We start from the raw sequence: 121,896 nt of genomic DNA on the forward strand, positions 1-121,896 counted from the left end.
GGATGGGTTTGGGAGTAAATAAAGAAGTGAATGTTTGACTTCACTCTGGCCATTGCGGATACTACTATGATAAGTTAATAGCCAGTCAGGGTTTTTATACGTTTATTGTAATCATGCTTTGTGTAGTGTCTAGTATGAAATACACTTCACCATAGGTTCACCATATTTGCCTCAATTGTTTAGTATAGCCCAATATCACAACAGGAGTTGCCTCATCCCCCCCTCCTGGAACTGCCACCTTAACGTGGTGGAGGGGTTTGAGCACCCGAATGATCCTGGGAGCTCTGTTGTTGGGGCTCCGTGCCCCTGGTAGGGTCTCTCAGGGCAAACAGGTCCTAAGTGACGGGTCAGACAAAGAGCGGTTCAGAAGCCCCTTATGAGAGACCAACAGGCCCGGATAGAATTGTGAGAATTGTGACACATGCTAGCGTTGTTTATTTTCGCGAGTCAGAGCTGCTCATGCCTGGCCTCTGTTGCTATGACTGTGGCGGCGTGCGGTGTGCGCTGATGTGTTGACGAGTCGCTTTGACAGAGATCCTTGTTGGAGCGAGAAGAGTCTCACACTGCGACTTGTGTTCCAAAATATCAGACACTTGAAGTCGGTCGTAGCACGTCTTTGGTCGTACGGCGGGGACACCTCACCTCATGGAAATGTTGATTAAAGGCCAAAAATTTGATTCAGTCCTCATTCTTTCATTACTCCCTAGCATTTTCAGTAGCTGCACATTACTCGTGTGTTGCTGACAACATAATCCAAAATGTTGCACAGTATGCCTTTAAGTATACTAAAATAGGAATTGTCTCAAGCAGCTCTGCTTGAGACAAGTTATTGTCTTGCCAGGATATGCATAGAATTGGCTTGTGACTTTAAATGTGTTTTTAGCAAAGTTGAAAACCTAGCTACAATTGGCTGGTTGGCTATTGAGCAATAATCAAATACTTTCTGAAAAACTTCCAAAATCCAAACAATGACAAGACTGGGACGAGTATTTTCTTAGTGCTCACAGTGCTCACCGTCAAACCCAAGAGTGACCAGTGACCAGTTCAAAGCTCTCACTCTCTGCTGATCTGTTTCTGGGGCTAAAAAACAACACGTGTTCACATTTATGGCAGGTTGCAACAGGAAGAGCATCCTAAAGAAGAAACAAATCTGCCACATCGCTGGGCTCTGTTAAAGCAACTTCTGTGGTATACACTCATGTGCCAGGGCATGGGGGAAATTGCGTGCGTATAATTGATTGATATCGATAATTAAAATCCTCTATACAGTATGTGCTGTATGTGGTATAATCGAGAGTCAAACTGAACAGAACTTTGTATCTAACAAATGACTCCAATGTTACTTTAAACTGTGCCTCCTTAATGAGTTTGTATCCCCCGTCCAATTAAAACTTCGACTCTGATGTGTTTCTTAATTAGTTCCACAAGTGGCCCACTTTATTCTCAAAAGCAAAGGTAAGATTTTTGGAATTCGCCTAAGTTTTTTTTGTTAATTCCTCTTTGGAGGATGTGACAGCCGTTTTACCAATGCCGCTGACAGATTTAATCAATTGTCGTTCCAGCACCGCTGCTCTCAGGCTTATAAAAAGACCAATTTGAGTGTTTGTGTGGAGAGTGGGGAAAAACTGTTTTCCAAGAAATTTCAAGGTTTAAAAACACACTCCACAATGTGTCTTTGTGTAATTACAGCCGCAGTCCCTGGTTATATTATTATATTTTAGTGTCTATATAATGGATCTCCCTTAAGGAAAGCTCTCGTTTTTCTCCGTCCCGTGGCGACTCGGACTTCAAAAGCAGAATCCAATTAAGATGTGATGAGAGAATTAAAATCCACTCCACTTTTGCTACCACTCGCGCACCTCTCAAAGCCTGTGTTTCAAATCTTTTATAATAACATTCTCGCGGCAGCTTAGTATAATGTAGGGTCTGCTTCTCTTGAGTTTGGAAGGACATCTGAAGGACAAACTAAAATGTGCACTTTATAACTTGACAGGCAGGCGTCCAACTTACTTTACATGAGTGTGTTCAGTATTTTCATCTGTCTAACATTCAAAGTTAACACGTTTGGTTCACTTTCAGTGGCTTGTCTTGCCCGAGGACACAACATTTTATTCCTACCCTGCAGGTGAACCTCACGAGGTGGGCGGAGCCTCCACAGAGCTCCAGAGCTTGATTGGTAGGCTCTTGAGCCAGTCAATGCACTGGAAATGCTTCCACTTCTTCAGGCTGATGTACAAAAACGTGGTTAAAAATATTTCACCTACCCCAGCTTTGTCACATGGGGCATAGCAATTTTTAGAAAAAGAAAACTCTTTGGAGTCAGGCTTTTAAGCCCTTCTTGGGATGTCTGTCCCATTACAATCCTGTCTCCAAAGTGTCTATTGGAGTCGCCCCTGGCCACAAGGGGGTGGTATTACAGCACAATATTAATATGTTCATACCAAATTGATACTAATTAGCAGATGTAAAACATGGAAGGCGAGGCAGCAATCATAAACAAAATCTTCTCATGCTGCGTTCGAGGTAACTGGGAGTTTCCAACCTGAAAATTACGACTTACGACCTCAGAGCGTTCCAGCTGAATCGTATGTAAACAATAATGCTAGAATAGCCAGCTAATAAGAGGCTAATGTTACATGAATGTTTGTTCACACCAGCTGCTGTATAATTTAAACACCCTAAATAAGTTAATGTTTAAAGCTACTCTAAGCTACTCCATTTTGCCGGACCGGCGTGGCTGCATTCCCACATTGCATCACTAGATGAGCCACCTTGGTAAACAGCAAGTTAGCTTTGTACCGCAGAGGAAGACAAATGCCACACCTCCCCCGCCTCACAGGACACCACTCACCCCCACCTGCCCCCCTCACCATGTAAACACAAACACCTGTTGAGATTGCAAATGTGTGAAGTAACAGAAGCCGCAATCACAGTTTAATTTCAGTACTAATTCTCTACCTTGGATGTGTAAAGTTTCATATTTACGTTGTTAAATAAGCAGTTAAAATAACATTATTGTAAATTGATTGTTTATTGTATAATATTGTTTGATTGTTGATTGTTTGCATCCACCCACATGACCAGTATCGGTATTGGGACTCAAAGTAAAGATACAAACTAAAAGTACCCCAAAAATGGGGTATCATCCAACACTAAGAGCCACCTAAGTCCCACTCACCAACTGCAACATTGTCAAGGCTCCAATCATTTTGCCGACAAATAACATTCTCTCTCCTCATCTCCTCTTTCTGCCGGGGTCCAGGTACTTTTACCTTTTACCGTTTATCTATTCAAATATCCACTATTTCTCCTTAGTCTCTTGTAGAGCCTCTTCAAGAGTGAAGAGAGACTAGTCTTTTGAACTCTCTCCGCATAGAAATGTAAAAAAAAAGACCAACACAAACCATTCCAGTGTTTTTTGTCATCCAATTGTATCTCGTATGGCATTGCAGTGACATTGTTTGTATTAGACATATTAATAAGGAATAGGAAGTGTGCAGGAACAAAGAACTCGTGCTTCCTTCATGCCGCTCTGTCCATGACAGGTGTGCTCTCATCTCGTGGGAATCTCATGAATACATTTAGGATTATTAAAGCATTTTAACAGCTCCTCCTCATGCATACGGCCTGATCATTACAATGCAAATGAGCCGCGCTTTGGGTAAATAATAAGGTGCGCACGGGGGATGCGGGAGCACATCTGCAATGCCCATGACAATCCGCACGCATTTATGCCTGTTCCGCCGATATTAGCTGCGTGGCGTGAAGCAAGACCCGTCTGGCAGTTGTTGGAAGCTGTCGTTCCGCCGCCCGGTTCCACGTTTGCACTTGTAAGACTTTGTCGCAGAGATATTTCCAAGAGTTTAATTTGGAAAAGCAGCCAGTGTGGAAATGAGGAGCATCCCATTAGGGTTTCCCATTGCACAACGCTCTGAAGCAGTGCCTGATAAGGATCAGAGATAAGGGGAAACGCACAACACCTGAGCCCACTTTGTATTAAAATAAACAGTCATAAATAAGGAACTCTTGCACTGTAAAGGATTGCAATATACGGTTCAGGTATTGTTTCCTATAAATTTGCCCTTTTAAGCGTTAGAGTGCAAACTTTCAACAATTGTCAATAGAAGGCTGTAAAGAACACATTCAACAAAGATATATTTATGTAGAAGGAGTGTGACATACACATCAACTATCCCATCCTGTAAGCCGTTGGAGCAACCTCTCAGTTGCCGTGTTCAACCACATATACAGTAGGTACCAGAAATAGATCCTCAGCTTTCTGTTTAGCTTCATATCAGTCCAATCACAGATGCAAATTTGCAACATGTCGCGTAAATGCAAAAGAATTTCCCAAGTCCTGTATCATTCAGAATGAACTGTATAACTCATCCTACCTGTCAGCAACAGAGTTTAGTGCTTTGTCTGTTGATCTGGTAGAAGATGGTGCCGTTTCTCCATGTCCTGTGTTATTTCTTAGTTATTGTTCCTTTCATCCTACTCCTCCTGTAAGCAGCCATGTTTTGGTGCGGGAGGAATATGAGTTTCTCTGATGGGTTGTTCCCCCTGTCAGTCACGCTCATTTGAACTTGCAAGAGAACATGCCGGGTCCCAGACTACATACATTTGTAAAGAATAAAGGAAAAACCTGGAGTGTGGCTGGGTAAGCTGCATACTCTTGTTACATACTTGTTGATATATTGCAGGATTCCACTTAGTAGCAGAGTCAAAGCTTTCGTGTGCAGCAAAAGCAAACATTCAGCCCTTTGGCAACCCTTGTTCAATAAAGGTATTTTAACTACATCACCAGAGTGCCTCGGACATTGCATTCTTCTTGCAGATTTAGCCCTTACTGTTGACAAGAATGTGTTTTGGTGTTTTCTGCACAGGAGCACAATGAAGTCAATTTTGGGCCCAGCCACAGTTACAATCATTGCACCACTTTTGCCAGAGTTATTATATTATCTGTTACCTTTGAGGTTTGTAAAAATATATATGTACATCAAAATATGCCTTTAAGCAACTTGGTACTGTTGCTTTTGTCACTGTAATAATTATCCGCACCAACCCACCACCAGGCAGAGACCCAGAGGAAGCTGTGTCGTCAGCCTCATGAATGCATGAATATGATGTGACTGGAAGTTTCCAGTGCAGATGAAGCCACTGAGAGAACAGTTTTATAGGTGCAAGTGATAATAAATCTGAATAATGGTTCATAAAACCCTCAGGTAACCATCATGCAAAATATATGTGCAATAAAAGCAGAGGGCCTTGTTATAAGTGGCCGTATAACTAGTCATAGTCACACAGATCTCATATTGTCTGCATGTCATTTGGGAGAAGTTGCACATACTAATTACCTTTAGACCACCATTTGTTACATTTATGGACGTCTGCTTCATGTCAGAGCATCAGCGATTGTCCTCCAGTAAAGACTATACACCGATCTAGTGGGGAAGGGTTTACCTTGTTTTTCTACAAACTCTTTTTTCCCCCCAATTCTACTTCATCCATACTCATAACTTGCCACTTACGGCATTCTCAATATTGACTTCTCCTATTTGCATACAATTTGCATGACAGACCCCAACCTCTCCCCTCACTCCTCCTTGATCCCCATTGTTGCATTGAGCCCGATTATGTGACCGCAGATGTGAATGGCCCGCCTTTTCACACTCAACATTACGGCCTGGCATCTCATTTTACTACCAACCCCGAGATATATCATGTGGCAGAGCGCTAACACATTGCAGCAATAAATCTGAACTTGCCTATTACTGCTTTAATTACCCGAGCGTGTTGCAGAAAGCCAGTCACCCGGCCCCCTTTTTTTTTTTTTATTATGAGTGCACGATTTAATTAGGACGCATTAGTCACTTCTGTAACCTCTTCTATCAATCTCCCGCAAGCATTCGGGCTCACCGCATATTGTTTGGATCCGTATTTTTAATAGAAAGTGTCCTGCCAAAGAACTGATGCAGGGGAAAATGCTTCATAAGACATAATAGCTGTCGGAATATAATTTTAGACCATGAAATGAAAGATGTCATTCATGAGGATCTCCCACACAAAGCACGTTTAATATTACAGGAAAGAGAATTAGCACAGCGTTTAATATGGTGAGCGTCTCTATTCAACTATGCAAAATATCGTCCACAGTTGCACATGCTGCACATCGGGGATTGGGCATGCACGTTGAAAGGATCTAAGTGTACTGAGGAATAATGAAATCAAGTTGAATTTATAGCAATGTGTGAATTAACAATCCATAACTATGTCATTGGTCATTGCTTAAAGTCTTATAGAAAGTACCATTGAAAGTGACTTTTTTTTTGTAAATTAGAGCTATTATCCTTCATCTACATCAGTGGTTCTCCAACTTTTCCCATCATGGACCACGAGAGAAAAATGAGAGGTCTTTCTTCGGACTGTACTTGGTCTAACCTTTGGCTGAATCTGATCTAAACAGGTCTTGAAATAAGACTAAACTGTATGTGTTGTATAGACTGTTGTATAAAGTCAACAAAACTGCAGCACGACGCGCTTTGCAGTTTAATGTACGGTATGGTAATGGGGAATGGGAAACGGTCTCAACTCATGTAGTGCTTTTCCACCTATATTAGGCACTCAAAGGGTCCACTAACCCATTCACTCTCTCATTCATCCACCAACCTACGCAGATACTGGACAATGTGCACCTTCAGGAGGCGGGATTCGAACCCCTAACCTTCCGATCATGAGACGACCCGTTCTACCATCTGCACCACTGTCACCCCTACAGTATCTCCTCACCTTGAATCTTTCAAAATACGGTAAGACCAACAGTTTTGTCTTGTCTGCGGCGGATTCTTAATCCAGATGATAAAAAAGTGAAATGTGGAGGACTGAAAAATGAGCCCTGCGGGACACCACTGCATGATCTTGGCTATCCTATGTCAATGATTCTTTAATAATTCACGCCAACTACCGAATAAATATTCAGCTTTCTGGAGCCCTCCCTTAGTTGCATACAAGTCTGTAAAATGACTACAGAAATTCCCGCATCACAGTTTGGAAACCACTGTTCTACATATCAAAAGTTTCACTCTGAACCGATTTGTTGTATAGATAGCTCGGTCTTGCATCTCGCCTCCAGTCACTGGTGGGGTGTTAGAACAATGATGTACTGTGTATGTTTTGATGTGTCATGCGGTTATTTTCAGGACGGCGAGAGGCCCACAGATTCCCCTGACGCACTGGGCCTGTTAGCCTACATTAACTTTCCCCATCACGATCTGGGACAGCATCAGCAGAAACACTGACACACTCCTACGTACAGTATGACACACTCTAAACAAATCCGGCATCCTCCAACCCTGCACTTCTCCTGCCACACTTATAATGTCGAAAATATCGTTTTAGGAGAAACGTACGGTGATTGTAATGCATTAAACCCATTATGGGTGTTTTTGTTTGTGAAAGGTATCTCATGACCTGACTCGTAGCCTTTATGAGTGATCGTTTCCCATCGTGGTTCGACTAAGGCAACAGAAACAAGCTTGTCACAATTTGGATACATGAAAGGCAGCCAATACACAAATACAGAGACTTTGATTGATTGATGAAACGCAACCCCACGGCTTTGTATGTGAGTGAATTGTTTCCCGTCATAGTTATTTTATTTTATTTCACTTCCTATTTCAACACCACTTGGGTTTTGATGTGTGAAGACTTCCCATAGCTCTACATCAAGTGTGTCGTAGTTGCTGAGAAGACGACATTTCAGTGTTTAACAAAGTGTCTCCATCATGTTCTGAACCAAAAGAAAACGCACGGAGACTCGCCAAGTTTCTGTAGAAATGTGCAGGAGCATTTGGGGAGGTGCTTGGAGGAGAAACAGGTCCGACCCTCTGGCTGGTTCCTGCTTTCATCTTTCATAACCTGAACTGACATGGACACAATACTAACAGCAGTGGTGTGCCATGGGGTTTCAGTCAGGGCCATCAGCAGCAACCTGGGTTCACTCATTCAAATGCATATAAATTGATCAACTACAGCATAAAAAGGGGTATGGGTTTTTTCTATCTGCCTTTTCCATGTGGCAGCGCAAACCAAAGCAGCAGTGCTTCTGCCCCCAAACATAAACCTTCGGGGACACCTCTGGCGAGACGAGTGCCTTATAATGTAGAAACAGGCGGCTGTTATGTGATGTTTTGTTGACAGAGTGAGACATCCAGAGATCAACCCAAACGCCAAATCCAACATAATGAAAAGATACTAGACTTACAGTTTGGTGCTATATGGGATGCTGTTTTAGCGCTCGTAATCCTAAGCCCAGGGACGCCAAATATCTGTGATTAATACTACTACTACTTAATTTTGCTTCTTTCGGACATTTCACAAAAAGTTTAGTTGTTTAGATTAGTTGAGCCTGCACTTCTGATTGGAATATCACCCGCTCATGCGCAGTTACATTAGCAGCTGTAAATACTGTTTAAGTGGCGCTAGCCTGCAGTTAGCTTTGCCCGTTAGCCTGTTAGCTTCTTCTTCATGATTTCATTAGTGTGTATTAGTGGCTCTGACCTAGTGGCAGGGAAGTTGCAATTGTGGTTTTCTGGCCAGAGACACCAGGGGGAGATGAAAGACCCCCAATCATCCCATTAACACTTGTACTACCCCCAGAGGGACTACGAAAAGGATTTATTAAGGTAAACAAGTTACTTAGTACTGCTTTAATGCACTTTTTGAGTAGGAAATTACAGTTACACCTCATACAAATGAAATACGAATTAAATATACTATTAAGACATTTTACACCTTTTTTTTCTCCCCTCATTAGGCTAGGGCTAGCAAAGAAGGCCCTGCTGGCCCTCTCCGTGTATTCTGGCCTTGAAATAAGTTGTTTTTCCCTTTTCTTATCTATAATAGCCCATTGTTTATTCAAAATGATTACTTGTGATTATGACTGGACTTTTTGTTTCTGCAGTTGCTCTTTTTAGTACTTGGGTTATTTCAGGAAGTGGGTGCGTTCTGAGTCTCCCCAGGCTTGGCTGTTCATCATGTCAGTTCGGTCCGAGAGCCATACGGCGGCGGTGATGGGCCAGTGAACATATGCCGGTGTAACACGCCTGGGGGACTGACTGCACTGCTGAAGCCCCCTTTGAGCACTTTGTCTTATTCACTTAGGCTTGTGCATACAGCCCGAGTGCCTTCTCCTCTCTCTCCCCCTAATGTCACTCACCTCTCCAGAGCAGCCCTGTCATACTCCGTTAGCCAGCTCAATATCCCGCGATTGGCATTTTCTTTTCTGTCTCCGGCAGCCGTTAAGGAAGAAAAACAAGTCAGGCGATAGGATCCGTGATGATTTGTGCCGGCAGGGGAGCTCAACTACAAAGCAGCCTTTTGTGGAGATGACAGATATACTCAGCGGCCTTTCTCTACGGGGAGTCTATAGACAGAGCAGATTGTAGAGGAACGGTTGTATCAAAGCATGTGCTGGAATTCTTATTGTGAAACAGTTGTGTGGTTATCTCAAAGGACGGGATTGTACGAAGGAGGCTCAGACGTACAGGTGGCTAGTCATGTGAGATGCAGGTCAGTATCAGTCACAATATTGTCATGCACTTAAACAGTATGTAAAGCTTTCAGTGCCTGGGTCATGAATGCTCTCTATGAATGATGATCCTTTGCTTGTCAATATGAAGAAAATACTAGACTGGGGTAGGCAAGTTTGCGTCATCATTGCCAAAACACCAAGGGCCGAACCTCACCATTGTAGTAAATATTTTTGCAAATCCCAATGATTTACATCATTTGATCTCAAGTGGTAGCTATGGCTTCGGGACCCACCATTACCCCAGGATGACAAGCCGCGACCAAATAATTTGTCATACATCGTATAAAATATAATATTTTCCACACATCTTTTATTGAACAAGCAGTACTTTTGAGACTGAAATTGATCAAAACAACCCAATAAAATTAATTTTAACAGACTCCCGTGTGTTTCCATCCAATTTCAGATGAAACATCTTAAAAAAAGTTCCTTATAGGCTCCCGACCCAGTGAAATTGTTCCGCGACCCACTTGTGGGTCCCCACTCACTAGTTGAGAATCGCTGTTTTACATTATATATACATTATATGACTAAGTGGGATGTTCAGCCAGGAAATTAAAAACATGTTTACAGTACTTCAACAAGTATTTGATCTCTTATTTGCATAATAATAATTTCTCAAAATCATGTTGGGGGCCAGAGGTTCTGTGCTGGAGGGCCGGATTTAGCCCCTGGGCCTGACGTTGCCTACCCCTGTTAACTAGACACACACTTTGAAATTGGTATTTCAAGACATGGCAGGTGAAGGAATTGATTTTTCACGCAGTGGTCGATGTGGAGATTTTTTAATAGTTTTCTCCAATGTACGAAATGCCCGTCAATATTTATTTTTTTTTATTTTTTTTGGGGGGGGGGGGCCCATCTCCGAATTGTTTATCAATTTCGGCTTGGAAATGGCCGCTCTACTGTGGCTACAGTGACTGATAAGAGAGACAAAATGCTGTAGTTTCCAGGCCAAAATGGGACACTTGACAGCCATGACAGGGCATCTTCAGTTGCATCGTTCAGAATTCATGGATAGCCTGGAAAAGTTCACTAGTTTCACACAGAAAAACGAACCTCTGCAGTAGGCCTAACTGATTGATGATAATGTCCGGTCTAGCCCTGCGATGAAGTTAGTTGGGTATTCGGCAGATGTTCAGAGCGGGAGCTGCAGCGGCTGTGAAGCCGACAGACACCTGCGGAGAAGCGGCTAACGCTCGTAGACTAATGGCCGGTCAGATTTAGGGACCGTCAGCAAATTACTATACTTAAATTGTTGTAGTGTAGTAGGCCTACATGCCATCTATGTTGACAGTGTTTTCATACGGACTCTACACAATGCACCCAATCCCTGCCCGCGATGGGCCCTTCAAGTGCCGCTGGCCCCAGCTCACACCCCCGGCAAGAGTGCAGAGTGCGCTTGTGCCTGCACCTTTGCTCTAGTCTACCACGTTTTCCTTCACCCTCAAGATTGGGCCCCAGGGGTCTGATGGGTTAAACAGAGGGGTCGGACCCCCCGCACCCCCATATTTCTCACACTGGTATCTCAGTTTTCATGACAAAACTTATCCCGTACGATGCTTATTTTATGATGTTTTGTCGCTTATGAGATATCCAGCAAGTAGCAACTATGTCGCTTCGCCTACTTTTCTCAAGTGAGGTTGTTGCTCCACTCATGCAACGAAATAGCCATGATAGTGGGTCCTACAGACACCAAACTTTCCAGTCTTGGGCTTAACAAGATTTTGAAGAGATTTTTTTAAATATTTTTCCCAGCCTCATTTATTCAGCGTTGAACCCAAAGAAACAAGGATTATGATCAGCTTTATTTCCCCATTCTTCTGCAGTGTGACGCCTTAACAGATATTTTTGAGGAAGAGTGTTTCTTCGGTTCCAAAAGCCTCCAGAACCCCACGACCTTTAAAACTCAAAGAGAACATCCCTGCCTCTCTCTTGTAACCCTCACACTTCCTGCCCCTGCCCGTGTACTGTCTTGCTCCCTGAAGTGTAGAGCAGCCGCTGGTGGAGCTGAAAGCATATGAAGCGTGCATGTTTTAAGGCCATTCGAGGTTGAGGACCCTTTGGGAGCGGACCTCAGGGGCAGAGCTGGGACAGGTTGCAAGATTACACGTCCCATATGGGCTACGGAACAGCACTTCCCCGCGGACCAGCAGTGTTCGACCCGCGCAGGTCAGAACAAAGAAAGGACTTCAGCGCTCTTCGACTGCTCAAAATGGATAATTGCTGCCTTTGTTTCCCTCATTGTTATATAAAAAAAATAAACACACAATGAAAGTAATTAACCTTAGACATTTTTAAAACGTACCATTAGACCAGGGGGTGTGATGGAGAAATTGCATGCTGTTGCAGAAGGTGCTAATTTTACGGCACCGTTTCAGGATTTGATACGTATTTAAAGTAATGTTTTCACGGTGAATAATAATGACGCCTCATCAGGAGTTGACTAAAAACTCCATCAACGAGGACTCCCACAGATTATTTGCTGAAAAACAGACCCTTCTTTGGGGCGTTTTCCTTTTCGAACGCTTGGATAGGGTGGGGAAGTCCATAATGATGCATGTTGGTCATTTTATGCTCACTACTGCCACCTCAGGTCTTACGCGTAACTGCAGCTTCTATATTTAGCTCGTGCATGACGGCACTTCAGACCCGAACACCTTTTTGAGCGACAGGATTTTAGAGGCAGTTGTGGTGAACAGGTCTGGGCTCATTCTACACATAAGGACATTGCAGGAACATGTAGGTGGAGGAAAATACTTAGTTTTACCATTTTTAAACTCCTTATAGTCCCTTTTTGATACCAATACCTGAACAATGTTTTTTTCCCAATACCTATATTAACATTTTTGTCATCTAGAACCAGAAAACAGCAGTGAATAATTTAAACAAAATTGGGCAAATATAGGAGGGGATAATGGGGAATAAATTAGGGGAAAATGGGAGAAATAGGGAAATTATTAGTCGTTAAAAAATGAGCAGAAATGAGGGGGGGAAATGAAGAAAACGAGAAAAGCCTCACCTAATTTGAAAGCTAAGGCCTACAAACCCGATTTGAGTTTTTGCAGGTTTTTTGTTGCTCTTTTGTCACTGCTTTGTTGCATTTTCAACACCTTTTGTCACTCTTTTATTGTTGTTTTTCCAGAACGTTTTTTGTTGCTTCTTTGTCACTTTTTTTTAGATTTTGGGTAAAGCCAAACTGGAGAAAATGTGCTTGGTTCTGGTGGGGGTTGAGAGATTTAAACAATGTAACTTTGCCCATATCTGCAGCCGCACGCTTTTTAATCAGCCGTAATTTAAGTATATCGTGTTTGACATTGCACCTGCAGGTAGACTACATCCTCTGCCCCCCTTCCCCCCTCCACGTGGCTGCCTCACGTTGATAAACCGCCAACTCTGCCTGGAGTGGCTTTTTGAGGCATTATCCCCAGCTCTGAAGAGACCTGGCGCATATTTCATACACACTCCAGTGCATACAGCCCTTTTTCACCCTTTTCCACCAAATTTTCTTTTGTTCCCTTCCCAACCTGTGCTTAAACCCGCGGACATCCTCACTTCATCTACGTCCCTTCCACTTACCCTCATTGTCTGCGCCCTCTCATCACTCAGCGGCTAACGCTAATGCCGCGCCAGTCACCGCGGCGGACTCGGAATACATAAGGTGGAACCGGGGAGACGGGATGGAGACGCACAAGACGCTGAAAGAGGACAGCTGGAGCCTGCTTGATAATTCATTCGATGATGATGAATGGGCCACAGTGGAGCCTTGCTAATGGCCTGAGAGTGCACCCAAAAACAAGTAATGTTTTTTAAAGGAAAAGGGCAAGATATCAAATGGCAAGATTGAGTTTTTGAAAATTGTCAGTAATTACCATAACAGAGAGTGATTGAGATGAAGACAGAATGATGGCTTGGTAATTGGCACGAGTTCGAGGAAGTATATGCGCTAGGTTTCAGAGAGCTCGATATCAAAATCAATGCCAATGTGATGTCGTACTTTAAGTATGTATGAAGTCCGGGGGTATAAGGAGATTACCGGAAGTTTGTAGAGCCAAGCAGACTCCGGGTGAAGTTAAGGAAAGTCGGCGCTGTATAAAAGAACATCGAGGCTTTAATGTGTAAACAAGAGCTCATTTTTTTCTTTCGCAAAAGTTTTAAAAAACACCACTAAGATATATACCCTGTAACTTTAGCACAGGAATGTCATAATGGTTCGTTTAAGTTGTTCACTAAGAGGGTGGACTTTCAGCAGGATGTTTGCTTCTGATTGGATTGTACGCACCTTGTTTTAGCCAATCACAACCGAGTCTCGAAATGCAACCAAACAACAAAGCCCTAAAACAATTAAACAGTAAGTTTTCAATTGTGCGGTGATGTTTGTAAAGTCTTTAACATACCTCATGTATTTTCAGTCACTGTGAGTTGTGAATTGCTCTTGATAATAGCGTAACTGCCAGTGGTTTTGAGCCCAAACAGGCCCAAATCAGCTCTAGGTCAAGCCTTTCAGATGGGTTTTTGTGCGATTAAAGCTTCACATCTCGCTACGACCCATCTTAAAGTGCAAGGCTAACACACATGTGTTTTTCTCCAATATGTTCCAATACTGTGTGAATGTATAAACACTGAAAGGGACACTGCGTAACATTTTGGACTACTGTTGCCATGAGAACAAACATGCTCCTAATGACCAGCTTGATACAGAAAATGCTATTACTGCAGTGGGTGATCAACCTAACCTGTTTGAATCTCGAATTCTACTGACTTTAGTCACATCTCCATGGCGACGAGCTGGAGGCGCACCCGCTCCCGGTGATGTTACAGTCGTGTTTTAGGAGAGCTGAGCCTCTCGCAGCAAGGGCACATGTTTGTTTGTGCATTTATGAGGTATTTTTCGATGATGAAAACATGTGTAATATAATAAATGCTTGTATTTCAATTTTGTTTATTGGCTATAATGTTACGCAGTGTGGCTTTAAAGGTGCATTATGCAATTTTTTTGTGGAATTTTTTTAAATTTGACCTTGTAGTGACCCAGCGGCTGTATGAGTGGTCAGCATGACGCCTTTACTTTCCGTCACAGTGGCTTCTAAGACGCTCCAGGATCACTTCACACTGCTGACGAAGCCTCTCACCAGAAAACCTACAATACAATTGATCCTGGAACGTTGTAGAGGCCACTGTGACGGAATGTAAAGGCGTCATGCTGACCACTCATACAGCCGCTGATTCACTACAAGGTCAAATACGCACAAATATCAACTTTCTTTTCCCCGCATAAAAAGTTGTGTAATGCACCTTTAATATTGCTGTTTTTTACTTCAGAAAATTATATTTCAAACAAATGTCAAACAGAAATCTTAGAGCTTTTCACAAATAAAAGCTGTCCAAATGTCCAAAAATAAAGTCCTATAAAGGCATGCCATCCTTCACGATCACTATCTTTATGTACTTTAGTGTATATGATCAGTCTCTCCTAATATAAGATGAGCAATGTTTGGATCTATGAAGGCGCCATGACACTCTGGACTTATTGGGAATGGACATATTGCATAGGTCCCATTCAAAGCTGCATAAACCTACAATTTTTGGCAGTAGACTAAATATATCTATTGACGTTATTCTAACCACAGCATTTAAAATCTGTTTGCACTAAATTCTCTTATCCTCTAGTGTGAGAGTTCAATCCCAGCAAAGCTATCACTCTCCGATAGTTTCACCTTCCATTTTGAGCCAGCCACACCTCCTCTTAACCCCTCCTGACCTGTAGCCTGGCTAATCCCTCCTCCGCCCCTCCACCTGTTGCGCGTGTCATGCTGTCTGCCTCTCCTGATGCTAATGCCAGCTCCTGCCCTGAATCCTAATCACAGCTGACCTCCGGATAGGCCGTCCTGCGATCTCCCAGGAGGGTCGCCGTGTCCAAGGTCTTGACCGGCCATCGCTGCCATACCTGATCGGAATATTCATCGCCTCCCGGAGTCGGAGAGGTGGGCACGGCATTGATCTGTGTAAAAGAAGCCGAAGTGTGGCCGAGTGGGGCGTTTGGAGGAGAGAGCAGTGTGTTCCCTCAGCAGGGATACGTTTTTTTTTTTTTTTAGTAGGGCAATTTTTCTGACATTGAGATTTGAAGTAAGTGTTTGTGAAGTAAGTGAAAATCAAGAATCACACTGTTTAAATACATCCGGGAGCATCAATATTTGAGAGAAGAGTGAAATATAATCTACTAAACTATTACTTCGACAAATTGTGACTTTGAAAAAATACTTTAATTAGGACAAAAACTGGCTATAATCATTCAGGATCATTCAAAATCTCAGTGCTGTTTTCTTTAGCACTGAACTCACTTGGAAATGCAATTTGATTTGATTGCAGTTAAATTGGCTAATGTAAAGCAGGGGTGTCCGAACTTTTTCACTGAGGGCCACATACAGAAAAAAATATAAACAACAGGGCCGCACTCAGTAGAGGTCAGATATAGCTTCACCTCTATTGTATTAAACTTAGCAAATTTCATAAAATGTCAACTATGCTTTTTAATTGAATGTGCTTAAATTAAAACACAGCCTTCATCACAGCTTTCTATTAATGGATTTTCATTTATCTTATATATATTCAATTAACGCAGAATAAAAAATTAATTACATTTTTCGAATTGGCAGTGGGCCAATTAGAAGTGGTCCGTGGGCCTCAGGGCCATAGTTTGGACACCCCTGAAGTAAAGTAAGTAATAATATAGACACTACCATTGTGTCTGAGTGTGTTTGAGTCACTTAAAATGTCCTTATTTTTAAAAGAAAATCACAGCTTTTTTTGAATGAGGATAACAGGAAATTAATCAGAAAAACACTCAAGATATTGTTAATGTTGTGAATACCTATTCTAGTTGGAAATGGGTGATTTTTAATGGAATACCTTCATAGGTGTTGTGGATGTAATGGCTAACAAATAGTGCTAAGAAGCAAAGTAGTTCTTAAAGCCTTTATGAACCTAAAAGGACATCATGATGGCATCGCAGGAGTGTCAGCAAGTTTGACAGAACAGCCCGGTGTATATAGCACAGAGTCTGATTTTATAACCCTAAAAACAAAGGATCTTTATCAGAAGGACACTAAATAAACATCTTGCATCCTGATTTCCTTTGTCACTCAGATCACTCTGCTGATCAACTCAGCTCAATAAGCAGGTCACCTAATCTCATGACTTTGTACCCGTCTCGACCCGTCTCACCCGCAAAGTCGTCAAAATTGCCAGGGACTCTTCGCACCCATCACACAGTCTCTTCAAGGTTATGCCTTCAGGGAGGAGACTGCGGAATCTACGGGTCAGTTCCAGTAGACTGAGGAACAGTTTCGTACACAGGGCCATCGGGCGGCTGAACTAAAGTCCCTCCTTCCTGGACCTCATCAACCAATCAGAGTTTAGTATCCTCCCGTGTTGACCAATGAGAAGAGCTTTTCCTGTGAACCAGCCTCTCAGGTCCAATCAGGAGGGAGGGGGAGGAGCTTGGTCATTTACTTTTGAAAATTTTGTTCCTGCTCTCCTCATTTTGCAAACTAGCTACTAGCTCACAGGGAAATAACAAGAGAGGAAGAGCTGCTCACTCTGACGTCACGTGTTGCTAACATACAGCATATACAGCAAAACATAAAATTGCCATTTCCATTTGATTGCAATTACATTGTGCAGCCTGGCCTTTTGGCACTCGATGCAGTTGGACGGACTGACGAAGAGAGACGGAGATGAAATAGGTCAGTTTGAAGTGGGTTGGACTTAAGTACCCTGTGTGGAGGTCTGTGATGTTGGAGATGTGACAGGAGCTCTTGACTGGTGGATGTGAGCGCACACGCACACTGACTGAACTCCTGTTTCACTGAGTCGGCTCTGCTTTGGAAGACTGACACCTTAGTTTAGTTCTTGGCAGGGACTAAAGACAAGCTGAAGTGCTCACTTCAAGAAGGTAGGCGTTTTTACAAAGTGCTACAAAGTTGGCGTAAAGTTATTGGGATATTGTTGTACAGTCGTGACTCGTGATACCGATTTCATCAACTTATTTCTTTGGTGTGGAGTAGATTTTTTTTACCACCTAGATCTACATTGTAAGTGCAGCACTTGGGCCCTTTGTTCTGTTAATGTCTAAATAATATAGCAAATTTGTACCAATTGCTAATGGGAACACAGAGCTGTGGGGATTACGGGTTACAGACTTTTCGACATTTTGCCATACTATGGAACATAAACATAAATACGTATATTGAAGTGCAGTTAAATACACCATCCCGGAATGGAAAGAGTATGGCATCACTGCAAACCTACCAAGACCCGGCCGTCCTCCTAAACTTACTGACCGAACAAGGACAGCACTGACCACAGCTGTTACCAAGAAGCCTATGATGACCTATGAATGAACTGCAGAGAGCTACAGCTCAGGTGGGGGAAACTGTCCACAGGACAACTATTAGTCATACACTGTTTTGTCTTTGCCAGAAGCCACATGGAGGCCACATGGTTTCTCACTCAGCTTAATCCATTCGTCGCTAAGTAAAAACACTCGCCATAGCTTTATTACAGCCACACGGGCCGCACTTTATATTGAAAGGGCAAGAAGAGGGGGGTGGGAGCAGCTTATGGGGAGATCACTTGAAAATCAGGACATGAAACTGGATATTTTACTTCAGCGGTTTTAGATCATTAATGCATTTTCTTACCAGTGTGACATGATACTTACAATAAAACCACAACAACAACAATTTTAAACCCGACCTTTCAGTGAACTGTATCCAACTGTTTTTGTTATTGTTAGCGATTGTCCATTAGTAACTCGGTGCCCATCTTGATTTATTAATTCATGTGAGACACTGCCAGGGATAAGTCCTATCTATAGTCGCCGGACTCGAATCACCGAGGTTTATCAACATCATTTCCCTTCTGATACTGAAAATCACTTGCTAAAAAACATGAAATAGGGTCGGAAATAACACTTCACAAACCGAAGTGGGTCACAAATAAACCAATCTTAGCAGTAGACACATTCTTCACGTTGTAGTTAAATGTGGCTGGGGTGATATGAAACTCCCAGCGCTGTCTCCATCTGTGCTCCTGTGATGAATACAAATGCCGGCTGAGAAACTGGGTGATTCCCTCATGGAACTATTCTAATGTGTGTCTTTGGAAAGCGCTGCTCCCGACTGCGTCTCCGAGCCTGCCCGCGTCACGTGATCCCATGATTAATGCATGAGGAATAAAGCCCTATTTCTTTCATACGCCGCTCTGATCAATAGTTTATATTCGGGGTGGGGAGGATCAAGCTTTGCTAATATTTGTTTTTAGTTCAAAGGTGACATCTGCTCCAGAAGCCACTCTCTTGCAGTTCTTTTGAAGCGACGCACCATTTGTTTCACTTAACCACCTGCTGCGATCAGGTTTGGATTAATATTTCATGTTGGTAAAGAATTATGCATTTCTGTTCAGTTTTCTGTTTGAGGAAATCGCTTCAATATTGTCTGGATTTACTCTCACAGCTAGAATACTACTTTCCTTTTCTATGCTAGCCTGGCCAGGTGTTTGAGTAGGCCTGGGAGCTCCCTCTATAGGCAGCAGTGGGAATTAAGCTTTCAGATTTTCCTGGCATTGTAGAAAGCTTAATTGGAGCACAGCATGGGTCAGGTGATGGATCATTGCTCAAATAGAATGAAACATAAAAAGCTTAATTATCATTTTAAGCCTTTTTAAAAAACACAGCATGCACCAGCAGGTACAGTATTGTAGCTCTCACTGACAGCCCTTTTGGCGCCTTGCCTTTCCAGTTCTATTGTATTATTGTAACCTAGCAGGGGTGGACTGGCCATATGTCCATTCTGGAAGAGCACAGAAGGGCCACTGGCTCTAGGGCCACCAGTCCCGCCTCAACCGAGCTTTACCCAAATCTAAAAGCTAAAAAGAAAAGCATCAAAATAGCGAGAAAAAGTGGAGGAAAAGTCAACAAAAACATGAGAAAAACACAACAAAAAATGATAGAAAAAATGATTAAAAAAACCAACAAAAATATGACAAAAATGTGGCGACGTGACAAAGTTTCCATCACTTTTGTAGGTCTGAGCTTTCAAATGAGGCGTTACATTGTTGCTCTCCAGTCGAGAAGCTTTTAGATTTGGGTAAAGCCCAGTATAAAAACACATGAATCTAAAAGGAGTTCCGTGGAGTATGGTGTTCCACAAGGTTCAATTTTGGGACCATTATTATTTATTATTTATATTAATGATGCTAATTTTTCTTCTGTTTCTACGACCACCTTTCCCGTTCTTTTTGCTGATGATACCAATCAAAACAATAATAATAAAAAGCAGAACTGGGGAAAATGCACTCGTTAATGTTAAGGCGGGTGGTAAAAGGTTAAAATACGTATTTGTGGAAGTGCACAATTACGCTAATTTGGGCCAGGCTGATCAGAGTCCAGGGCTGTTTTTCAATCCCAGTCTGCCCCTGTAACCTAGTGGGATTGCCCGTGGGTAATAGAAGAAGAAACGACCACAGTGAACAGGATTGCTCAAAACCGCACGAGTGAAATCAAACACTTCTGCATGTGTGTTTTCACAAGAGAACAACAACATGGTTAAAAGTCAGATTGTCTCCTTTCATCGTCATTGCGTGATCAGATAATTATGACTTCTGAGTTGAAGTTTAAAACCCTGCCTTTTTCCACAGTGTAAAACACTAACTGCGCTTTAGTCTGCTCCTGTCTGGACGCTTTTTACATAGAGAATCATTTCAACACATCTCACTGTTGGGCAGCTACTGGCAGAGATTGTTTCACGCCACATGACTGTTGTGTCTCTCTGGTCCGTGTTACCTTCAGTTGCATCAGTTTAAATGTCTGTCTGACTTTTCTGACCGATACATCATGTACTACTAACCCACTTGTCCGCTGTTAACAAGCTCGCCCATGCAGCCCTATAGGCAGGCCTCGTGATCTTATAAATATTTCAAAGGCATTGACTGGTGATTGACTTTTGCTTACATTTGCAAATCAAATGTGTCTATTGGTGTCGCCTTCAAACTCCATGACAGTGTTTTTGAACTTGGCAGATCAGATCTAACACTATTACCCCCTTACTTTTACTTTTGGTCAGTTTTGAACTAATATAACTGCAGAGTATGAAGAATATGAGATATGTATTGAGTCACGTGATCATAGACAGTAATCACTTACGACAAGTGCTTTTTCTGTGGTTGAAACCTCTTAAGAGCCCCCAGCTGGGCTTTGAACTGAGAACCTTCTGTATCAGAGTCCACATCTTAACACACTATGACTCCTCTGTACGACATTGATCACACAGACTGGACATGCATGAAGAACTGAGCAAGCCAGTACAATCCATTGTCTAAAGGGAAATTCTGAATCACACCAATCACTAAAAGCGCAGCAAAACTGGTTGAATTTCTTCCTGAATATGCCGTATTTTTAAATTGGCCTACCCAGCATGAAGAGCAGTGCCACAGTCTTCAAATCCAAATATGGAGCTGCAATCAATATCAATTCGCTCCAACTGTTGCTGCAGGCGGAGTAAGAATGACAGCAGGGATGGCAGTAAACACACTCAATAAATGAGACTGGTATGACCTCAATATCTGAAATACCTAAAGACTAGGAAAAAAAAGGACGAATAAATAAACCACCTGTAGAACCACATGTCTCATGGAGTCACAGCCACATAACACTTTCTGCACTGATGAAATGTGGCGTATATCAGCAATGTTTGATGGGATGGATTATTGGGAAAAGTAAAATGTTTCTCAGTTGAGTGCGGAACCTTTTGGCCACTGGAAAAATTGAGCAAACACTTGAGCTATTATGCCTTTGGGATGAGATTTCAGCGCATGTGAGGCATAATACTTTATTCGGAGGCATCCTATAGCAGTTAGAAGATCCCGTTAAACAAAGAAAATATCTTTCCCCCTATTTTAGTGGCTGTCACGTTGATAGAGGGCAGAGCTTAAGATTGCCCTTAAAAATGCTTTTTCTGTGCTTATTTCCAATTCATTATTATTGCCTGCAATGTGCAAACCATCCACGAGGGGGTGCTACAGCCACCTCAGCACCCTGGGTTCTCACAGCACGAGCAGGGGAGACGGAGCAGATAAAAACTGAGACATTAATAAAGTTACCCCAACGACATTTTTGAAATCCGAAAAAGCAAATCCTACTTTCACAGCGTGTATGTGTATTAAAGTTGATGCGTACCTGTGTGGTCTTTGTGGGTTTCCGTGGAGCGTGGTCGCTTCTAACTTCACCCCGTTTGGGGCCATAGTTGAGGCCAAATGCTAAAACATCTTTGGTCATTTTTCGCGTGACTGAGCGCACGCACAAAGACCAGACAGGTACGTATCAACTCGTCTAAGCTCAGGTAAGAACATATCTCAGTATGGAAAAACGGTGGCCTGTTCCTTTAAAGGGGCTAGATGCAAGTTGGCCATTTTATAATCACTACTGCCACCACAGGCCATATGTGTAACTGCACCTTCTATATTAAAGAGGGGGTATTATGCTTTTTTCAATCACATAGCACCATTCTATAGCACACTACAATGATGAAACCTTCTGTTTGTCTGTAAATGCAGTAAATTAGAATAACATATGTCAAATGTCTTGAAATAGGCCTCTGTCTCTTTAAGAACCTCTGACCCTTTCCGACACGCCCCCTCCACACGCTGTCTGTGGCATCAGTGGGGAGGGGGTTCTGCTGAGGAGCAGTGGTTGGTTACATGGCTGGTGATGAAAGCTCGGAGGCGTCTCCGGGAGGTGGGGGCGTTCCTAGGAGGACTCAGGCAAACCTATCCCTAAAATGGCCGCCATCAGAGTTTTTACAGATTACTCAAAAATACGTGAATGTGCCAAGGCAACACTTCAGGCATGTTTTTGATGAGGGAATGACATAATAACATGATGTAAAGCTTGAAAAAGTCGATTTTGCGTAATACCCCCCTTTAAGCTTGTGCATGACGGCAATTTGGACCCGAAGTAACACTTTTTTGAGTGACAGTGCAGGATTTTAGAGGCAGTTGTGGTGAATAGCTCTCTCTATAGTCCCTTTAAGGCAATACTTTTTGTCATTAAATGTGGATTGAATTGATTGACTGCGTTTTGTGTGTGGCAGCTCCATGTGAAAAGAAAAGATGACAACCCACACGTATGAGCTTGGGTCATCCGCTTCTAAGTCAAGCCGTTGTGCAGGTGAGCTAAACCAGCAAGTTGAATAAGGCCCGCTCCGAAAACGCTAAAACTTCCGGGGAGAAAAAAAAGGTCCCAGCTGGTTTCACTGAGGAAATCGTTTAATACGTTTCCCCCCTGACACATAAGAAAAATGTAAACCATCCCTACGCCGGCCCTGGCAGCTGTGAAAGCCGACTTGACGTTCGCTTTGAGTCGCCGCGCGCCGCATTCGCCGAACCCGCTTGTAAAAGACGTTTGATATTAAAAAGCGTTTGGGTGTCACTAAGGGCCTTCTCAGACGGCATACGCTGCTCTCACTCAATTTTCCCCCACGCCTCCTATGCAAATGAACACACTTGATCTGCTGCATCCACACAGGCGCAGCCACCACCGAGGTTCATAATTAAAAAATGGAAAGTCTGGGTCTGCTTCCAACAACAACACAAAGATTAAATGATCGGACTTGGCAGGCCTGCAGAGAAACGTGCAAGGGGGAGAGTCAGCCAGTAGTGTGTCGGGTCTATTTGAGTCAGAACACTGATAGCGAGCTTCTTTTACAAGGCTCTCACTAATCCCACAAAAGGAAATGAGTGTCTAAGTAGAGGCTTTTTGTCTAATCCATGAAGAAGTCTATAGGACAAAGGAATGAAAGGGAACAGCCGGCTACAACATTCATTAATTGGAATATAAAACATCTTCTTTTATGGCACTGGCCCGGTCGGTCAACATGAAAAGTCTGGTATCCATCCCCGGAAGATCCCAAGGGCAGGATTTGGAGGTGGATCACCACAGTCTCAAATATTGACATGGCAGGATTGTAGCTAAAAACTGGTGGATCCTTGTGCGTAGGACTTTTACAACGTGATAATTTTACACACATGACTTGAATTACGCATGCAGGTCTCTTGTTATGCACGCACACATGTTCTTGTGCAGTACTAATATTTGTACAGATGCACTAATCTGAATGCGGACGTGCAGATCCGATTAGGGGCACACAAGACAGACAAATCTCCAGTTTTTTACATATGCACACATTCTTTGGCGTGTGGAAATACACAGGAGCAAATGATTTATGGACTGTTTAAGACTGCCTTCAGAAGCTTTAGGAGTCGTAGGAGCAGTAAAATGTGCATATATAAGTCGGTATAAGCATTTCATTAAAGGGATATTTCAGGATTTTTGACATAGGGCCTCATTTCCTAGTTGTCCAGAGTGTTGTTGATTTCTGGAGATATTTTTTTTGTAATTCATGCAGTTCTTATATTTGAAGACTTATGTGGCGCTAGGCTAATGCAAGGCTAGCGCATTTCTATGGTATCAGCGAGCCTGCATTAAAAACAGTCTGACCCGCTCCACAGTGCACCTGAGGCAAATCACTTATAACGCCAGACTAACCATATAAATTTCTGTGTCGATAGAATTATTTTTGGAATATAACTGACCTTGCATCACATGAATGATCGCATTTTGAGGGACTATTTTCTAGCAGATCACTCCGCCGCCACGTAGCTCATACAACCACGAAGCTGATGCTGCTCAAATATAAGTTATTTTAAATGTAAAATGGTTAAAGAGGGGGTATTGTGCTTTTTTCAATCACATAGCACCAGTCTATAGCACACTACAATGATGACCAAACCTTCTGTTGGTCTGTAAATGCAGTAAATTAGAATAACTGACTTGTATAAAATTGCTCTCTCAAAATGGCTGTAGTGAATGTCTTGAAATAGGCCTCTGTCTCTTTAAGAACCTCTGAGCCTTTCAGACACGCCCCCTCCACACGCTGTCTGTGGCATCAGTGGGGAGGGGGTTGGTTACTCGGCTGGTGACGAAAGCTCGGAGGCGTCTCCAGGAGGTGGGGGCGTTCCTAGGACGACTCAGGCAAACCTATCCCTAAAATGGCTGCCATCAGAGTTTTACAGATCACTCAAAAATACGTGAATGTGCCAAGGCAACACTTCAGGCATGTTTTTAATGAGGGAATGACATAATAACATGATGTAAATCTTGAAAAGGTCGATTTTGCATAATACCCTCCCTTTAAAATTATTCTATCGACACAGACATTTATATGGTTAGTCCGGTGTGGGAGTGGAGTGGGTAAGACTGTTTTTAATGCAGGCTAGCTGATATCGTAGAAATGCGCTAGCCTTGCACTAGCCTAGCGCCACGTAACTCTTCAAATATAAGAACTGCATGAATTACAAAAAAAAACATCTCCAGAAATTAGCAACACTCTGGATAACTAGGAAATGAGGCCCTATGGCAAAAATCCTGAAATATCCCTTTGAACACCTCATATGACATTCATAACACGTTCCATCAGCACAATTCAACTTCTTCCCCAATTTACCCAAACTGTTTGTGTGCACACATCGTGCAGTTCTCTGTGTTGCCTTGCTAGTAACAAAATGTTCTTGAGCACTGAGCTGAGGTTGACATTTTGTAGTGTCGGACAAGCTGTACCACGGTGTTGTATTCTTAAAATGTCTGTTTGTTGTGAGGGGATTGCTGTACTTGGCGCTAAAGCTGTGAATTTTAATGAGGCAAGTTTACTGAAGTCTGCAACCCACAAAGGTAATCCATGTTTGTCAAAGATCGATGCAGATATAAGTTTTCACACTGGCTGTGGTTAGGTCGCCGTTGGGCCGTCCTACATTAAAGCCGCTCCCGGACCGGCTGAAACAGGTGGTCTTGGAGGTCTTGGTCTTGGACTCTGGGGTGGAGCGGGTGCGGTGTGATCACAGCCGAACTAGACTTGCTTTTATTCCTCTTTTTTGAGCGAAAAAAAAACTTATTATTATGTATTCACTGCATGACCGTACGTTTGGATTAGTATTCTGACGAGCCAAAATGGATCAACTTTTTATCATCAAGGTATACTTTTCTCCTCTGCCCCCCTCTCCTGCCTGCTGCGCAGTGAAGCTTTCCTCTCCGTGTGCCGATTAAATTGCATTTCTCTGTCTCGCATATCAGCCTTAACGTATTTAACTGCAAAACGTGTGAAAACGCCTTGAGATTTAAAGTGGCATTATGCAACTTTTTATGTGAAATACAGAGTTGATATTTGTGCGTATTTGACCTTGTAGTGACCCAGTGGCTGTATGAGTGGTCAGTATAGCAGCTTATTACTTTGCATCACAGTGGTCTCTAGGACACTCCAGGATCAATTGTTTGGAAGGTTTTCACTGCGGACGGACCCTCTCACCAGAAAACCTACAAGACAATTGATCCTGGAGCGTTGAAGAGACCACCATGATAAACCACAGAACACTATCGCTCAAATTCAAAACACCATCACTATAACACCGGGTACTTGTCATCAAACTCTATCAAAACATGACACATTTGAGTAGTTTTCTTTTATATTAAACTGTGTCATGTCTTATAAAATGAAAGAAAAGCATCATGAGAGGACCATATAAAAATGCTCCAAAATTACTGAAAAATTTGGAATTTGGGGACAAAAAATTCCTAAAAAATAAAATAATGAAGATGGAAATTTGTTTTTTGGTCCACCCATTCCGGGGATATGTGAGACTCCTCTGGTGAAGGCTCAGCATCCTTGGCACACAAGCCACAGGAGAGAGAAACAAAATATGTCATATTTTGAATGGGTATAAATGACCAACTGACTAAAATAACTATGTGTTTCTCACTTGCTGGGAGGCCAGAGACACCGACCTCTGGAGCAAAGCTGTAGTTGAAGTCGGCAAAATAAATGTGTCAGTCCTTAATGTCAACCTTGAAAGGGGGCAAGAATTCCTGATTAAATGCACTAACCCTAATCTACCTTCCATCACTATAGCACTATTGCAACATGTGCCTGTTAGAAAAAGTGTGTTTTCGATTAGGAAAACGCCCAGGCCACCAAATATGCCAAAGACAATGCTGAAGCTGCAGAGACCCAGGACACCCAGATAAACGCAGCAAAATGGAAATCACATTAATATTTGCTCGGGTGAAAACCACCTGGCAATAGTGTTCTAGGGTTAAAGGTAAAGGTACCATGTTATTGACTCATACAGGTCATGGTCAAATACGTACATACAAATATCGACTTTTTCTTTTTTCATAAAAAGTTGCATAATGCACCTTTATTGTTCAGTGTGGAATACAAACATAAATTGGTCTAAAAGTCAAGTTACATTCCTTTGTTTTTCCATTTCGCAGAACTCCTTTTAGTGGCAAAGGGAAATGGTGATGAATGATTTGAGGTTGTTAACATGTGCGGAAATCTACATAGATTTTTCCAGTGTAGTGCCGGGTGGGTCTGATTGCACTCACACACCTCTTAACCTGGTTTCATCAAGGTGTCGGTCATTGTTAACAAACATGCAATAGTTCTCACAGCAGAACTGTGCACTGTTGACTTTACAAAGAAATGGTGTTCTCTGTAAACAGTGTTATGAGGCTGTTTTTGTCATAATATAAGAATGTGCTCAGTGGCATGACAAGACTAAATGTTGAAATTTTGGTGGCCTGTACATGTTGCCTAGACCGGAAATGTACCTCTTCTAATGAAGGTCTTGTTTGATTAGTGTGATTGACGGCGTGCAGCAGAGGAGATGGGTCTTCTGTATGGGGCACGTGAGCTGGAAGGAGCCCAGCAGTGAACCCTCAGTCCCCCAGCATATGGCGATCCATCCTGCCTGAACCACGCGCCTCTCACAACATGCTGCAGTGGTCTGTTCCGCCTGCTGCCACTGGCTCCGCCGCACTCCAAAGTACTCTCACAACATCACTACAGCCCCAGGACGAGCCCAAGGCATCCCCGAATAACTCTACAAAACGTATCAAATAATCATGTTGAAGGCAAATGCTTGATTGTGGCGTGTTTACATTGGTTTGCATTATGAGTTCACTTTTGGAGCACATAGGCTTAAAGTAACCTTGGGGAGAGAGAGAGAAGCATTATGAAATGACAAATTAAGCATGGCTATTATCAACAGGAAACTATACTATAGGTTTGTGGTGAGTTCTAACCTTTAAAGGGATAATTTAGGACGTAGGGCCTCATTATCCAGAGCGCTGTTGATTTCTAGAGATTTTTTTTTTGTAGTTCATCCAGTCCTTATATTTGAAGAGTTTAGTGATGATAGGCTAGTGCTAGGCTAGCGCATGTCTATGGTAACTAGTAGCCTGTATTAAAAACCTGAGGTCGTCCTCCAAACTTTGCCATATCTGATTTGTAGAAAGCTCCTTTGTGAATTCCACGTGTTGTAATGCCGGCTGTAGATCCAGTAACCTAGCAGATCACTCCGCCGCTGCGTAGCTTACAACCAGGAAGCTGATATAAGTTATTTTAAATGCAAAATGGTTATATTTCAAAAATTAACAACAACACAACTACTATCACTAGGAAATGAGGCCCTATGTCAATTATCCTGAACTATCCCTTTAACTTGATGTAACATAAAATGGACGTCATGCCTAACTGATTTAACAGGTATTCGAGTCTGATTTATCCTGGTTTCCTGTGTAATCTTTAACACCTGTGCACTGTTATTGTGAGGCTCCGGAGAAGTGATTCTGTTCTTTCCAAAATGTCGGCTGTCCGCATCAAGAGCTGTCTTGATTCATCGTACTGTGCTGTACTGTGTTAAAAAATTCAAACAATGTTTATGTAAAGTACATACAGCAAAGAGTGAGAGCCTGGGTTGGACAGGATTTCAAATTGTTGGAAGGTAAAGTTATAAAGAAAAAAAAAAGGAAACTTTCACTTTCAGCTAACATCATGCTTGAAAATCAATGGTGGCATGATGAACACACTCTGAACGCAGAACTGCTCGGAACAGGTCAGGTTTTAAAACACGTTCCCGGAAATAAAGATCAGAGCCGTAGAAGAAGAAATGAGAGGTCGTCACAAGAGGTTCAAAGCTCAAAAGAAGTTGAAGAAGATTTTATTTTGTATGTCCCCTTTAAGCGTGTAAGATATCAGATTTGTTTCATTTCCTAAATACGCCACACTTCACTGTCTGCAGACGGAAAAAGCTGTTTACTAACTGCCTCCCTGCTGATGAAGAAACTAAAAGATTAACACTGTGTCAATGTCGTTTGATTCAAATTTCTCTGCATTATAAATATGAATTTAAAAATACACAGGAAGCTGAATTATTCACGCCCCTTCCTCACTCCTGCGCCGGCATTTCAAGTTGACGCAGGGAAAGAACTGGGCCCATCGCTGATATGAGGCCACCAGTTTAGACATTTAATATTTAATTTGCAAACTATGAACATTGAAGAAGATCTGCAGCTATATTCAGAGGCCTCAACATTCTTTGCTGAAGCCATAATAAAACTCTTGTGAAGTTTTTCTTCATAAATCCTGTAGTTAAATAGAGGTTTTGAGGACCTGTGCTTTACTTGAGTCATATTCTTGTTGAGAACTTATTACTTTTACTCCAGTTCAGTTGAAAGGTAGGTACTTTCTACTCCTCTACAGTAGCGTCTAGCAGTGTATACACAGTAACCTTTTTTCTTTAGATATGCAGTGTTGTAGGGCTCGTATACTATTTGTCAGTTTATTGGTAATAACCCAGCATCAAATGTAAACCAGTGGTTGTCATTGCTCTCCCCTAGCGCTTCAGGAAATACTTCCAGTGCGTATAGGCCTCACAGCAGTACAACATTGGTATAACAACTTGGTGAGCAATGTAATAATGAACGGGAGGGGGAAGGCACCACCCATGGAGAGTGTAAACAAGCCTTTTCATTTACTCCCCGTGTGTCTCTGTGTGGCTATATCAGCACTCAGCACTCGGCAGCTTATTAAAATGTTTAATAACGATCATTAAGCAGGCCTTCCTAATTGTTCCACTTAGTCAGACCGGAGGAAAGGGGTCAGGACAATATCCACTCCCAAATGCTGCTGTTGTGGGCTGTTGGCAAAATAATTGTTGCCAGAGGTGGTGGGTGGAAAAATATCCTCAAGTAACAGGGAATGTATCCTGCTTAACTGAGGCTTTAAAACATTCATTTGCACTGTAATAATAATGTCTACATAAAGAAAAGTCCCTGAGGCATGAGAACGAGGCTGGTCAGGATTTCGATTTGGACTGTAGCGCCCTCTGCAGGCACCGATGGGAATGATATGTTAAAACACAGTGAAAACTAGCCTTTTCTTTATGGCACATGTGTCAAGGTAAAGGCCTGCGGCCACATACAACATGATTTAATGTGGCCCTTTGAGGAGCATGAATTCCTGAGCATGTCCAAAAAAAAGTATGTCTCTAGCCCATTCCTGTGTGGAGTTATGGGTTATTAAAGAAACAACCAGTGCTCACTCAAGTAACTAGGGGGCAGTCTAAATAAAAAAAACAAAAAAAGAAAGAATTCCACACGTTTCCAGCAGAGGGAACTCACATAAGAGATCAGGAAATAAACAGTATTATTATAGCCACGTGGTAAATGGTCAGTCTGCCTCAGGGCGGCTATGGCTACAGTAGTAACTTACTGCCATTGAATGTGGACTGAATGAATATGACTTTATGTAGCACTTAGAGAAACATGTGACACAGGCTGATGAAGCGCAATAAGTGTAAACCGTTATTTATGAGGTCCTTTACAAAATATGAGGCCCCCGACCCGCCGTGGGGGATGAATTTCGGCCCTCGACCCAAACGAGCCTAAGTAACTTGTTTACCTAAGTAACTTGTTTACCTTAATAAATAATTTTCGTATCCCTCTGGGTGTAATACAAGTGGATGCGATTATTGGGGGGGGGGGGGTGTCTTTCATCTCCCCCGGTGTCTCTGGCCAGAAAACCACGCTTGCAGCTTTTCCTTCCCAATACACACTAATGGAATCACGCAGAAGAAGCTAACAGGCTAACAGGCAAAGCTAACTGCGGGCTAGCGCCACTTAAACAGTATTTTCAGCCAAGTTTGAGTGAAAAAAATGATCTCCATTGTGTAATTGGATGTACAATATCCCTCTCTCCCTTTGTCTTTTCTGTCAGTGTAGTATTTACTCTCACGGACAATTAATGAGTAAAAAACTGCAACGTGCTACGACGGCTGCAGTGGCGCTTATGGCCTGGAGCATGAGTTACTGCTTTAAAATGTTGAGGGCTGTTTTGTGTTTCATCTGTTTCATCTATAACAACAAAATCCAGGGAATACATATCAGAGTGCCTCTGTTGTAGAAGAAGAAGCGACCGAAGTGAACAGGATAAGGCCTTCCCCAATACATGAAGGAAGCAAAGTATACTCCAGGTAAGTTTTTGATGAGACAACAATGTTTTAACATTGTTAAAAGCTGCCAAAAAATGACTGAATGAATTAAACTTTATTGTGCCTCCAGAGGAAATTTGCTCCGGGCACAAAGTGTTGACGCAGCTGCCAACAAATACCCAATAAGACAAGAACAGACAACTTAATAGTGCAGAATTGCTTTCAAATTTGTAAGTGCACACTTGTACTGTCAATGTCAATTTAGTTTGTTTGTTTCCTTACAAAACAATGAATAATTTTACTCAAGTAGAAGAATAAAAAATTAGCAAAATAGTCACTGACATAAAGGTAGCTTTTGGCAAAAGGATGGAACTATTCTGAAAATAAGCTACGCAAAACAATCCTTTTAAAAAATATATGTCAACATGAATCTTTAGACAGTGAGCAGAGTCATAAAAACGTAAAGCTTCAAAACATAATTCTCAAGTACAAGATGTACTGGGTGGCAGCACTACTCTTCAAAGTACACAACTGAAGGCATGATTTAGTAATAAGCCTAAGTCTGTGTATAATGTATATGTGGTTTAAAACATACTTATTTCATATCTTTTTTTCATTTGAAAGATCTTATTGTGAGCATCCTGGGGAATTTCTTCTCTACACTTGCCACATTCTGTATTCTAGTGCAATCTGCGGCTTTATGTTTTCCACAGACTAATAAAACCCCAATTTGCACATCTGTAGTTCGATTCTAGCTCAGATCTATCTACAAAATCTCTCTCAAATCACTCTGCATATATACACATCTCTTAAGAAACAAAATGAAATCTCTGTCAATACAATGTTGCCTATGCGCATAACAGTCCCGTGCACGTGGAAAGCAGTTGTAATCCTCAATCCCCGAATGGTGTGTGTCCATTGCCCTCTACTGGCAGTCTGCGACACTGCAGTATGAGTCATGCACTGGGACCACGGCTCGCGCTCATAAATTAGTCTCTTTTAACGTTCAAACAGTGATAGACAGCCTTCGATGGAGCATGTGAGGAGATGGGAGGAAGAGATAAGTCACAAGCTACGTAAGCCTGTTGGCACTGTGAACATGGAGCTGAATGGAGGCAAATGTGGCTGTGGACGATTCCATGCTTTGGGGTTCTGTAATTATGAAAAAATACACAAATGCTTTCTTTTTCTGATAATATCGCAATTGTGACACAATTCTGACATTTCACTGCCAGAAGCATTAATATTTGGAAGACAACTGAATTTAATCACTTTTAAACTATTATAAATGGGGCCCAAATGGCGTACATGTTTTCACGTGACAATACCCTGCCTTGAACAGGTGTTTGCCACTTGATTATGTAACTTCCTTTCTTTGTTTTGTTTCATTGGAAGAGGAAAATAGTGTCTGCTCCGAGTATGCATATTTTCAAAAACAGCCTCTCACTGTTTGAGGTTAGGGTTGTTAGGGTTATGGCGACGTGTAAACAAGCAGCAACCTCCCCCTCTCTTGGTACAGCACTGTTTTTTGTGTGTTTTTTTTTTTTTTGCATTTGTCAGCGAACTTGTCGTTTCTGTGTTCCACATTGTTGTTTTTTTACTGCAGAGAGTCTGTACTAGAGGCGCTACAGGAAACAAAAAAGGGACAAACAAGGAGGTATCCGGGCAAGACTCACAGCAAAACTACGCATGCTTTCTATCCCTTCTATTTTTCTGGCTAATGGACGAGGAAGAGGAAGGAGGAGCTGACCAGTGCAGGACACCACGCTCAGAAGACAAACCACATGAATACCAGGTTTATACACAATCAGACTCAAAAATGTGCACTTACATAATTTTCATCCTAAACAGAACTATTGACTGAGTGTCAAGACAAATCATCACAAGTTCCCAAACTCAATGTTGACACTCACGTGGCTTCTGTTGCCGTGACATCCTTTTCATAACCTCTGTTCAAATTGTACTTTCAACTAGCCTAATCGCAGAGAAACTACAAGATTTTTCAAAAGGCATTAAAAAATAAACTCATTGGTAATCAATACTCCAAAATGTTTCCCTGAGGACTAAAATGGTCAGGATGAGTGCAGTGACGATGTTGCAAAAAACTCAACAAACACTCTTTCACTAAAATACACAATGTGAATGAAGAGGGGAAAAAAACAGTTATGTTTTTGAGGGAAAATAACCTTTACAACTCGCTTTTAAGCTGTTGGTGAACCAGACCATTGACATTTACAACATTTCACACGCGGCCATAAGACATATATATATTTTGAGCTACAAGCGTTCAAAGACACCCAGACAGACTCACGGTCCCGAGAGGACAGGAGTGGGAAGTGCTCCGAAACAAAATGTCACCACTGTTTATCCATGTGCTCGATTCTGTTCCTCCCCACGACTCCAAGTAACTCCGGACCGTCTGCAATTTCCTGTGCTGCTATAACTCCATGACCTAGCCCTAGTATGGAGCTGTGTATTAAACACTCCTATAGTTGACATGAGTCTGACTCTTTGGAGTTTTTCAATCTTGCAGCCACAAAGTTCATCTCAAGTCATCGTCGTAGTAGTAGTATGTTTGACTAAAACCCCAAAATATAAGTAATACGCATGGCAAAGTGACACTATGTTACAATACCAAACAATTATATTGCTTGGACGGTCATGTTAAAAACTCACACTGCCATGTTGGGCAAACAAACTCTGACACAATCATTCTGAGCCTACTCACAACAGGTGAAAGTCCATCTACGTCTTTTGAAGAAATGGACTCTTTTCATTCCTGACTCTTAACGGAAGAAAAAACGTAGAGATAGTCTTTGACCCCAAAGGACTGCGGTCACTCAACCCAGTCCTTATTGGTGGTAGTGATTCAGTGAAGTAGGATAAGAAGAGTCAAACCTCCTCAAGTGGAATGTGCATGTAGATTTCTTGTGTCACAAACTGTCTCAGAGGCTTAATTTTTAAGAAAGCTCAGATTGTATTGAGCACAAAAATAATGTGCCTTCTCATGTGCTCTTGAAGGAATATGCATGTCAACAATCGTGGAAACAATATCGGGCTGTTAGAGCCATAAGCAACCGGTACAAAACTCTTTTATTCCTGTATCGGTTGCTTTTCTTAAAATTATGTATTTTCCTCCCCCTACATGTTCCAGCAATGTCCTAATGTGTAGAATGAGCTCAGACCTGTTCACCACAACTGCCTCTAAAATCCTGCACTGTCACTCCGGGTCGAAGTGCTGTCATGCACGAGCTTAATGTAGAAGGTGCAGTTACACGCATGACCTGAGATGGCAGTAGTGAGTATAAAATGACCAACTTGCATCTAGCCCCTTTAATAAGTGATCATTATGGTACAGCCATATTCCATTGTTGAAATTATGCAGAATGAGCTGCTGTCCTTTTGTATTTTATTCTCACGTACTGAACTATAGTTGCTGTAATTGTTTTCGGTGTGATGTATAATCCGTGGTCCAATTTCCCTGCAGGACCATACAGTTTAACATAAGCTAAACTAACATATTGTTGGCTCTCAGTCATCCAGGAATTATCCATTGTAGTAGCAAACACATTTACAATTTTCACGGAGAAAACGTTTTCCCCAGTTCCTCACACATGAACAAGGTAAGCCTGGTCTCCTCACATCTGCGTTGAACATACCTGGCAGCAAATCGGTGATTCTACTAGTAAATCCATAAGGTTGGCTAATGCTGGGTTGCCTGATCATTTCAGGGGTAACAGGCCCCGTGAGAGTTGCAAACAACCACAGTTCTTATTTTGGGGGTCGTGAGAAGGCAACTCAACCCGCTTTTATTTCAGTATTTCGGTTTTCGAACAGTAAATAGTAAGTAACAGTAATTAAAACACACTATACCCTCTCTATAAATACCCTGCTTGTAAATGTTAACATTAATCAACTTGTAAATCCTGGCTACACATGATTGAGCCTTTTTGCAACTCAGCAAATAATAAAATAAGTTCCCCATCTGCTCTGTGTTATTTCTGTTCCAAAAAAAAAAACAGCCGCCATAACATTACTTTTTACAGAATTTCCCGGGGTGTCACTCTCCTCATGATCACTGACAGCCTGCATGAAAACACCCCAAGGAACGCAGCAGACCTTACAGCCGTTCCCTCAACACCTGCATGATTCTGTCACAACTGCTCCGGCTCACGCAGGTCCCAGTGGACGGACAGAGAGAGACAGATGTGGGACAGGTGTGAGACAGGAGAAGGGGAAGGGGGCACCGGCGGGACAGCCAAGAGACAAGGTGAGGGATGTGAGGATGATGAAAACATTGTAGATACAGTAGATACAATTGTGGTAGAAGTAACTGTAGCAGGTGTGTTGGTGTGTTGAGTAGTTGCAATGGTTAGCGTAGTAGTAGTAGTAGTAGTAGTAGTAGTAGTAGTAGTAGTAGTAGTAGTAGTAGTAGTAGTAGTAGTAGTAGTAGCAGTAGTAGTAGAACATTGCCTGACCAAAGAAAAAGTCGTCACCTGGATTGATTTGTGCCCAGTCACAGGAATCAGGGACACAAGTCGGTTCTGGGGCATTTTGAGCTCCAAGCTTTCCAATAATACATAACACGTGGAAATCTGATTATATTGGGAGAAGTGAGAGCAATTTGAAGTTAAAGATCCAGAATATTTCTAAGCAGAGAAATTGGCCTCTAAACTTTTGGGCAGTTCTCACCTCTCTCTGCTGCTCGGAGTGACAATAGGACTCATTTACATCTCATTTAGATAAGTCAAAAAGCAAGAAAAATGTGCCACCAAATATAACAATATAATAAATAGGTTTGCAAACAGATAATATATAAATAAATATCTCTTTATAAATCCACTTCCCATAGAGCCTATACCTCTACAGCAACTAGCAACACAATGACAAGTAGCATCATTATCCCAACACACACACATGTGACCAGAGGGAAAGAAGAACACACGGTCATTAATGCCATGGACAATGACTATGTTATATTATATATATATTATATATATATATTATATTATCCGTAACCTGCAGACACAGATCACGACCAAAACAAAATGCTAACAAATCCAACCCACTGAACACACCATGTTAGCTTACAGCACAACAATGGCCTCATCAAAAAGCAAACAGACAAGATGGCACAGCGGCGACCAGCGAGAATAAACAAACTTTCACTCACCCGTCTGAGGTAACCTTTACGTGCCCTCCACTCAGTAAACTCGTTCACTATTGTGATCAAAATCCATGTTCGTCGCTCAGTTCTTTTCAATGTAGAGTTATGCAAATCCGCGCTACATCCTTCTGTCTTAAAACATGCTCTGAGGCGAGGAGAAGGTCAAGGTCAAGTTTATTTCTATAGCACATTTACAGCAACCACGGCTGCCCAAAGTGCTTCACAACACAAACAGATGATAAAAACTATGAATACAAATACAAACATGGCATAATAAACTTTACGTCAAAATCAAAGAAGAAGAAATGTAATGGTCAGCAGGGCGCTGTGCATGCTTACAGCCAGGGCATCATCCCCGCTATTTCTCCGACTTTTTCACCCTCTTAAATATACCACTTCTGTCATCTAAAACATGATGAGGCTTCTTCGTGATCTCAACTAACAGAATCTGCAAAAAAGCGAAAATCACCAATTAAAAAAAAAAAATCTTCCTTCTCAATTTGTGGCAAACTGAGTCAGTCAACTTGTGTCCCTGGTTCTCACATTTAACCTACATCATTGTGAACAACCAGGTTATTTCATCAATTAATTTCTTATTCCCTGATGGCACATGCATATTTAAAGCTGACAATGTAAGGATTCATTGGGCTCACATTGTTCAGGGAACATTGTGACATCATTTTCTCACATGGAGTGGCCACTACAGAGTCCAGGGCCTGATCTTGTGTTTCTAAACACAGGCTTTAGACTAGACTTTTTGAAAGAAGAGACTGAAATCATCCAAACTTCTACTGACAGTTTGAAAGAGCCTCATATAATTTAAATTCACTGCCAAAAGAACAAGTCTGTGCTTTGTCCACGTGGGATCACAAACATGAAGCAGAGGACCTTGATTAAATATGATTATAATAAATATTATGAATCCAAAGTCAATTAAATTAGTCTTTTAAAACTAAATTTACCAAGACAATTTACAAGACTAAAATTGGAATTAATTATTTTACTAACATGACTAAAATTAAATAAACTTTCATCAGAAGACTAAAACTAAATTTGAATATGCCGTCAAAATTAACACTGCTGGACAGACACCCATGATGGCCTATGGCGAAGTTATGGACGCCAGTGGTCCCTCCCCGAGCCCTTTCTACCTACAGACCAATGTTCTCCTTGGAGCGGGGGTTGGCAGTGGGTATGGGGGGGTGTGGGGGCGCACACATGCTGGTGTTTGGATCACGTTTCCGCGGCGTGCATTCAATCCCAGATCCGTTTGTAATTTGTCCTGTAAATGACGCGCACCGTTTGTTTGCACACAAGATGTCACTCTCTTCTGTGCTAACGCTGTTGTTGCACCAGGCAGAAGATCAGGCCCGAGCACTTAATCCCACTGGCTTTGCGCTGCACTCATACTCTCCCATCATCAACACGAGATCTTTTGACATTGCAGAAGCTTATGCCACAACAAATTACGAATCACCAAAACAATAGCGCCATTATCCCAGTAAAGCAAGGTCCTCTGAATCAAAACTAAAATGCATCATGTTTAAAATGTGCCACACGAGTTAAGAACCACTTGTGAGCTGAAGCCGTTTAGTTATGCTACTTGTGACACTTATTATCCATATTATTTGTCACATCAGTTAATCCTGAGTAACTACAACGCGCTGCAGTGGTTCAGATCAAACAGAACATTACCAGCCGGGCTCCTTCATACATTTCCCCCCCCCCCCCCCCCCCCCCCCTCCCACACACATTTAGTTTTTCTTGGATGGCTTTTATTTCATTTGCTGACTTCCTTGACACTTCAATCACTTGTACAGCTTATCTAAAGGATGATGAATGTGCTTTTCACAGTCTAAAAGCAGCTAATGGAGCGGCGAGCCTTGTCTGACAAAAGCCGCTTCAACAAGGACAGACAAGAGAGGACCGAGGAGGGAAAGAACACATCCTTCACAAGATGATACAAAGGGTATATACTTATGCATACTGTGTTATTTTATTCTTGGCACTTTCTTTTCTACGTATTGAATGCTGAAAGGAGAATGTCTATGATATTACGCCGCCGCTGTAATGGAAGCTTTGATTGTTGGCAGTGTGGTGCATCTGTTCGTCTGCGCGCTCGTATCAGATGATCAACAAAAGAAGTCGCCGTCACTGACTTCTTTTGTTGATCATCAGTGCCAGTTGTAGCTACATGATTGATGTTTGTACCATTGATCCCTTGTGATTCCCAACCTTAAAGTAAGGATCTATTTCTCCAGTTTGGCTTTACCCAAAATCTAAAAAAAAAAAAAAAAAAGAGAGAGAGAGAGACAAAATGAGGATGAAAAAAGCCACAAAAGGGCACCAAAAAGTGACCAAAAAACAATGAAAAAATGGGAAAAAGATTAGTTCAGATGAGTTTTGTAGGTCTTAGCTTTCAAATGAGGCCTAACCTCTTCGATTTGGGTCAGGCTGAACTGGAGAAAATGCACTTGGTTAAGGCGGGTGTGTTTAATCTGTGTAAATCTATGGGCTTTCTTTTGCGGCAAACGCCTATCGTCAATGTGGTAGCATTTGTGGTAATAGTAGAAATAGTAGGAGGAGAAGTAGTAAAATACGAAACAATATATTCACATGATTAATGCGAGGGATGTTTAAAATCAAAGTGGCTGAAGGCATACAAAAGGATCGTCATTTGTCTTGGGACACAAATGGAGTATACCTTAGAACCTTTGCAGTTATGGAAAACTCCTAGATGACTGAGAACGTACACACAAACATCATCACCTAAAAGTTGTGTTTTCATGTTGAATTCTAAAATACGACATTCTGAACAAGAGTGAAATCAAGTCTATGGGAAAGCCACTTTGGATTACCGACCCTTACTGTAGGTATAGGCGGTCTGCCTGCACAGCTCTTCCACCAGGTACTTGTCACATTATTTCTTTGCACTTCTTTCCCCAGACTTAACGTCTTAGCTGCTCCGCTCGCTCAGTGCAACTTATGACTGTCTAATCCCATCAACAATAGAGCTTTCTGTCGGAGTACCGCTGCTCTGACGAATGACGGGAAGTACAAGTGGGACTTTATGAAATGTTGATTCATGACTTGTGCTTAAGTTTACCGACAAACTTTTTAGACTAAATTAATCTCCTAACATATAAGTCTCTCCCCACTGGGACCATGCGCAGAGAACAAGTGTTTCCTGGTCAGAATTTAGACAGGTATTAGTTGTATTCCTGTCGAGTAAGCTCTAATGCAGTACCTCTGTCTCCTCGTAATGTATGCTACTCCCTGACGCTGGCCACAAATGATTTATACTCTGCTGTCACAGGCCTGTGATTGGTCCATTGCTATTTAATGAGACGACATCAGCTAAACAGTGAAGTAAGGACACCGTGCAGTCATCCGACGTAGGAGAATATTTTGTTCTCAGGCCCGACCCAAAAATAACATGGAACTATGTGTTAGAATTTCAGCCCATCAAGGCTGCATTATCTTTGATTATATGGGGGCACTGGAGGTAATTAGGGTCAAGGCCTTGTTAAAGTTTCCCCCACGTTTTAACCCCTTGTTCTACCCCTGGGTGCCATGCATGGACTGTAGAATAAGTGAGGGCGGCTTACCCTACACAAAGTCAAAAATGAAAGGAAAAAATAGGTGTTCCAGGTGTTAAGACAAACATGTGGAAGTAGGAATAACAAGCCTGTGTTCAATAGTGACTTAAAGAGGGGAAACAAGTTACTGTCTCCTTCATCAAGTCACAACCCCTAAAATGTTTTTTTTGTTTATTTGTTTGGCAGAGTGCATGTTAATGAACATACATGGAGCTCATGCATGTAAACACTCCACGCCAGAGTGTAGCCTTGGACTAATTTCCATCCGTCGTCCCCCACTCCCTGGCCTATTGTCAGTGTTACAAAAGTTTCTTTTTTCAGTAAGGCATATACCATATTACTCACACAAAATACGGTAATATATTAGTCATTACAAGTTAAAGGGACTGTACGGAGTTGAAAAATGTTAAAATCAAGTATTTTTCTCCCCCTACATGTTCCAGCAATGTCCTTATGTGTAGAATGAACCCAAACCTGTTCACCACAACTGCCTCTAAAATCCTGCACTGTCACTCAAAAAGGTGTCAATTCGGGTCGAAGTGCTGTCATGCACGAGCTTAATATAGAAGCTGCAGTTGCACATATGACCTGAGGTGGCAATAGTGAGTATAAATGACCAACTTGCATCTAGACCCTTTAAGTCACCCGAGTTATAAGTGGATTTAAATATTTGAACAAAAAGATGGCAAACTCTGCCCCCAAAAAATGCAGCACCAAATCATGTGTAGCTAACATCGTCACAACACAAGAGAATAAGGAAAGCGAAGGAAAAGGAAATTGTTGAATGAACTTTTTCTCTGTGGCATTGTTACTCTCTTTTCTGTTTATATTTTGCCAAAAGTAACTCAGAAGTAACTCAAAGTGCAACTAAGCTGCATTTTTTTTTAACATGTATGTAATACATATTACATTTTTAAAACTGTAGCTACTAATATAGAATATATTACAATTTTAGAGCAACTTGCCTAACACTGCCTATTGTACATGTTTTTATGGGTGGGGAAACCTTATTTTTTTTACAGTCTATGATTTTTTAACTCAAAGTAGAATAATAGATTATTGCAAAATTGTTCAAAGCGAAAGCTCTTATCAGGAGATGTCATGTTTCACTTCTAGGCTACAAATTTCGCATCAGCTAAATTTATGTTTATCTATTTTGTTCATTAATTTGCATCTTTGAGTAATTCATTATAATTCTCATGAGGCAAAGTTTTATGCTTAATTGGGCTGTAGGCCTACGTCGTGTTCTAGCTTTTTTGCAGTAATATTTTTTTTTTGGGTCCTGTTTTTGCAAAGACGCGATATTTGTATTACTGCATTTTGTCCCATCGCGCTTCCCGTACTCACACCTGCTGTAGGCAAAATATTTACGTCGAGCTAGCGCGTTTTTAAAATGGATGATTATACTCGTGTGAAATCCACCAAGCTTGTTTTAAAAGGACAGGGCAAGGGGTGAGTTATTCTATCACACGTTAAATGAAACACGCGCCTTTGTTGACGTTTGTGAACGCAATGCTAACCTCAGTGGCTAACTAGCTTGTTATGGTAGCTAACAATGTTTCTTGTTTGTTTTTCTTCCTTCTTGGCAATTTATTTCGTCCAGCTCCTTCATAAACACGCGTTTTAACAGCAGTTACGTGCCTCGGTTGATTCATGTTTAGAATATGACTCATGAATGGATTTAAAACGCATTAACAATGTTTTGATTGTTAGCTATGAACACATGCGTCAAAGTTCTTTGATTGCACATTTCCCTGGATATTTATAACCCCTGAGTGTTCTTGAGAGCTGATGTACAAGTGAACTTCTCCATTGTGAGATCAATAAAGCTCTATCTCATCTTTATTTTCATAGAAAGAAGAGGAAGCACAAGGATAAGAAGAAAAAGGGAGAAGATGGCGAAGACAAACCTGATATCGTTGGTATGTTTAGTTTAGTGACTTGCATAATGAAGGCGGGCCAGCTGATCCATTCATAACAATTTTATAACTACTCTCCTGTTGTTTAGGGGGCTGGTGGACGGTCAAGAGATTTGGGGAAATCACTGGGACAGTTGCTATTGAGATGCAGAATAATTCTTATGTTCACGCACTGGACACTGGACTTTTCACACTTGGGGCTCCACACCAAGGTAAGAAGGAGAAAAATAAATATCTTTTGGCGTGTTTTGCTACTTTATTGGTGGTTGGTTTAACATGACCCCCACCTGGAACCGCCACCTTAACGTGGTGGAGGGGTTTGAGCGCCCGAATGATCCTTAGAGCTATGTTGTCTGGGGCTTCATGCCCCGGTATAGTCTCCCATGGCAAACTTGTCCTAGGTGGCGGGTCAGAAAAAGAGCGGTTCAGAAGCCTCTTATGAGAGACCAACAGGCCCGGTTAATAATGAGGCCGTCCTTCAATGGACCCACCACCTGCAGGAGGAGCCAAAGGGGCTGGTGCAATGTGATTTGGGCAGCTGCCCCCACAACCCGGCAACAGAAAAGTGGAAGAAAATGGACGGACGGATGGATGGATTGTTTAACATGACACAAGAACATATAAGTATAAATCAGTGGTCAGTTTATCCATATACAGACTTTTAATTAGATCGAACAACACACCAGTCTGTTAAAGAGACAACCACGTAGAACAGTGGTGTCCAACCAGCCAAGGACCATTCCTCTGGTCCTTGGCCCCAGTCATAAGTAATATTATTTTAGCAAATTAAAGAAAAAAAATTACATAACAAGAAAGGACTACAGGTGCAGAAAGCACCATTTGTTTGAAATAAATGATACATTTTCAGTGTTTGTATATTTTTGCATCAAAATAGTGATGTTTTGTTTGTTTATTTGAGCAACAGATGCATACAAGTATAGTATACGTGTAACATACAGAATTCTTCACAACATTTTATACACAAATGGGGGAAATGAAGGGAAATAATGTTAAAAACCTCTGAGCACATTTCCTCAAATTTGTCTTTACCCAAATCTAAAAGCTTCTCGACTGGAGCTTACAGCATGTAGGCCAGTGTGACACCTGGATCACAACTGAGCGTTATGTTGTCGCTGGATCTTTGTAGTTGTGTGTTTTAATGTGTTATTGTTGCCTTTCTGACATGTTTTTGTCACCCTTTTTTGGCTGTTTCATCCCTTTTTAATCGTGTGTTTGTCGCTCTTTTGTTGCTTTTTTTGTCACTTTTTTTGTCACTTTTATGTTGCATTTTCATCTTCGTTTTTGACGTTATTTTGACGATTTGGGTAAAGCCAAACTGGAGAAACTGTGCTTGGTTCAGGTGGGGGTTAAGAGGTTAAAGGTACACAGTAAAATGTAGTCAAATGACAGTGTTAGATTACATTATATTGACCCGTCGCTGGTGGGACGGTCACACGGGGCCGTGCGCTGGGCCCATTGGCTCAGAAATAAAAATTGGGACGACCTATAGAGCTCTTTTTTGCACGGAAGACATTGATATATCTTCCAAATGGCGATGACACGCCACGAGATTAACCCTTTCTGACGTAATCAGGTGCTCCGATGACTCCCAACCCAGAACCCGTTACAGCGATTTCGCTTTGTATTATAAGATGTATGAATGTGTTGACCTGATCTTTGAAGATGAATAGCTCTTTATTATGCTGCAGAAAATCGTGTCTCTTTATCTGAAAAATAACAAGATGAATTATTATTCCTATAATGCCAAAAGTGCAAAAGTCACGAGACTGAATGGCTGTTGAAGTTGTTCTTTGAATAATTTGTAAGTAAAAGGTACAGGTTTGAGTTGAGAATAAGGACAGTAAACCCTCTTTGCCTCTTTGCCTACATAGAGAAAAGAGAGAAAACGTTTTAATTCAGTCCACGTTTGGTTAGAGGCAGTGGAAATGTCTGGGAGATTGAAACATCCCAATTCCCTCAGTGCGCCCCTATCCGCTGCATGCTCATAAGCCTATTTCTAGTGCATGAAAGCACTGTGAGTTGGCAGTATAGTGAAGGGGAGATTAGTGATTCTCAGCACTTTCCTGAGCTTTTTTCTGGCACCATGTTAGAGACGCAACCTTTTCCTGGTCACCTGTAGGTCAGAGAGAGCACACTCAGGTCTCTCAAGTCTTCTCAGCGGGTCACAATATGGCATTTTCCACAGATTTATAGCCTTTTCAAATGTGAAAAGGAATCCTGTTGTAGTGTTTTGTGCAGCAGTTTTATAAATGTTAAGATCCGAAAATCATTTCAGTAATGTAGTGACTGACTTGATTAAGCAAAAGAACAAAAGCCTGTTTTTTGTTGTTGCTATTTTGGTATCAATTCTGCATGAATTTAGTTGCAATGTAGCAAATTGCAAAGACAGCAATTATTCTGAATATTGTCCTCAGCAAACAACAAAATAAGTCCTCTCCATGGGGTCATTTACTTTATGCCTTTGGGACCCACTTTCAACAAACCATGACATGGTGCGAACGAAAAAATGAAATAAAATCTACTTTTATAGAAACAGTTTTTGACGTTTCTTTATATTACGTATCAAAATAGTCCAAAATTCTGGTCATAATAATAATAATAATGCATTTGTTTTATATAGCGCTTTTCTGGACACTCCAAGACGCTTCACATTGCACTATTCGTTCACTCCATACTCAGTGGTGGTAAGCTACTATTGTAGCCACAGCTGCCCTGGGGTAGTCTGATGGAAGCGAGACAACCAGTCTGCGCCATCGGCCCCTCAACCACCACCACCAACCACTCACTCACACACTACGTTCGCTAGGCTTCCTGGTGTTACCAAAAGGTCTCCCATCCAAGTATCGACCAGGCCCTTCCCTGCTTAGCTTCCAAGGTCTGACAGGATTGGCCAGAGCAAAGGCGGCCACACAAGACATGGGTGTTGATCTTTAGGCCAACTAACTACTGTTTGTTTATTTGTGTATACATTATTTATTGGTGTTCAAGGTGATAACCCGAGAAAGCAGAATGAGCCCATGCTCCAGGTTGCCAGATACTATGGCTAAACCATAGAAATAAACATAAAGGGATTTTCTTCTATTTCCACAATCTCAAATAAATATAAATTCTAAGTTGTATTATTCTGAGATCTTATTTGAAACCCAGCAATAGAGATAAAGGGAAAAAAATCCCTGACTATGTTCTGCTGTTTGAATATAAATGAATAAATGTTGTTTTGATGTTTCAGATGATGAAGGGCCTGATCCTCCAGAGCAGTTTACCGCCATTAAACTCTCTGACACAAGGTGAGACGCTCCACATTTCAAACCCGCTCCCACAAATCACCTCCCACCATTTCCTACGTCACCACATCATTTATATTGTGCGGCAGACAAGTCAACATAATGTAGATTCAGCTCCTCTCTTTATCACGTTACTCGCGATCTGTCCTAAAGATGAATATGTCGCGTTTACTGTTGTGCCCAATGAGTAATGAGTACATTTTCATGTTGCAGGGTCGCTCTAAAGTCGGGGTATGGGAAGTATTTGGGGATCACCTCGGAGGGTTTGGTGGTGGGACGCTCTGACGCCATCGGGGCCAGAGAACAGTGGGAGCCGGTGTTTCAGGAGGTGAGTACAAAAAAAGCATTTTGAACTGTAGATAATGGCTAAATGTTGTAATGCTGTATGCTCAGAACAGCGGTGCCAAAGTCATTCTGGCTCATTGGCTGAAATTCTATTGTCTGGGCGAGTTGTGGGCCCAACATCGTAAACCACAAAATAACAACATTTAAAGTGAGAGTGATCGAAAGGAGAGAAGAGAGAGAGTGAAATTTCCCTTCTGATTGGACTTGACAGGCTGGTTCAAAGGAAAGCTCCTCTCATTGGTCAAAGTGATGGCACCGGGAATTAATCATTCTCACATCAAACATTTAAACTTGCTGTTGCTTGTTTCAAATTTTGCACTCCTCCTTTATCCACAATATACTGCAAAAGTTCATCTGTAATGCAAAAAAACGTATCCAAAACATATTCAACTGCTGTTTGAGCTGAAATTGTACATTAAAGGCACACTGCGTAACATTTTGGACTCGGCGATACTGGTGCCATCCGTAGGCTACAAAACATGCTCCCAATGACCAGCTCAACTTAGAAAATACTGTTATTGCAGTGGGTAATCAAAGAATGGATTTACATGAGGACCTAAACTATTGAAATCTCAAATTCTTCAGACTTTAGTCACATCTCCATGGAGACGAGCTGGAGACGTACCCACTCCAATTTTTCAGTAATAAACATGTCATGTTTGCTTGCAATAGATACAGACGGCATCTCTGGAATCGCCCATATATGGTCATTTTTGAAAACAGTTTAGGGGGAAAACAATTTTGAAAAAATGTAAACTTTCTCTAATCTAGTTTTCTGCTAAAAAAAGACACAAACATGGGGAGGAGCAAAGTGGTTCAACAACCCATAAATACATGAATAACAGCGAATGTTAACTTGATGCTACATGTTAGCATCGGGCTAATGCTAACGTTAGCTAGTGCGAGCTACAACTTCCGTTTTTTCACTTCTATTGTACAATCTGCTGAAAATATCCATATGGGCCCGATTTACACTTGACTTTATTTATATGTGATAAAAAAAATCATATTCCACCAGAAAAAGGTTAAAAAGAGTGGAAAATTGTGTTTCTCTAAAGATTCTATTTTCCCCCTCCGCGAAGCCACGCCCCCTTCTATGACGAGATGCCGTCTGTATCTATTCTGCTGTTTTGCAAAGTGACGTTTTTATTTTAACGTAACAATTATAATGTTTGATTTGCTCTTCATTTTGGGGTTAGGAAGGATAATGCCACTGATTTTTGTATAATCTTTAGTGTAAACTATCACATAAATGAGTGAAATATCAAAACGACACTTTAAATACATGTTAAAACTTGATTTTGAATGTTTTGGTGGCCTGAAGTCGTATAAGAAGGCTTAACTTTTTTTACTGTGAGGTTCACGGGTTGTTTGTGTTTCAATTTTCAGGGTTTTGCCGAAAAAGTTTGTGAACCCCTGCTCTTAACTGGAGCCTATATTTTTTCTTCTAAGGGTAAAATGGCGCTCATGGCTGCAAATAGCAGCTTCATCTCCTACAGCGACAGCGGAGACATCGAGGCCAAGAACAAGACAGCCGGCGAAGAGGAGATGGTGAAGGTGATGTGTAAATACTGTTTCGCCACAAGGTCAAATGTTTGATCTTCTTTACTTAAAGGAATAGGCCACCGTTTTTACATACTAAGATATGTTCTTACCTCACTTTAGTCGAGTTAATATATCCCCGTCTGGTCTTTGTCCGCGCGCTCTGTCACGCAAACGGAGCACATACGCAGCCTCTCCCACATGTCACATAGCTCCGAAAAAGCTCACGATAGAAGCTACCAAGCTCTTCCACGTGTTCCCTATTTAAATAAAGTTACGTGAAGTGTTTTCATGCGAAGTATATTTACACAGAAATGTAACATGTCGATTTTATAAGCAAATAAAAAGGGGGACTATATTGTGAGGCGTAATGATACGAGGAGCACAGCGTCCGCGTAGTAACTCCTAAAGACTTCCCCCGCTCACTTCCTTCAATAACCTTTAGGAGTTACTGCGCGGACGTTTTGCTCCTCGTATCATTACGCCTCACAATATAGTCCCCCTTTTTATTTGCTTATAAAATCGACATGCTACATTTCTGGGTAAATATACTTCGCATGAAAACACTTCACGTAACTTTATTTAAATAGGGAACACGTGGAAGAGCTTGGTAGCTTCTATCGTGAGCTTTTTCGGAGCTATGTGACATGTGGGAGAGGCTGCGTATGTGCTCCGTTTGCGTGACAGAGCGCGCGGACAAAGACCAGACGGGGATATATTAACACGTCTAAAGTGAGGTAAGAACATATCTTAGTATGTAAAAACGGTGGCCTATTCCTTTAAGTGGTCTATAACCTCACAGCGGGCCATGCTTTGATTTAATGCACAGCCACTCATGTTGATTTTTTTTCTTGGCCCTCTTGACGGATCAACAGATTCGCACCAACGTGGAGAGAGATGTGAAGCAGAAGGATGACCTGGCGGATGAAGACCGGGGGAATGTCAAGTCCTGTGAGGTCAATTATGTGTATGTATCCAATATCATGTGCTACAAGTGCATGCAGTCCTTCACTCAATGTCAGATTGGTTCAAAATGGTAGAGCAGTAATGGGTTATGGATAGTTGGAGGGCAGGGTGTAGGTCAGTGAGTGTAGTGATACATACGTGGCACAAAACAGCATAAACGTGGCAAGGTTGAGTCTCTACTCTTAAGAAAAAGGGATGTGATCTGCCTTAATTTGAAGTGGCTCTAAAGGGATGAGATGAATAATAATCTCAGGAATTAATAGGATTGGTTGTTGCCGAAGTACGAATATTGTGTAGTTTCCGTCCATACTTAAAGCAGAACTAAGTAACTTTTGCCCCTAGATGTCATGTCGTATTGTGTATTTTTTACTCATTGTCTGTCTTTTCTGTCAGCGTAGTATTTACTCACAAAGGGCGAGAGGGATAATGTACATTTTGCCACGACCCAATTATACAATGGAGATTTTTTTCCTCTCAAACAGTAAATACTGCTAAAGTGGCGCTAGTCCATAGTTAGCGTTGCCCGCTAGCCTGTTAGCTTAAGCCAAATAACAGCATTTTGTAAAATGTTCATCAACAAACCGAAAGCTGTCGACAGAATACAGGCAGGACTAACCTGTCCACCATGTTATAAACCTCAGAAATGTAAGCCAAAAGTGATTTTGTAAACAACTGAGAGCCACAAGGGAGATGGTCTCCATTAGTGTGTATTGGGGCTGCCCAGTCGGAGGCAGGAAAGTTGCAGGTTTCTGGCCAGAGACACCAGTGGGAGATGAAAGACCCCCTAATCATCACGTAACACTTGTATTACCCTCAAAGGGACGACAAAAATAGTGGTAAAAACTTGGTTCTGCTTGATCACTTTTTTAGTTTATTGCTGTGGCAAAAACTAGAGACTTAATATTACCTTTACCATATTTATTTGAATTCTATAAAGGTCATTAGCAACATGCATTTTAGTTTGTAGAGGTAATTTCACTGACAGGACCTCAAAATGGCATGTTTCCAGAAAGGGTCAATGTGTGACGCAAGAGAGTCCCGTTCCCTACAAGTAGCTTTGTGAATTCTGCCACATCTTTGTTCCTAGAGAACTATCAACATCTAAAATACGTATATTATGAAGTTTCTGACAACATATGGAAGTATCACCATGTCTTTCTACTGAACATAAAGCCTCATTATTATTCATAGAAAGTCCACAGAATTGATGCTTGCGTCCTGTCCCAACCTGAGAAAGTGACTTTGAAGCGTCTGACTGACTGCGCTCGGCCTCATTGTGTCATTACTCAGAGCGGTGTCTGTGACAGCTTGGCAGTTACAGTGGAAGCCACGTACGTTTCGACCTTGTCTCTAATAAGCACTTTAAAACACTTAATTTGGACAAACAACAGCACACTCCGGTCTACAAACAATCCATTTCCTCCCCATTTTGAACGCATTCTGCTCCTCTTCACTGAAAGCATCCTGACAGCCAAATACCTCCCTCCAAACCGCAATCACATCAATCTCTGGTGATGTGACGTCCATGACCAAATAAAATCTTTCTAATGTTTTTTTTTATGTGAACGGTACCAACGAATCTCATTTGTGAAAAGTGCAGGATCTTTTTGTTCAAGGTTTTGTGAAATTTCCCGCACATATTACTGAACGCACGCAGTTGCATAAAACTATAGCAGCAACAAGGGTGAGTGCTCTTTGCTTAAAAATGGCTAAGCATAGCAGCTGTAGCCAGTCTTGTCTTGTGTAATCGTCGGCCAAGGTTTTGTGGACTTATCAGGTTGCTTGTCAAGTCTGATTAGTGCAAAGTCTTAAAGATTGTCTTTAATTTGCTGAAAATATGGCTGTAGCTCTAAAATTTGAAGTGTGGAAGCCCAGTTTTTCTGTTCTGAAAAAATGTATATCGTCCTTATTAGGGGTGTGACAATATATCAATTTTGCGATGATGATATTTTGCAGGACGATGCGATACCAATATTTTTATTATTCCGATATCGATACTTTTGATGACGTCTTGCATATTAATGACCGATGTCCTGGATGTTTATGAGGCTCCGGTGCTCCACAGTTTTCACAGTCAATAGAGGCCAGTTGTGATCAAGAATTCAGTCAGAACACTAGAGGGCAGCACTGCACGTTTATGCCCTTCTGATGTTTTTAGAATTGTAATTGAGATTCATTTGTGGTTGATTTATTCCTTTTGAAACAGTACTGTGGTTTCTTGTTTATTTAAAAATGAAGTGATTCCACTGATAGATCAATGACCCATTTTCGGTCAGGGATCGGTCACTTATTAACTGAGAAAAAGGGGAACAATGCACATGAAAAACTAATGTAAATCCTGAATAATATGTTGTATGTTCAAAAAATGTTAAAAATGTAATGTTTCTCTAAAAAAAAAAAAACGCAACTTATCGTAGGCTTTTGCTGTTCATTAGTTATCGATTATCGCAGTATCAACGTATTGTAAGGTTATCACCATGAGTATTGCGTATCGAATCATGAGGCACCCAGAGGTTCCCTCCCCTAGTCCTGATTATATTGCACACATTTTATGTCCAAGAACTTCCAGAGGTCCCGTTTTCTTTTCCTTTGATTCAAAGACACATCTTAAAAGATTCATCCTAAAGATTCAGCTCCCGTTGAACAGCCACGAATCTCATGCCGATCAATCTGGCACTTAAACACAAGATTGATACCAGCCGGCCATAAAGAGCCGCACTACACATTTTAGTTTCCTGCCGCAAGTGCTTTACACCGAGCATCTGCCGCCTATTAAGATCCAAGGCAATACAGTACGTCTGCGCTGGCTGTGCTCTACTATTTGTTTTAGATGAATGCGGAGGGGAAATGGACTCATCACGCTGACATGTTGATAATGGCTGCCCTTGAGCTGCTGCTGTGATGTAGTGTGAAGTGTCTCAAATGCCTTTCAGGATGGAGTGTAGCGCCGGAATCATAAAGCAAGGGCAGAGCGAGGGGAAATCTGTGCTACTGATAGGGAATATGTGTTGTGTGGATATCTGTCTGGAAATCTTGTGTTTTTTTTTCATCAGGAGTCTTTGGAACTGGGATTGAGCAGTAAAAAAGTTAAAGTGTTTAGTACAAATTATAGGTACTTAACTTTTTACTTTACTGTGGAGTGGAGGGCTTTTTGTGTTGTTCATGAATCTTATGAGTAAACACCATATTTGTTTGTTTTAATGTGACAAAAATAAAGTGTAATTGAGAATTCAGATGCTGCATCACAAGGAAAACAATTGTTCAGATTGGAATTGTTGATATTACCCAGCCCTCGTCCATTGTAGTTATTATAGTTGTTATTTATTATTTTTCTTTTCTTTTTTTGCTTTTACGTTGTATATTACAGAAAGAAATTCCAGAGTTTCCAGGATCGCCGGCTCAGGGTGAATGAGGAAGACTCCACAAAGTTAAAGAAAGCCAGAGTGGACGGCAAGTTTCATGAAGCTCTCCTGGACAGGTACAGTAATGCCATTTTTTACTGATACAATGCTGTGAAAAAGTATTTGCCCCTTCCTGATTTCTTACATTTGTTTACATTTACCACACTTAAATGTTTCTGTTCATCAAGACATTCCCGGTGAATACAAGAAGCAATTTGCCAATAATTATCACATTTATTATGGCAAAGACAATAATTTAAAACAAATTCCCCATTGTGCATGAACTGCCCTTTTGAGGTCACACCACAGCATCTCAAATGGATTTAAGCCTGGACTTTGACCTGGCCACTCCAAAACTTTACTTTCTTTTTGAGCCGTTCAGAAGTGGATTTGTTGGTATGTTTGGGCTCCTTGTCCTGCTGCTTGGCCAAAGAGTGCTTGAGCTTGAGGGCTTGAACTGATGGCCGGACGTCCTCCTCCAGGAGCTCCTGTCCAGGTCCTGAAGCGGCAAAGCCCCAGAACGTCGCACTCACCCCCATGTTTGACTTTTGGCATGGCGGTCTTTTTATCAAATTCTTTGTTGTTTTTACGCCCGTTGTAACGAGTCGCAGACATGACAAAAAGTTCAACTTTGGTCTCGTCAGTCCACAGACCATTTCTCTAAAAGTCTTGGGAATCATCCAGATGTTTTTTGGCAAATGAGGGACGAGCTGTTGTGTTCTTTTTTGTCAGCAGTGGTCTCTCCGTGGATGCCGTTTTTGCTCAGTGTCTATTTTATAGTTATAGACTTTGACTGAGTCCAGTGAAGCTGCAGATCTTCAGATGTCCTTCTGTTCTTTGGTGACCTCCTGGATGAGTCGTCGTTGCACTTTTGGACTCATTTGTTGCATTATAGGTTTTCTTCATGAGATTTCGTAGCCTTCTTTATTTGACCTACCAGTCTAAATGTGATATTTTCTTGATTCAACAAACTTGGAGGTAATCAGGCCTTGGAGTGACCAAAGAAACTGAACTCAGCTTTCCAAAAATGTGGTTATTCACAGCTAATAATCATGATCCATGGAGGTTTGGATTTTTCTTTCCCTTCAAAAATGTGATAATCATTTTTGAAATTGCATTTTGTGTTCACCGATAATGTCCTTGTGTCATATAAAAATTGTCTCGATGATCGGAAACATTGAAGTGCGGTAAATGTAAACAAGTATAAAAGAAATATGGAAAGGGGCAAATTCTTTTTCACAGCACTGTACATACTGTTCTTTATGAGTGTTGTTGTTACAATATCATATCTCCATGTGGTGTCTTCCAGGAGAAGCAAAATGAAAGCGGACAGGTACTGCAAGTGAAGCTGGAAGTAATTTGTTTTTATTTTTTATGGAACTTATGTTTTAATAAACAATACTTGGCCAAAATGTGATATCATTTTATATTTGTGACTTCTTTTCTACAGATGACCCATAAAAACTGCTCTTGAATTTTAAACTGTGGCTCTGATTTATTTATTTAAGATGCAAATGGGATTTTGTCTTTGAACTAAGTCACTCCTTCATGGCATAATGTAGAGACGGGGATAATTTGCAATATGTACTTCCTAAGAAACAACGCGTTCTTTTACACAGCAACAGTTCACCAGGGTGTGTTTTTGTAATGTCAATATCTGTAAATGTTTTACAAGACCAACTACTTCACACATAGCTGTTTATACACACTGAATGAGTTGACTACAAGTGATACATATTCAATCATTCATGTCCTTGTTTATGGATCTGTAAAATAAACTTTTGCAAAACAGTCCATAACATAGTCTGGCGAACCTGCCTGCAATGACATACAATTAAAAAAAATAAAGTTGACATTATAATTGAACTATTGATTGATAAATAAGGAAATGTTTCTGCTTCCGCGCGGAACAAACCACTGCGCTGCTCTAGTAGGGGAGTTGGTTAATATTGTTCATTTTTATTTCCCTCTTCCTTTGCTTTCTCTACGGCAAACATACATTTAAGAAAATTGTTTTCCGGTTAAACAATTAAACGAGTCATGTAATTGTAATTTAAAAGTAAAATGCTTCTAAAAGTGTAGTGGTCCGTTCGCGTCTCCCCTCGGTACTGAATGTCCGTGCGCTGTCACGAGGTAAACACAGCAGCTTCCGCAACAACACAGGAGCCCGAGGAGGACGAGAGTTTGGTCGATTTCTCTCAAAATGGGTCACTTAGGTTTACTAGTTTTGGCTGCTTTTATTTCTGTGACAGCGTCACAGTTTGTACCACCGGTAAGTGTTCGTTCAGATTTACAGATATTGTACGATTTTAAATTTGCTATTCAATAACCAAAGATGGCAAAAGTCTTACGGGGATGATCGTTAAATGTATGGATTTGGTTTGCAGTACACGGAGGATTGCAGGACGGACATGTATCCCCCAAAAGGTCCCACGTAAGTTGTTATTTTTTATTTCATTTTTACAGCATTCGAGCTTGTACAAAGCTGAGTCACTGACTGTTTTGTAACCGGCCTGTTTACTGTCATAACATTATGCAAACGACTGGAAATTGCATTCCAGAAGATTTTTATTAGATTTTATTTCGATAAAGCTAAAGAAGCCGACGCCCACCCCATACTGTGTGTAGTGTTTTGACCAAAAAAAATCTATAGACAACTACATTGAATTATTATAAAGCCACAAATCGACAAAAAATTGGATATAAGTCAGTTTGATGAATAAAATGTAATATATTTTTGACACAAGTATGTTTTAAAGCCACACTGCGTAACATTTCACACAATTGATAGACTAAAATACAAGTATTTATTTGATTACAGTAGATATATACGAAGGAGCATTGTAGTCAGTGAAAAAAAAAAAAAGTCTGTTTTAACGAGAAAAGTTCTGTTTTAACGTGCAAAATAAATCCTGTTTTTACGAGTAAAGTTTCTGTTTTTATGAGCAAAATAAATCCTGTTTTTACGAGAAAAGTTTCAGATTCAGAAAGTTTCTCAGATATCCCCACCATTGTTCAATGGCTGGTTGTGGTTAGACTACTTGAACCAGTTATATAACGTCTTTTGGCAAAATCGTCTGTATGTTCTTTCTGAGGAAGTTTTGCATTTGCCCCACATAACAGTTCTCTGTGCCCAGATCCGAGCGTATTCGGGTGGCAGTACCTTTACGTGACAGCACCTCATTGATAAAGTATCCAGCGATTACTTTAGCTTAAACCCTACGGAATCAGCATAAACGGGGCAGTGGATGGCTTTGCACGAATGGTAATATTACACGCCTATTCCACGAGTATCCGAAAGTAATCGCTGGATACTTTATCAATGAGGTGCTGTCACGTAAAGGTACTGCCACCCGAATACGCTCGGATCTGGGCACAGAGAACTGTTATGTGGGGCAAATGCAAAACTTCCTCAGAAAGAACATACAGACGATTTTGCCAAAAGACGTTATATAACTGGTTCAAGTAGTCTAACCACAACCAGCCATTGAACAATGGTGGGGATATCTGAGAAACTTTCTGAATCTGAAACTTTTATCGTAAAAACAGGATTTATTTTGCTCATAAAAACAGAAACTTTACTCGTAAAAACAGGATTTATTTTGCACGTTAAAACAGAACTTTTCTCGTTAAAACAGAACTTTTCTCGTAAAAACAGGATTTATTTTGCACGTTAAAACAGAACTTTTCTCGTTAAAACAGAACTTTTCTCGTTAAAACAGGATTTATTTTGCACGTTAAAACAGAACTTTTCTCGTTAAAACAGACTTTTTTTTTTTTTCACTGACTACAATGCTCCTTCGTAGATATATCTTGTTGGGAAAAAACGAAACAAAAAAAAAAGAAGTGTTCAAGGTTCACGTCTCCTGAAAGATCTGCCTCAGAGGGAGGGTGACACTCGTCTCCATGGAGATGTTGAATAAAAGGAAGCCAAACATGAGATTTAGAGCCGAATCCATTCCTTGATTATCCACCTAGAATACAGCTTTTTTTTATGTGTGTCTAGCTAGTTATTAGGGGCATAATGTAACACGGTGCGCCTTTAAGATAATTGCTCCTTTTCCCCTGGTATTGGGAAGATTTGTCTATCATTTTCTCTCCAAGTCTTTTACTAATGAAATAGATTACATATACCAAAGCATTTAGCACACACTGTATGCTGCTGGATCTGGCAACAAAAACACATTGTCTGGAACAAATATTACATCATGATACAATTGGAGAATGTGTCATAAGAGCCGTGATGACCTGTGTGCCACATCTTTCTAAAATCAGGTTTAAAGGCGGGGTCAGCTGGTACACCATCGACTTGGACCTTCCTCCCCACAAAAGATGGACGTCTGTGATCACTGACAAGAAGAAAGATGTGAGAAAACTACGTCTTCTATTTCTACAGTCCACGTATCTCCTTCCTTCTTGCTCTAAACTCTTTTGTCTTTTTCTAAATGTACTGACAGCTGGGCAACATGATTCAAGCCATTAGAGACCTGGCCAATGCCTTTGTGCCCAGTGGGAAACTGATCGAGCTGGTGGATATAACTTTGGTAAGTGTCCGAAAAATAATATTATGAAATTGCCCTCTTTCAACTTCTAAGGTTGGCCTTTATTGTGCTGCAGCCTTTGATGGTGAACACGCTGCCGTACCCGTTCAGGGATGAGATCAAAGGAATCGCTCTGGATTCGGGAATCCCACTGGGTAAGAAAAGCACTGGTGTTTGCACCATTGTATGAAAGGGTCTTTATTTTTAAGTGATTCTTTTTATGTGTCATACAGGGGAAATCGTCTTGTTCAACATCTTCTATGAAATCTTCACTGTGTGCACATCAGTAGTTGCTGAAGATGATAAAGGTGGGTAGTGTTTAGTGGCAGTGACATCATGGATTCATTTCAAATATTGTATTTGTTCTTTGGGGTCCAACAATAGCAAAATATATAAAGGTAGTGAAAAGACCAAAGGATGAGTCCATAATTGAGTTAATTGAGTTATTACTAATATTAAATGAAAGTGCATGATGTGCCACATCAGATAAATGTATTACCAGAACATGGTTAAAGCCACACAGCGTAACATTACACCCAATAAATAGAATGAAATGCAAGCAATTATTTTATTATTTTTTATTGTTGAAGAGGATCTTTAAATAATGAAAAAACACGTTGCTGTGAGCGGCTCACCTCTCCTCAGACCTGACTGAAACTTTACTGGGACCAGGACATCTCCAGATTGTTTCCATGGTGATAGAAAATAGTAATTAGTGTCTGTTTTGCTTTGGCAAAACGTCAAGACATAAATGACGTGTATTTCAGAACTTATTTGTAGATGTTTAAAACTACAGAATGAATGTGTTCATCAATTTGATCAAACAAAACGTTGCTTTTAGGATTGCTATTTCATTTTTATCTATAAAGAGAAAACTCTAGGTTCCTCAGACCGCATTAGCACATCATGAGTCAGATGGGTTTGTCAGGTTGGTTATGTAACATTGTTAATACGGTCTTCTCCAGGGAATCTTGTTCACGGCAGAAATCTGGATTTTGGATTATTTCTTGGGTAAGTAAGACTGTCACAAACGTGTGTTTGATCACAGTGACTCGGCTCTTGTCAAATAACACTCTTGTAAATCCTAAACTCTGCTCAGCTGGAACGTGACAAACAAGTCATGGATCGTTAGCGACAAACTCAAGCCCCTCGTGGTCAACCTGGACTTCAGGAGGAACAACAAGACGGTGTTTAAGTCGACCAACTTTGCAGGATACGTGGGCATGCTGACGGGGCTCAGGCCGGTGAGAAAGTGAAGTCTATCAAATTAATTTGCTTTTAAGTTCTAAATGTTGTTTCTTGTTTTCAGAACTTGTTCAGTCTGACGATGAATGAGCGCTTCAGCCTGGACGGAGGATATATTGGTGAGTGTCAGGGTTATAGACCGGACAAAACAAGGTTCTCAGTCGCACAAGAGTTTTCCATGGTAGAAAAGTATAAAAGTCCAGCCTGTTGCTAGAGATGATTAGCTGCTGATGAAGCCTACTCCCCTACTTTCTGTGACTGGTTCAATTACCCACTCACTCAGAGCATGTCAGGAGGTGTGATGACTGTGTCGGTTTGTATGAGTAGAGATGCGTGAAATAAATTACAATGAGTTTATGTCATCACTGTATATTGCATGAGATGGTCATTGAAATGTACTAAGCAGTACAGTTTTTTATAGATCTGTACTTAACTTTGTATAACTCTCAGTCCACTAAGGTTATATAATACTGTCTGCACCACTACAGTTCTCAAAAGGCTCCATATTTAAAGGATGAAGTTAGCTGTGTTCAATGTCCAATGAACGTGGATGGCATCCTCATGGCAGGGGGCTGCAATACCACCACCTAATGGCTAAGTGCGGAATCAGAAAAGCCAGTGCAATGTGTAAACCAACGGGAACTTTACACAGGTCAAAAACAACCTTGAAGCCTGAATGTTGAGCTTCTAAAGATATTCCTCCTGTGGTAACTCTGGGATGGATAAAGTTATTAGAACCATGCAGTTTTTTGATTTAAGGATTAAAAAAAAAAATGGCCTCGGGCTTTTATTGACAAGCCCTGGAGCCCTGTGGAGGCTTATTACAGTGGAGGTGAGCTTGCCGAAATGATAACTCTCAATTCAAGCAGGTCAGGTGGGATAGCAACCCATGTCTGGTTGGGTTACTCCCCCAAATCTCCCTTTGAGTCTGGAGATGGGCCGCCCACTGCTCCTGACAGGTTGCCCTGAGGCACTGGTCAAATGCAGATGACGCAATTTCCTACGTGGACAATAAAGTCTACACACAGAAACAAAAATGGAACCCTTTGACTTTGCCCTGTACCATCCTAATACTTCTGAAATGTGGTAGGTATCCTTGAATGGATTCTGGGACAGAGAGACGGCATGTGGATGAGCTTCCTCACTCGCTCCGTTCTGGAAAACGCGACCAGGTATTTCCATAGAGACAATACGAAATATCCTAATTGAAGCACGAGGGGACTCTTTCACTGGGCTAACATGTCTTATCTGCTCTAGCTACGAGGATGCCAGGTATCTCCTGGCTCAGACCAAGCTGCTGGCTCCTGCTTACTTCATCCTAGGGGGAAACCGGACGGGCCAGGGCTGCGTCATCACCAGGTCCAGAGTGCAGAGCTTAGACGTTCTTGAGTAAGTTGTCAATGGAAAGAAAACTGGAAACTGTAAAGTATAATGAAGGAAGTTGCAGTTAATGGTAGTTCTATAAGAGTAGTGTCATTTTAACCAAATTAAATATCCAAATTTAGTGCATTTTTCAGATGTTACCAATTATCTTTTTTCTAGTTGCCTTTTTGTCATTAATTCTTTAATTTTAAAGTGATAGTCTGTAAGTTAAAATGTTTTGCAAATTGAATAGACGCAAGTAAAAATAAATTGCTGTCTTTGCTTATTTTGGCAACTTATCAGAATCCCCTGTGCCATCACTTTGACCAATGATATGAGCTTTTCCAGTGGGTGGGGGAGGGAGATTGATCGTTTACTTTCAAAATCTTCTTCTCCCTCTCCTCATTTTGAAACTAGGAGTGGCTTTTGGATCCAATGAGGAGGGGAGGGGGGTTGTTTTGATTGTTTATCTTTGAAATCTATCTCTCTGCAATCTTACAGACTATCACTTTAAGTGGTATCCTCCTTGTTCTATTTCCAGACTAGTCCAAACCTCCCCAAATTTGAAATCAAGTCACAAGTCTTTTTAGTTAATTTAAGACCTGTCATCACCTGATGACATCAGCAGCTGAAGTCGAGTGTTTTGAACTTTTAAGAAGAAGACAGACTGAAGTTGCAAAATTGCTCAAACATTGAAGAAATTAAAACCACAAAAAACTCTTAATATGTTTATGATAAGGGAATAAAGTAAAATAGGCCTGTTAAGCAAACTATGATCTATATTCTAATGTAGTCTATTATTCTCTTCAGATTATTATTATGAGTGCATTATATTACTCGCATTTACAAAAAAAGCTACCAGAAAAGTTTATTTAAAAAAAAAAATCGATTTCACCCATGTTTTAAAATATTAAAGCATAGTGATAATAAAATCGAAATCAAGCAAAGAGTTGTATGCACACACGAGTAACCGTGATAAGAATTACAAAATACCCTTTGGATTTGCCCTTTTGTGGTTTCCTCTATTCTAGTCACAGCGATACAGCTTATCACGAGCGTGTCTTGTGCAACCACTTGTTGAAATAAAAAGTGCTTAGAGACATGTTTCTTATAATGTCACTTCTACATCCTAATCCCTTTCTCTGATCATTGCCACGCGGCCTGTTTTTGTCAGGATTAACATGAAGCTCGGCCGCTGGTACGTCCTGGAGACCAACTACGACCACTGGGAGGACCCCTTCTTTCTTGACGACCGGAGGACCTTCGCCATGAAGTGCATGAACAGCACCACTCAGAATGTAAGGGCTGTGTGCACTGAAAACAATTATAGTAGGTCTATATTTTGGACCCGGTTTAGGCTCGATGTTACTTGGAAGATCAAATATTTAATGAGATGTACATGGTGTGAAAAGTTTGAATGTTTTTAAGCGATGTCAAACATAAACCGGGTCCAAACATCTGCAGTAGAACCTGGCCTCTACCTCCAATATAAATCTCTGGTCTCTTTAAAAGTCACATGAACAATTTTACTATTACGTGACACGGACTTTGTGCTTCTTTTGCAGAGCATCTCCATAAAAACACTCTACGACGTGCTGTCGACCAAACCCGTATTGAACAAGGTGAGTCTTGGGCCTTACAGTTTGACGGCAAGTTGTTCATTGTCCAATTTGTCACTTTGTTTGTTATTTTTGCAGCTGACCACCTACACGACCCTGATGCAAGTGTCAGAGGGTACGCTAGAGTCCTACATACGCGAGTGTCCAAACCCCTGTATGCCGTGGTAACGGACCACAGCGGAGATCGACTGAACACATCGCTTGTTCCATGTGTGGCCTCATGAGTACATTTTGTCTTTACAGTCGATGGCCTAAACCAAACTTTGTCCTACTTTTGTAATTGTGAATTTTCTACGTTTCTAACAATTCAGGGAAATAAATTGTGGTTTGCTTGCTATGAATAATCCTGTTTCTATGGAGTTCAGCTGTCCCTCCCACCTCGAGACCCGCTTTGGTTCCAGAAAGTCAAAATGATGATGCATTTTTCCCCAAAGTCTTTTAGAAAAACTAAGCCTGGGACTTAGAATAAGAGTTTATTTGTACAGTGCTTTTCACATGACGCCTATTCCAATTTTTGAAATGGAATCTTAAGTGAGGGGCAGGCAACGTTAGGCCCAGGGGCAAAATCCAGCCCCTCCAGCAAACAACCTTTGGTCCCGATTGGGTGTTGGGAGAAGATTGGCCCGCCAAAATGCTAGCTTGCTTACCCCTAGTTTAAAGGCTGAATATAACATAATTTCAACTGCCCTATACCTGGTTGTTTGGTTTATAAAGCTTGTTAGTTGTGGTCCAAACTCATTCCTATCTCCTATAACATCCCAATTCTTTGAAGAATTGCAAACAAAGGTCTTTTGACAGAGAGCTGATAATGAAAATGGTGTTTTGTGGTCATGAGTTGCCAAATTCAGCCATTTTCTCTATTGGGAAATTAACTTGCAGAGCGGGTCTCAAGGTGGACTGTTGAGAGTGTGAGATGCAAATGTGTTTATCATTATGATGTAGCAGAGACATGGTCAGTCCAATGAAACCCAAGAATGTTGTATATAATTTTGATGAACTTGTAAAGACACCATTTTGTGCCTGCTACGTGTATGACCTTTGTCAATCACACTGACTTCCCTCACATGTGGCTGCTTCCTGTTTTTGATAACTTAATAAATGTAATTCTATCAGCTTTGGCGAGTGTTTTGTGCAATCCCATCTCCAAGTTCCGACAGCGTTGTGGCAAAGGAAAAACCCAAACCGTAAAGAGTCAACAGTTTATTTAAAATTCATTAGCGTTTTATTACATGGAACTAACAGAACTAAACAGTGTATGAACCGAGGAGAGAAAGATGGAGATATAAAAGAATAACAAGCTCATGTCCCTAAGTGTCTTTATCCTACAGTAATCTCTTCAGAGTTAGGAATGAAGTGCAGAGAAACAGGCTGTACAACTAAACAGCAAGGCAAGAGAACAAAGAAAAATAAACACAAATAAAAAGAATGTTCCCAGAACCAAAGGCAGAAGGAGAGGAAAAGATTTAAAAAGAAGCTTGACCGATGAGCAGCGAAAACATTACATTCAGGAATGAACCAAACATGTGACCAAATGTACACACTGTTTTTGTACTACAATCAACAAGAATAAAATCGTTTTAGGAGAACAAATGTAGTGTTGATAAAAAAAATTCGGTGTCCTCTGTATTTCTCACGCATCCGGGGCGCCAACAGCTTCTGGAAAACAGAAGCAAAGTGCATAATTAAGCTTTTATTACAGTTTCTGTTCTCTTTTGGATTAGTCCTTGTTTAAGTTTTTTTTAATTTGTTAAGATTTGGCCTTGGCCCTCTCAAACGCTAAACAAAGGTCTCTTGGATTTAGAAAAATATCACATTCATTTACCCTTGTCTTTAGAGTTTATGATTCAACATCAATGTCGGGCATTTACCTATTCATGTGTATGTTTCAACTCTTATGGGGAGCTCATGCCACCCTCAGGTAAACCTTATTCAGTCGTTATAAAGTGGTGTTACTCTTGTGAAAAATGATAGAACCGCTACAGTGTATGATACAAATCCTCACCAGGTTCTCGGAGTGCTTGAGCGTTGCCCACCAGCCCGCTCTGCCCCTCGCCGTTCCCGTTCAGGATCTCCACAGAGAGGTTATTGTTCTGCTGCTCCTCCACGATTCTCTTCTGCAGCGCCTCCTGTCACACGAAATTCAACATCGTCACCATTAGCCTCTGAAGTCACAGTTAAAGAGCGCGTGCTGTGCTTTTTGTAGATCTCGAACACGTCTTTATCACTGTCACTTTGTTGTTCAGAAAATGCAATATTGAAAAAAGCTCAAAGAAACTCTCCAGTAGTTTGACTTCCTGATTTTTACACGATCTCACTGTAAGCCCCTCCCACCCCCCTCCTCTTGCTCTCACTTGCCGTGCAGTGTCAGTAAAGAGAAAAAAAAAGGGTGTGTGGTAGAACAGACGGCCCATGTGGTCATAGTGAAGCGATGGCACGTGTTTTTAAAGTTTCAAAGATGCACAAGTGCCTGATATTTAGGGCTGTCAATGTTAAAGCTTTAACTCATGATTGATTGAAATAATTACTGCATTAATCCTGAATTTAATGCAAATTCATGTTTTGACCAAACACACTCCTGTTTCTGAGCACATATGTATTAACTACATATTGTAAGCCAGGGGTCTTTACATGGTGAGCTACTTTTATGTGACAGAGAACTATTTATGCATAAAAGATGCTTGTCTGATTATGCCATTTTAATGGAAACGACTTTAATTTGGTGATTAAACTCTACTTCATGTCCCTAAAGGTTTGCAGATTGTGTTCAAAATGTTCAGCATCCAAAGATCTAAAATGTGACTTATCAAGCGTGCGTAGAAATGTTGAAAGCCTTGGGCGAGCGACCAAGAAAGGACTTTTGGTTAATGAAATGTGAGCTTGAGATTTGAGAGTTTTATTTCAGTCAAGTATTAATAATGAATAATTTATTATAATTGTGATTAATCAAATTTGGGACTGTGTGTGATTAATCGATTGACAACAATACTTAAACTCCAGGTATGTTTTTGAGGAGGGAGCAACATTATAAGGCGGCAAAAAGTCGATTTTGCCGTCAAATCCATACCTCGCACATGACGCTGAGCTGCAGAGGTAAGTCGTCGACCTTCACAAAGTCCTCTTCGTCTGACTTCTGACTGGTGTTACCACTGCCCACCTCCTGAAACAAGAGCATACACGTCAAATACTGCAGATTTTATAAACCAAGACCTTCATGTGCCATTAACCGCTTTCATTTAATTCTTTCAGACCGTTTGCTAGGACGTTCCCTGTAAAACTCACATCCACGTTGATCATCACGGGGGAGTCTGTGTCTGGGCTGCTCGTGCTCGCCGGGTCTTTCAGGGCGCTCTGGCAGAGAGAGACTGTGTTGTCGTCTTCTAATGCAGCAGCGTTTTCTGATCGACTTCCCTCTTCCTGGCCTTGGTCCACCTCAGGTACAGGCTCCTCATCGGACTCCACTGGCGAGACACTGTGGGCCTCAGCTACAAAGCAGAACAGAGAAACAACACAAATCCCCACATAGTCACAACATGAACATCATTACGAATAACACAAAGCATTAACAGTTGCTCACCATTTTCTTGCTCTGGTGTTGACCGGTTCTTCTCTATTTTGGCGTCCAATGTTTCAGTTGGGGTCATCCTCTAAAAAAAAGTTAGAACCATGTGAGTGTCGTTTTCCCGTTGTTGTGCAGTGTGATCCGTTGCCGACTGACCTCTGGCTCCGCGTGTCCGGCAGCAGTGACCTGTAGTGAGGTCTGCACGTCCACCGGTCCAGCCTCAAACTCCTCCACCTCCTCCTCCTCGTTCTCGTCCTCTCCGCTGCCGTAGTTCGTCAGCGCCTGGGTCTCCGCTTTCGACAGGCCTTCAACAACAACAAATGATTCATTGTGACGTGATTAAAAGCTCCAAAAAGCCAATGTCGCGATTTCATATTTCTTCCAGCGTGGGATCAGTACTTACTGATGGACAGCAGCACGCCTGGGGTTTCCTCCTCGGCCTCTGAAGCCTCGCTGCTGCGGTGGTGGTTGTTGAGCTCAGTTTGAAGGTAACACTCCTGCACGTGCACAGTGGGCTTCACTTCCTGCTCGGCCTCGTCGTAGTCCTGACACACACGGCGGGAATAAGTCATGCTACAGTAAGTTAAAGTAAGTTCAATCAGAGTGCTGTATTGGTGTACCTTATCTTCATCAGAGTAGTCCACGCCTGCTGCTTTGGCCGCTCCAGCATTTGAATTTTCCTAAAAAATAAATAAAAAAATAAAAAAGGTTTTATAATAATAATGTTTCAATCTTTGGGCTGATAACAGTGTAAATTTTGACAACATATTTTAATTTAGTTTTAGTCTTTTGACGAAAATAATATCTGAAAAAAATATCTTCAATTTTAGTCGACTAAAATTGCAAGTATATTAAGTCGACTAAATTTAAGGCAAATTTAGTCGACTTTGCATTGATTATATTCATAATAATTATATCTAATCTTGTTCCTCTGCTTCATGGAGCTGCTCCACATGAACAAAGCTCAGAGCTGATCCTTTGGCAGTGAATTTACATGACTGTCAACATTTCAGACTGTCAATAGAAGTTTGGATGATTTTAGTCTCTCCTTTTAATTTTTATTTAGTCTTTTATTTTATTTAGATATTTAGACTAAAATATCTGGACATTTTAGTCATAGTTTTAGTCTCATGAAAAACTTTTAATGTAATTTTAGTCCTATTTTAGTCAGCAAAAATATCACTTAAGACTAAATATTTTAGTCGACGAAATTAACACTGGCTGATAAAAATTGAAAATTCAAGGCACGAGAAATACTTTATTTTTTACCTCGACCACATAAAGGTTTTGTCACATAACATTCTCCCGTGAGAGCAATGCGGTAAGAGAACTTCTAATTGGTACTTAGTAAATAGAATGACTCGCATTCAAGTAAGAAACTAACTAAATCCAAAGTCACACCTGGCATGGTAAAAGGAAAAGTACAAATCCTTGCATCTGGACTGACCTTGCCACTGAGTCTGCCTTTGTTGGAGCGCTCGTCTCGCCTCTGGTTCTTGTGTTTGGCTGCGGGGCTGTTGCTGCTGTCCAGGTTCTGCATGAGTTTGAAGAAGGCCAGCTCATTGAAGAGCACCTCGGAGATCTCCACCAGGAGGTCCTCGCCGCAGTCCTTCAGAGTGCGCCCCACAAACTTATTCAGCGAGTCCTGGGGAGACCAGAAGTCAGTGTGTGAAAATATGATTAAAAAGGTTGGGGTTGTGGAGGAGCTTTTCGACGCGTCAGCTGACCTGCAGAAGGCCTCCGAGCTGGCGGTGGAAGAATCTCACAAACTCCTTGCTCTCGTCGTTCTGCTGGGTGAGCGTGAGGACCATGCGCCGCACTGAGGTCAGGAGCTGCACGGAGCACACCTCCTCCATGTTCTCCTGGTGAACGCACAGACACAGCATTACGCAAGGCTTTATTTAGGGGCTCATTGCCGATAGTTTCACGTTCTTCTTGGCAGGGCGGGTTCTACCTTGAGGAAGGGGATCACTTCGGTCATGATGGCTTTGATTTGACGGTCCAGCGGCTGCGTGTCGATCTGCGGACAGTTGAGCTCAGCAGCACCAGCCCCTGCTCCTGAACACAGAGGGTTCACTTGATTTACGTACCATCAGTGAGGCATCACACAAACAGAGGAGATGGAAGGAAATATGAGAGCATTTCTGGGAGCCGAGTGTCAAAAAAGGGCGCAAGTGGCATTCTGGTTACTTTAAGAGTAGAAAGCATATATTTTTTAGGTTTCTGTAACAGGGTTAACTCTAAACTATTTCTTTTGTATGTTCATGTGAGTAAAACCTGCCTTTATTTGATTATAAAGTGATAGTCTGTAAGTTTAAATCCTTTACAAATGTAATAGATTTGTGTTTAGTTGACCACCTGGGCAAATTGATGTAACATGCGGAAAATGAAATTAAAGAAAAATGTTGTCCCTTCCTTTGTTGATCTCCGCAACTAATCAGAAACTCCGACGCCACCGCTTTGACCAATGAGACGAGTTTTCCTGGGAACCGGACTGTCAGGACCAATCAGGAGAGAGGGGGGCGGGAGCTTGATCATTTGCTTTTGGAATTTCTTTCGATCTCCTCATTTTGCAAACTGAGAGTGGCTTTCAGGTCCAGTCAGGAGGGAAGGGGGTAGAGAAATTCCTCTCTCATGTCATTTTGTAAACTTACAGACTATCACTTTAATATGAATCAATTGGGGGAAAAATGAGTGTTGAAGCATAATATTTGTAAAAATGATTAAACTTGCTCTTTATAGCACCACTTTTTGACACGGTATGGGAAAAGGTTCACTCAAACTCATTCAATAGATCTTTTCAAATTAATATGCAATGACTTCATACATTTCGACAACGTACAGAGCCATCATTAGATACATATAGTAACAACACTTCATCCAAAGCGTCACGTGCGTCCTTCTAGATCCTCAGCTCTTTGTCAAATAAAATCAGCAGGGAACAACCATGTACCTTCCTCCTGAGCGAAGTGAGCAAAGGGCCGATGGGTGTGTGAAGCGCCAGCGCCCCCTACGTCTGCCGCAGCGCCACTGCAGGGGCTAAACCCAGCCTTAAGCTTCATGCGCTCATATTCTCTAATCCTGGACAGCGCTTTGTCTAAATGAATGACAGTGTTGCCTATTGGAGCAGCAGAACAGACAAACAAGCAGTGAAAGCAACAGGTTAGCGTCGGCCGTGAGCAAACCGCTTCCACTGTCGGATCAGTGGGGCGTTCAGTGAATAGATTTGTCGTTTGGGAGATTGGCTCTTTTGATCCGACAGTGAAAGAAAAAGCAAAGTTCGTTCAGTAAGGTGTGAATTTACAGTGGGTTAAGGAAGTCATAGCTCTTCATCTATTTTCATGTCGTCCTAATTTAATTTAATGGATTATTGCATTGCATGGTGAGCAAAGTAGAGTAGACTTTCTGAACCCACTGCGCGATCAATGCATGGGATTATAGGGACTGATGAAGGCAGAAATGTCAAAAGAAACAATGTGCGAACATGTTAAAATAAATAATAACAATGTATAATGTTAATACAGAGCAATTTACAGATGTTTGTCTGAATGTAGTGCATTTTTTTTCTTCTTTTAAGCAATGATAATTTTGCCTTCCATCGGTCAGTGAAAGCCTGGCAGATGGCAGCCAAAACATGTCACGGTAAAGAACCATCTTACCCATTAAGTGTTGGACAAAAAGAAAATCAGACTTTGTAATAAATACACGGCTACTGTTTAAATGCAACCACCATATGCCAGTTTGTATACTTATTGTTAAGGTAAAAACAAAATATTATTTCTTTGGGTCGATGAAAGAAGGCTGCTGTTGACTGTGCAACCTGCCCAAGATCCACTGTTGCTGCCAGAACTCACCAGCGACAGTTCAGCTCGAGACTGCTTTGGTCCCAGAGGTAAATTTTCCATGATTTAAAGAGTGATGGAAGCTAATCAGCTGTATGGTGGTTCATGACCATAAAACACAGAATATCTTATTGAAACTTGACAAACCAAAATGTTTAAATGTCATCATAAATGCAAGTATTTGTTATTTTCCATCATCAGTGTTGCCAGTACTGGATTACTAAATGAAAGTAGTTTAATTGTAGATTACAACTGAAAAACTGGTAATTCGATAATAATTACTTTACCCTGTAATATTTTCACTGCTGAAAACGTCTTATTACTAAAAACCGAACAAGCCCGGCTGGAAATGCAGATATTATTTTGAGTGTACCTTGACTAAAACAGAGAATAGTGTAGTCCTAGGCCTAGTGAAATCGAATTTTAAAAAAAAGTCACTATAGAAAATAGACAGCCGCCTTGTCTGTGTCTAGAAAAAAGACTAAGTCGTTCTGAAGCGTAGTTTTACAAAATACCAGCAGAGGGCGGGTGACAGCCATCTGGTATCTGGAGCGTGAAAGAGGGAGATGGACTAAACATGCAGGATTACTGAACGGTGTATGAATATAACAAAATTTGGGAATGGATGGGGATAATATCATTTTACAACTATGTCACAAGCTTGAAAAAGAAAAAGATGCATAATATAAGCCCTAATATTTAAATGAAAGTCTTAAAAATGGAACCAACAAAAAAATTTAAAAAAAAGTCCAGCCTACACCAAAAGAAACATTTTTGAAGTAACGTCTGAAAAAAAGAGAGTAGAAGCTGCTTTTATGTCAGTAGTTATACCTAGGTCGTCGCTGGCGAAGGGCTCCAGGTTTGACGAGGTCGACACGATGCTGTCGTTCCCCACCGACTCCGTGTCCTCCCTCTTCCTGACCTGGGCCAGCCTCAAGTTCTTCTCCAGCACCTCCTGAGGAAAAACAGAGCGCCCAAATCACATCCATGAATAAAAAAAAAGCGCCTTCTTCCGCGTTCCTCTTTCGAACCGCAAACGTGGAAAAATTAAACCGCGCATCCGTCACTGAGGAACAAAAAGCTTTATTCCGACAGACAAAAGGCTGGATCCCAATTAGCAAAAGAAGAAGAAAAAAAAAAAGCTCAAGGGACTCCCGGCGGGAACAAAGAGCACGTATGTGTGATCTGGCACCAGAGACACGGCGAGAAGGGGGTCATTTTTTTTTTTTTAAAACAGAAAAGTCTTGTCGCGTTTAATTCAAAGACAATGAAGTAGAGGGAGGAATAATTTGAATCAAAGAATGAAGGAGAACAGGGTTCGGATGAAAGGGGACAAGCGAGCGGAGGATAAAACGGGGCAGCTTAATGAATGATGGATTGAAAACGCGGAGGTGGGAGAAGGCGAGAGGAACTAGAGAAGGAGCGAATAACAAGGACTGAGGGAGGACTTCTAACGGGAGGGAAACTCTGCAAAAAGTAGGCGAGTACCGTCGAATGAGTGGTAAAGTAAAGACATTTTTCTGCTGGCAAAGAATTCAGAAAGTACTTAAAGCCACACTGCGGAACATTCCAGGTCATACGTTGCTGTGTCACTAGAGCCGACACGGACAATGCCGTTTTTGCAGCAGCTATTCAAAACTTGAAAACAAATACTTTTGATTCTCTATAGGTTGGTCAAGTCATAGAAACTCAATTGAATACATACATAACAAGCTTTTGCTAATCTGAACCACAGAATTTGTAATACTAATACGATGGATGAAGTGTGTCTTACAGCGTCACTCGTGGCCAGACTTTCAGAGGGCGTGAGCTCCGACTGAGAGCCGGCAGTCCACACCGCAGGACCAACAACAGGCTCCACCACGCTCTTCTCAGTCAGGTGTCGAGTCACTATGTCCTACAGGGAACAAGTGCAAAAACTGTTGGAAAAAATGTTGCCCACACATTTCAGGCATAGGTGCAAACTACAGACTGTCATATTTATCTGGCATTTAGAAGGAACAATAATAACTGCAGTGGGACCAAAAAAACATTATTATTTTTTAATAACTGAGGAAATAGTTTCAACCTGTACTGACTTTGAGTCAACTGGTGCAAAAATCTTCAGCGCAATGAGCTATTAAACATGCAAAGAGAACTCAAGTTAGAATCAGAGGTGTCAGTAAATTCAGTAAAAAAAGAAGTCGAGTTTTTGAGGCTCTACACTTTACTTGAGGAGTGTTTTTGTTGGGAACTTATTTTTACACCACTACATTTGAAGAAAGCGTTGGCAGAAGGTCCCGGGTTTGATCCTCTGAGTGAGTGAGTGTGTGAGTAGTCGAGGGGCCGATGGCACAGATTGGCTGTCTTGCTTCCGAAAGCCTACCCCAGGGGCGGCTGTGGATACCACCACCGACTATGCTGTGAATGAATAATCACTACATTGACTATGTTTTCATGGCCAGAAAAATCAGATAACTGGAGTGACCAGATAACCCAATGATCAGATCTGATGCGTTTATATTCACTTCAGAAATCGGATTATCCAAAACTCCCGGTTTTACAGGAGCCAGAGCAGTGTAGGATTTTTAGAGCAACTGAATGTTCTCCCCCTCCCTTCAGTCAACTCCACCTGCAGAACCACCTGCAGAACCAGGTGGAGATGACTGAAAATGATTGCTCCTCCATATTTGGGCTTGGAGTAAAAGGGTCCATGTGGCAGTACACCTCCTGTGCATGAGCCCACTGGAGACAGCAGAAACTCAAAAGTCCAGCGTTCAAATCGTTCAGATCTAGTAAACTGTGCATTAGTTTTCTTCTTCATTGTAGTGATCCTAGCAAAGTTTAATACAAATAACACAAACTGCACTTTAACTTTTAAGTAAGGAAGTAAGGGAAGAGCTGTAGAAACAATATAGTAAATACTTCAAGCTGAGACTCCAACCCACAACTCTGAGGATGGAGCAGCTCTAACCACTCACTATCGGCTGCACACTTTGTTTTCACGTTCAACAAATTTGGGATGTATTTCATGGATAACTTTAGATTTTTTTCCCTATTTTTTATTTAAACTGTTTTTATACCTCATACCTTTGTGACATTGTGACTTTTTGGCTTTATTTTCCTGGTTAGTTCATGCACAAGTGTGAAAGATCAGAAAGAAATCAGATTACATACTAATCAGATAATGTATATCAGGTTATGCTGCTTAGATGTGTCTTCGATAATCTGAGAACTCCAGAAATCAGATTATGATCGGATTATTTGCCTCCATGTGAACGTAGCCAGTGTAGCGCTTTGAGAAACTTGGTAACTTCAGTGCTATGTCTTAAAGCAGAACTAAGTAACTTTTTTACTTTAATAAATCCTTTCTGTAGTCCTTCTGGGTGTAATACAAGTGTTAATGGGATGATTGGAGGGTTTATTATCTCCCTCTGGTCTCGAGCCAGAAAACCACACTTGCAACTTTCCTTGGCCTCCGACCCCCACAAGTTACTTCGTTCTCCTTTAAGTACAAATTTGACCAAGTGACTTTTGTCTTTGCTGCATTTGACCAGTAGAGGCTGTACTTCTACTCATGTAGTGAAATTAAGCACTGACCACCACTGGCTAGTAACAGCAGAGGATCAAAAGCTTCAAGTGAAGGAGTAATAGAGTATAGAGTAAATAGAGTAACTACAGAAAACCCACACAGACTCAGGGCATTCTTGCTGTGAGGCGACAGTGCTCGCCACTCAGCAAACTTAGCGCCACTGTGAATCATCAAACTGTACAATGTGTTTTTTCCCCCTCAAAGTCTTACCTGGAGCGAATACAGAGCCCTCTGCCGTAAGTAGTCTGTGTTCAGCAGCTGCAGCTCATGGAAAAGCTCAATGAGGAAGTGTGGCCTGGACTCGTTCTGAGATATCAGAGTGGCCACCTCCGAATATATAGTCTCCCGGAGAGCCTCGAACAGGGAGAAGTCACTGCTGGCATCTAGAGGAGCAGATTTCATCTAAAGTTATTACGTTTTTATTCTTGACTAACACAAAAAAGTGTAAAATGCTTGAGAGATGTGAGGCAAACTTAAAAATCGTGCAGGGGTGGATTTACCTGGTGCTTCAGTGCATGCAATTCTGTTAGAGAGGAAGGGGGTTCTCCAAGCATAGGCTGTGAGCGGGATAAATTATGAGATGACAAATTAAATTCGCAAAGAAATATGGGGTAAACTTCAAATTAAACAGACATCAAAAGCATAAGATGGGCATGGAGGGGTGTTTGCAGGTGTGCTGTCATTTACAAAAGCTCTACCTGAGGACAGGTCATTGGGTTTGTTGCCCAGTTTAGTTTTACTGGCAAGCTTCTCCTGAGTCAGCTTATCCAACAGGCTCTGATTGTAGTTCTTCTGTCGGCATGAGACTGCCCTCTCCTGGACATTGGGCGCACTGCTGCTGGCACTGTCGCTGTCCTGACCTGGAGGTGAACACAGAGAATAGCGTGTTGAAGTATGTAGATGCTAGCAACTATCACTGGTTTAAAAGTTATGTTTACAGACAATACTCATAATATATATCAAATATGATGACGGCTTAAATTAAACCTAGAAAATAGGTAAAAGCCTCCCATTGGATCATTGCTAAATCTTTGATGTGGTTATATGCCCAAATACAGATGGCTGCTGATGAACAGTTGATGAACAGTGTATGCAAGCAGTCTGGTGACACATGGTGATGCTGGCTGTGGAAGTGGAGGCTGCTGTTAGGTTAAAAAAGGAGGCTTTTTTGTGAGAGTACATTAAGTTGGGAAGAGCAGTTTTATGCATGTAAGTCACAGTACACAAACAAGCATGGCCAAAGGAAAACTCCAGGACTTGGTTGAGCTTTGTACGCCTTGTAAAAGTGATTTGTAGACAATAAATTTGTTGTAATTGAGTGCAGGGTGGTTAATGGATGTTTCACCTGCCATGTCGATTAAAAGATAGATTATGTGGGATAATGTGTTAACGAGATGTTCAGTTTACAAACAACCAAGTACTTTTACTTCACCTTCACAGTTCTTATTGTGCCCTTTCCTTCTCCGGCACCTCTTCTGGTTGGGCGTCTTGCTTCTGGAGGCCAGGTTTGCCTGAGCACACGCCTTTCGCCCCGTTTTGAACGCCTTGGTGACAGTGGTGGGGTCCACAGGGTCGGGCATGCTGCTGAAGCTCTCCTGGGAGGCGTGGTCAAAGTCTGGAGGCGGAGCGTGGCGGTGGACAATGATGGGGGAGGACGAGGGGGTCTCGCTGGGCTCCGGTTTGGGACAGTTGTTGGTGAATGAGGTGTTCAGCCAACCAGCAGCTCTGTAGAGATCATGTAAGAGAATGTTAAGGTGAGGCCGAGATGAGGAAATCAAACTAGGACTAAACCTAAGAATCAAAACTGGGCATAAACCAGGTCTAAACCAGAAAACACAAGTCTAAAATGGCAGATGATGCAAAGTAACACCTGAAGAAGCCAAACTAAAGCACCAGGTTGAAAACCACTGATGTAGAAGATGCACATTTATATACTGAATGTGTAATCCTAACATTCCAAATGATCCTTTTAACCTTTTACCACTTGCCTTAAACACATTTTCTCCACTTTGTGTAACGCCTCATTTAACATCTTTTTCCTCACGTTGTTGCCATGTTGTCACATTCTTTTCATCTAATTTTTGCCACTTTTTTGTTGCTTTTTTATTGTGTTTGTCACATTTCTGCTGAGGTTTTGTCACTTTTTTGTTTCTCTTTTGTGAACTACAAACTACAGGTCGACTGATATGTTTTTTCTATTTTTGGGGATTTTTATTGGCCGATACCGATATGCTTGGCCAATATTTTTGACAGATATTTTCCGATTTTTCCAAATGTCTAGTCAATAATCCTCTAAAAGCATAAATAATTGGCAGCAGTGGCCGATTTTATTTTATTAATTTAGGTGGTAATTTAGGATTCAATCATAGTTTCTGTCCCAGCTTTGATTAGTTTCCGTTAGCATTAGCATTAGCATACTGTTGTGGCACTTCAAAAATACAATTACAGAGGTTAAAACTCCGTAACTGACTCAGCAATTGAATTCTCCAGGTTCTGTGCTTCAAACTGACTAACTAGGTAGCTGTGGGAGCCCTATCTTCGCTCTTTCGGCTTTTATCGACTGATAGCAGATATTTTAAAATCCCCAAATATCCCCTGATATATCGGCCTGCCAATATATTGGTTGACCTCTACAAAAAACGCCAAGGTTTGTACTTTTTCTATTTAATATTCCTTTCAAAAATAGCTAATTAGAATAGCCCAAGTCCTATAACATGAACCCAAGCTGTTGAAGCTAAACATCTTTTCTTACCCTCTGTCAGTGGACGTGTTGAGTGTGGGTCGCTGCAGCGGCGGAGGGAAAGTCATGTACTCCGTCTTCATCGACATATTGGGGTCCAAGAGGGTCTTCTGGTGCTCGGAGCTTGGATGCCCCGAAGCACCCTGGGGGAAATCTCCCACGGAAGGAGGGAACAACGGGTACAAGTTAAAACCTGTAGGGCGGGGAAAGGATATTACACATTAGAGGTATTACGACAAAAGTAAAATTACAAGAAACTGTAAAAAAAAAATAATGAAAAAACAAAATCTAGTCTTTAATCCTACTAATTGCTCAAATAAATAATTCCGTAAGAGTGATTAATTATGCGGGTCATACTCGGAGAAAACGGGGACAGAGCGGCGGCTGACATGTTGTTGGTCGGGGGCTGTAGGCTGGAGGGAAACGGGGGGAAGACCCCGGGGGACACAGAGCTGGAGTCCTGAGATGAGCCCTGCTTCTGTCTCTGCCAGCCTGCCGCCGAAGAGGTCGCCTGCATTTGCTGGTGCAGAAGATCGTTGAGCACTTGCTTTAACCTGACGACAACAACAACAACAAAACATTTAAAGGGGATGTATGATGCAAAAAGGACTTTTTCTACCACTTTACAGTTCTTCCATTCTGCAAAAATGTTCCTAGAGTTGTGTTTTGTTTTATTCACACATGTTTAAATAGTCACTGGTCCCTACAGCCGAAAATGCTTGGTTGTTCCTTGCTCTGCCTACTCTTTCTAACCCCTCCCACTCCTTCAAGCCCCTCCTACTTCAGGAAGCAACCCTCTTAATCTATTCTGTTCTTTTGTATTCAGATGCGGGGAGTACATTAGTATTGAGTAGCTTTTTGAAAAAGTGCACTTTTCACTAATCACACACCTCTACTTTTAACAGTACATAGAACATTTTGTTAAAGCTTCAACCAAGAGTTAATTTGTAAGGAAGAAAAGCTTCACATTGACATAAAAATAGTAGAAGTAGAATAGTAAAACAAAACAAAAACATCTCTTGAAAATTAAGTCTTCTATCTAATTTCAATGATGTATTCTTTGTAAATATAACATTTTTGTTATGTTATTTTGTTTCAAAAGAGAAATACGACTTTCATTTTCATCGAGTACTTCATTAACTTCTACTTCTGAATTATTTGGGTCACTTTTTACTTCTAGTGGAATAAAATTATTTTAAAGCAACATTACTCATACTTGAGTGTGTATTTTGGCTACTTATCCCTCTGGGTGCATTCGTTATGAGGCCTATATGATTTATTGGACAGTACAGTATAGACAGAAAACCTAAATCATGCTTTTAGTTGTTAAATATGTAATGATGCTGCTAGAAATAGTGACCAACTAGCGGTATGTAAAATATGACAGTAATGGGACAAAGCGTCTGCACCGTTGCACGTTGCTCTGTTGCCAGGCCAGCTGAGTGTAGCACTGGTTGAGCTGGTGCATGATCAGATGGACCTGTGGGGAGGACACGTTGTTGGGCAGCACGCCGTACTGCCCGGTCAGAAACGTCTGCAGCATGTAGGACAGCGTCTGTGGGGACATGAGAGAGGAGAACACAACACCCCGTTAATAGTTTTAAATGCAAGACTTGAGTAGTGAATGAAATGTTAGCAAAGGCATAGCATTCAGACTTCTTTAAAGTGCTAAATTATATACACTACTTTTCTACTACACCAGTAACGCTATAATTATATTCTGCAAACCCCAAAACATGCTATTATAAAATGACATATCTACATTTCATTTCTCAATTAGCTGCTGAACAACATATTTGAACTCAGTATCCGGAGTACGCAGTTACTCCATTATAAGGAGTAAGACAGAAGAGGAGAATGGAGTCTAGAATGGCAAACACACCTGCTGGTCCTGCAGGAGAGTCTGGCACATGCTGGTGCTGAAGTCCAGTTGTCTCTGCAGCTGACTGACCTGCTCCTGCCAGTGGCACGAGCCCTCGGCAAAGGAGAGCTCCGAGGCCCAGCGCAGGTTCTCCTGACGCCTCGCGCCGCTCTGCTGACCCGACGACTCATTCAGGTTCCTGCTCTGCTGCTGTTTGGTGTTGGCTTTAGAGCTGAACGAATGTCCATTAGCTCCATTTGAAAAGTTCGAGGGAGGCTTGAGGTTGCTAGAAGTAGAAAAATTATTCATGTAAGCTTGCAAAAACCTCAAAGGTTTATCGTGATCGATGACCGGTCTTCATGGGGTCTTATTAAGTGTAAAACTTGACAATCCTACTCTAAATTTGTCTGAATATGTTCTGAAATGCATGTGATTGTCATGTGACAGTGATACGGACCATCCCTGATTGTTCCTGTTGCTGAAGGAGCGCTGTATTCTGTTGGAGTACAAGTGGAAGTCGTCGTCTGAGCTGCTCTCCGTGGAGTCGTCCTGCTCATCTTCCTCCTCTGCATCCACCCCAGACTGATACCGATCCGCCTCCTCATCATCGAGATTGCATGGAGTTGAACCCCAAGTTGCCATTGTCCTAAAGTGGAAAAGTAAGATGAGCTTCAGAAGGCCGATATCCATGCCCCAAAAGCAAGACCTTACCGTTCATCTCTGCTGACGGGCAGAGAGTTAGGGGCGATGTCCTCCTGGTCGTCGGTTCTGTGAGTGGAGTCACTGTTGCCGCTGCGTCTCTGGTGTTCAGCCATTAAACACTCCAAATGTTTCCTGCGCTGCCTCAGCTCCTCGCGGAGGATCTGGTGACGACGCATCTCTGACCAAAGCTACAAGAAGGGTACACATGATGTTAAAAAAAACCCTCAGTAGGATTCTGGATTACTCTTCTGAATATTAAATGAAGTGGAGATATCAGAGATTTTAACTGAGCGGGTTCACCTCGTTGTCAGTGACTGAGGATGTTGCGGCTTCTTGAGGAGTGGGTTTGAGTGCAGAAGCATTGCTCTTAGTTCCAGAACATGGAGAAACTTGCACTGCTGCTGGGGTAACAATAGGAGTAGGGGCTTTTCTCAGAAGGCCCTGCTGACTCAGTGAGCTGGACAAAGATGACTAAAAAGCAAGGGGAAAACAAGACTGACATTTAAAACTATGTTCAAATCATGGGACAGTGTAAACAGTACAGAAACAGCCACCTGCAGATCAGGACAGGTCCACTGCAGGTCATGGATTTTGCCTTGGATTTCCATCAGTCTTTGGCGCTCTTCGTGGAGCTGCTTCAGCTCCTCTTTTTGCTGACGCAGTTTCTCTTCGTACAGTTTCTCTCTATGTAAACATTCATCAGTTATGGAGAAAAACACTTGATTGCATCTTTTCTGTCACATTATTGAGAACATACCTGGCCTGACTGGACAGAGCAATGTCTCGGGGGCTCTGTTTAGCTCCAGACCCAGTGGATCTAGTGTTATTGGGTTGTTGATGTAAGGTCTCATCCTCATTCGCTGTTGTCCCATCTGTGTCATCACTCTAAAAATTAAGGAAGAAAAATTAAGGTCAACATAATCTAGAAATTCATTATGAAGCAAAATGAAGATGCCAAGGTGTCGACATCAAAATTATGTTCAACCATGATAAAGATCTGGTTAAAAACAAACGCTTCAGTATCATCAGACCATCTTGAAAGACTTTTCCACTGTCAAGTGTTTCCTCACCTGAACCATAGCCACGAGCTCCTGGAGCTGCCGTAGCTTCTGTTTCGCCGTCTGGTGCTCGGCGAACACTACGTCATTTTCCAGACTGCTTCTGCGGCTGGAACCTGACGCCTCACTTTCCCCTCCAGCGGCCTGCGCCCCTTCATCAAGACCATCAGCTTCATCCTTAATGTGATTGAACGAGCTGTCCCTGTTGTACTGACAAGCTGTATACAAACAAACGTAGACTGAATTATGATTTATATGTTTTTTCAGTTTATAAATGCCTGTGGATGGGCAGATTGAACTTTATACTTTATGTGTAACATGTTCATAATTGATTACAGCATTGTGACATTTCAAACGGGCCTGCTGGGAAGCCTACCGATAACGGACGGGATGTTGAGGCTGCGCAGGTTGGCCGCAGAGCGATTGTTGATCTCGCACTCCGTGTTCAGCCTGCCATCGCGGTTGTTTGCGCTCCTCAGGCCGCGGCCGTTAGTCAGGCTGTTCAGGTCGGACCAGTTCCCGCCGCGCTGAGGGTTCCTGTGCAGATCAGTGGAAACATCAAATACATGTACTCTACAGACTTTATAGAGGATCATGTTCTGCTGTCATTCTGTGGCAAAACAAACATGCTAAAGTTAGTAACACATGAGAAACACGAGCCGGTGTGACTTCTTTCCTGGGTGGATTAAGGTCATGTTTATTAGAGTTATTATAATTCAAATGACATAACTTCTCACCAGTAGGATCTTACAAGCCCACTATTTATTTGCTTCTCCTCTGTGAGATGTCTGTGCCGATAAAAATATCCATCCGATTTGAGTTGTAAATAATACATTTATTAGATTGCAGCAGCTCCAGCCTACTTTAGATGTGTTTTGAGAACATGTCATCAACTCAAAGCTGACACAAAAACAGATTTTGTCGCTCACAGCCAAAAGCTGTGACATCATCAGGTACTCTGCCTCCTCTGCGATTCTAGACACTTTAATTAATACAATTTTATGCATGTATACATGACTTGGCGTATCCTGTTACAGACCTGCGACAGATGCGGTGCTACACAGAGATATACAGTTTTGCTTTCAGGGCTACTTTGTGTGAGAAGATCGAGAAGTGCAGCTACATACTGCACTCCGCTGCTCGTACCTGATGTTGGTGATGGGCTGGCGGTTCTCCTGCTCCGAGTCGAACATGACGTCAAACATGGAGCCGTCCTCCGTCTCGTCCTCATCTTCCTCGTCGTCTTCCTTCACGTTGACCGCGTCCACCATCATGTCCGACGTCTGTTCGTAGTACTGAACCAGCTCCCGCAGCTCATTCAGCCGCTTGTGCACTTCCTTCAGCTTCCTGTGGCACAAACAAACAGCTGATGAGAATAGGGATGCATCAGGTTTTAAAAGTAACATTCACGAGAGCGAGAGAAAGCTAAGTGAATAGAAAAATTAGCTGTAGATTACTGACAATAATATGTAAAATGTATTGCATGTTTTCTGTCATTTTCCTTTGTTTTTGTCATGTTTTATGTTTATGAAAATAAGCCTATATCTATCTAGCTATTGCCTTTACGTCACTGAGCTGTTTTATTCTCCTAAAAATTCTCAACAATATGAAATGATACCAATGCCAACTGTTTACATGCTTCCTATCTGTACTTGACTCATGGATATATTTGGAGGCATTTTAAAGGCCAGTTTTAACATTGTTTGGTGCTTTGAATGAATGCACGGTTATGCATAAATGCAACCGCAGTGACGGTTCACTGTACATGAAGGCACACATTGTTTAACATGAATGTCAGGGCCAAACCCAGTCTAGTAAATAGTTTATACTGTTGTTTATATAAACCTAGCACCATTTTAACATTTGACTTTAATTAGAGAGAACAAATTAAACCATTTATTACAAGAATTTTTCAAGAACATTCTAAAACCAATTAAACTAATACACTGTTTTTCTGCAACGTAGATACTACAGGACAGAGGGGGATTTTCTCTTTTCTTTTCAGTATCGAAATAAGAGTTTGAAATGTTAGTATCGTGACAACCCTACTACATATCCAGGGTCAAAATCTAATTTGCTAACGTCAGCCATCCAAATGCGATTCTGATTTGATTAGGATTAATTTCGTAGCCTTAGTTGAAAAGAATGATACGAGTCTCTGGTCTAAAAACTGGAAACCCACAAAGGCAGTGAGTCTAACAGGTGGGATGGCAGCTCGGTGATGGATGTTTAGACCAGTCGCGGGTAAGCCGATAGCCGCGTTGTCTATTCAAACCTGCGTGACTCTTTGTACCTGAGCTTGTCTGTTGAATTTGAGCCGTCTTGTTGTTGTTGCAGGAGCACAGGATGGAAAGACGTGGAGGCCGAAGCCCCGTTAGAACATAAAGTGGGGCCGCAAACTGACGATCCTGCCATGCACGGGGAGGGTAATGCCCGGGCTGAAAGGAGCAAATAAAAATGTATGTTTGGATTACATATGAAGTCTGTCACTAAATCCTTTACAGAAAAGGAAAAGGAGTGACTTTTCTTACACGAGCTGTTGTTCAGAGTCTGGTCTCTGAGGCAGTGCAGCTCCTCAAGGATCTTGTCCATGGTTTGCTTCTTATCTTGGAGTTCTTGGATCTTGGTGAGTTTGGCACTAGCTGTGGCCCCGGTGTCCAGTCCAGAGTGAGGCCCAGAGCCAGCGTGAAGAAGGGGTCTGTGAGGAGGACCTGCAGTCTGAGGGGAGCGCGACCAGCTCACCTCCCTCGACAAGGACAGACTCTCGGCTTGGCGGCGGTTGTCTGGCACCGCCTTGGACTGACAAAGAACAAATAATTTCAATATGCAGCAATGGGTAGAGTGTACAATTCTCTCAATGTGCTTCGTGTACTGTACCCGCGAGTCCTTAAGTTGGTTGTGGAAACGCTGAATCAAGTCATTCAGCTCATCATTTAGTTCTGAGGTGAAGCTGAGACCAGAGACACTGCCTGTGGTTTCAGGTACAACAGCTGTGGACAAAACATAAGCACACAAAAATGCATGTTAAACAGTAATGCACATATTTTCAACATAAAGCTATAATTTAAAAGTAAGATCGCTCTTTTCACATTGTACTTTACTGTGTGTGCACGTGAAACCTCACCAGTGTCTTCGATGACAGCCAGTGCTTGCTCTGCACTGTGCTGCATTGCCATCAGTGCTTCCTGCCGACCCTGCAGAGCCCGGAGCTGCTCCTGCTGCTCCAGCATCTTCTTCAGCAGTTCATGCTGCTTACGCAAGTTCTCCAGCTCTTCCTTCTGGTCAGCTGGCACGTCCTCAGCCAAACCCCCCTGTAAAATGTACAGCCACATTACAAATGCAGTACTGCATTCTGCTCCAACAGTAAGACAGCGCAAATGCCTACCAGCTAAAGCTTTAAGAATGTATGTGAGAATAATAATAATGAAGCCAAACAAACAGGTAGAAATATGTGCAGGATACGAGCAACATTCAACTGTATTCAGCAAAAAGTGATGTCTGTGTAGTTTATTTGCATTGAAGAGTAAAAATAATAGAAATAAAAATGTTGAGACAATATCTTCAGATTCAAGATGACAACAGCCAAGTGCATTTTGGTTGGGCTTTTTTGAAAGATTAGACTTGGGGCTGAATTAGGGCGGCACAACGAATCAAAACTTTCAATAAAAATTGCAAGTGCAATGGCTTTATAGCGTCCTTTGATAACAACACAATTCTGTCTTCATAAGCATTTCTTATGCATGACCCTGCTTACCCTGTACAGCACCTCATATTTCAGTCTTCTCTTAATTGTTAAAGCTTCTAAAAGTGATTTAAAGTGTCAATGGTGAACAAGACGTAATTCACAAATCTACTCATGAGTGCAAAAAAAAAAAAAAAAGGCTAAATCAAAAACATCAGAATTAATATTATTATTAAAAATCTCTTGTATTGACAAATGTTTAGGAGCTCAAGTACAAGTCACACACCACTGCGTTGGAGGCATCTGTAGATCGCACTTCAATGTTTAGAGAGTTGCTCTCTGCCAAAGAACCTGAGCCCACAGCGGAGTCCAAGGTCCCCACCTCATCATCATCTTCAGTCTCCCGGGCCTTTGGGAAACATTTAAAAAGTCTTACAATAAGCAGGATAGTATAGATACTTACTAGACTGCGTGCCGCCTACAAATAGCCATGCGAATACGCACGCCCTAGTTATTTTTTCTGAAATGTTATTTAATGTTTCCATATAAGGCAGACTGACCAGCATCTTCTGCAGGAATCGTAGATAAGACCTCTCCTGCTCTTTAAGGTCCTCAATGAGAAGAGAGAGTCGCTCCACATTCGCCGGCACATCGTTCTTCTTCACCAGGTCATCCAACATGGAGCTGGCCTTGCTGATGCCCTCCCGGATCTGGACGAGTTTACTCACCACCTGAAGCCAAAGCAAAAAACCCTCTTAGTCCCAAGTAAACGCGGAGGAGACATAAGACAAGCAAAAGGGGAGCAGGCAGATGGGACAACAGCTCTAACTGGTCTAAAAAAAAGGGCAGTAAACTCACCCAGTACCGGGGCAGCATATTTATAAATTGGCCTACATACAGCCATGTTTCAGCTGCACCACTCTCCCTCTCCTTATCCTACTTTTGATTTCCCAAAGTAATACAATGCTGTGGAACAAATCTACGCCGGTGGTTCTCAAGCTGTGGTACGCGTACGACTGGTGGCACTCAAGGTCAACTGCAATTTTTAGACTTTATTGTGTTGTATGAGAGATATTTTGATTTAAGCTTTAGTAACACATTTAAGTTGCATTTTCTGGCTCTGGCTTTTACTCAGTTTTGACAAAATGTAGTCCAGTTGAGTTTTAGATCCATCTGGTTTAGTTCTGATTTGACCATGATCTAGGCCTGGTTCAGCTTGGAATGTGCTTGGCGTGATAAGTTTGAGAACCACTGCTCTGTACACACGTGATAGATTCACACCATTTAATGCAGCAAAACACTTGGCAACTCATTTGAGAGGAAGCACTGGGTTTAATCGAGGCTGGTTTTCATTTTTTTTTTGTGTGATTTTAATGATCACAGCAAATCGCAAAGGCTGCCATTCCATAGGAAGGTAATAAAATGTGCTTGGAAAACAAACAAAACTGTCTTGACCTGGGGATTTTTCATGAAGAAAATGTTCCAACCCAGCAGTTTATTGCAAACAAATGCATGTGACTCCATTTTTGCAGTGCCTCAAACATTCATGATTAATACGTTTTGGGTTTTTTTAATCAGCAATACATCTCAATTTGCTTTCCTTCCAAATGCCGTAAACATCTAACTTACATTAGTAAATATTGTACATATTTAATATGTATCTATTTAATGATACTTCTTCATCGTGTTAAAGCAGTTTTCACAAAAAAACTAAAGAAACTTTCCTCTACTTTGGTTTTGACTAAATATCCTCAAGGCAGCTTCATTTTACTACAAATGAACGAAGAACATACCGACAAAATATTGTGGAAACAAGACACCGACCTGGCTGCGGTCGATCCGAGGCGCTTCTCTCTCATAATCCCTTTGTAACACTGGATCTCTGCCGGAGCCGCTGCGCCTGGGCCTCGGCGTGTCTTTAGTCGGGAGCAGAATGGAGAGAGTCTCCCGGTGTCCTGCGCTCTGTTTCTTGGTTTCCTTGGTGATGGCTGGCGTGGCTGGGGCAGATGCGGAGGGCGGGAGCAGCTCTTTTTTGTTGGTGTTAACGTGCAGAGGTAGAAAGTTATAAGGTTTCCTGTTTTCACAGACTAACTGCCGCTGGTTGTTGGCGGCTGTCACACGACCCTGGGAGTCACTGCCAACGCTCCTCTGAAAACAAAAGAGAAGTCACTCTAAGATTCTTTTGTTTTTTCATTGTCATTTAGTGCCCTAAATGATGCATTATTAAGGATTATTACACTACTATGGATACCATTGCTCTGTTTGTTCTGTAGCATGAATTAAAGCAAATGTTATGTGTCTAGAAAATACTAAGAGACCAGCAGATGAGTCTCGTCTTAACTAACAGAGGGGAAGGTGTACAGACTAGAAAACAAGGAGCACAAGGCTGATGTAAATCTGTGTGAGAAGGCTTCAATTGAAAAGATTGTGCAAACAAATTCTCAAGCAAATGAAACAAAAACAAAAAAACAATTTATGTAAGTTTTTGATTAAGCCCAGTTAAGAGAAAAACTACTGAAAAAGGATGTTCCATATTATTAAGCAGACCATCATTTTTAAGCAATATGGGAAAGAAAAAGGGATCTCTCTGCTGATGAAAAGCATGAAATAGTTGAATGCCTTGGTCTAGGTATGAAAACCTTTGATATTTCATGAAAGATTAAGCGTAATCATCGTACTGATAAGAGATTTGTGGCTGATTCATAGCACACTCGGGTTTGTGCGCATAAAGGCACAATATGGACTGTTTCTGCCAGACAAACACATCAGATTAAGAGAACAGCTGCTATAAAGCAGCAAACAGGTATTTGAAGCTGCTGGTGCCTCTGGAGTCTCCCGAACATCAAGGTGTTGGACCCTCCAGAGGCTGCAGCTGTGCATAAACTTCCTATCCGGCCTCCCCCAAACTGTTCATTGAATGTTTACGGACAGAAACAGCTGCAGTGGCTCAGAAATACATGAAGACTCATTTTCAAACAGTCTTGTTCACTGATGAGGCCATGTGACCCTGGATGGTCAGATGGATGGAGTAGTGGATGGTTGGTGAATGGCCACAATGTCCCAACAAGGCTGTGACGTCAGTAAGGAGGGGGCGGAGTCATGTTTTGGCCTGGAATCATGGTGAGAGAACTGGTCGGCCCCTTTAGGCCCTTTTAGGCTCTAAAAGGGCCTAAAGGGGCCGACGGTGTGAAGTGGGGCTGAAGGTGTGAAGTGATCTCTGAAAAACATGTGGAGTTTCTGACTGACCACTTTCTTCTATGGTACAAAAAGAAGAGCCGTGCTTTCCCTAACAAGATCATCATCTCATGTCCTGCTGTAAAGAATACCTCTGCATCACTGGCTGCTATGGGCATAAAAGGAGAGACGCTCATGATGTGGACCCCCTCCTCCCCTGACCTCAACCCTATTGAGAACCTTTGGAGCATCGACAAGCTAAACATCTATGAGGGTGGGAGGCAGTTTTCATCCAAACAGCAGCTCTGGGAGGCTATTCTGACATCCTGCAAACAAATCTCTCTCCAAAAAAAATGATCCAAAAACTCACAAGTTTAATGGATTTAAGAATTTTGAAGCTCATATCAAAGAAGGCCTCCTATGTTAAAATACAACTTCACCTGTTAAGATGTTTTTGATTGAAATTGCTTTTGATTTCAGTAAATATGACCTCCTAATGCTGCAAATTCAACAAATAACCATTTTCAGTTAATTACAAGACAAGCTTTAAAATGTATTAAAACCCTGAGTTGCATAATAATGAGTTTTTTTTACAATATCTATTTTTGAAAAAAAAAAAAGGTTATCACTGGGAGATTTTTTCAACCACATTTAAATGATCCTCTACCAGTTCCTCTACCATACATGAAAATTATGCTGATTATCATTTGAGCTGACAATTTAGGAAATCTTACAAAAATGTCATTTGCATAATAATTTGGAACACAGTGTACATTTGGAGACGGGTCCCCAGGCGCTGCACAGCGGTCACCCACTGCTCCTTACGGGTTGTCCCAGTAGCATCGAAGGATGGGTCAAAAGCACAGGACAAATTTCTCTACAGGGACAATAATGTATACCTTAACCTTAACCTGACCTTAGGAACAATACAGAGCATAATGCCCAGCTCCATCACTGTATGGTACGGTGCCAGCACTTCATGCCGCCATTGGAACGACATAGTAAGAGCAACGGAGATTATCATCAGTGGCCCTCTCCCCTCCATTCAGGACATTTACTCATCCGTCTCACCCTCAAAACCCATAGCACCACAGGTAATTGCACACAGTCTCTTCAGTGTCCTGCCATCAGATGTAGGAAAGCTGAACTCTCTCCCTTCCTCCTCTGCAATCACATCTATGGTCCTGCATGGCACTGTTTGCAAGAAGGATTTAAGAGCAACCTCTACTACGCCAATGTAAAACATTTTAACACATATTTCTGCGGATTCTACGGAGGATTTACTCCATAACTTTATGCCAAGTACGAGAGATTCTATAATGAAATACCTCATCCAGGTCTGTGAAATTGATCCTCTGTCGCAGCTTGTCTAGTTCTGCCTGATCTGGGACTGACATTTGCGTAGTGTATTTGACGTGAGGAAAGGAATGAGGAGTACGGGATCTCCTGCGTCCAGCTCCAGGAGTAGACTCTGGTGAAATATCATTTGTTAGGCGGCTCTCTACCACAGTGGCAGATAGTTTTTTCCTGTTTTTCTCAGTAGAACGGTTGGCTTTCTTTTGCTGGACTCCCCAGTCCTGAAAAGACAAAGAAAAACATTTATGCAGTATTTGCTCATATTGAAACACTGCCAGCACTAGAGTGAATTTAATGATCTGATTAGCTGGTACACTCACCATGTTGTTGAGGCATTCCAAACTGCCATTTGTTACAGTCCAGTTGTGCAGTTCTTCAGTACTGTCATTGAAAGAGCCCCCAGTAGCCATCCTTTATAACGTACTGGAATGAAAAATATAAGTTATAACACAGCACTATCCTAAAGCTTCAGTTAAAATGTAACTATTATCAAGTATTGTTGAAATCACAAAAAAACCGTGTGCAACCTTATGTTTTGTTGATCAATATCCACAACTAATTCAGAATTCCAATGTCATTCTTTGCACAAAACATGTTTAAATTGTGTAGCTCACAATTGTCCGTTATTATCGTTAGCCGTTTGCCACCAAACTACGTGGCCCGCTCATTTCACCGGGAAAAAAACATTGAAATGATGATGATCCCTCAAAGGCAGACCACATCACGGAGCAATGTGTGTTTCTACTTCCAGAATAGGCCACAAGTACATCAATACGCGGAGCAATGCAAAGTTATGCAGCAGAGTTAGCTTACCAAGGCTGGCTATCTGGTAGCTTTCAGCTTATTCGATGCTAACTTAAAATTCTCAACCGTCTGAAACATTCCAAGTAATCTGACTAGTCCCTAGCGTTAGGTTCCACTAAATAGTTCTTGCCAGCTTACCAAAATTGAAAAACAAAGAATCGGAACAGTTAGCAGCACATAACAATGTTTCAGTTTTGTCATATTTTGTGATAGTAAGTTATGCGGGTATACGTTACATTGCCAGTGGAGGCTCAGCAAATGTCTGCCTGTTGTTGTTGTCCTGTCGAACAAATCCCGTGGAGATGTTTTACCACTATGGCGTTTTATTTCTATCTTGATTGAAGCCACATAGTTGCACAATAAAGCCACTTGCTGTCCAAATTGCTGCACCACTTCACAATATGCCTTAGCTTTGCTTGATGTACCAATTACCGCCTCTAAAGATTCGGTGGCGCTGTAGTGTCGGCTGTCGGAAGTGGAACGCACTTTCACCGGAAGTTCTCCTGAAGTATATTATTTTCGTTCGTCGTTCGTTCCAGCTATCTCAATCGACCCAGGGAAGAGAACTTTGAAATCAATGTAAGAAGGGGAATCATATCCCATTTTTTCGTTTGTGCTATTTCGCTATTTAGACTCTAGCCATCGTGATCCATTCATACGTTAAGATACGCGTGCTATTTCTCGTTTAGCCTGATAGCTAACGCGAGCAAGCTAACGTGGCGTCTTTCATACAAGTTGTGTTTGTGTTTTAGATTCTGCTGTGTTAACTACCAGCAACAACAATGGGATCTTCGAAGAAACACAAGGAGAAGAGCAGAGACAAGGACAATGAGGAGCGGCGTAGAGAGCACAAAAAGCACCGTCATAAGGACCGAGAGGAACGAGACAGCGGTGGTCGGGAGAAAGAGAAACGCAGGCGCTCCAGGTCCCGGGAGAGAAGTGGCCGTGAAAGCCGCAAAGGTGAGCGCACCGGCGGGGAGCCTCGAGTTAAAAAGGAGAAGCTTGACCTTGGATATGAAGACAATAAGACAGACACCTATGAGCCCAAATCGGCTGGTGGAGACGCGTCCCTTAGCATTGAGGAGACAAATAAACTTCGAGCAAAGCTTGGCCTTAAGCCTCTGGACCTCGGTGAAAGTAAAAAAGAACTGGGGACCAAAGAGGATCCTGTTGTGGCAGAGACCATAAACCCTGTTACAATAAAGCAGCAAAAAGAAATTCGAGAGAAGCTTGCAGCTCTGAAAGAAAAACGTATCCTAAATCAAAAACTGGGAAAAGTTAAAACCTTAGCAGGGGAGGACTGGCTCGACGATACTGCTGCCTGGGTTGCGCAAACTCGAAAACTGGAAAAAGAAAAAGAATTGGCTGAAAAAAGGGCCAAGCTCCTGGAAGAGATGGATCAAGAGTTTGGTGTCAGCGATCTTGTTGAGGAAGAATTTGGACACGGCAGAAAAGAGACATACTCGGCTCGAGACTTGAGGGGACTCAAAGTACAGCACAAGACGGAATCCTTTTCTGAGGGTCAGACGGTTATCTTGACCTTACAAGACAAAGGGGTGCTAGATGAAGAGGAAGATACTCTTGTAAATGTGGGACTGATTGACAGAGAAAAAGCTGAGAAAAATGTGGAGCTTAAAAAGAAAAAGCCTGACTATAAACCTTACGAGGAAGAAGAAAATATAGACGACATGATCACATTCAAATCCCACTCCGTGCTGTCTAAGTATGATGAGGAGATTGAGGGGGAAAAGAAAAAGAGCTTTCGCCTCGGTGCTCTGGGATTTGCTGACGGTGAGCGGGAGAGAGAGCTCCAGGCCATGAAAGAAACTCTCCGAAGTCAGGCCCAATCTCTGGATATGCCCTCTCTTATTCTGGCCTCTGAATACTACACTGAACAGGAAATGGTGGGCTTTAAAAAGACAAAGCGCCGCATCAAGAAGATCAGAAAGAGGGAGAGGGCAGTAAGTGACTTGCTCCCGGATGACACGCGTAGCTCTGATTTTGGCTCCAGGACAAGAGGAAGAGGACGCGGAGAGCTTGATGGCGATGACAAAGTTAAGGTGGATGAGACGGTAATAATAAATGAAATTCCTCTACTGTCTGATGATGTAAGAATGGCTGAAATGGATATAAGTGATGAAGATGACTTTACGCCTCCTGAACCAACTGTGATTGAAGAGGACGAGGCCGAGCAGGAGCTGCATAAACAGCTGGAGAAGCAGAGGAAGCTTAGGCAAAAACAGCTCCTCAAAGATTCTGGGGAGAAGGTAGCAGAGCAGGTCAAACAGATGGAGAAATCTGATGCAGATAATGATGCAGAGAAAAAAAACAACATTGTGTTCAACGCTACATCTGAGTTTTGCAGAACGCTGGGTGACATTCCAACCTATGGTCTCTCCGGTAACAGAGAGGACCAAGAGGACATCATGGACTTTGAACAGGAGGAAGAGAAAGATGATAATGGAGACTCCGATGCAGACATGGATGAAAATGTGGGCTGGAGCACAGTCAACTTGGATGAAGAGCAAAAACAGCCAGATTTTTCTACGGCCTCCACCACTATTCTGGACGAGGAGCCTATAGTCAACTCTGGCCTTGCTGCTGCTTTGCTTCTGTGTAAAAACAAAGGCTTGTTGGACACTCAAATGCAGAAAGTGGCTCGCGTGAAAGCAACAAAGGGCGCCTTACCCAATGACAACTACTGCATTGAAGACAAAATGGGCTTTGATGACAAGTACAGCCGCAGAGAAGAATACAGGGGATTTACACAAGATTTCAAGGAGAAAGATAGTTATAAACCAGAAGTAAAGATTGAGTATGTGGATGAATCGGGGCGTAAACTCACTCCAAAAGAAGCTTTCAGGCAACTTTCCCATCGTTTCCATGGAAAAGGATCTGGAAAGATGAAGACAGAAAGAAGGATGAAGAAGTTGGAGGAAGAGGCGCTGCTGAAGAAGATGAGCAGCAGTGACACGCCTCTGGGAACAGTCGCCCTGCTACAAGAAAAACAGAAGTCTCAAAAGACGCCATACATTGTGCTAAGTGGGAGTGGGAAGAGCATGAATGCAAACAACATAACAAAGTAAATACAAAGAAGAAACAAACTGATCTGTAAAATATCACCTAGTGATGTAAAGTGATTTCATTTTTAGACATTAATAAACAGTGATTATGTGTTGTGTGTATTAAAGATTGATGGCAAATTGTTCATTAAATTCGTTGACATATTAGGTTGTGGAATCTTTTTGACAGATTGAGAATCAGCAACTCTTTATGAAAATAATATGTTACATTTACATGGTATCTTATCACAGATAGCTTGAGTTTAGAACCCAAATTCACATTTCCAGTGTATACAAATCAAATGTATTTATATAGTGCATTTAATAACAACTGTTTTATACATCTCATATCTCAATAAAATAAAATTTAAAAAATCGTATTTTTTGCAGGCTTTAGATTTGTCTTTGAGAACACGAGCTCTTTCATATACACTTCCAATATATTCATTCATTCTAGCCTTTATGTAATTTCACTGAGATTAAGAATCTCTTACAAGAGCGCCCTGGGTACAAATATGTGGAACCAATGTAGAGGGCCCTTTTGTCAGTTGCACAACTTGCACTCTCTGTAGTAAAATGGCTAGCTAAGCTAATGCTAGCAAGTAATCTGAGAGTACTGTCCGTGCATGCCCTGCTGTATGGATGAAATTCCTCTTAACAACGGTAAGACTTTACCAAAATGCAACATATTCTCTATTTGGATAAAACACTGAGAGAGAGTTGGGTGGACTCTTCATCTTTGACGTGACAGCCTGTTTGACAGCTTCCTGTTGTTGCCTGTGAGCTAAGCTAAGCTAGCATAGAGCTTAATGACGGGGCGATGTTTTAAGTAGTTTTAACGTTTTCACACATTTTATCGCAACGGTCTGTGTGCCGTTTATTCATCTCTATATCTTTACAATCTAAATATGTATTATTTTTTTTTGAAGGGAAGTAGTTTCGTGCTTTTAGCGCATATGCTAAGGATAACAAGTGAACACTAACACAAGAACTTAAGCCTCACTTTGGCACAAATAGGGCATTCTTGACAGATCAAGTGTTTATTTTAAACAGGAAGAAAGACTGCCCGTTTCTCAATAGTGAAGGATATGTATGTAAGGAATTGTCTTGAACATATTTTTATGTAGATTACAATTTATATCTGGGGTTTACTGTGCCTCTTGTTATTAATAATAACTATATATAAAACCTACCCTGTAATCGTAGCAAATTAACTTAATGAACTCTTAGAATCTGACAAGTGACAACAGAGACTGCTGAGATGTCAGAGGCTAAACCCCCCACCCCAACCCCTGGGGACATGTACAAAGGCTGGCTCTTCAAATGGACCAACTATATAAAAGGATACCAGAGACGGTGGTTTGTCCTGAGCAATGGCCTCTTGTCCTATTACAGGTGAGTCAGTAAATACTTTAAGCAGGTACATGTTTATTTGCATGTATTGTTACACGTGTGTGTGTCTCCTCATCCAGGACACAGGCAGAAATGGGCCACACGTGCCGGGGCACCATCAATTTAGCCACAGCTAATATTGCTGTGGAAGACTCATGCAATTTTGTCATTTCCAACGGTGGAGCGCAGACGTACCACCTAAAGGCCAGCTCAGAGATTGAGCGGCAGCGCTGGATCACTGCTCTGGAGCTTGCCAAGGCAAAAGCCGTGCGCATGCAAGCCGAATCTGGTGAGCAATAATACATTGTCTTATATGTTTCAGGGTCCTAAAATGACTCCTTCTTTTAAAATTGTTTATTTTTCTCTTCTCCCTTAGATGACTCAGGTGATGATTTTTCATTGCTGGCCCCTTCTCCTGAACAGACAGGGTTAAGTCGCAATTCCGAAATTCAGACCACACTTCGAACGCTCAACAGCAAAGTAGAGGACCTAGCTACTTGCAATGACCTAATTGTCAAGCACGGCTCTGCACTTCAAAGGTGTGAGATGAGCTTTGAATTGAGACACTCACATTAACAGTGCACCAATTATTCAGTATCTTTTTATTTTACACACAGGTCTTTGTCTGAACTCGAAGCCATTCGTGCTAGTGGAGACCCAAGTGAAAAGATCCGACAAGTTACAGAGAGGGCTACGCTGTTTAGAATCACCTCTAACGCCATGATTAATGTAAGTTTGGAGTAAGCATTCTCAACTATAGGACAAATGGCATTAACAAATATGTTAGGCATAATTGGCATCGAATATTCAATCCATTCTCAATTTAAAAAAGATAGACAGATAAATAGTTGCAACAGCTCACTCAGACATAACAGGAAATCATGCAATTAAACGCATTGCAGTTAGTTTATAAAGTACTTTTTTGTTTATGGTTATTTTTGTAAAGACTTCCCTACCTTTTTTGCCTTGTGGACTCTTTGACCCTTTCATTTGTACTCCGTGTATCCCCTACTTTAAGGTTCAAACAATTTAGAAAGTGATCATTTCAAAGTTCAGATTTATTTGTAAAAAAGATGCTCTAAATGAATAAATAAAAACTGCTTGGAATGCACACTTTACAGGAACATCCTTTTTAAATAGATTTTTAACAACATGTTCAAATACATTTAAGTCGTTCCCATAGAATTAATTGTTTTGTGCGTTTTCTTCCACCAGGCTTGTCGAGACTTCCTCTTACTGGCCCAGACCCACAGCCGGCGGTGGCAGAAAGCTATACAGACCGAGCGAGAACAGAAGATCCGCTTAGAGGAGACTCTGGAGCAGCTAGCCAAACAGCACAACCACCTGGAGAGGGCTTTTAGAGGAGCCACTGTTGTGCCTAATTCATGCAGCAACCCCTCTCTAGCAGCGAAAAGTAAACGCGGAGATTCCATTTCTGGCTCCGTGAGCAAATCCCCGAAATATTTCTCAACCTCTTTCGTGTGATTGCAGGCACTTCATCGGGGAAAGGCGACGCAAGCGACGAGGATGATGACAATGAGTTTTATGATGCAATGGAGGAGTTTATCACTGTCCCCGCGGACCCCAAATATCACAAGTTAATATGCCAGATCGCTATACGACATTTGATGCAAAGCTTGTAAAATATTTTAAGCACTTTTTGTTTTGCTTTGTTTCTTTAGGAGATCGAGCAGCAATGTCAGTGGCATCAGTTGCGAGACGGGAATGGATGACCAGTCGGTGAACGTAAGTCTTTGGCTGCACAATTAATCGCAGTCAAAGCAAACCCGTGACAAATGTTTTGAGTTGTGAATTCACACATGTGGTCTTTGTCCAGTTTGATGAGCTGTCCCTGGCGTCAAATCCAGACTCTCCACAATCTCTGGAGCTGGAGCCCGTCAGACAAAGACGGACTCGTATCCCAGACAAGCCAAATTATTACCTGAACTTGTGGAGCATCATGAAGAACTGTATCGGGAAAGAGCTCTCCAAGATACCAATGCCTGTAAGTAGCATGCAGGAATTGTAGGAAGCAATGTAGTGTAACACCGACCAAGGACAATAAACAATGAATCTGGCAAATTTTACATGTAATAAGCCTGCCATGTCTTAGTATATCAACAATGGCAATTCCAGCTGTGCTAATAAGTTTGATCAAACCAGGCTGGGGAAATTTACATTACATGAATAACCCTGTCCATCAGTCAAAGCAATTTTACATGAAACTATGAAAAGCATTGCATTTCCGTTTTCTTCAATGATTTTGGTTTGTTGCATTATATACATTGTCACATTATTGGGAAAAATATGTTTTAGATGTAGACTGTTATTTGAGAGGGGCTTATACTATTATTTTGACCTCACAAGAACGTCACATGGAAACTATCAATTATTGGCTGGATATTACAGTTATTTTTGAGCTCAGTGAGTTCAAACCCAGCCCTATTTACTTGACCCATGTATCCTCCTCAATGCTTGTGTGTCTTGTATTGGCATATTTCAGTCTCCTCTCAAATATCAGTGCTCCTGGACCTGTTTCAAATCCGTCCCTCGTGCCTCTGCAGGTAAATTTCAACGAACCCCTGTCCATGCTGCAACGTCTGTCCGAAGACCTGGAGTATTACGAGCTCCTGGACAAGGCGGCCAAGTGTCACAGCTCTTTAGAACAGATGTGTTACGTGGCCGCGTTCACCGTCTCCTCGTACTCCACCACCGTTCACCGCACAGGAAAACCTTTCAACCCACTGCTGGGAGAGACGTTCGAGCTCGACAGGCTCAAAGAGAGCGGCTACCGTTCTCTGTGTGAACAAGTATGTCGACCTTGTACATTGTTCTATTGCTCTCAAGTAGACATTGACATTAGTGTTGCAGACTATACATAATAACACAGGAATAAATAAAAGTGCATGGATACTTCCTGATGGCGCTGTGTTGTATGTAAACCACCACTAACCACTGCCTTAGTCAAATATTGTGGCCTAATTTTCCTCAGGTGAGTCATCATCCACCAGCTGCAGCTCATCACGCGTTCTCTGAAAAAGGCTGGACCCTGAGACAGGAAATTACTCTGGCCAGCAAGTTCAGAGGGAAATATCTCTCCATCATGCCTTTGGGTGAGTGTAGAAATAAAATCTCACCAACTCTCACGGCACATGCCACTTATCAAACTCATGGTTCGGACAGTAGTGGCCTCTGGCTCATTATGAAGACCATGCATACTACAAACCCCACAATACATTGCTTCTGATCATATGGAGGACTATGATTCCTGTTTAAGAAATTAAATCATGTTTTATTTTATGATTGATTCTCTAGGTTCGATACAATGTCTGTTTGACAAAAGTAAGAATCATTATTCCTGGAAGAAGGTGACCACAACTGTACACAACATTATTGTTGGAAAATTATGGATTGATCAGGTAAGAAATTATAGATTTTATCTGGTCCGACCTACAAAGTGCATTTTTCCTGAACGTCTCTGTTTACATATTTCAGTCTGGTGAGATAGATGTGGTGAACCATAAGACAGGAGACCGCTGTCATCTCAAGTTTACGCCCTACAGTTACTTCTCCAGAGATGTTCCGAGAAAAGTAAGGTTTCCATCTGCTTGCTTTAGTTCCAGTTTTTTCCAATTTACTTTCATTTTATTTTGATAATAAATTTGAATTTAGTTTTATTACTGGCTTAGACGACCTAGTTCTGTTCATTCTCTTTTGCTCAACAAAGATATGTTGAGAATTATTCATTGTTTTAGTATTCCTTGATTACTTTTGATTTAATCAGCAAAAATGATACGTTGACAAGAACTATAATGAAATGTATGTCGACAAAATTCTCATTGTTCAGCACTTTGTTTATACTGAGTTAACTAAGTATTCGTTACTTCTGACTGCAGGGATATTATGTGCATTCATTAAGATCCATTCTTGTTTTATTCCAGGTTACAGGTGTAGTGACAGATAAAGATGGGAAGGCTCACTATGTGCTGTCAGGAACCTGGGATGGAAAGATGGAGCTGAGCAAAGTGATGCAAAGCAGCGTCGGTGAGAACGGGACCGAGGGCAAACAGAGGACTGTGTACCAAACACTGAAACCCAAAGAAATCTGGAGGAAGAACTCATTACCGTACGCTCTGAATAGTTTACGCCGTTACACTAGCGATCTCTCGAGATGTTGATTTTTGTTACGCTCTCATGGTTACAGTGAGGGAGCAGAGAACATGTATTACTTCTCCTCACTCGCACTGACGCTGAACGAGCAAGAGGAGGGCGTGGCACCCACAGACAGCCGGCACCGTCCCGACCAGAGGCTGATGGAGGACGGGCGCTGGGACGAGGCCAACGCGGAGAAGCAGAGGCTGGAGGAGAAACAGCGCATCGCCCGGAGAGAGAGGGAGCGGGAGGCTGTAAAGCCCAGCAACACTCCGGAGGAAGGTAGGGAGACAGGAGCGTAGTTTTTAGGCAGGTCAGTCAGCAGCGGTTAGGTCATCTTGTATCTGTGCTTCATCACTAAGCTGCTGATAGGGATTTCATTCATGACTCTTCTCTAACATGCAAGTACTTCAGTGATTTACCCTTAGAGTGCATAATAATGCCATGGTAGTTTAGTAGTGTGTGTTTTTTTTGTATAATAGACTTATGTTTGATCAAACTGTCTCATTCATACTTTCCATACCTTCATTCGTTTCTGCTTAACTCAGCTGATCCAGTGGAGCCCGGCACTCAACCAAGTGAGGTTTCTGATGAAAGCAAGTACATTTCACCTCATTTTGTGTGTCATTAAGTAGACACTTTGTGTAGCTTTGTAGCAGAAAATAAAAGTGATCTTGTTGGCTAAATAAGTGAGTGAGCTAAGATTTGTGCATTATACTGTATTTTGCATACAATGCTACACAAAGTAATTGAACAATACACTTTTCATTGTCTTTTCTGCTGGTGTGCAGCTGACCCAGAGGACTCTCCCCCTCTAACACCTGTTGCATGCAAGTAGCCCCTCACATTTGACATGTTTTATCAATCAATTCAACATCATTTTACATCAGAACATCATCCTTCAATTTCTTTTCTAGCCCCATACGGACCATCTCTCTCTTGCCAAAGCAAGTATCCTATACATATACGTAGCATAATACTTACAGAGCAGGACCTTACTTACACTTTTATTTTCTCTTTGTACTTCTTGGTAACTTCTGTGTCACAGTGGAAGGCACGGAAGGTCACTATGGAGCCCATGTTAAAAGCAAGTACTGTAGGCTGATAGACTAGTGAACTAGGTTTAGAATTTACTTAAGAAATGGTTGCCCCTGATCCCATGTCACTCTTAGTTCTTCAGCTGAATTAGAGTCAGTCTAGTGCAGCCAAATATTTATTTTATGCATTTGTGTTCCAATGCAGAAACCAAATCTATTTATTATTCCTTAAACTTTTTTTATTAAATAAAACAAAATAAAAAATACTAAAAGGCTTGTATATATCATACTACAACTGTCTGTATAAATGTGACCATGTTCTAGTTTAGTGGGTAATGTACCTGAAAACTATTTTACAAACGTGCATATGGTTTTGTTGTTTGCAGGCACCCACCCAGATAATTATCAGTCAATGTGGTTTGAGAAGATAACTGACCCAGTGTCTGGGGAGACCTTACATGTCTACAAAGGAGGCTACTGGGAAACCAAGGACCAAGCCACCTGGGACATATGCCCTGACATCTTCTAACTGTCGACATCACGAAAAGGTGACAGGAGAGAACAACGCTGTAGCCCCACTGCCGAGCAGCTCTTACACCATTTTCTGTTCTCTTCCAGCTGTGAGAGTCACAAGGCACTTTTTCAGCTCTATGGAATCACGGCCGCACCCATCACAGACAGGTGTCTGTTCAAATTAAAGTCGATTATTAATTATAGCAAATTCTTCTTACGGCTGCTAATCTTCTTTTTCTGTATCATTTAACTTCAATGTTGTGATATCGACTTTTGAACACTTAAATTGCTTCTAATGAGTAGAACATAGAACGAACATGCAGCCTCCCACTGAAGATTTCACTGGATTTTGTCAGTTATTTCATGTGATTACACACATTTATGTAAATGCTTTGTGAATTTTGCAAAGCTCTGTAATTCGTTTTACTATTCACCTTTGTGAGGTTGCTTTTCCAGACCAGGGCTGATGATAATGTTAGTGAATGGTATTAAAGCTGTGAGGAGAGGTCTTCCTGACGTCTTGTAAACATTTCAAGCATAGCTTTAATCTGCATTTAGTCCTTTTGTGCTGCACTTGTACATTTTCTAACAGCAATAAGAGTGCCTCTGTGTTCTTCACAAGTGGCATAATGTTCTTGGCATGAGGTGAACTGACATACAGTAACATGACGGTGTCTGTTACCCATTGTTATCAGAGAGGAAGTACTTTTTAAATCTGTATTTGATTTGACATTTTCAAAGTGTACTTAACCAAACACTCAAACTAAATGTAACAACACATTTGTGGAAATATGTGACCTTCATAAATGTTGAACTGACCTGAAGCGGTGAGAGATTTAATGCACTTTGGTTTATTATCCTGAATGACTACTGTAGAGCTGCTCTCCAGCTTAAACTTCTATTAGCACCTCTGTTGACGTTACACTGTCCAGCAGATTTCATTTCTTTGTTTTGTTTAGTTTTTCAAGTTTGTGAAAGTATCTTTAAGTGTGTGTTTGTGTGTGCTGTGACTCTGTGTGCTGATATAATCAGTCTGATCAATCTGATCACTGCCAGGCAGTGCAGCTGTAAGTGACACAATGTAAATGGTTGTTCAATGTAAACATTTGAAATGAAAATCCCAGATATGTTTCTAATATAAAGTTAAGTCAGGGTTAACGCATTAACTTAAATGTGCACTGTCTCAAATTCTCGTTATTTTTCTGTCCTGTTTTTAATGCAGTGTTTTAGCAGTGAATTAAAGTCTAAGTAAAGCGCACACATTGTCTGTCTTCTTTAACATCCTATGATTACTTGACATCTCAATTTAATTTCTACTGCAAACAAAGTGTAGTTAGAGCTGCAGACATGTGACCACTGCCTGTAGTGGAGCGTCCAGCCTACAGGGGTCCCGCCCGCCTCACCCATGCGCGGTGCAGCCAGCGCGTGTGACATCATCAGCATCTTTGTTTACGACCAAAAGGCAGAGCCGGAGAACTAGCTTCACACCTCTCGCCGCTTCACTTCTTTGGCTTTTGGGTGTGTATTAGGAGGCGAAAGCTGTGTGTCTTGCGGCTCAGGACTTGCGCTCAACAATGTCGGGTAATGGACGCGGAGACGATCACACTGATGCAAGAAAAGAGGACGGAAAAGAGTAAGTGTGTTTACTTGAAGCTAACGCGGTCCATTGTCTCTACAGCAGCTACAGGACGTGCAGCTGCTCACAATGTGACAATGTGATCCATTTCAGGACCGCTAGACGTGGATCACAGAAATGTTTCTCAAGTTTACATGCCAGTTTAGGTCGTGCTGAATTTCTATCTGTTCTCTGACACACAATGACACAAGCTAATTGTTCCTGTTATTAGGTCCCCCCGGGGCATTGCATCTCCAGGCGCCGGTGCGGCAGAGGTGGACGCTAAGGCAGCTTCTCACAGCTTCAGGTACAGCCTGGACTATCCCAGCATCGGCCAATGCATCATCATCAACAACAAGAACTTTGACAGGAGGACAGGTAATGCTCCTTCACCTACTCGCCCATGTGTAGAGAAACACAACTAAGTCAACATTCATTTTCATGTGATTGTGAACATTTTGGAAATTCTCGCTGATTATTGTGTCCAACATGTGAGATTTTAAAGATTATTTGTCCTGAATTAGAGGCGGTTAAAGGCACACTGTGTAACATTTTGGGCTGTACTGTTGCCTTCAGCACAAAACATGCTCCTAATGACCAGCTCGACACAGAAAATGTGTAATCAAAGAATGGATGTGGATGACGAACAAGCCTATTTAAATCAAAAATTCTGCTGCGTTTAGTCGACATCTCCATGGAGACGAGCTGGAGACGTACCCGCTCCTGGTAAAGTTACAGTCATGCCTTAGGAGAGCTGAGCCACTCGCAGCAAAGGCACATGTTTGTTTGTCCATTTATGAGGAATTTCAATAAAATCAATGTTTGTATTTCAATATTATTTATTGGGAAAAATGTTGCGCGGTGTGGCTTTAAAGGTAATGCTGGTTTTAAACTGTCTGCTCCTCTCACTATTATGACAAGGGATCCCAATTCAGATGTTTATTGTGCATCCCTGCGCACCAATTAGAGACAAAAGGTTGTTCATTGTATTATGCTGAACAAATGCTGATGGATATGATTGTGACATCTGGCATGTTCTGTGAAATGCTGAATCGGCAAAGACGGATCAGGCTCGCTGTCAGTCAAGATAACAACAGAGAGAAATAAGGTCTTGGTCACTCCATTATGTCAAGAGGCCCGGCGCTTTGTATCATCACCGCTTTAAACATTTATTACGGGTTTCGGTTGCATTTTCCGTCACGGCGCCCTGACTTCATCTCAGATTGATGTGTCTGCGTTTTGAGTCAGTGAGATGATGACCCCCAAGGACAAATGGAGCTTTGTCCAAAACGGTTGACTTGGCTTTACCTATTTTGTGGCACCTGTTGGTTTCAAACAATGGGAAGGAAACCATTGTTGCTGAACAATTGAGGAAAGATCCAAGTGAGATTATTCTGGCAAGTATTTGAAATCAAGATTCAGTTCACAGCGTATGTTAAAACAGGTCTTGGGGCGTCCACTCTTGAGAGAAGACTGAAATATGCACTGTGAGCGAATACAGAATCTCCATGCATTTCAGAACTTGTGTATGGAGGTGTAAACTACAGGATTAGCAGGTTTTGCAGAAAATTGGGACAGGATATTTTACTATCTGCAGAGGACATTACATGACTTCTTCTCAGGTTGCAAACTCTATTCAATTTCCTGATCAATTTTGCAACCCCAACACGTCAGGCCGCTGCACCTGATCAAATGTGACACGGGAAGGAAGCATTCAGCGTGACTCGATGTACGCTTCCAACCACACGGTGAACGTTTTGGTTTCGCAAGTTCCTCCCGAGCCTTGAAGTAGAAGGTAAATGAGTGTGACTCCTGCCTTTCGACGCAGAGATGATCTTTGTGTTTGCTCAGTGAACGCTTGGCTCCACAGGAATGAAGTGTACGGCGCGTTATATGTGACCTTACATGTCTGCCCAAAGGGAATTCAGCGCTTTGTGTTGGAAAAAGCGCAAGTGTCTGCTTTGAAAGAAAGACGAGTGCAAGAAGAGACCTTACTTGGATGTTATCGTGAAGGAGGCGGATTGAAATAGATGGATTACTCAAGCTGATAGAAGAAATAAAGCATGATTTGTGTGTGTTTTCCGTTGTTAAAAGTATACATTATGCATTAAGTGGGTCTTTTAAGTTGGCAGTAAACAATCTCACAGGGACAAGCTTGAGACTGCTCACATGAATCCGCCAGCAGGGCCAGGGAACACTTTTAGAAAAAAATATGCTTTGTGTTCCTCTTTTAGGCATGAACCAGCGGAATGGCACAGACGTCGATGCTGCCAACGCAATGAAGGTCTTTGCCAAGCTGGGTTATAAAGTGAAGGTGTACAATGATCAGTCTGTGGAGCAGATGAAGCAGGTGCTAACAGCTGGTAAGCGCTATCTTTCTTTATTTTTTGCCCATAAATGGATTGACACAATATTGTTTTAGTGATTTGTGTCCACTTGGGCCTAGCCTTTCTCTGATAATAGGCTGTAGTCACTTGTTTACTTAAGAATTAGCTGTCCTTTACAGTCCTGTGCAAGCCTCTCTTATGTACTATAGATGACAATCAACATCACAGAATTTCTATAGGCAAAGGCAAGGCAACTTTATTTACACATTTCGCTCACAAGGAAACTCAAAGCACCTTACAAAAGAAGAAATGCAAAATTACATTCAGGTTAAAGGAACAGGCCGCCGTTTTTCCACACTGAGATATGTTTTTACCTGAGCTTAGACGAGTTGATGTGTACCTGTCTGGTCTTTGTCCCCGTGGAAGAGCTTGGTGGCTTCTAACTTCACCCTGTTTGGGTCCATAGAGGAGAGGCTAAATGCTAACAAGGTAAGACCGTATCTCAGGATGGAAAAACGGTGGCCTTTAAAGTTAAAGGGGCTAGATGCAAGTTAGCCATTTTATACTCACTACTGCCACCTCAGGTCATGCGTGTAACTGCACCTTCTATATTAAGCTCGTGCATGACGGCAATTCGGACCCGAAATAACAACTTTTTGAGTGACAGTGCGGGATTTTAGAGGTAGTTGTGGTGAATATGTCTGGGCTCATTATACACATTAGGACATGGCTGGAACATGTAGGGGGACGAAAATACATATTTTTTACATTTTAAACTCCGTATAGTCCCTTTAAGGCAAAGCACATAAAAAAGCACACAAAAACATCAAGACATGAGAAATACACAGTACATGAGGTCACATGTTGGATTGTTTTCTTGGGTAGGGGAGGGGCACCCCCCTGTCGACTGGAGGGCAAGGGCGGGGGAGTTAAAAAAAGATTATGAACTCAGACGCAGAAGGATTGGGCGCTATACACTTGAAATATTACAGGCTAAATTAAGACCTTGCTGGAATCTGTTTCTTATTCAGTATTTCCCTTCAATAGTTCCGTCTATTGTGTTGGCCTCATATAAAAGCATTTGTGAGATGGCTAATGTAAGACTGTTTTTCCAGTTTCAAAGGAGGACCACAGCAACGCAGCCTCGTTCATCTGTGTGCTGTTGAGTCATGGAGATGAAGGCGTGTTCTTCGGCACAGATGGCTCCGTGGAGCTAAAATTCCTCACGTCACTGTTCAGGGGAGACCGCTGTAAATCTCTCGTAGGGAAGCCCAAACTCTTTTTCATCCAGGTGTGTACAAGTTGAATGTAATAAAAAGAGTAAAAAATTAAAGGAATGTGTACAAGTCAGTACACATAATTATGGGTTATGCGCCTGTCTGACATTACACTGTGTTGTGTGTGTTTACTGCTCAGGCCTGCAGAGGGACTGACCTGGACGCAGGCATTGAGACTGACAGTCCAGACGATGAGGGCGCTAGGATCCCAGTGGAGGCGGACTTCCTGTACGCTTACTCCACAGCCCCAGGTTAGTGATCCCACTGACATCAGCCTAAAGTAGTATTGCATTCACAGTGCTTAGTTAACCCCTCTTTCCTTTACTCGCAGGTTACTACTCCTGGAGGAACACAATGACTGGCTCTTGGTTCATGCAGTCTCTGTACGACATGGTCAGTAAATATGGAAGAGAGCTGGAGCTGCTGCACATCATGACACGTGTCAACCACAAGGTGGCAGTGGAGTTTGAATCTATCTCCAACTCCCCAGGCTTCAATGCGAAGAAGCAGATCCCATGCATTGTGTCAATGCTGACCAAAGAGATGTACTTTACTCCATGATAATGTCAAAACTTAACGTGCATCTGAGCCGCTTTAAGCTTTTGTGAAGCTAAAGCTACATTGTGCCGATGGGAGAAGGTTAATTACTTTTAGTTTTGTTTGAGACTTATTTTACCTTACCAAGAATCCTCTTTGTGTAATGGCTTGGCTTTACAAAGTTTAATCTGTAAGGTGCAGACGGCTGTGGAGGATATTTCTGAAATCAATAAGGACTTTGTGACTTTGTAATGCTATTCTGTTTACTTCTGCACCAGGTCAAGCCGTTTACACTGTATAAACTTATAAACTTCAGGGATTAAAACAAGCCAGTATCATAGGAAACAATACCACATTTAGAATCATGTGCAACTGTTTGAAGGTCTAAACAACCCCCTAGCTCATTTCTGTGCCTATGCTTGAATACACGTCAACATTCAGTGGACTTTGATAATATTTATTAGTCATACCTTAGTTCAGACATCTAGAGTGAACTGAAATGTCCATATGGAAAAACCATGATTATGAGGAACATGTTTTTAATCCTAAGTACATGGTTGACTTGACTTCAAGTTCAAGTTTTACTTGTTTTTTTTGCTGTTAAAGAATGTTCTTGCTGAATACTTCACATTGCTGAGCACATCCTCCTTTTTTAAAGACTTTTACAATTGTCTTGTGAACTGTCTGTTAAATATGTAACTCCATTTTGCATGTGTATTGTGTGTTTTAAGAAGAGATAAAGCACATTAGCCTGGGAACCAGTTTGGGCTTTACAATTACATTAGCTAGAATAATTGACAATCTATTTCTCAACTCAGTGCTTTTACAGGCACTAAATTTCAATCATGCCTGTTTTCTAAACAACTGTCAAATTGGTGAACAAAGTTTTGTAAAGCAGAAACAATAAACGCTATTCACCAGCTGTGTCAGAAAACAGTGGTGTGAATTGTCTTTGATTTGAACGTTTCACTTACATTAGAGTGACTTACATTAGTGCCATCAAATACAGGTAAATGAGTCTTATGGAAGTTAGATTAGATGTGCTATGTTCGATTCTGGCCATTTCATGAGGCATTAGCTCTAAAAAAGAAAAATTGTGGTTGTCAAAAACGCCACCCAGCTGGTCTGGACTATAGAGTAAAAGTTGAACTAGTTAGCCAGTGTTTTACTCTTTAATCTATGGCCAATAGAAAAAAAGATTTGGATTTTATTTTTTATTATATATAGCCGATATATGTTGGTGAAATATAGTACTGTAAGTAAATGTTTTTATCAGTTGTCTTGTCCAGTGGGTTTCAAACATTTCACACCAAGTACATCGCAAGAGCAAGTCAAAATCACTCAAAAGGTTGTAAAATAGACCTAAATTGGATTAACCCCAAAAACACTTAAGTTAGATTTCTTTAATTACAACAAAAAAGTCTAGTATTGCAGGACCCTGAATAACACCTGAAGTAGGCCCTACTGCAGATTGAAACCCGCTGGTCTAGTCTACTAGCCTATATTATGTGTAACCACGGGGCGGCGCCAGAGCTTCTACAGGCCTACTCTTGTAACCACGCCAAGGGTTTTTGTTCTAACATAATTTTACACACTTTTACACACTTGACTTAGTTGGTAGTTTTATTGCTAAACAACGGTATTTTATGCAAGTTTGAGACAATTTACGCGCTTAGAAGTTTGTCCAAAGTAATCCTGTTTTTGGGCCGTTCTTTTTATAACTTTACGCATTAAAACAAGGTAAGTCCATTTGGGTCTGCCGGAGTTAGCCGTGCAGCACTTGAACGCACCGCGCGCCAAGTCCTCGCCTCCTTCCTTCAGTGCCGCTGAAAATAGGCATTAGGATAATGCGCTTTGACAGGGGCCGGTGCGCGCGCGCGGCGTGTCATTGCTGCACTTTTCCTTGTTTTCACCATATACACCTGCTCGACACTTCCATCATGGAGCCCTCCCTCCGTCAACCCGGCGGCTCTTCTGTGCGCTTCAGCTCTTTTCTGCTCTGATCTACAAGGGAATCTGACCCAAACAACAAACCCACGCTACACTTTCTGAATGATCTTTATTAAACTTTTCGCGTATCCACAATGGAGAAGTTCCTGCAGATCGCCCCGCACTCCCTCGCGCTGGTTCTGGGACGAGATGAGCGGAGGAGAGGGAAGGAGGGGGAGAGCTCGGAGCATCACGGCAGCAGCGGCTACGAGGTGTTCGCCAACTTTAAAGCCGTCAACATGCTGCACTTCTGGAACAAGGCGCTCACGCACGCCCTGTCCGAGGTCTTCTTCCTCGGCTGGATCCACGACCGTGTGCTGCTCGTCCAGGGCGAGGAGGCTCAGCTGGAAGTGCTCCGGAGCGGCTGGGTTAGACGGACCCTCAAGCCTCCCCAGGGCTTTGACATCAAGTGCATAGGTGGGTAATGCCTTTGTGGTCGATCCTGCTCTTTTTTTTAATGTCGAATGGTAAAAAAAGAAAAGAAAAGAGGGACCAGGTCAGCAATTTAGCGGGACATTGAAGCATATAAGTCAGTAAAACCTTCTGCACTTTATAGATCACACAGTTTTCAAATAATAAAATCAACTGAGAGCGAGCCAAACATTGTTTTTATATGTCACAGGCTAATTCTACTGTATTATAACACAAATTGCATAGGATATGATCTCAATAGCAGCAACAGTCACCCTATTTTGGGGTGGGATCAATAAAGCTTTCAAAAGTTTTCTTAGCATCGTAGGAATCGAAAGCAGAGAGTTGGTTGAACACTGAGTCAAGTACAATTTACAACGTCCTGAATTATGAGCCAATCCTGGTGCCACCCTAACCTAAATGAGTGCCCCCTCTGAGCCACCCCAATGGAACAAAATCTACGCGCGCCCCTGTCTCAATATGAACCAAAGTAAATCCACTTTGGGATCAAACCAGCCATAAGCCTGGACTAAACCTGGACAACTTGTCTGGGGTAGTAACTTGTTATACTTTAAACAAGCAAGCAAACAAACAACCAAGCAAACAAACAAACAAACAAACAAACAAACAAACAAACAAACAAACAAACAAACAAACAAACAGAAAAGTCTGCATAGCAATTTGAAAACCACTCACTTGAGCTTTATTCAACTTGTTATAAAATAATACATGAGCTTTTTTGAGTACATTAGCAATAGTTTTGCTTTCTTTGACATTTTAAAATGGCCTGCAAATAATCAGGACATTTGAGTCAACAGCAGTACGGGCCATGGCAGTTGGATGGTTTGCATACACCATAGAAACAAGTCAGCCATTGGCTCAGGGTTCCTTTTTGAACCATAATGTAGTGGCATATTTTATTAGAGGCTTCTGTTTTGTTCTCGACTTCTTGATGGTAAGTACAAGCGTTTGCCGTCTGCGCTTTTCTCCATCACTCCTTCTCAACATTTTTCTGCGGCAGCCTGACTCTAGGTTCTATGCCACAAACACTTCGGAGAGTTTATCAGTTTCTATCTAATCAAAGCCTAAGGGAACAGACTAAAGAACAGGTTGCGTTCCCACACATGCTCATCTGAAGTAATTGAGTCTGCAATTTACATCAGAGCAGGGCAGGTTTGGGCAAAAACGTCATGTGCGATCAGCAGGTCTGCCGGAGCCATCCCAGCCTTCAAGCGCATGTAACTGCGTAGACAGATCATAATTATGTCTGGATCAAGTGCGGAGCAGACGTGTGGCCCCCCCAACAATGACCAAGGAGTAGGAAAACGCTGCCACAACTAAAGCGCTTGCCTATTTCCGCAAGTAATGACAGACCCGTGAGCGATTATGCAGTAGATAAAGGTTTTCGAGTGAAGTATTGGGAGGCTTCGTCAGCAACTCGTCATCTCTAGCAGCAGGATGTGCTCTCATAGTGTTCGAGATGGAAGGATCGCGGCTACGGCGCAGAGATGATTAGGTGCAGGCACAATCTCTTAAAGTGAGAGGCAAAACTTTCTCCTCACTTCATTTAAAAGCAACAAAATATCCAGATTTTCTTCTTATGCATGCGATTCTTGTATTCGTGAGTCTTCTCTCAAATTGCATTCAGGTGTTTTCTCATAAATGCCGTTTTCATGTAGTAAGTGCACAAACAAAAGAGATGGAGAGGGGGGGCCAAACAAACGCAAACACCGATAAGCTGTGGAATGTTTATCTAACGGCTAATAACTCACCAAACTGTATAGAGTGGCCATAAGCGGTGGATTTTGGCAGGTCCGCAAGATACAAACTCGTCGCAGTGGCGTTTCCTATGATAGTTTAATGCATTCGCCGAGGTCGCAGTGAGTTATACAGGTTTTTGTCTGACTCATTTTCATCCGGTCTGGAGAGGAGCTGCAAGACAAGCTCAAACATTGTTCAAACCGAGCAATAATTCTTCTCGAGCAGCTTCCGTTAAATTTTGTTTTTAATTTTATCTCATATTCTAGAAAGCCATGGTTTGGAAAGGAGGGTGGAGGATAGTTGTTTGGTAGAATGTCATCAAAACCGCTAAGTATTCTGGGAAAAGGGCAACTTTGCTCAATAATGAAGCAATGGAAATTTTAGAATGTTAGTTCTTTGAATCCATTTGGGCACCACATTGTTCTGTGGATTTGTTTTCTCCTTTTTCTCTTGTCTGTTACTACCGTTTGTCCATGGACGATTTGTGCCCCCATAGAAATCAAAGAAACGGTTCGGGCCCTGCGCTTGTTGCTACAAATGGGCACATAGGGCTCGCCAGCTATTTGTATCATTGAACGTTCCATCCCGGATTCCCAAACAAATGAATGGGGCCAGTCCCTACAAATAAAAGGCATGTTGATTTCACGACATATAAATAAAATGTCTGTGGTTTCTCCATCACTAACATGCGTATCCAAACCACAATAAGCTGAAAACTTCACAGATTCTTCACAGTTATTGTTTAGCTCACATGGCAGCCTTCTAAAGACCAACTTGGTTTTGGTGGTCCTCCCAAATTGAAAAGAACTTTTAAAGGATTTTTTATATATATATTTAACAGGTGTTAAGATCACTACTAGACCCCTTACAGATACAGTAAGTAAGTTATTCCACAGCTGTCTCTTGTTTACTTGTTGTGTCTCGTGTAAATCCATCGGTGGCAGAGTTTGACCAGAGTGTTGAATTTATAACATTCAACCCCCAAACTCTTCAGGAGCCTCACTCGTGCACAAACCCCGCATTCATTGTCGGCAACCATAAAATGCAAGCGGTAGTGACTGCAAAGTTGTAGCACTGGCTATTAAAAGTGAATAACTCCGGGGCCTTTGTATCCGTTAGCAGTTGGTGCACAATAGGCCGAGAGAGTGAAGGAAGGAACAGTGCAGCCAGTGGAAGGAAAAGGAGCGTCCCTGTAGAGAATAGAGGGAAATGTCCACTACCTCCAAAATGTCAGATCAGGAAGGGCCACACTCTGACCCCTTTTAGCGCTCGGCCCAAAGTCTCGGAGTGGTTTAGTGTTTTCAGAACTGGTCCACTGGAGGGCAGCCCATGGCAAAAATAGTGTTGTTTTATAGGAAGTGGGAGCTCTTATACGGTTTCCCACGTTATTTGTAAACCAAGACAACAGGTGTTTTCCAGTCACATACACTGATAGTGAGTTTCAGGCTTACATTGTTAAGTTAATCTGTATGTTTGCATATCCTATTTATACCTGTAATTGTTGTGTTTATTGTTGTGTTAGTGCAGTCATTCTCAACTGGTGATTTGGGATCCAAAAGTGGGATGCAGGTGTTTGCCAATGACTAAATATGACTGTTGGTACATTTTTTTATAATGTCCTATTGCCGTCAACACTTATCATTGATGTTCAAATTGTTATTGACGTCAAATTGCAATGTTTTGTTTAGAAAGTAACAAAATATTATTAATATTTAATATACATTTCTTATTTCTTATTATTTTTATTAATTGTAGTCATGATCTACAATAAATTGTTTCAGTGAAATTAAATAAATGTCAACAGGTATGTTTTGACAATGTATGAGAGGCATTTATAAGTTTTCTTCCGCCTACTCCCTTTGGGAATATTGTTGTTACAAATATAATGGCTTGACCTTGCAGCCCAAATAAACCAAATAAACCAAATTAATATTATATTTGCATCACTGGATTCCAAATCTTCACCAGTTGAGAACTAGCTTGTTAGTGCACTTGGATGTCAACCATTTTTAAGCTATATTATTAATTATAACATACACATTTCTTCAGACACAAAATCCTTTTATTGTTCAACAGCACAACCAGTAAGTTCTCTGCCTTGGTAAAGACTTCCAGCTTTAGTCCCGCTCAAAGATAACAAACAGGCCTCTTGTCTGTGTGCCTTGTGCCAGCCTCTTTTCTCCAGCTACTGTCTCTTTAAGAGAGCAACGCTCAAAGGTAACAGCTATGAGATCATCGGCTTGCGTCGTCATGGCAACAAAGGCTGTTGCAGCACTACTGAGAAATAAAATGGCTGGCCTGGTGTCACTCACCCTCCCTCCTTCCTCCCTCGTCCTGAGCCCTTGGTTCTTTGGTATCGGTGAACCAGAGCAGATTGGTTGTGACACTGTCCCTCTGCCTGGGCGACCTGCTGCGCTCCCCCTCTTTACTCCTTATTCTGTGAGTCAGCTGAGGACCATGCAACAACAAACTTTACTGTTATTAAATCAGCCTCTAGAACACTTCTGTCGAGCTCCACTTTGGATGTGCACCTGCTCATGTTGGTGGAAAACACAGGAAAGATGGTGTGACAACATAACCAGCATCTATTCACAAGGCTTTAACTTTTATTTGTTGGATTCATTCTTATTCTCCTTTTGGTCTTACCTTTCTTGTGGAGCTGTTCCTCGCTTTTTCTTTCTGTCCCATAGACCGGCGGGACTCAAAGGGGGACCTAGGGGGCCAATGTTGGGTTTTCACAAGATGGTGTTTAAGAGACCCCTATATTCATACATTTGTTTACTAGACTTTCAAAAGTTGGTAGAAAGACCAAAACAAACTGTCCTAGAAAGTCCCATAATTCAAGAAATGTTCATCAAAAATGTTTCTGCATGCAATAGTTTTGCATGAAAACCTGTTTGGCCCTCGACCCCCTAACACATTTCTACTACATTTCACTGAGGAAAAAGCTACTGTTGCCTAGGCCTTCTGTATATGTAATTCCCTTCACCTGACTTCCTGTTATTTACTTTGATAGCGGCTCTACTCCACTATTTGATCTTGTCGCTTGTAAACTTTTCCCCAACTTTTTCACTTACTGTATTCCCTTTCCTTACACCCTTTTCATTTTTATCTACACAGCTCCCAGGATTGTCAGTAACTTAACATTTTTGGGCACAATTATAAACGGGGGCTCGTCCGAAATTGAAATGGTGGGCCTGTCCGGGATGTGTGAACTTCCAGCGTGTGCTCCTTATTCAGGGCTGAAAGCAGTTTGTATGGAGTGCTCCAAGCTGTTGATACGCTCTCCTCTCGCTGCCTCACGCCTGTCCCAAATCCCCCCCCCCCTCTCCCCTCTCCCCTCTCCCCGCCCCCCCCCCGTGTGTCCCTCTGTCTTCTGTCCTGCCGTCCCCTCCCCTCAGCCTCAATCAGCCAGACACAGACGCATGCATGCTCACGCAGAACGGCGCGCAGCAGGCGGATGCGCGCATACACACTCGCTCACACACACCGCCGACACACACGTCCACACACACCCTTCCTGGAGGTGCTGGGAGCAGCTGCAGCATTAGCGTTGAAAGAGATTCGCCGCTGAGTGGAGTTTGCATCCCCCCCACACCCGCCTCCTCCTCCGTGTTAATGAATGGATGCTACGGCCATCGGATCGGGAGCCTCTGCCTCTGGATTGCGGGGAACGATGGATATCTATTCTTGAATTTATTTATTTATTTCTATGCTCTCCATTTTTCTCTCCCCACCCTCTCCTGGTGCGCTGTTGTCGAAAGGACGATGGGCTTGTGCTTGATCGGATAAAGATGGAGGTGAACGTGGCATGTCCGCCGCTTGGCATACTATTGAGGATTCTCTGCCCGCTAGGGTGAATGGGGCTGTTATTTCGTTTTCGCTCCTCACTAAAGTGGGCTCTTTTGTTTTCTGGGCTCCGACGAGCACTCCTGTGGTGAATTGAGCTATTGTCGAGGACTGGGCCTCTTAAGCTTTGAATCTCTGGCCGTCCGTCCATTTGTGCGCCTACCTCTTCCCTTCATCCCCAGTTCACCTTCTAGTCAAAGGAACGAGCGGAAATCTCAAAGCGTTCAGGCAAACCTCCGCTTTACCGTACTCCTTGCTTCCAATGCCCCATTTCCCTCATCTCTACCCCTGCCCCCCCACCTCTCTCCTCCTCCCTCCTCCCACATCAGAGCGGCTACGTAATGTGCCTCCCTACGCATGCAAATGGGGATGCTACAAATGGTGGCTGGGACCGATGCCGATGAAAGGGTGATGCCTCGCGCGGTCACCTGGCCTTCCGCTGCCGTCGCTCCGGATCAGCCTGGGACAGCCCCGCGGCCCATGACAAGCCCCTTCCGTGCGGACGCTGTCGTTTGTAGCTCACTGGGAACCGTGGATGTAAATGAGACGTGTGTATCTGTGTGAAGGCGCACACCGCTTTCTGCCATGTCTGGTGGTGTGTGATCGCTCTAGTGGGACGCTCTTACTGATGCGGGGGAGGCATTGAGCCCGACGTCGGTCAGCCTCCCCCTGCCCCCTTCCCCCCCTCTCTCCTCCTCTCCTCCCCATTCCACTACCCCCTCACGCCCCCCTCCCTGGCCCCACGCGTCCCGCCGAGCGCCGGGGCTATCGGGGTCACCATGAAGAAGAACCGCAGCGGTAACGTGCGTCAGGCCTGGCCCAGCTCGGAGCTGAGTGAGCGGCCGCTGGAGCACAGCCTGTCCCGTAGTGAGAAAGACATCCGAGTGCAGAAGCAGCACCTTCCTCCCCCTCCTCCTCCTCACTTCTCTTCGTCCCCGCCGAGCTATCGCGCGCCAGGTGAGTGCCGTACTCTTCTCCAGCGTAGCTCCGCCTCCTTTACGCACAGCTGCTCACAATTAGCACAGGGTCTCATTCAGTGGCTTCTACAACCGGGGACACTGACGCTGTGTTCCCGACATCACACAGTCTCCTTTGGTGCTAATCAGGTCAAGATGATGAACAACGACCAAGACACATCTTTGATCAATTGGTTGTTAACAACATAAATGCCTGCAATGTGTGACATTAATGTACTAACCAGTAATATTGTGCCTGCAGTGCATTCAGTGCCGAGGTACTGTGAAAGCTCTCAAAATGTACGACTGCGTTCATATCTTTAGTAGATCCATCTTTTCTCGTGCCTGCTAAAACCCCGTAAAGCCACACGAAGCTTAAGGCGCTGTGATACTAAGCAGAGATAACGTCATCTTGTTGCTTAACTGACCATTCAGCTGCACAATTGTAAAGAGGCCGTCCATGGTGCTTTATGAAAAGGCGACTCTATAGTGAAGCATGTACGCTGGCTCAGTGTACACGGCCACAGAGACGGAGGCTTTATGTTTGTTGTGTTTGTTGTGGCGCAGTCACAGGACAGTGACACTGCAGCTCAGGTGAAGTAGTGACTGATTCATTCAGCTCCTTACTTTACAACCTTTGAGTAAGGCACATGCTTCTGTGTGAGGAGCTTTAGGCTGCCCATCTGCTGGAGCCAGAGCTCACTACTCACAGCACATGATGAAAACATTGATCGACAGCGACAGCAACAATGCCGGAGTATATGCATGTTGTTTTTTAGTATTCATGCAAGTAAATTCTATAAGATAATTTGATTAGTGTGTTTTTTCATAATGATTATGATTGTTTTTTTTGTTTTTTTATGAAGCATTAGGCAACATTTAGCGGATATGAAAATATATTGTTTTTACAGACAGTACTATGCTGGATGCTGTTTTTCAAGGTTTCTGATGATGAGGAGATGGCTGCTGCAGCAGCTGCTTGCTTTGCTAACCTCCTCGGAGCAGGAGGAATGAGAGGCTAAGGAAGCGCAGAGAGGAGGGGTGGAGCAGCACACTCCTGTTTGACCATTACATCATAGCTTCACACGCTGCGCCTGCTGTTCATTCATGGTGTGACACCCGTGTGTGTGCCTTCTCTTTAGGTGACGTGTCTCCCATCACCATGTCACCCGTCAGCCAGTCACAGTTCATCCCGCTGGGGGAGGTCTTGTGTTTGGCCATCTCTTCTATGAACTCTGCCCACAAGCCGGTCAACCAGGAGGCTCTGGTGGAGCACCTCACTGCCAGCTTTCCAGGTATTTTCCCTCAACATCTACCTCCGACAAGCTTAGCCCACATGTGTTAACTTCAGAGAAATATATAGTCAACTATCATTGAGTTACTATACAGGCTCAGAATAAGCCATAGTCAAACATGAATGTTGCATCATTATGTGTAAAAATCTTTCACAGGGGTGATGTAACTCTGGGTAACACAGTGCTGTGCTGGACAAAGATTATAAATTATAATGTTTAAAACATTCAATACTATATATATTCTTCAAAATTCCACAGCCATCACAGCTATTCTTGTAAAGTGTGAGGAGTGTTGTCACGGTTACTCTAAACGTTTTAAAATAGGCTGCAGATTGGAGCTAATCTGTTGGGTAATGGCTGATGAAAGTCGGTGCCAATTTAAGCAGGTGAACAAATTAAATTAGAGGCGTAGAAGGTGTGTTTCTTTAATGACACTGACTGTCACTGGCTCTGGAAAGAAATGTGTAAATGTAGATTAGGAAGATTGTTAATAAACAATACCAAATATCTCCGATGGTATTATTACACTGTCATGTACACTATTTATTAAGCCTTATCACTGAAAAGAGAGAGCATCTTCAGTCCTCTTTTGAAAAGTCTCACTTTATTGTGTCTTGTTGCAGGTGTGCCTACTCCCAGCTCGGAGGTTCTGCGCCACACTTTGAACGTGCTGGTGCGAGAACGGAAGATCTACCCCACTCCCGAGGGCTACTTCATCGTCACACCCCAGACCTACTTCATCACCCCCTCCCTCATCCGGAGCAACAACAAGTGGTATCACCTGGACGATCGGCTACCCGAGCGCCAGTCGTCATCAGCACCGCAGCCCCAGCAGCAACCCGCGCAATCCTGCACCTCCCCTCCCACAACCACGGTTCCCTCCACCCCGGGCTGCCTGAGAGAGCGGCCGGCCCGCAAGCCTCACAATGAATCATACGCTTTCCGTGATGACCCAACCCGACTCCATGCCTCTGTGCTCCAAACCAAGTCACCTAAAGAGCATAGGTTGGACTCTTATCAAAGTAAGCCCAGTAAGGACCACAATGGAGATCCCCTACCAAGCACGTCCACCAAGGAGCACAGAGGTGACCCCCCATCATACCCCTATCCACCCCTGGCCACCTCACCCCCAATCCAGCATCCAACACCTCCTTTAGACCCGGCCGACAAGAGCAAAAGCCTGCCCTCCTTTCCTTACAAAACTGACACTCTGACCAAAAAGAAAGAGGGAGGCAGTGGGAGTGGAACCGCAGAGAAGCAATCCAAAAGGTTTGGACTACGACTCTTTAGGCTGAGTTTTAAGAAGGACAAATTGAGGCAGTTAGCAACTTTCTCAGCCCAGTTTCCTCCAGAGGAGTGGCCTCTTCATGATGAGGAAATTCCGACAACGCCTATTCCCCGCGAAGTGGAGATGGAAATTATCCGGAGAATTAACCCCGACCTTACAGTGGAGAATGTGGCGAGGCACACGGCTGTCATGAAAAGGTTAGAAGAAGAGCGCGCTCAGAAGAACAAGGCGAGCTCATCTGCTCAGCACAGTGCCCGTAGTCGCAGGGGCCGGGGCCACAGGAGGGCCCCACATGGAAAGTCCCGCTCACACAGTAAACCTCGCACCTCCAGAGGAGACCCTTCTGAGGGTTCAAACTGGGACCTGGTTTTCATGGAGAGAGACTACCGCTTCTTCAGCCACTCACTGGTTCGCTCGCCTCGGGAGGCCATGTACACACTGGAGCGCAGGCGGAGTGGGGGTAACACTTACCTGGTCCACAGCAACCCCAACATCACAGAATCATACTGCCCTGTTACCCCCGAGTGGGACGTGTCCGGGGAGCTCGCCAAGAGACGCACGGAGATGCCATTTCCTGAACCCTCTCGCGGGACGTGCCAGTCCAGAGTGCAGAGAAGTCACAGTCACAATCAGGACCGAAAGTCCCGTCATGAGAGATCTGATCAGGCCAAAGAGCGCTCCCGCTCCATGGACAACTCTCTCAAAGGCCCGTCTCTGGGAGCACCTGAGGACTTCGACGCTCCGCTGGAGGACCGCAGTCACTACTACACTGACGATGGGACTCTGCGGGCCTCACAGAAAGCCTCGCACTACTCAAGGATCATGTTCTCTGCTGCTAAGTTCCACTCTGACTTTAATGTGCCTGATTTGGGGAAGGGGAGTATAGATGAATCGAGGATACGGAGTACAATAGAGAGGAACAAAAGCAGAGACAGTTTGCCAACGTACAATGAGCTAATGGGACTTTCTCCAAAGCCCTCAACAGATGAGTACTTCCAGTGCAATACATCAAATGAAACAATCTTAACTGCCCCTTCGCCTCAGGCCAAATCAGAATATGACACATTAACCTCATCCGGGGGACTCCGAAAGGCCTCTCCAGCTGACCGCCAAACGCCTCACCTCACCTCTCCACACACCATGGAGTACAAAGAGGATTTGTCGGCAGCAAAGGGACAGAGTGGCTCTGTGCGCCTGACGCCAAGCCAGACGCCAGAGCCGGCCCAGAATGCACGTTTGACACCGCACCAACACAACGTGGACCCCGGAGGGGGAGGCGGGGGGCTGTCGCTCAAGAGGAAAGAGATCTTCAGCAAGGACACTTTGTTCAAACCTCCACACAATGCCTTGTCCACAGGCTACGTGGACAGCAGCTACACCAAGTCTGGCACATTGCGGAAAGCCTCACATGCCAAATCATCAGAGGCCCTTGACAATCCTGAGCCCCAGCAGCCTTCCAATTCAGCCACTTCCTCGGCGTCGCCCGCAGTCCTGCAGGGCTGCCTGGAGCCGACAGTCCCCTCGGCCTCCTTCGACTACTATAACGTTTCAGACGACGAGGATGAAGAGGAGGCAGAGGACGACTCGCACAAGGAGCTGGCCACTCCCGAGGACAGCAAAGACCACGGGGAAGGGGGTGGTCCAGGGGGCGGTGGCGGAGTGGGCGGGGAGGGAACCATGCAGTGGCTCCTGGAGCGGGAGAAGGAGCACGACCTGCAGCGCAAACTGGAGACCAACCTAACCCTCCTCAGCCCCAAGGAAACGGAGAACAGCAGCAGTCAGAAGTCAGCGCACTCAGCCCGCCTGGACAGCATGGACAGCAGCAGCGTCACCGTGGACAGTGGCTTCAACTCCCCCAGGTCTGTGCACCACACTCACTCCGGGCTCCTGTCATGCTTTGAAGGGGACATATCATGCAAAATCAACTTGTTTGAGGTTTTAGCCAGGTCATAGCGATGTTCTCTCTTCAAAATCATATCCCAAGTACTATTTTTCTTCATTATTCTTGAATAATCCTGTTCACTTTGGTTGTTTCTTCTTCTACTGCTGAAGCGCTTCAATCTATTTCTGAGATTTAGTTGCGCTGTAAAACACAAGTAGTTCATAAACCATTATCGGACCTGTTCCGAGCAGAGCCGTTCTGTGACTAAACTGCGTTTACTCCAACAATTTTGTTTTCATTTTATTGGGGACAATGTATCAAGGAAGTGTAAAATAAAGTGCAACCACAGTTTACACTGCTGCCTCCAGAGGGCGCTAAAATCAAATTACACAATGAAAACCAACACTTTCCCTATTCATAGAGTTCTGTGACATGCACATAAGTAATTCTTATCCTTTTAACATTCCTTTTCATCTTGCAGTTTAGGTTGTTTTCCCCTGAAGTAAAATTGAATTCTACAGCTATTTCAAAAGTTAATTTTCTAGAGTTTAAATGTTTTATACCCCTGAAACAGTTATTTGTTCCGACTAAAGGATGCTTCACATTAAGGGTACAAAACTTATGGGGAATATATCTAATAGCAATGACATGGAAACATGAACTGCTGAACTAACATGCATTTCAGCACCTGTTTGTCCAGGTATAAACTACAGGGTTAGCAGCAAGACTGTACTGCCATAATAATTGCAACACACAAATTGTAATGCAGGCAATTTGAGTACTTAAAGGAACAGGCCTGAGCTTAGATGAGTTGACACGTACCTGTGCGCGTACGCTCAGTCATGCATTAAGACCAAAGATGTTGTTAGCATTTAGCCTCTCCTCAATGGACCCAAATGGGGCGAAGTTAGACGTGACCAAGCTCTTCCACGTTTTCCCTATTTAAATACAATTACGTGAAAAGTTACACGATCCAAGTATAGTCACACAAAATTAAACATGTCGATTTTCAATGCGGATAAATGGGGCACTATATTGTGAGGCGTAATGAGACCTTAAAGGAATAGGCCACCGTTTTTACATACTAAGATATGTTCTTAGCTCACTTTAGACGTGTTAATATATCCCCGTCTGGTCTTTGTCCGTGCGCTCTGTCACGCAAACGGAGCACATACGCAGCCTCTCCCACATGTCACATAGCTCCAAAAAAGCTCACGATATAAGCTACCAAGCTCTTCCACGTGTTCCCTATTTAAATAAAGTTACGTGAAGTGTTTTCATGCGAAGTATATTTACCCAGAAATGTAGCATGTCGATTTTATAAGCAAATAAAAAGGGGGACTATATTGTGAGGCGTAATGATACGAGGAGCACAGCGTCCGCGCAGTAACTCCTAAAGACTTCCCCCGCTCACTTCCGTCAATAACCTTTAGGAGTTACTGCGCGGACGTTTTACTCCTCGTATCATTACGCCTCACAATATAGTCCCCCTCTTTATTTGCTTTAAGAGTACAGCAACATCCACACAGTAATATCTTCAGAATTCTTTAGGAGTGAAGATACAAAAAGACCAGACAGGTACGCATCAACTCGTCTAAGCTCAGGTATGAACATATCTCAATCTGGAGAAACGGTGGCCTGTGCCTTTAATGGTCACAACAAGTCCAGTGAAGCTGTCTAGACTTTGAAAACACAGAGGAGCGTTATCATTTTGAGCGTTTTGAAATGCTAAATATGCAGGATTATTCAAACATACATACAGTCAATGAAACCAAATACACCTTCTGCTATACATCTTCAGCATGCTGTTCCCTTAACCTTTTTAATTGATTTCAGTTGGCAAACTGAAACAGACTAGTAATCATGTGTGTGACTGAATGTTGTGAAGCAGCTAGAGGTTTCTATAGCATAATTTGTGACAGACTTCTCTTACACTAATCTATCCTAAATGCTTCTTTTTCACAAAGGCGTTATGACGTATTCGCCAATGTATAAATAATTTATCAAACTCTCTTCCTTTCTGCACTTGAAATTATTTAAAACAAATTGCATAGCAGATAAAGCCAATCCGCTGAGAAACTGGACTTTTTTCAATAACTTTAAAATAACATTAAAAGTATTTTTGAAATTATGATGGTGATGGCTGCCCCTACCATTGATCCCTAACACATTTCCCTGAGCGCCGGCCCATGCTGGCAGCTCACTGCTCCTACAGGTCGCCCCAGCGGCATTGAGAATGGGTCAAATGCAGAGAATGAATTTCCCTACGGGGATTAATAAAGTATACCTTAACCTTAACCTTAATTCAACGCAAAGAAAAGTGACTGCAATTCATAGGGAGTAAAGTGTTTTTATTGGTCACTTGGGGTTATAGCTTCGTAGCGATATTGAGAAAATATTTTTGATATAACTCAGATAAGCTAAAGCTGATAGCTGCACAACCCTGCTGCTTATGTCACAAAAACCTGACTCTTCCGAGAGCCAAATGTCAACAAGCCGACATTAAAAACATTTCAGATATTGGGGGGGGGGATTCCACTGATACCAAAAGCATGTATATTTTTCCTTTGATACCAAGTTTTGTGACAAGCCATTCCCAACACAATCAATTTTGATTCATCTTAAAAATCCATTATACTTCATGTATTCGAACTGTAAACTGTACTTCATTAGGAAATTAGCAGGTTGTGATTATATTTCTTGTAAAAAAAAACTAACAAAAAAACCCATCCCATCTGGCTTTTATTTCCTTCACATGCATGTACAGTTCATCTGGTTTTGTGGCTTTAATATTGTGGGGATTATCCATCTCTAGACCCCAATGTATGGTTTAAAATAGTTTTGTATTTTAGCAGTAATCCTCTTTGTAGCTAAGCGCTATGCCAGCAAATACTATGTCATTTTTTTTTTAATCCTTAGATGTTTTCATTCAAACTAGCTATGAGACAACAAAAAGTGCAATAATCGATCACTGTCTTGAATATGATCGGAAAAACAATACGGTATTTAAACAAAATCATAAGCAATTTTTTAGGACAAAACAAGATAAAGATAAAGAGCAGTAAAGACGATTTGTGCTAAAACATGCACAATTATATTTAAGATTTTCCAAATAATGTACCAAACTTTCTTTAGTTTAACAATTGTGATGTATAGTTTCACTTCCTTATAGACACAGGTCATGTTTGAAGCAGTTGAGGGGGAAAACAGGAGGAGAAAAAACTAAACTTTCTATAATCATTCCAAAACTGCTTTAACAATTGCTGAATTATGAATATAATTTAGTACCCAACAAAGATACAAAGGCATGGAGAGGAGCAGAGTAGTTCAACAGCCCATAATTACATAAATAACGGAGATGCTCCATGTTAGCATCATGCTATATGCTAACGCTAGCTACGACTGCCTTTTTTATTGCTTCTACTGAACAATCTGCTGTGAAGATTTAGACTTGAGTTTATTTGTGTGTGATAAATACATTTGTATTCCGCCAGAAAACGTCTGAAAAGACTGAAAATTGTGTCTCCCAAGAGATACTTCCCTCCCATAGACAAAATATTAACAGACTCCGTCTCTTCACTCCTCCACGTTTGCCATAATTACTGAGTTTGAGGGGGAAATCATGGCGTATTTACAGACTCCTTCTACCCTAATGTGATGGAGCATGTTCCTAAAAAGGGCATAAGGGCAGGATCTTCACTGTAGACTCGGCCCTCGCAGGGCATGTTGTTCGGTCGTAGCCGCGCCATTATCTCTAATGCTAACGGCCTGTCAATCAAAGTCTGGCCCTCATTAGTATACAAGATTTCAAAAAATGTTCTTACGAAAACCAGCCTGGTTTCTTTAATTGTAAGTAACCCAGCGTGATCACAGGAGCGATATCTAGGTGTAGCAAGTTCCAAAACATTAGAAACCAGGCTTTACAGTTGCTTAAAATGTGTGAAAAGTGCAATGCTAACTCATAGAAAACTAGCTTGTTTGGCCGCCCACATATCGAGGTACTGCAGCAATGGAGGACAATGTTGGGCCCTAGAGTCATGGTCTTAAAGCAGTGCGAGTGCGACCAGCGGCCATTGTTCCTTCCCCTTCGGTGAGGCCACGCCCCCTTGTATGACGCAATGCCATCTGTATCTATGGAACTTTGCCTCTATCTACATCACTTCCTGTTAGTTGATTAAAAATTCAAATAAAAATAACTTTCTGCCCAACATTACACATTTCTTCATTAAATTGCTGTTTCACTGGAATAAAATGATAATTGTGACTTACAACAGATATCCATCTAAATAAGTCATGTTTTCAAAAGCATTAAAACGTGCCATAATGCACTTTAAAAAGTTGCTGAATCAGGACCAATTGAAGGCTACAATGGAACTAAATTAGGCAGTATTTGTCTCTGACAGATGGAAAACGTCAGAGATTTTGTGATACAGTATATTGTGGCTTTTTGTGATTATGGATATTGCAAACCCTAATGCAAACTAAACGTGATTCCATTCCCCCCTCCTCACGCAGGACACGTGAAAGCCTTGCATCCAACACATCCAGCATCGTGGAGAGCAATAGACGGCAGAATCCAGCGCTGAGCCCCGGCCACATTGGCACCAGTAGTATGGGACTGCCATTCAGCTTTCGTGCCATCCCCGAGCCCCCCACCACGCAGCCCGAGAAGCTCCAGAAGTCATCCAACTGCCTAGCCTCCATCACCAGCGTCTGACGGGCAGCACAGACTTTTTGGCATCGGAGCTGAGGCGGTGGAGGAGGAGGAGGAGGAGGAGGAGAGAGAAAGAGAGACATGGGCCTTTTTTATTTTATTTAATTTCACACGCTTTTTGGACCTCACAACCTGGACACAAGGACATCCGTACATGCACTCACCACTCATCTTCTATCTGGGACTGTTACAATAAACTGGCATGGCTTCAAAAGACTGTTCCCACAGCTTCAAAAACTACTGCAAAAAAAAAAAAAACAAAGAAAGAGTGAAAAAAAAAAAATTACAGGATAGTAACACAGACGAGGCCGACAGAGGTGATAAAGCCACCTGACGTGCTACTTTGGTTTTTGGGGACATGGACTCTATTGAATATTGGTATTGGAAAGTAGTAGACTATAGGATTCAAGTTACATTTGGAAATATGGAAAATAACTTCTTTTTTTTCTTTTTTTTTATATAACTTAACGATACATGTCCAACTAAATGTTCTCCCTCTCGAAATAGCGTCAGTTTCACAGCAGGACAATTCTATGTTATCAGCACAAATGTCGAGACCATCGAAGGCGATCCCCGAGAACAATGAATGAGAGATATAAAAAACATGAATCAGTTCCGATTTGTGTAACGCAATGCAAATGATGTATGTATACTCGATACTTTTGATATCCTAATTATTATAATGGTGGTATTAAAGATGCTATGTGACCAAAATCATGTTTACGGTCTCTTGCGGTTCGGTACAGGAGGTAGACGGTGGCAAATACATGCAGGAGATGCGATGTCAGAATTGGAGCTGCCCAGGCCTTAGCTTTTGGCTTGTCTTGTTTGTAAGATGAAGAAATGAAAGGGCTATTCAGACTTAAGTACAGTCGGGTCTTGTTTTATTAAAAGGTCCAGCACTCCATATAAAAATATCACAGGCATTGGAGAATAATACACACAAGGACAGCGCCATATGAGGGAAAAGTAGCAATATTCAATAACTTTTAAATAATGCAATAAAAACATTGCGGTATTTTACCAAACCATCTTAACACGGTGTAAACAAAAAACGCAAGCATTAGGGCTGGGACAAAATATCGGACCGGATTTGGATCTCAATACTTTTTGCTTCAAAACCAAGTATCGATACTTTATCAGGTATCGCAATACTTTTAATACTTTTGTGTTAATGAACTCTTCAATCTTAAAGCAGTTTACCTTAATAAATCCTTTCCGTAGTCCCTGTGGGGGTAATACAAGTGTTTATGGGATGATTGGAGGGTCTTTCATTTCCTCCTGGTGTCTCCGACCATGTTTGCAACTTGACTGCCACCGGTGCGGAGAAAGCAATACACACTAATGAAATCACGAAGAAGAAGCTAACATGCTAACGGGCAAAGCTAACTGCGGGCTAACGTCACTTTAAACAGTATTTACAGCAAGGTTTGAGTGAAAAATAATATTTCCATTGTATAATTGGATGCACAGTAACCCTCTCTCCCTTCGCCTTTCCTGTCGGCG

The 121,896-nt window shown here is 42.1% G+C and overlaps 8 protein-coding genes across 12 annotated transcripts; 7 read left to right on the plus strand and 1 right to left on the minus strand.

Moving 5' to 3' along the window:
• The first annotated feature begins 41,038 nt into the window (after positions 1–41,038).
• frg1 (FSHD region gene 1) lies at positions 41,039–52,669 on the plus strand. The gene is made up of 9 exons (XM_079554173.1): positions 41,039–41,191; positions 41,594–41,661; positions 41,748–41,870; positions 44,909–44,966; positions 45,177–45,291; positions 46,761–46,865; positions 47,726–47,817; positions 51,184–51,294; positions 52,527–52,669. The coding sequence occupies exons 1-9, from the start codon at positions 41,133–41,135 to the stop codon at positions 52,561–52,563; spliced, it is 768 nt and encodes a 255-aa protein (XP_079410299.1). The 5' UTR covers positions 41,039–41,132; the 3' UTR covers positions 52,564–52,669.
• A 659-nt stretch (positions 52,670–53,328) lies between these two features.
• Positions 53,329–60,423, plus strand: asah1b (N-acylsphingosine amidohydrolase (acid ceramidase) 1b). The gene is made up of 14 exons (XM_079554259.1): positions 53,329–53,489; positions 53,605–53,651; positions 55,493–55,583; positions 55,675–55,761; positions 55,835–55,913; positions 55,992–56,066; positions 56,724–56,769; positions 56,858–57,002; positions 57,068–57,122; positions 58,094–58,175; positions 58,261–58,392; positions 59,540–59,663; positions 59,931–59,987; positions 60,063–60,423. Exons 1-14 carry the CDS (start codon positions 53,421–53,423, stop codon positions 60,150–60,152), a joined length of 1,179 nt encoding a protein of 392 aa, XP_079410385.1. The 5' UTR covers positions 53,329–53,420; the 3' UTR covers positions 60,153–60,423.
• Positions 60,424–61,198: 775 nt separating this feature from the next.
• Positions 61,199–86,761, minus strand: pcm1 (pericentriolar material 1). 4 transcript variants are annotated; one of them, XM_079554139.1, is made up of 41 exons: positions 86,570–86,761; positions 86,343–86,402; positions 85,850–85,952; positions 85,502–85,750; positions 82,824–83,147; positions 81,560–81,730; positions 81,286–81,408; positions 80,442–80,628; positions 80,195–80,307; positions 79,849–80,116; positions 79,611–79,755; positions 78,464–78,664; positions 77,694–77,854; positions 77,330–77,535; positions 77,017–77,144; positions 76,814–76,943; positions 76,560–76,730; positions 76,269–76,447; positions 76,015–76,203; positions 75,579–75,843; positions 75,106–75,251; positions 74,054–74,250; positions 73,709–73,889; positions 72,389–72,681; positions 71,655–71,816; positions 71,457–71,513; positions 71,167–71,339; positions 69,160–69,282; positions 68,217–68,340; positions 66,497–66,661; positions 65,498–65,601; positions 65,271–65,405; positions 64,991–65,188; positions 64,164–64,223; positions 63,947–64,088; positions 63,700–63,848; positions 63,559–63,628; positions 63,264–63,466; positions 63,049–63,141; positions 61,987–62,110; positions 61,199–61,640 (listed from the first exon to the last, which is right to left on the minus strand). In XM_079554139.1, exons 3-41 carry the CDS (start codon positions 85,937–85,939, stop codon positions 61,615–61,617), a joined length of 6,225 nt encoding a protein of 2,074 aa, XP_079410265.1. In that variant the 5' UTR covers positions 85,940–85,952; positions 86,343–86,402; positions 86,570–86,761; the 3' UTR covers positions 61,199–61,614. The 4 variants fall into 4 exon arrangements, with proteins under 4 accessions (XP_079410265.1, XP_079410264.1, XP_079410266.1 ...); XM_079554138.1 differs by lacking the exon at positions 86,343–86,402; XM_079554140.1 differs by lacking the exons at positions 71,457–71,513; positions 86,343–86,402.
• Positions 86,762–86,795: 34 nt separating this feature from the next.
• Positions 86,796–89,546, plus strand: sart1 (spliceosome associated factor 1, recruiter of U4/U6.U5 tri-snRNP). Its single transcript, XM_079552728.1, has 2 exons — positions 86,796–86,912; positions 87,086–89,546. Exon 2 carries the CDS (start codon positions 87,116–87,118, stop codon positions 89,417–89,419), a length of 2,304 nt encoding a protein of 767 aa, XP_079408854.1. The 5' UTR covers positions 86,796–86,912; positions 87,086–87,115; the 3' UTR covers positions 89,420–89,546.
• Positions 89,547–89,910: 364 nt separating this feature from the next.
• On the plus strand, positions 89,911–97,727 carry LOC306960615 (oxysterol-binding protein 1-like). 2 transcript variants are annotated; one of them, XM_079553069.1, is made up of 17 exons: positions 89,911–90,058; positions 90,626–90,790; positions 90,868–91,076; positions 91,164–91,326; positions 91,405–91,516; positions 92,003–92,201; positions 92,279–92,384; positions 92,470–92,533; positions 92,625–92,792; positions 93,352–93,597; positions 93,780–93,900; positions 94,103–94,206; positions 94,283–94,378; positions 94,729–94,913; positions 94,992–95,221; positions 95,488–95,535; positions 96,363–97,727. In XM_079553069.1, exons 2-17 carry the CDS (start codon positions 90,657–90,659, stop codon positions 96,503–96,505), a joined length of 2,328 nt encoding a protein of 775 aa, XP_079409195.1. In that variant the 5' UTR covers positions 89,911–90,058; positions 90,626–90,656; the 3' UTR covers positions 96,506–97,727. The 2 variants fall into 2 exon arrangements, with proteins under 2 accessions (XP_079409195.1, XP_079409196.1); XM_079553070.1 differs by lacking the exon at positions 95,488–95,535.
• A 205-nt stretch (positions 97,728–97,932) lies between these two features.
• Positions 97,933–102,883, plus strand: casp3a (caspase 3, apoptosis-related cysteine peptidase a). Its single transcript, XM_079554172.1, has 6 exons — positions 97,933–98,122; positions 98,337–98,482; positions 100,339–100,467; positions 101,547–101,722; positions 101,848–101,959; positions 102,040–102,883. The coding sequence occupies exons 1-6, from the start codon at positions 98,064–98,066 to the stop codon at positions 102,267–102,269; spliced, it is 852 nt and encodes a 283-aa protein (XP_079410298.1). The 5' UTR covers positions 97,933–98,063; the 3' UTR covers positions 102,270–102,883.
• Positions 102,884–104,124: 1,241 nt separating this feature from the next.
• LOC306961034 (storkhead-box protein 1-like) lies at positions 104,125–104,659 on the plus strand (the record flags this gene model as incomplete). Its single annotated transcript, XM_079553642.1, has 1 exon — positions 104,125–104,659. The coding sequence occupies exon 1, from the start codon at positions 104,330–104,332 to the stop codon at positions 104,657–104,659; it is 330 nt and encodes a 109-aa protein (XP_079409768.1). The 5' UTR covers positions 104,125–104,329.
• A 5,148-nt stretch (positions 104,660–109,807) lies between these two features.
• Positions 109,808–121,104, plus strand: stox2a (storkhead box 2a). The gene is made up of 4 exons (XM_079554158.1): positions 109,808–111,212; positions 112,354–112,506; positions 113,130–115,653; positions 120,192–121,104. The coding sequence occupies exons 1-4, from the start codon at positions 111,035–111,037 to the stop codon at positions 120,391–120,393; spliced, it is 3,057 nt and encodes a 1,018-aa protein (XP_079410284.1). The 5' UTR covers positions 109,808–111,034; the 3' UTR covers positions 120,394–121,104.
• Positions 121,105–121,896: the final 792 nt, after the last annotated feature.

Source organism: Gobius niger (assembly GCF_951799975.1).
Source record: "Gobius niger genome assembly, chromosome: 3".
NCBI classification, from domain to species: Eukaryota; Metazoa; Chordata; class Actinopteri; order Gobiiformes; family Gobiidae; genus Gobius; species Gobius niger.

Excerpts from the sequence above, each read along its gene's own strand:
- frg1 (XM_079554173.1), top strand. The coding sequence starts at position 41,133 with ATGGATGATTATACTCGTGTGAAATCCACCAAGCTTGTTTTAAAAGGA. Across the intron at positions 44,967-45,176 it reads ATTAAACTCTCTGACACAAG|GGTCGCTCTAAAGTCGGGGT; the intron begins GTGAGACGCTCC and ends TTCATGTTGCAG. Across the intron at positions 51,295-52,526 it reads CATGAAGCTCTCCTGGACAG|GAGAAGCAAAATGAAAGCGG; the intron begins GTACAGTAATGC and ends GGTGTCTTCCAG.
- asah1b (XM_079554259.1), top strand. The coding sequence starts at position 53,421 with ATGGGTCACTTAGGTTTACTAGTTTTGGCTGCTTTTATTTCTGTGACA. Across the intron at positions 56,067-56,723 it reads AGTTGCTGAAGATGATAAAG|GGAATCTTGTTCACGGCAGA; the intron begins GTGGGTAGTGTT and ends GGTCTTCTCCAG. Across the intron at positions 59,988-60,062 it reads CCAAACCCGTATTGAACAAG|CTGACCACCTACACGACCCT; the intron begins GTGAGTCTTGGG and ends TTATTTTTGCAG.
- pcm1 (XM_079554138.1), bottom strand. The coding sequence starts at position 85,939 with ATGGCTACTGGGGGCTCTTTCAATGACAGTACTGAAGAACTGCACAAC. Across the intron at positions 64,224-64,990 it reads AAGGCAGACTCAGTGGCAAG|GAAAATTCAAATGCTGGAGC; the intron begins GTCAGTCCAGAT and ends TTTATTTTTTAG. Across the intron at positions 63,629-63,699 it reads CCGGACACGCGGAGCCAGAG|AGGATGACCCCAACTGAAAC; the intron begins GTCAGTCGGCAA and ends ACTTTTTTTTAG.
- sart1 (XM_079552728.1), top strand. The coding sequence starts at position 87,116 with ATGGGATCTTCGAAGAAACACAAGGAGAAGAGCAGAGACAAGGACAAT.
- LOC306960615 (XM_079553069.1), top strand. The coding sequence starts at position 90,657 with ATGTCAGAGGCTAAACCCCCCACCCCAACCCCTGGGGACATGTACAAA. Across the intron at positions 91,077-91,163 it reads GCGCATGCAAGCCGAATCTG|ATGACTCAGGTGATGATTTT; the intron begins GTGAGCAATAAT and ends CTTCTCCCTTAG. Across the intron at positions 95,222-95,487 it reads CAGCAACACTCCGGAGGAAG|CTGATCCAGTGGAGCCCGGC; the intron begins GTAGGGAGACAG and ends TGCTTAACTCAG.
- casp3a (XM_079554172.1), top strand. The coding sequence starts at position 98,064 with ATGTCGGGTAATGGACGCGGAGACGATCACACTGATGCAAGAAAAGAG. Across the intron at positions 98,483-100,338 it reads GAACTTTGACAGGAGGACAG|GCATGAACCAGCGGAATGGC; the intron begins GTAATGCTCCTT and ends TTCCTCTTTTAG. Across the intron at positions 101,723-101,847 it reads CCAAACTCTTTTTCATCCAG|GCCTGCAGAGGGACTGACCT; the intron begins GTGTGTACAAGT and ends TTTACTGCTCAG.
- stox2a (XM_079554158.1), top strand. The coding sequence starts at position 111,035 with ATGAAGAAGAACCGCAGCGGTAACGTGCGTCAGGCCTGGCCCAGCTCG. Across the intron at positions 112,507-113,129 it reads CCTCACTGCCAGCTTTCCAG|GTGTGCCTACTCCCAGCTCG; the intron begins GTATTTTCCCTC and ends GTCTTGTTGCAG. Across the intron at positions 115,654-120,191 it reads AGTGGCTTCAACTCCCCCAG|GACACGTGAAAGCCTTGCAT; the intron begins GTCTGTGCACCA and ends CTCCTCACGCAG.